This window comes from Taudactylus pleione, unplaced genomic scaffold, assembly GCF_031769625.1.
Source record: "Taudactylus pleione unplaced genomic scaffold, aTauple2 ptg000635l, whole genome shotgun sequence".
Taxonomy (NCBI): domain Eukaryota; kingdom Metazoa; phylum Chordata; class Amphibia; order Anura; family Myobatrachidae; genus Taudactylus; species Taudactylus pleione.
The window spans coordinates 872,542-1,016,720 of record NW_028285037.1 but is presented as its reverse complement, the minus strand read 5'-3'; the positions used below and the strand labels follow the sequence as shown (position 1 = coordinate 1,016,720).

General features: G+C 47.9%; 1 protein-coding gene across 3 annotated transcripts; it reads left to right on the top strand.

Annotated features, from left to right (window-relative positions):
- The first annotated feature begins 30,967 nt into the window (after window positions 1-30,967).
- LOC148479130 (uncharacterized) lies at window positions 30,968-133,300 on the top strand. Of its 3 annotated transcripts, none has more exons than XM_088454917.1 (12): window positions 30,968-31,137; window positions 48,273-48,924; window positions 49,229-49,355; window positions 53,204-53,799; window positions 78,370-78,445; window positions 78,591-79,000; window positions 81,252-81,285; window positions 81,394-81,857; window positions 82,400-82,454; window positions 101,318-101,775; window positions 129,590-129,713; window positions 130,901-133,300. In XM_088454917.1, the coding sequence occupies exons 1-12, from the start codon at window positions 31,112-31,114 to the stop codon at window positions 131,533-131,535; spliced, it is 3,657 nt and encodes a 1,218-aa protein (XP_088311043.1). In that variant the 5' UTR covers window positions 30,968-31,111; the 3' UTR covers window positions 131,536-133,300. The 3 variants fall into 3 exon arrangements, with proteins under 3 accessions (XP_088311043.1, XP_088311042.1, XP_088311044.1); XM_088454916.1 differs by having other exon boundaries at window positions 130,898-133,300; XM_088454918.1 differs by having other exon boundaries at window positions 30,968-31,148; window positions 130,898-133,300.
- Window positions 133,301-144,179: the final 10,879 nt, after the last annotated feature.

Sequence of the window (144,179 nt, the reverse complement as noted above, 5' to 3'; positions counted from 1 at the left end):
CCCAGCGCCCCATCTCTGTATCATGTGTAACTACAGACAGGACAGTGTCACACACTGTATATATGTGCTGCACCGCTGTAGGTGAGTACTGTACTGTACACCCAGCACCCCATCTCTGTATCATGTGAAACTACAGACAGGACAATGTCACACACTGTATATATGTGCTGCACCTCTGTAGGTGTATACTGTACTGTACACCCAGCGCCCCCATCTCTGTATCATGTGTAACTACAGACAGGACAATGTCACACACTATATATGTGCTGCACCGCTGTAGGTGTATACTGTACTGTACACCCAGCGCCCCCATCTCTGTATCATGTGTGACTACAGACAGGACAATGTCACACACTGTATATATGTGCTGCACCTCTGTAGGTGAGTACGGTACACCCAGCGCCCCCATCTCTGTATCATGTGTGACTACAGACAGGACAATGTCACACACTGTATATATGTGCTGCACCTCTGTAGGTGAGTACTGTACACCCAGCGCCCCCATCTCTGTATCATGTGTGACTACAGACAGGACAATGTCACACACTGTATATATGTGCTGCACCTCTGTAGGTGAGTACTGTACTGTACACCCAGCGCCCCCATCTCTGTATCATGTGTAACTACAGACAGGACAATGTCACACGTTGTATATATGTGCTGCACCTTTGTAGGTGAGTACTGTACTGTACACCCAGCGCCCCCATCTCTGTATCATGTGTAACTACAGAAAGGACAATGTCACACACTGTATATATGTGCTGCACCTCTGTAGGTGTATACTGTACTGTACACCCAGCGCCCCCATCTCTGTATCATGTGTAACTACAGACAGGACAATGTCACACGCTGTATATATGTGCTGCACCTCTGTAGGTGAGTACTGTACTGTACACCCAGCGCCCCCATCTCTGTATCATGTGTAACTACAGACAGGACAATGTCACACGCTGTATATATGTGCTGCACCTCTGTAGGTGAGTACTGTACTGTACACCCAGCGCCCCCATCTCTGTATCATGTGTAACTACAGACAGGACAATGTCACACACTGTATATATGTGCTGCACCGCTGTAGGTGAGTACTGTACTGTACACCCAGCGCCCCCATCTCTGTATCACGTATAACTACAGACAGGACAATGTCACACACTGTATATATGTGCTGCACCTCTGTAGGTGAGTACTGTACTGTACACCCAGCGCCCCCATCTCTGTATCATGTGTAACTACAGACAGGACAATGTCACACGCTGTATATATGTGCTGCACCTCTGTAGGTGAGTACTGTACTGTACACCCAGCGGCCCCATCTCTGTATCATGTGTAACTACAGATAGCACAATGTCACACGTTGTATATATGTGCTGCACCTCTGTAGGTGAGTACTGTACTGTACACCCAGCGCCCCCATCTCTGTATCATGTGTAACTACAGACAGGACAGTGTCACACACTGTATATATGTGCTGCACCTCTGTAGGTGTGTACTGTACTGTACACCCAGCGCCCCCATCTCTGTATCATGTGTAACTACAGACAGGACAGTGTCACACACTGTATATATGTGCTGCACCTCTGTAGGTGTGTACTGTACTGTACACCCAGCGCCCCCATCTCTGTATCATGTGTAACTACAGACAGGACAATGTCACACACTGTATATATGTGCTGCACCTCTGTAGGTGTGTACTGTACTGTACAACCAGCGCCCCCTTCTCTGTATCATGTGTAACTACAGACAGGACAATGTCACACACTGTATATATGTGCTGCACCTCTGTAGGTGTATACTGTACTGTACACCCAGCACCCCCATCTCTGTATCATGTGTAACTACAGACAGGACAATGTCACACACTGTATATATGTGCTGCACCTCTGTAGGTGAGTACTGTACTGTACACCCAGCGCCCCCATCTCTGTATCATGTGTAACTACAGACAGGACAATGTCACACACTGTATATATGTGCTGCACCTCTGTAGGTGTATACTGTACTGTACACCCAGCGCCCCCATCTCTGTATCATGTGTAACTACAGACAGGACAATGTCACACACTGTATATATGTGCTGCACCTCTGTAGGTGAGTACTGTACTGTACACCCAGCGCCCCCATCTCTGTATCATGTGTAACTACAGACAGCACAATGTCACACGTTGTATATGTGCTGCACCTCTGTAGGTGAGTACTGTACTGTACACCCAGCGCCCCCATCTCTGTATCATGTGTAACTACAGACAGCACAATGTCACACGTTGTATATGTGCTGCACCTCTGTAGGTGAGTACTGTACTGTACACCCAGCGCCCCCATCTCTGTATCATGTGTAACTACAGACAGGACAATGTCACACACTGTATATATGTGCTGCACCTCTGTAGGTGAGTACTGTACTGTACACCCAGCGCCCCCATCTCTGTATCGTACTGTACTGTACACCCAGCGCCCCCATCTCTGTATCATGTGTAACTACAGACAGGACAATGTCACACACTGTATATATGTGCTGCACCTCTGTAGGTGAGTACTGTACTGTACACCCAGCGCCCCCATCTCTGTATCGTACTGTACTGTACACCCAGCGCCCCCATCTCTGTATCATGTGTAACTACAGACAGGACAATGTCACACACTGTATATATGTGCTGCACCTCTGTAGGTGAGTACTGTACTGTACACCCAGCGCCCCCATCTCTGTATCATGTGTAACTACAGACAGGACAATGTCACACGTTGTATATATGTGCTGCACCTCTGTAGGTGAGTACTGTACACCCGGCGCCCCCATCTCTGTATCATGTGTAACTACAGACAAGACAATGTCACACACTGTATATATGGGCTGCACCTCTGTAGGTGAGTACTGTACTGTACACCCAGCGCCCCCATCTCTGTATCATGTGTAACTACAGACAGGACAATGTCACACGTTGTATATATGTGCTGCATCTCTGTAGGTGTATACTGTACACCCAGCGCCCCCATCTCTGTATCATGTGTAACTACAGACAGGACAATGTCACACACTGTATATATGTGCTGCACCGCTGTAGGTGTATACTGTACTGTACACCCAGCGCCCCCATCTCTGTATCATGTGTGACTACAGACAGGACAATGTCACACACTGTATATATGTGCTGCACCTCTGTAGGTGAGTACGGTACACCCAGCGCCCCCATCTCTGTATCATGTGTGACTACAGACAGGACAATGTCACACACTGTATATATGTGCTGCACCTCTGTAGGTGAGTACGGTACACCCAGCGCCCCCATCTCTGTATCATGTGTGACTACAGACAGGACAATGTCACACACTGTATATATGTGCTGCACCTCTGTAGGTGAGTACTGTACTGTACACCCAGCGCCCCCATCTCTGTATCATGTGTAACTACAGACAGGACAATGTCACACGTTGTATATATGTGCTGCACCTCTGTAGGTGAGTACTGTACTGTACACCCAGCGGCCCCATCTCTGTATCATGTGTAACTACAGACAGGACAATGTCACACACTGTATATATGTGCTGCACCTCTGTAGGTGTATACTGTACTGTACACCCAGCGCCCCCATCTCTGTATCATGTGTAACTACAGACAGGACAATGTCACACACTGTATATATGTGCTGCACCTCTGTAGGTGAGTACTGTACTGTACACCCAGCGCCCCCATCTCTGTATCATGTGTAACTACAGACAGGACAATGTCACACACTGTATATATGTGCTGCACCTCTGTAGGTGAGTACTGTACTGTACACCCAGCGCCCCCATCTCTGTATCATGTGTAACTACAGACAGGACAATGTCACACACTGTATATATGTGCTGCACCGCTGTAGGTGAGTACTGTACTGTACACCCAGCACCCCATCTCTGTATCATGTGTAACTACAGACAGGACAGTGTCACACACTGTATGTATGTGCTGCACCTCTGTAGATGTATACTGTACTGTACACCCAGCGCCCCATCTCTGTATCATGTGTAACTACAGACAGGACAGTGTCACACACTGTATATATGTGCTGCACCGCTGTAGGTGAGTACTGTACTGTACACCCAGCACCCCATCTCTGTATCATGTGAAACTACAGACAGGACAATGTCACACACTGTATATATGTGCTGCACCTCTGTAGGTGTATACTGTACTGTACACCCAGCGCCCCCATCTCTGTATCATGTGTAACTACAGACAGGACAATGTCACACACTGTATATATGTGCTGCACCGCTGTAGGTGTATACTGTACTGTACACCCAGCGCCCCCATCTCTGTATCATGTGTGACTACAGACAGGACAATGTCACACACTGTATATATGTGCTGCACCTCTGTAGGTGAGTACGGTACACCCAGCGCCCCCATCTCTGTATCATGTGTGACTACAGACAGGACAATGTCACACACTGTATATATGTGCTGCACCTCTGTAGGTGAGTACTGTACACCCAGCGCCCCCATCTCTGTATCATGTGTGACTACAGACAGGACAATGTCACACACTGTATATATGTGCTGCACCTCTGTAGGTGAGTACTGTACTGTACACCCAGCGCCCCCATCTCTGTATCATGTGTAACTACAGACAGGACAATGTCACACGTTGTATATATGTGCTGCACCTTTGTAGGTGAGTACTGTACTGTACACCCAGCGCCCCCATCTCTGTATCATGTGTAACTACAGAAAGGACAATGTCACACACTGTATATATGTGCTGCACCTCTGTAGGTGTATACTGTACTGTACACCCAGCGCCCCCATCTCTGTATCATGTGTAACTACAGACAGGACAATGTCACACGCTGTATATATGTGCTGCACCTCTGTAGGTGAGTACTGTACTGTACACCCAGCGCCCCCATCTCTGTATCATGTGTAACTACAGACAGGACAATGTCACACGCTGTATATATGTGCTGCACCTCTGTAGGTGAGTACTGTACTGTACACCCAGCGCCCCCATCTCTGTATCATGTGTAACTACAGACAGGACAATGTCACACACTGTATATATGTGCTGCACCTCTGTAGGTGTATACTGTACTGTACACCCAGCGCCCATGTCTGTATCATGTGTAACTACAGACAGGACAATGTCACACACTGTATATATGTGCTGCACCTCTGTAGGTGAGTACTGTACTGTACACCCAGGGCCCCCATCTCTGTATCATGTGTAACTACAGACAGGACAATGTCACACACTGTATATATGTGCTGCACCTCTGTAGGTGAGTACTGTACTGTACACCCAGCGCCCCCATCTCTGTATCATGTGTAACTACCGACAGGACAATGTCACACACTGTATATATGTGCTGCACCTCTGTAGGTGAGTACTGTACTGTACACCCAGCGCCCCCATCTCTATCATGTGTAACTACAGACAGGACAATGTCACACACTATATATGTGCTGCACCTCTGTAGGTGTATACTGTACTGTACACCCAGCGCCCCCATCTCTGTATCATGTGTAACTACAGACAGGACAATGTCACACACTGTATATATGGGCTGCACCTCTGTAGGTGAGTACTGTACTGTACACCCAGCACCCCCATCTCTGTATCATGTGTAACTACAGACAGGACAATGTCACACACTGTATATATGGGCTGCACCTCTGTAGGTGTATACTGTACACCCAGCGCCCCCATCTCTGTATCATGTGTAACTACAGACAGGACAATGTCATGCACTGTATATATGGGCTGCATCTCTGTAGGTGTATACTTTACTGTACACCCAGCGCCCCCATCTCTGTATCATGTGTAACTACAGACAGGACAATGTCACACACTGTATATATGTGCTGCACCTCTGTAGGTGTATACTGTACTGTACACCCAGCGCCCCCTTCTCTGTATCATGTGTAACTACAGACAGGACAATGTCACACACTGTATATATGTGCTGCACCTCTGTAGGTGTATACTGTACTGTACACCCAGCGTCCCCATCTCTGTATCATGTGTAACTACAGACAGGACAATGTCACACACTGTATATATGTGCTGCACCTCTGTAGGTGTATACTGTACTGTACACCCAGCGCCCCCATCTCTGTATCATGTGTAACTACAGACAGGACAATGTCACACACTGTATATATGTGCTGCACCTCTGTAGGTGTATACTGTACTGTACACCCAGCGCCCCCATCTCTGTATCATATATAACTACAGACAGGACAATGTCATACACTGTATATATGTGCTGCACCTCTGTAGGTGAGTACTGTACAGTACACCCAGCGCCCCCTTCTCTGTATCATGTGTAACTACAGACAGGACAATGTCACACACTGTATATATGTGCTGCACCTCTGTAGGTGAGTACTGTACTGTACACCCAGCGCCCCCATCTCTGTATCATGTGTAACTACAGACAGGACAATGTCACACACTGTATATATGGGCTGCACCTCTGTAGGTGTATACTGTACTGTACACCCAGGACCCCCTTCTCTGTATCATGTGTAACTACAGACAGGACAATGTCACACACTGTATATATGTGCTGCACCTCTGTAGGTGAGTACTGTACTGTACACCCAGAGCCCCCATCTCTGTATCATGTGTAACTACAGCCAGGACAATGTCATACCCTGTATATATAGGCTGCACCTCTGTAGGTGTATACTGTACTGTACTGTACACCCAGCGCCCCCATCTCTGTATCATGTGTAACTACAGCCAGGACAATGTCATACACTGTATATATGGGCTGCACCTCTGTAGGTGTGTACTGTACTGTACTGTACACCCAGCGCCCCCATCTCTGTATCATGTGTAACTACAGACAGGACAATGTCACACACTGTATATATGTGCTGCATCTCTGTAGGTGTATACTGTACACCCGGCGCCCCCATATCTGTATCATGTGTAACTACAGACAGGACAATGTCACACACTGTATATATGTGCTGCACCTCTGTAGGTGAGTACTGTACTGTACACCCAGCGCCCCCATCTCTGTATCATGTGTAACTACAGACAGGACAATGTCACACGTTGTATATATGTGCTGCACCTATGTAGGTGTATACTGTACTGTACTGTACACCCAGCGCCCCCATCTCTGTATCATGTGTAACTACAGACAGGACAATGTCACACACTGTATATATGTGCTGCATCTCTGTAGGTGTATACTGTACACCCGGCGCCCCCATCTCTGTATCATGTGTAACTACAGACAGGACAATGTCACACACTGTATATATGTGCTGCACCTCTGTAGGTGTGTACTGTACACCCAGCGCCCCCATCTCTGTATCATGTGTAACTACAGACAGGACAATGTCACACACTGTATATATGTGCTGCACCTCTGTAGGTGTATACTGTACTGTACACCCAGCGCCCCCATCTCTGTATCATGTGTAACTACAGACAGGACAATGTCACACGCTGTATATATGTGCTGCACCTCTGTAGGTGTGTACTGTACTGTACACCCAGCGCCCCCATCTCTGTATCATGTGTAACTACAGACAGGACAATGTCACACGCTGTATATATGTGCTGCACCTCTGTAGGTGAGTACTGTACTGTACACCCAGCGCCCCCATCTCTGTATCGTGTGTAACTACAGACAGGACAATGTCACACGCTGTATATATGTGCTGCACCTCTGTAGGTGTGTACTGTACTGTACACCCAGCGCCCCCATCTCTGTATCATGTGTAACTACAGACAGGACAATGTCACACGCTGTATATATGTGCTGCACCTCTGTAGGTGAGTACTGTACTGTACACCCAGCACCCCCATCTCTGTATCATGTGTAACTACAGACAGGACAATGTTACACACTGTATTTATGTGCTGCACCTCTGTAGGTGTGTACTGTACACCCAGTGCCCAAATCTCTGTATCATGTGTAACTACAGACAGGACAATGTCACACACTGTATATATGTGCTGCACCTCTGTAGGTGTATACTGTACTGTACACCCAGCGCCTCCATCTCTGTATCATGTGTAACTACAGACAGGACAATGTCACACACTGTATATATGGGCTGCACCTCTGTAGGTGTGTACTGTACTGTACACCCAGCACCCCCATCTCTGTATCATGTGTAACTACATACAGGACAATGTCACACACTGTATATATGTGCTGCACCTCTGTAGGTGTATACTGTACTGTACTGTACACCCAGCACCCCCATCTCTGTATCATGTGTAACTACAGACAGGACAGTGTCACACGCTGTATATATGTGCTGCACCTCTGTAGGTGAGTACTGTACTGTACACCCAGCACCCCATCTCTGTATCATGTGTAACTACAGACAGGACAGTGTCACACACTGTATATATGTGCTGCACCTCTGTAGGTGTGTACTGTACTGTACACCCAGCGCCCCCAGCTCTGTATAATGTGTAACTACAGACAGGACAATGTCACACGCTGTATATATGTGCTGCACCTCTGTAGGTGAGTACTGTACTGTACACCCAGCGCCCCCATCTCTGTATCATGTGTAACTACAGACAGGACAGTGTCACACACTGTATATATGTGCTGCACATCTGTAGGTGTGTACTGTACTGTACACCCAGCGCCCCCATCTCTGTATCATGTGTAACTACAGACAGGACAATGTCACACACTGTATATATGTGCTGCACCTCTGTAGGTGAATACTGTACTGTACTGTACACCCAGCGCCCCCATCTCTGTATAATGTGTAACTACAGACAGGACAATGTCACACACTGTATATATGTGCTGCACCTCTGTAGGTGTATACTGTACTGTACACCCAGCGCCCCCATCTCTGTATCATGTGTAACTACAGACAGGACAATGTCACACGCTGTATATATGTGCTGCACCTCTGTAGGTGAGTACTGTACTGCACACCCAGCGCCCCCATCTCTGTATCATGTGTAACTACAGACAGGACAATGTCACACACTGTATATATGTGCTGCACCTCTGTAGGTGAGTACTGTACTGTACACCCAGCGCCCCCATCTCTGTATCATGTGTAACTACAGACAAGACAATGTCACACACTGTATATATGGGCTGCACCTCTGTAGGTGAGTACTGTACTGTACACCCAGCGCCCCCATCTCTGTATCATGTGTAACTACAGACAGGACAATGTCACACACTGTATATATGTGCTGCACCTCTGTAGGTGAGTACTGTACTGTACACCCAGCTCCCCCATCTCTGTATCATGTGTAACTACAGACAAGACAATGTCACACACTGTATATATGGGCTGCACCTCTGTAGGTGAGTACTGTACTGTACACCCAGCGACCCCATCTCTGTATCATGTGTAACTACAGACAGGACAATGTCACACACTGTATATATGTGCTGCACCTCTGTAGGTGAGTACTGTACTGTACACCCAGCGCCCCCATCTCTGTATCATGTGTAACTACAGACAGGACAATGTCACACGTTGTATATATGTGCTGCACCTCTGTAGGTGAGTACTGTACTGTACACCCAGCGCCCCCATCCCTGTATCATGTGTAACTACAGACAGGACAATGTCACACACTGTATATATGTGCTGCACCTCTGTAGGTGAGTACTGTACTGTACACCCAGCGCCCCCATCTCTGTATCATGTGTAACTACAGACAGGATAATGTCACACACTGTATATATGTGCTGCACCTCTGTCGGTGTATACTGTACTGTACACCCAGCGCCCCCATCTCTGTATCATGTGTGACTACAGACAGGACAATGTCACACGTTGTATATATGTGCTGCACCTCTGTAGGTGTGTACTGTACTGTACACCCAGCGCCCCATCTCTGTATCATGTGTAACTACAGACAGGACAATGTCACACACTGTATATATGTGCTGCACCTCTGTAGGTGTATACTGTACTGTACACCCAGCGCCCCCATCCTTGTATCATGTGTGACTACAGACAGGACAGTGTCACACACTGTATATATGTGCTGCACCTCTGTAGGTGAGTACTGTACTGTACACCCAGCGCCCCCATCTCTGTATCATGTGTGACTACAGACAGGACAATGTCACACACTGTATATATGTGCTGCACCTCTGTAGGTGAGTACTGTACTGTACACCCAGCGCCCCCATCTCTGTATCATGTGTAACTACAGACAGGACAATGTCACACACTGTATATATGTGCTGCACCTCTGTAGGTGTATACTGTACTGTACACCCAGCGCCCCCATCTCTGTATCATGTGTAACTACAGACAGCACAATGTCACACACTGTATATATGTGCTGCACCTCTGTAGGTGAGTACTGTACTGTACACCCAGCGCCCCCATCTCTGTATCATGTGTGACTACAGACAGGACAATGTCACACGCTGTATATATGTGCTGCACCTCTGTAGGTGAGTACTGTACTGTACACCCAGCGCCCCCATCTCTGTATCATGTGTAACTACAGACAGGACAGTGTCACACACTGTATATATGTGCTGCACCTCTGTAGGTGTGTACTGTACTGTACACCCAGCACCCCCATCTCTGTATCATGTGTGACTACAGACAGGACAATGTCACACGCTGTATATATGTGCTGCACCTCTGTAGGTGAGTACTGTACTGTACACCCAGCGCCCCCATCTCTGTATCATGTGTAACTACAGACAGGACAGTGTCACACACTGTATATATGTGCTGCACCTCTGTAGGTGAGTACTGTACTGTACACCCAGCGCCCCCATCTCTGTATCATGTGTAACTACAGACAGGACAATGTCACACACTGTATATATGTGCTGCACCTCTGTAGGTGAGTACTGTACTGTACACCCAGCACCCCCATCTCTGTATCATGTGTGACTACAGACAGGACAGTGTCACACACTGTATATATGTGCTGCACCTCTGTAGGTGAGTACTGTACTGTACACCCAGCGCCCCCATCTCTATCATGTGTAACTACAGACAGGACAATGTCACACACTGTAGATATGTGCTGCACCTCTGTAGGTGTATACTGTACTGTACACCCAGCGCCCCCATCTCTGTATCATGTGTAACTACAGACAGGACAATGTCACACACTGTATATATGTGCTGCACCTCTGTAGGTGAGTACTGTACTGTACACCCAGCGCCCCCATCTCTGTATCATGTGTAACTACAGACAGGACAATGTCACACACTGTATATATGTGCTGCACCTCTGTAGGTGAGTACTGTACTGTACACCCAGCGCCCCCATCTCTATCATGTGTAACTACAGACAGGACAATGTCACACACTATAGATATGTGCTGCACCTCTGTAGGTGTATACTGTACTGTACACCCAGCGCCCCCATCTCTGTATCATGTGTAACTACAGACAGGACAATGTCACACACTGTATATATGTGCTGCACCTCTGTAGGTGTATACTGTACTGTACACCCAGCACCCCAGCTCTGTATCATGTGTAACTACAGACAGGACAATGTCACACACTGTATATATGTGCTGCACCTCTGTAGGTGTATACTGTACTGTACACCCAGCGCCCCCATCTCTGTATCATGTGTAACTACAGACAGGACAATGTCACACACTGTATATATGTGCTGCACCTCTGTAGGTGTATACTGTACTGTACTGTACACCCAGCGCCCCCATCTCTGTATCATGTGTAACTACAGACAGGACAATGTCACACGCTGTATATATGTGCTGCACCTCTGTAGGTGAGTACTGTACTGTACACCCAGCGCCCCCATCTCTGTATTATGTGTAACTACAGACAGGACAGTGTCACACACTGTATATATGGGCTGCACCTCTGTAGGTGAGTACTGTACTGTACACCCAGCGCCCCCATCTCTGTATCATTAGTAACTACAGACAGGACAATGTCATGCACTGTATATATGGGCTGCACCTCTGTAGGTGTATACTGTACTGTACTGTACACCCAGCACCCCCATCTCTGTATCATGTGTAACTACAGACAGGACAATGTCACACACTGTATATATGTGCTGCACCTCTGTAGGTGTATACTGTACTGTACACCCAGCGCCCCCTTCTCTGTATCATGTGTAACTACAGACAGGACAATGTCACACACTGTATATATGTGCTGCACCTCTGTAGGTGAGTACTGTACTGTACACCCAGCGCCCCAATCTCTGTATCATGTGTAACTACAGACAGGACAATGTCACACACTGTATATATGTGCTGCACCTCTGTAGGTGTATACTGTACTGTACACCCAGCGCCCCCATCTCTGTATCATGTGTAACTACAGACAGGACAATGTCACACGCTGTATATATGTGCTGCACCTCTGTAGGTGTGTACTGTACTGTACACCCAGCGCCCCCATCTCTGTATCATGTGTAACTACAGACAGGACAATGTCACACGCTGTATATATGTGCTGCACCTCTGTAGGTGAGTACTGTACTGTACACCCAGCGCCCGCATCTCTGTATCATGTGTAACTACAGACAGGACAATGTCACACGCTGTATATATGTGCTGCACCTCTGTAGGTGTATACTGTACACCCAGCGCCCCCATCTCTGTATCATGTGTAACTCCAGACAGGACAATGTCACACACTGTATATATGTGCTGCACCTCTGTAGGTGTATACTGTACTGTACACCCAGCGCCCCCATCTCTGTATCATGTGTAACTACAGACAGGACAATGTCACACACTGTATATATGTGCTGCACCTCTGTAGGTGAGTACAGTACTGTACACCCAGCGCCCCCATCTCTGTATCATGTGTAACTACAGACAGGACAATGTCACACACTGTATATATGTGCTGCACCTCTGTAGGTGTGTACTGTACTGTACACCCAGCGCCCACATCTCTGTATCATGTGTAACTACAGACAGGACAATGTCACACACTGTATATATGTGCTGCACCTCTGTAGGTGTGTACTGTACTGTACACCCAGCACCCCCATCTCTGTATCATGTGTAACTACAGACAGGATAATGTCACACACTGTATATATGTGCTGCACCTCTGTAGGTGAGTACTGTACTGTACACCCAGCACCCCCATCTCTGTATCATGTGTAACTACAGACAGGACAATGTCACACACTGTATATATGTGCTGCACCTCTGTAGGTGAGTACTGTACTGTACACCCAGCGCCCCCATCTCTGTATCATGTGTAACTACACACAGGACAATGTCACACACTGAATATATGTGCTGCACCTCTGTAGGTGAGTACTGTACTGTACACCCAGCGCCCCCCATCTCTGTATCATGTGTAACTACAGACAGGACAATGTCACACACTGTATATATGTGCTGCACCTCTGTAGGTGAGTACTGTACTGTACACCCAGCGCCCCCATCTCTGTATCATGTGTAACTACAGACAGGACAATGTCACACGCTGTATATATGTGCTGCACCTCTGTAGGTGTGTACTGTACTGTACACCCAGCGCCCCCATCTCTGTATCATGTGTAACTACAGACAGGACAATGTCACACACTGTATATATGTGCTGCACCTCTGTAGGTGAGTACTGTACTGTACACCCAGCGCCCCCATCTCTGTATCATGTGTAACTACAGACAGGACAATGTCACACGCTGTATATATGTGCTGCACCTCTGTAGGTGTGTACTGTACTGTACACCCAGCGCCCCCATCTCTGTATCATGTGTAACTACAGACAGGACAATGTCACACGCTGTATATATGTGCTGCACCTCTGTAGGTGAGTACTGTACTGTACACCCAGCACCCCCATCTCTGTATCATGTGTAACTACAGACAGGACAATGTCACACACTGTATATATGTGCTGCACCTCTGTAGGTGTGTACTGTACACCCAGCGCCCCCATCTCTGTATCATGTGTAACTACAGACAGGACAATGTCACACACTGTATATATGTGCTGCACCTCTGTAGGTGTGTACTGTACTGTACACCCAGCGCCCCATCTCTGTATCATGTGTAACTACAGACAGGACAATGTCACACACTGTATATATGTGCTGCACCTCTGTAGGTGTGTACTGTACACCCAGCGCCCCCTTCTCTGTATCATGTGTAACTACAGACAGGACAATGTCACACACTGTATATATGTGCTGCACCTCTGTAGGTGAGTACTGTACTGTACACCCAGCGCCCCCATCTCTGTATCATGTGTAACTACAGACAGGACAATGTCACACGCTGTATATATGTGCTGCACCTCTGTAGGTGTATACTGTACTGTACACCCAGCGCCCCCATCTCTGTATCATGTGTAACTACAGACAGGACAATGTCACACGCTGTATATATGTGCTGCACCTCTGTAGGTGAGTACTGTACTGTACACCCAGCGCCCCCATCTCTGTATCATGTGTAACTACAGACAGGACAATGTCACATGCTGTATATATGTGCTGCACCTCTGTAGGTGAGTACTGTACTGTACACCCAGCGCCCCCATCTCTGTATCATGTGTAACTACAGACAGGACAATGTCACACACTGTATATATGTGCTGTACCTCTGTAGGTGAGTACTGTACTGTACACCCAGCGCCCCCATCTCTGTATCATGTGTAACTACAGACAAGACAATGTCACACACTGTATATATGGGCTGCACCTCTGTAGGTGAGTACTGTACTGTACACCCAGCGCCCCCATCTCTGTATCATGTGTAACTACAGACAGGACAATGTCACACACTGTATATATGTGCTGCACCTCTGTAGGTGAGTACTGTACTGTACACCCAGCGCCCCCATCTCTGTATCATGTGTAACTACAGACAGGACAATGTCACACACTGTATATATGTGCTGCACCTCTGTAGGTGTATACTGTACTGTACACCCAGCGCCCCCATCTCTGTATCATGTGTGACTACAGACAGGACAGTGTCACACACTGTATATATGTGCTGCACCTCTGTAGGTGAGTACTGTACTGTACACCCAGCGCCCCCATCTCTATCATGTGTAACTACAGACAGGACAATGTCACACACTGTAGATATGTGCTGCACCTCTGTAGGTGTATACTGTACTGTACACCCAGCGCCCCCATCTCTGTATCATGTGTAACTACAGACAGGACAATGTCACACACTGTATATATGGGCTGCACCTCTGTAGGTGTATACTGTACACCCAGCGCCCCCATCTCTGTATCATGTGTAACTACAGACAGGACAATGTCATGCACTGTATATATGGGCTGCACCTCTGTAGGTGTATACTGTACAGTACTGTACACCCAGCACCCCATCTCTGTATCATGTGTAACTACAGACAGGACAATGTCACACACTGTATATATGTGCTGCATCTCTGTAGGTGTATACTGTACTGTACACCCAGCGCCCCCTTCTCTGTATCATGTGTAACTACAGACAGGACAATGTCACACACTGTATATATGTGCTGCACCTCTGTAGGTGTATACTGTACTGTACACCCAGCGCCCCCTTCTCTGTATCATGTGTAACTACAGACAGGACAATGTCACACACTGTATATATGTGCTGCACCTCTGTAGGTGAGTACTGTACTGTACACCCAGCGCCCCCATCTCTGTATCATGTGTAACTACAGACAGGACAATGTCACACACTGTATATATGTGCTGCACCTCTGTAGGTGTATACTGTACTGTACACCCAGCGCCCCCATCTCTGTATCATATATAACTACAGACAGGACAATGTCATACACTGTATATATGTGCTGCACCTCTGTAGGTGAGTACTGTACTGTACACCCAGCGCCCCCATCTCTGTATCATGTGTAACTACAGACAGGACAATGTCACACACTGTATATATGTGCTGCACCTCTGTAGGTGAGTACTGTACTGTACACCCAGCGCCCCCTTCTCTGTATCATGTGTAACTACAGACAGGACAATGTCACACACTGTATATATGTGCTGCACCTCTGTAGGTGAGTACTGTACTGTACACCCAGCGCCCCCATCTCTGTATCATGTGTAACTACAGACAGGACAATGTCACACACTGTATATATGGGCTGCACCTCTGTAGGTGTATACTGTACTGTACACCCAGGACCCCCTTCTCTGTATCATGTGTAACTACAGACAGGACAATGTCACACACTGTATATATGTGCTGCACCTCTGTAGGTGAGTACTGTACTGTACACCCAGAGCCCCCATCTCTGTATCATGTGTAACTACAGCCAGGACAATGTCATACCCTGTATATATGGGCTGCACCTCTGTAGGTGTATACTGTACTGTACTGTACACCCAGCGCCCCCATCTCTGTATCATGTGTAACTACAGCCAGGACAATGTCATACACTGTATATATGGGCTGCACCTCTGTAGGTGTATACTGTACTGTACTGTACACCCAGCGCCCCCATCTCTGTATCATGTGTAACTACAGACAGGACAATGTCACACACTGTATATATGTGCTGCATCTCTGTAGGTGTATACTGTACACCCGGCGCCCCCATCTCTGTATCATGTGTAACTACAGACAGGACAATGTCACACACTGTATATATGTGCTGCACCTCTGTAGGTGAGTACTGTACTGTACACCCAGCGCCCCCATCTCTGTATCATGTGTAACTACAGACAGGACAATGTCACACGTTGTATATATGTGCTGCACCTCTGTAGGTGTATACTGTACTGTACTGTACACCCGGCGCCCCCATCTCTGTATCATGTGTAACTACAGAAAGGACAATGTCACACACTGTATATATGTGCTGCACCTCTGTAGGTGTATACTGTACTGTACACCCAGCGCCCCCATCTCTGTATCATGTGTAACTACAGACAGGACAATGTCACACACTGTATATATGTGCTGCACCTCTGTAGGTGTATACTGTACTGTACACCCAGCGCCCCCATCTCTGTATCATGTGTAACTACAGACAGGACAATGTCACACGCTGTATATATGTGCTGCACCTCTGTAGGTGTGTACTGTACTGTACACCCAGCGCCCCCATCTCTGTATCATGTGTAACTACAGACAGGACAATGTCACACGCTGTATATATGTGCTGCACCTCTGTAGGTGAGTACTGTACTGTACACCCAGTGCCCCCATCTCTGTATCATGTGTAACTACAGACAGGACAATGTCACACGCTGTATATATGTGCTGCACCTCTGTAGGTGAGTACTGTACTGTACACCCAGCGCCCCCATCTCTGTATCATGTGTACCTACAGACAGGACAATGTCACACGCTGTATATATGTGCTGCACCTCTGTAGGTGTGTACTGTACTGTACACCCAGCGCCCCCATCTCTGTATCATGTGTAACTACAGACAGGACAATGTCACACGCTGTATATATGTGCTGCACCTCTGTAGGTGAGTACTGTACTGTACACCCAGCGCCCCCATCTCTGTATCATGTGTAACTACAGACAGGACAATGTCACACGCTGTATATATGTGCTGCACCTCTGTAGGTGAGTACTGTACTGTACACCCAGCGCCCCCATCTCTGTATCATGTGTAACTACAGACAGGACAATGTCACACGCTGTATATTTGTGCTGCACCTCTGTAGGTGAGTACTGTACTGTACACCCAGCGCCCCCATCTCTGTATCATGTGTAACTACAGACAGGACAATGTCACACGCTGTATATATGTGCTGCACCTCTGTAGGTGTGTACTGTACTGTACACCCAGCGCCCCCATCTCTGTATCATGTGTAACTACAGACAGGACAATGTCACACACTGTATATATGTGCTGCACCTCTGTAGGTGTGTACTGTACTGTACACCCAGCGCCCCCATCTCTGTATCATGTGTAACTACAGACAGGACAATGTCACACACTGTATATATGTGCTGCACCTCTGTAGGTGTATACTGTACTGTACACCCAGCGCCCCCATCTCTGTATCATGTGTAACTACAGACAGGACAATGTCACACACTGTATATATGTGCTGCACCTCTGTAGGTGTGTACTGTACTGTACACCCAGCGCCCCCATCTCTTTATCATGTGTAACTACAGACAGGACAATGTCACACACTGTATATATGTGCTGCACCTCTGTAGGTGTGTACTGTACACCCAGCGCCCCCATCTCTGTATCATGTGTAACTACAGACAGGACAATGTCACACGCTGTATATATGTGCTGCACCTCTGTAGGTGTGTACTGTACTGTACACCCAGCACCCCCATCTCTGTATCATGTGTAACTACAGACAGGACAATGTTACACGCTGTATATATGTGCTGCACCTCTGTAGGTGAGTACTGTACTGTACACCCAGCACCCCCATCTCTGTATCATGTGTAACTACAGACAGGACAATGTCACACACTGTATATATGTGCTGCACCTCTGTAGGTGTGTACTGTACTGTACACCCAGCGCCCCCATCTCTTTATCATGTGTAACTACAGACAGGACAATGTCACACACTGTATATATGTGCTGCACCTCTGTAGGTGTGTACTGTACACCCAGCGCCCCCATCTCTGTATCATGTGTAACTACAGACAGGACAATGTCACACGCTGTATATATGTGCTGCACCTCTGTAGGTGTGTACTGTACTGTACACCCAGCACCCCCATCTCTGTATCATGTGTAACTACAGACAGGACAATGTTACACGCTGTATATATGTGCTGCACCTCTGTAGGTGAGTACTGTACTGTACACCCAGCACCCCCATCTCTGTATCATGTGTAACTACAGACAGGACAATGTCACACACTGTATATATGTGCTGCACCTCTGTAGGTGTGTACTGTACTGTACACCCAGCGCCCCCATCTCTTTATCATGTGTAACTACAGACAGGACAATGTCACACACTGTATATATGTGCTGCACCTCTGTAGGTGTGTACTGTACACCCAGCGCCCCCATCTCTGTATCATGTGTAACTACAGACAGGACAATGTCACACGCTGTATATATGTGCTGCACCTCTGTAGGTGTGTACTGTACTGTACACCCAGCACCCCCATCTCTGTATCATGTGTAACTACAGACAGGACAATGTTACACGCTGTATATATGTGCTGCACCTCTGTAGGTGAGTACTGTACTGTACACCCAGCACCCCCATCTCTGTATCATGTGTAACTACAGACAGGACAATGTCACACACTGTATATATGTGCTGCACCTCTGTAGGTGTGTACTGTACTGTACACCCAGCGCCCCCATCTCTTTATCATGTGTAACTACAGACAGGACAATGTCACACACTGTATATATGTGCTGCACCTCTGTAGGTGTGTACTGTACTGTACACCCAGCACCCCCATCTCTGTATCATGTGTAACTACAGACAGGACAATGTTACACGCTGTATATATGTGCTGCACCTCTGTAGGTGAGTACTGTACTGTACACCCAGCACCCCCATCTCTGTATCATGTGTAACTACAGACAGGACAATGTCACACACTGTATATATGTGCTGCACCTCTGTAGGTGTGTACTGTACTGTACACCCAGCGCCCCCATCTCTTTATCATGTGTAACTACAGACAGGACAATGTCACACACTGTATATATGTGCTGCACCTCTGTAGGTGTGTACTGTACACCCAGCGCCCCCATCTCTGTATCATGTGTAACTACAGACAGGACAATGTCACACGCTGTATATATGTGCTGCACCTCTGTAGGTGTGTACTGTACTGTACACCCAGCACCCCCATCTCTGTATCATGTGTAACTACAGACAGGACAATGTTACACGCTGTATATATGTGCTGCACCTCTGTAGGTGAGTACTGTACTGTACACCCAGCACCCCCATCTCTGTATCATGTGTAACTACAGACAGGACAATGTCACACACTGTATATATGTGCTGCACCTCTGTAGGTGAGTACTGTACTGTACACCCAGCACCCCCATCTCTGTATCATGTGTAACTACAGACAGGACAATGTCACACACTGTATATATGTGCTGCACCTCTGTAGGTGAGTACTGTACTGTACACCCAGCGCCCCCATCTCTGTATCATGTGTAACTACAGACAGGACAATGTCACACACTGTATATATGTGCTGCACCTCTGTAGGTGAGTACTGTACTGTACACCCAGCACCCCCATCTCTGTATCATGTGTAACTACAGACAGGACAATGTCACACACTGTATATATGTGCTGCACCTCTGTAGGTGTATACTGTACTGTACACCCAGCGCCCCCATCTCTGTATCATGTGTAACTACAGACAGGACAATGTCACACACTGTATATATGTGCTGCACCTCTGTAGGTGTATACTGTACACCCAGCGCCCCCATCTCTGTATCATGTGTAACTACAGACAGGACAATGTCACACGCTGTATATATGTGCTGCACCTCTGTAGGTGTATACTGTACTGTACACCCAGCGCCCCCATCTCTGTATCATGTGTAACTACAGACAGGACAATGTCACACGCTGTATATATGTGCTGCACCTCTGTAGGTGTATACTGTACTGTACACCCAGCACCCCCATCTCTGTATCATGTGTAACTACAGACAGGACAATGTCACACACTGTATATATGTGCTGCACCTCTGTAGGTGTGTACTGTACTGTACACCCAGCGCACCCATCTCTGTATAATGTGTAACTACAGACACGACAGTGTCACACACTGTATATATGTGCTGCACCTCTGTAGGTGTGTACTGTACTGTACACCCAGCACCCCCATCTCTGTATCATGTGTAACTACAGACAGGACAATGTCACACACTGTATATATGTGCTGCACCTCTGTAGGTGAGTACTGTACTGTACACCCAGCGCCCCCATCTCTGTATCATGTGTGACTACAGACAGGACAATGTCACACACTGTATATATGTGCTGCACCTCTGTAGGTGTGTACTGTACTGTACACCCAGCGCCCCCATCTCTGTATAATGTGTAACTACAGACAGGACAATGTCACACGCTGTATATATGTGCTGCACCTCTGTAGGTGAGTACTGTACTGTACACCCAGCACCCCCATCTCTGTATCATGTGTAACTACAGACAGGACAATGTCACACACTGTATATATGTGCTGCACCTCTGTAGGTGAGTACTGTACTGTACACCCAGCGCCCCCATCTCTGTATAATGTGTAACTACAGACAGGACAATGTCACACGCTGTATATATGTGCTGCACCTCTGTAGGTGAGTACTGTACTGTACACCCAGCACCCCCATCTCTGTATCATGTGTAACTACAGACAGGACAATGTCACACGCTGTATATATGTGCTGCACCTCTGTAGGTGTATACTGTACTGTACACCCAGCGCCCCCATCTCTGTATCATGTGTAACTACAGACAGGACAATGTCACACACTGTATATATGTGCTGCACCTCTGTAGGTGTATACTGTACACCCAGCGCCCCCATCTCTGTATCATGTGTAACTACAGACAGGACAATGTCACACACTGTATATATGTGCTGCACCTCTGTAGGTGAGTACTGTACTGTACACCCAGCGCCCCCATCTCTGTATCATATATAACTACAGACAGGACAATGTCATACACTGTATATATGTGCTGCACCTCTGTAGGTGAGTACTGTACTGTACACCCAGCGCCCCCATCTCTGTATCATGTGTAACTACAGACAGGACAATGTCACACGCTGTATATATGTGCTGCACCTCTGTAGGTGTATACTGTACTGTACACCCAGCACCCCCATCTCTGTATCATGTGTAACTACAGACAGGACAATGTCACACACTGTATATATGTGCTGCACCTCTGTAGATGTATACTGTACTGTACACCCAGCGCCCCCATCTCTGTATCATGTGTAACTACAGACAGGACAATGTCACACGCTGTATATATGTGCTGCACCTCTGTAGGTGTATACTGTACTGTACACCCAGCACCCCCATCTCTGTATCATGTGTAACTACAGACAGGACAATGTCACACACTGTATATATGTGCTGCACCTCTGTAGGTGTGTACTGTACTGTACACCCAGCGCACCCATCTCTGTATCATGTGTAACTACAGACACGACAGTGTCACACACTGTATATATGTGCTGCACCTCTGTAGGTGTGTACTGTACTGTACACCCAGCACCCCCATCTCTGTATCATGTGTAACTACAGACAGGACAATGTCACACACTGTATATATGTGCTGCACCTCTGTAGGTGAGTACTGTACTGTACACCCAGCACCCCCATCTCTGTATCATGTGTAACTACAGACAGGACAATGTCACACACTGTATATATGTGCTGCACCTCTGTAGGTGAGTACTGTACTGTACACCCAGCGCCCCCATCTCTGTATCATGTGTAACTACAGACAGGACAATGTCACACACTGTATATATGTGCTGCACCTCTGTAGGTGAGTACTGTACTGTACACCCAGCACCCCCATCTCTGTATCATGTGTAACTACAGACAGGACAATGTCACACGCTGTATATATGTGCTGCACCTCTGTAGGTGTATACTGTACTGTACACCCAGCGCCCCCATCTCTGTATCATGTGTAACTACAGACAGGACAATGTCACACACTGTATATATGTGCTGCACCTCTGTAGGTGTATACTGTACACCCAGCGCCCCCATCTCTGTATCATGTGTAACTACAGACAGGACAATGTCACACGCTGTATATATGTGCTGCACCTCTGTAGGTGTGTACTGTACTGTACACCCAGTGCCCCCATCTCTGTATCATGTGTAACTACAGACAGGACAATGTCACACGCTGTATATATGTGCTGCACCTCTGTAGGTGTATACTGTACTGTACACCCAGCACCCCCATCTCTGTATCATGTGTAACTACAGACAGGACAATGTCACACACTGTATATATGTGCTGCACCTCTGTAGGTGTGTACTGTACTGTACACCCAGCGCACCCATCTCTGTATAATGTGTAACTACAGACACGACAGTGTCACACACTGTATATATGTGCTGCACCTCTGTAGGTGTGTACTGTACTGTACACCCAGCACCCCCATCTCTGTATCATGTGTAACTACAGACAGGACAATGTCACACACTGTATATATGTGCTGCACCTCTGTAGGTGAGTACTGTACTGTACACCCAGCGCCCCCATCTCTGTATCATGTGTGACTACAGACAGGACAATGTCACACACTGTATATATGTGCTGCACCTCTGTAGGTGAGTACTGTACTGTACACCCAGCGCCCCCATCTCTGTATCATGTGTAACTACAGACAGGACAATGTCACACACTGTATATATGTGCTGCACCTCTGTAGGTGAGTACTGTACTGTACACCCAGCGCCCCCATCTCTGTATAATGTGTAACTACAGACAGGACAATGTCACACGCTGTATATATGTGCTGCACCTCTGTAGGTGAGTACTGTACTGTACACCCAGCACCCCCATCTCTGTATCATGTGTAACTACAGACAGGACAATGTCACACGCTGTATATATGTGCTGCACCTCTGTAGGTGTATACTGTACTGTACACCCAGCGCCCCCATCTCTGTATCATGTGTAACTACAGACAGGACAATGTCACACACTGTATATATGTGCTGCACCTCTGTAGGTGTGTACTGTACTGTACACCCAGCGCCCCCATCTCTGTATCATGTGTAACTACAGACAGGACAATGTCACACACTGTATATATGTGCTGCACCTCTGTAGGTGTGTACTGTACTGTACACCCAGCACCCCCATCTCTGTATCATGTGTAACTACAGACAGGACAATGTCACACGCTGTATATATGTGCTGCACCTCTGTAGGTGAGTACTGTACTGTACACCCAGCGCCCCCATCTCTGTATCATGTGTAACTACAGACAGGACAATGTCACACACTGTATATATGTGCTGCACCTCTGTAGGTGTATACTGTACACCCAGCGCCCCCATCTCTGTATCATATATAACTACAGACAGGACAATGTCATACACTGTATATATGTGCTGCACCTCTGTAGGTGAGTACTGTACTGTACACCCAGCGCCCCCATCTCTGTATCATGTGTAACTACAGACAGGACAATGTCACACGCTGTATATATGTGCTGCACCTCTGTAGGTGTATACTGTACTGTACACCCAGCACCCCATCTCTGTATCATGTGTAACTACAGACAGGACAATGTCACACACTGTATATATGTGCTGCACCTCTGTAGGTGTGTACTGTACTGTACACCCAGCGCCCCCATCTCTGTATCATGTGTAACTACAGACAGGACAATGTCACACACTGTATATATGTGCTGCACCTCTGTAGGTGTGTACTGTACTGTACACCCAGCACCCCCATCTCTGTATCATGTGTAACTACAGACAGGACAATGTCACACGCTGTATATATGTGCTGCACCTCTGTAGGTGTATACTGTACTGTACACCCAGCGCCCCCATCTCTGTATCATGTGTAACTACAGACAGGACAATGTCACACACTGTATATATGTGCTGCACCTCTGTAGGTGTGTACTGTACTGTACACCCAGCGCACCCATCTCTGTATAATGTGTAACTACAGACACGACAGTGTCACACACTGTATATATGTGCTGCACCTCTGTAGGTGTGTACTGTACTGTACACCCAGCACCCCCATCTCTGTATCATGTGTAACTACAGACAGGACAATGTCACACACTGTATATATGTGCTGCACCTCTGTAGGTGAGTACTGTACTGTACACCCAGCGCACCCATCTCTGTATAATGTGTAACTACAGACACGACAGTGTCACACACTGTATATATGTGCTGCACCTCTGTAGGTGTGTACTGTACTGTACACCCAGCACCCCCATCTCTGTATCATGTGTAACTACAGACAGGACAATGTCACACACTGTATATATGTGCTGCACCTCTGTAGGTGAGTACTGTACTGTACACCCAGCACCCCCATCTCTGTATCATGTGTAACTACAGACAGGACAATGTCACACACTGTATATATGTGCTGCACCTCTGTAGGTGAGTACTGTACTGTACACCCAGCGCCCCCATCTCTGTATCATGTGTGACTACAGACAGGACAATGTCATACACTGTATATATGGGCTGCACCTCTGTAGGTGAGTACTGTACTGTACACCCAGTGCCCCCATCTCTGTATCATGTGTAACTACATACAGGACAATGTCACACGCTGTATATATGTGCTGCACCTCTGTAGGTGAGTACTGTACTGTACACCCAGCGCCCCCATCTCTGTATCATGTGTAACTACAGACAGGACAATGTCACACGCTGTATATATGTGCTGCACCTCTGTAGGTGAGTACTGTACTGTACACCCAGCGCCCCCATCTCTGTATCATGTGTAACTACAGACAGGACAATGTCACACACTGTATATATGTGCTGCACCTCTGTAGGTGAGTACTGTACTGTACACCCAGCACCCCCATCTCTGTATCATGTGTAACTACAGACAGGACAATGTCACACGCTGTATATATGTGCTGCACCTCTGTAGGTGTATACTGTACTGTACACCCAGCGCCCCCATCTCTGTATCATGTGTAACTACAGACAGGACAATGTCACACACTGTATATATGTGCTGCACCTCTGTAGGTGTATACTGTACACCCAGCGCCCCCATCTCTGTATCATGTGTAACTACAGACAGGACAATGTCACACGCTGTATATATGTGCTGCACCTCTGTAGGTGTATACTGTACTGTACACCCAGCGCCCCCATCTCTGTATCATGTGTAACTACAGACAGGACAATGTCACACGCTGTATATATGTGCTGCACCTCTGTAGGTGTATACTGTACTGTACACCCAGCACCCCCATCTCTGTATCATGTGTAACTACAGACAGGACAATGTCACACACTGTATATATGTGCTGCACCTCTGTAGGTGTGTACTGTACTGTACACCCAGCGCACCCATCTCTGTATAATGTGTAACTACAGACACGACAGTGTCACACACTGTATATATGTGCTGCACCTCTGTAGGTGTGTACTGTACTGTACACCCAGCACCCCCATCTCTGTATCATGTGTAACTACAGACAGGACAATGTCACACACTGTATATATGTGCTGCACCTCTGTAGGTGAGTACTGTACTGTACACCCAGCGCCCCCATCTCTGTATCATGTGTGACTACAGACAGGACAATGTCACACACTGTATATATGTGCTGCACCTCTGTAGGTGTGTACTGTACTGTACACCCAGCGCCCCCATCTCTGTATCATGTGTAACTACAGACAGGACAATGTCACACGCTGTATATATGTGCTGCACCTCTGTAGGTGAGTACTGTACTGTACACCCAGCACCCCCATCTCTGTATCATGTGTAACTACAGACAGGACAATGTCACACACTGTATATATGTGCTGCACCTCTGTAGGTGAGTACTGTACTGTACACCCAGCGCCCCCATCTCTGTATCATGTGTAACTACAGACAGGACAATGTCACACACTGTATATATGTGCTGCACCTCTGTAGGTGTATACTGTACTGTACACCCAGCGCCCCCATCTCTGTATCATGTGTAACTACAGACAGGACAATGTCACACGCTGTATATATGTGCTGCACCTCTGTAGGTGTATACTGTACTGTACACCCAGCGCCCCCATCTCTGTATCATGTGTAACTACAGACAGGACAATGTCACACACTGTATATATGTGCTGCACCTCTGTAGGTGTGTACTGTACTGTACACCCAGCGCCCCCATCTCTGTATCATGTGTAACTACAGACAGGACAATGTCACACACTGTATATATGTGCTGCACCTCTGTAGGTGTGTACTGTACTGTACACCCAGCACCCCCATCTCTGTATCATGTGTAACTACAGACAGGACAATGTCACACGCTGTATATATGTGCTGCACCTCTGTAGGTGAGTACTGTACTGTACACCCAGCGCCCCCATCTCTGTATCATGTGTAACTACAGACAGGACAATGTCACACACTGTATATATGTGCTGCACCTCTGTAGGTGTATACTGTACACCCAGCGCCCCCATCTCTGTATCATATATAACTACAGACAGGACAATGTCATACACTGTATATATGTGCTGCACCTCTGTAGGTGAGTACTGTACTGTACACCCAGCGCCCCCATCTCTGTATCATGTGTAACTACAGACAGGACAATGTCACACGCTGTATATATGTGCTGCACCTCTGTAGGTGTATACTGTACTGTACACCCAGCGCCCCCATCTCTGTATCATGTGTAACTACAGACAGGACAATGTCACACACTGTATATATGTGCTGCACCTCTGTAGGTGTGTACTGTACTGTACACCCAGCGCCCCCATCTCTGTATCATGTGTAACTACAGACAGGACAATGTCACACACTGTATATATGTGCTGCACCTCTGTAGGTGTGTACTGTACTGTACACCCAGCACCCCCATCTCTGTATCATGTGTAACTACAGACAGGACAATGTCACACGCTGTATATATGTGCTGCACCTCTGTAGGTGTATACTGTACTGTACACCCAGCGCCCCCATCTCTGTATCATGTGTAACTACAGACAGGACAATGTCACACACTGTATATATGTGCTGCACCTCTGTAGGTGTATACTGTACACCCAGCGCCCCCATCTCTGTATCATGTGTAACTACAGACAGGACAATGTCACACGCTGTATATATGTGCTGCACCTCTGTAGGTGTATACTGTACTGTACACCCAGCGCCCCCATCTCTGTATCATGTGTAACTACAGACAGGACAATGTCACACGCTGTATATATGTGCTGCACCTCTGTAGGTGTATACTGTACTGTACACCCAGCACCCCCATCTCTGTATCATGTGTAACTACAGACAGGACAATGTCACACACTGTATATATGTGCTGCACCTCTGTAGGTGTGTACTGTACTGTACACCCAGCGCACCCATCTCTGTATAATGTGTAACTACAGACACGACAGTGTCACACGCTGTATATATGTGCTGCACCTCTGTAGGTGAGTACTGTACTGTACACCCAGCACCCCCATCTCTGTATCATGTGTAACTACAGACAGGACAATGTCACACACTGTATATATGTGCTGCACCTCTGTAGGTGTGTACTGTACTGTACACCCAGCGCCCCCATCTCTGTATCATGTGTAACTACAGACAGGACAATGTCACACGCTGTATATATGTGCTGCACCTCTGTAGGTGTATACTGTACTGTACACCCAGCACCCCCATCTCTGTATCATGTGTAACTACAGACAGGACAATGTCACACGCTGTATATATGTGCTGCACCTCTGTAGGTGTATACTGTACTGTACACCCAGCGCCCCCATCTCTGTATCATGTGTAACTACAGACAGGACAATGTCACACACTGTATATATGTGCTGCACCTCTGTAGGTGTATACTGTACACCCAGCGCCCCCATCTCTGTATCATGTGTAACTACAGACAGGACAATGTCACACACTGTATATATGTGCTGCACCTCTGTAGGTGTGTACTGTACACCCAGCGCCCCCATCTCTGTATCATGTGTGACTACAGACAGGACAATGTCATACACTGTATATATGTGCTGCACCTCTGTAGGTGAGTACTGTACTGTACACCCAGCGCCCCCATCTCTGTATCATGTGTAACTACAGACAGGACAATGTCACACACTGTATATATGTGCTGCACCTCTGTAGGTGTGTACTGTACACCCAGCGCCCCCATCTCTGTATCATGTGTGACTACAGACAGGACAATGTCACACACTGTATATATGTGCTGCACCTCTGTAGGTGTGTACTGTACACCCAGCGCCCCCATCTCTGTATCATGTGTAACTACAGACAGGACAATGTCATACACTGTATATATGTGCTGCACCTCTGTAGGTGTGTACTGTACTGTACACCCAGCGCCCCCATCTCTGTATCATGTGTAACTACAGACAGGACAATGTCACACACTGTATATATGTGCTGCACCTCTGTAGGTGTGTACTGTACTGTACACCCAGCGCCCCCATCTCTGTATCATGTGTAACTACAGACAGGACAATGTCACACACTGTATATATGTGCTGCACCTCTGTAGGTGTGTACTGTACTGTACACCCAGCACCCCCATCTCTGTATCATGTGTAACTACAGACAGGACAATGTCACACGCTGTATATATGTGCTGCACCTCTGTAGGTGTATACTGTACTGTACACCCAGCGCCCCCATCTCTGTATCATGTGTAACTACAGACAGGACAATGTCACACACTGTATATATGTGCTGCACCTCTGTAGGTGTATACTGTACACCCAGCGCCCCCATCTCTGTATCATGTGTAACTACAGACAGGACAATGTCACACGCTGTATATATGTGCTGCACCTCTGTAGGTGTATACTGTACTGTACACCCAGCGCCCCCATCTCTGTATCATGTGTAACTACAGACAGGACAATGTCACACGCTGTATATATGTGCTGCACCTCTGTAGGTGTATACTGTACTGTACACCCAGCACCCCCATCTCTGTATCATGTGTAACTACAGACAGGACAATGTCACACACTGTATATATGTGCTGCACCTCTGTAGGTGTGTACTGTACTGTACACCCAGCGCACCCATCTCTGTATAATGTGTAACTACAGACACGACAGTGTCACACGCTGTATATATGTGCTGCACCTCTGTAGGTGAGTACTGTACTGTACACCCAGCACCCTCATCTCTGTATCATGTGTAACTACAGACAGGACAATGTCACACACTGTATATATGTGCTGCACCTCTGTAGGTGTGTACTGTACTGTACACCCAGCGCCCCCATCTCTGTATCATGTGTAACTACAGACAGGACAATGTCACACGCTGTATATATGTGCTGCACCTCTGTAGGTGTATACTGTACTGTACACCCAGCACCCCCATCTCTGTATCATGTGTAACTACAGACAGGACAATGTCACACGCTGTATATATGTGCTGCACCTCTGTAGGTGTATACTGTACTGTACACCCAGCGCCCCCATCTCTGTATCATGTGTAACTACAGACAGGACAATGTCACACACTGTATATATGTGCTGCACCTCTGTAGGTGTATACTGTACACCCAGCGCCCCCATCTCTGTATCATGTGTAACTACAGACAGGACAATGTCACACACTGTATATATGTGCTGCACCTCTGTAGGTGTGTACTGTACACCCAGCGCCCCCATCTCTGTATCATGTGTGACTACAGACAGGACAATGTCATACACTGTATATATGTGCTGCACCTCTGTAGGTGAGTACTGTACTGTACACCCAGCGCCCCCATCTCTGTATCATGTGTAACTACAGACAGGACAATGTCACACACTGTATATATGTGCTGCACCTCTGTAGGTGTGTACTGTACACCCAGCGCCCCCATCTCTGTATCATGTGTGACTACAGACAGGACAATGTCACACACTGTATATATGTGCTGCACCTCTGTAGGTGTGTACTGTACACCCAGCGCCCCCATCTCTGTATCATGTGTAACTACAGACAGGACAATGTCATACACTGTATATATGTGCTGCACCTCTGTAGGTGAGTAATGTACTGTACACCCAGCGCCCCCATCTCTGTATCATGTGTAACTACAGACAGGACAATGTCACACGCTGTATATATGTGCTGCACCTCTGTAGGTGTATACTGTACTGTACACCCAGCACCCCCATCTCTGTATCATGTGTAACTACAGACAGGACAATGTCACACACTGTATATATGTGCTGCACCTCTGTAGGTGTATACTGTACTGTACACCCAGCACCCCCATTTCCTATTTTATGTGTAAAATAAATTAATTTCCCCTTAGGAATGCAGTTTACGCGGAACCTACTGTCTCAAGACGGGGAAGCAGATGAACGTGCACAGATGTACCGCGCTGTATCCCGGGAGATGTAGTCCGCGCTCTCAGGGATGCCGCAGAATGCCGGAAGTGGGCGGAGCGGGCTGGCAGTGTCAGGCCGCAGCTGGAGGCGGTGATAGCGGCTGTGTCATCGGGAAGATCCCGAGGCTCGGGCACAGCATAGGCCGCATCCACCGGGAGGAGGGATGGGATGTGAGAGACGGCCGGACAGGTGACTCTGAGGCGGGTAACCCTATATATACACACAAATATACAGAGACCATTATAACTGTACAGTACATATACCGGTATAATACTGCAGACTTACAGTACATACACAGATATATAATACTGTACATACAGATATATAATAGTGCAATGGTACAATACACACAGCAATATATTAGTACTGTATATACAGAGCTGTATTATATACATAGATATATAATACTGTACATACAAATATATTAGTGCAATGGTACAGTACATACACAGCTGTATATTAGTACTGTACATACAGAGCTGTAATACATACATAGATATACAATACTGTACATAGATATATTAGTGCAATAGTAATGTACATACAGAGCTGTATATTAGTACTGTACATACAGAGCTGTATATTAGTAATGTACATACAGAGCTGTATATTAGTACTGTACATACAGAGCTGTATATTAGTAATGTACATACAGAGCTGTATATTAGTACTGTACATACAGAGCTGTATATTAGTACTGTACATACAGAGCTGTATATTAGTACTGTACATACAGAGCTGTATATTAGTACTGTACATACAGAGCTGTATATTAGTAATGTACATACAGAGCTGTATATTAGTACTGTACATACAGAGCTGTATATTAGTACTGTACATACAGAGCTGTATATTAGTACTGTACATACAGAGCTGTATATTAGTACTGTACATACAGAGCTGTATATTAGTAATGTACATACAGAGCTGTATATTAGTAATGTACATACAGAGCTGTATATTAGTAATGTACATACAGAGCTGTATATTAGTACTGTACATACAGAGCTGTATATTAGTACTGTACATACAGAGCTGTATATTAGTAATGTACATACAGAGCTGTATATTAGTACTGTACATACAGAGCTGTATATTAGTAATGTACATACAGAGCTGTATATTAGTACTGTACATACAGAGCTGTATATTAGTACTGTACATACAGAGCTGTATATTAGTAATGTACATACAGAGCTGTATATTAGTACTGTACATACAGAGCTGTATATTAGTACTGTACATACAGAGCTGTATATTAGTAATGTACATACAGAGCTGTATATTAGTAATGTACATACAGAGCTGTATATTAGTACTGTACATACAGAGCTGTATATTAGTACTGTACATACAGAGCTGTATATTAGTAATGTACATACAGAGCTGTATATTAGTAATGTACATACAGAGCTGTATATTAGTACTGTACATACAGAGCTGTATATTAGTACTGTACATACAGAGCTGTATATTAGTAATGTACATACAGAGCTGTATATTAGTACTGTACATACAGAGCTGTATATTAGTAATGTACATACAGAGCTGTATATTAGTACTGTACATACAGAGCTGTATATTAGTAATGTACATACAGAGCTGTATATTAGTAATGTACATACAGAGCTGTATATTAGTACTGTACATACAGAGCTGTATATTAGTAATGTACATACAGAGCTGTATATTAGTAATGTACATACAGAGCTGTATATTAGTACTGTACATACAGAGCTGTATATTAGTAATGTACATACAGAGCTGTATATTAGTACTGTACATACAGAGCTGTATATTAGTAATGTACATACAGAGCTGTATATTAGTAATGTACATACAGAGCTGTATATTAGTACTGTACATACAGAGCTGTATATTAGTAATGTACATACAGAGCTTTATATTAGTAATGTACATACAGAGCTGTATATTAGTAATGTACATACAGAGCTGTATATTAGTAATGTACATACAGAGCTGTATATTAGTACTGTACATACAGAGCTGTATATTAGTACTGTACATACAGAGCTGTATATTAGTAATGTACATACAGAGCTGTATATTAGTAATGTACATACAGAGCTGTATATTAGTACTGTACATACAGAGCTGTATATTAGTAATGTACATACAGAGCTGTATATTAGTAATGTACATACAGAGCTGTATATTAGTACTGTACATACAGAGCTGTATATTAGTAATGTACATACAGAGCTGTATATTAGTAATGTACATACAGAGCTGTATATTAGTAATGTACATACAGAGCTGTATATTAGTACTGTACATACAGAGCTGTATATTAGTAATGTACATACAGAGCTGTATATTAGTACTGTACATACAGAGCTGTATATTAGTAATGTACATACAGAGCTGTATATTAGTAATGTACATACAGAGCTGTATATTAGTAATGTACATACAGAGCTGTATATTAGTACTGTACATACAGAGCTGTATATTAGTAATGTACATACAGAGCTGTATATTAGTAATGTACATACAGAGCTGTATATTAGTACTGTACATACAGAGCTGTATATTAGTACTGTACATACAGAGCTGTATATTAGTACTGTACATACAGAGCTGTATATTAGTACTGTACACAGAACTGTAATACATACACAGATATATAATACTGTACATACACATATATAATAGTGCAGATGTACAGTACATACACAAGCTGTATATTAGTACTGTACATACAGAGCTGTAATTATTATTATTATTATTATTATTATTATTATTATTATCCTTTATTTATATGGCACCACAAGGGTTCCGCAGCGCCTTACAAAGTACAAAAACAAGTGAGCACACAAGACAACAGTTATTAACAGTACAGATAATGCAGGACAAGTACATGATTTATACACAATGCTGCATAACACCTAAATAAGCAGCAGGGTGTCAGTAATCAGGTTTAGGTGCCATTGTAAATGAAAGTAAAAGTAAGGCAAGAAGAAGCACGTGAGGAAAGAGGGCCCTGCTCGCGAGAGCTTACATTCTGAGGGGAGTGTCAGACAAACAGGGGTGACACAGATGGGCTATATAGTGAGGAAGGAGCATAGAGTAGTGGGTTAGGATGAGCGCTGGAAAGCATAGATATAATACATAGATATATAATACTGTACATATAGATATATGATAGTACAGTTGTACAGTACATACACAGCTATATATTAGTACTGTACATAGATATATAATACTACAGAGGTACAGTACATACACAGCTTTATATTAGTACTGTACATACAGAGGATATAATATTACAGAGGTACAGTACATACACAGAAATATAATGTACATACAGATATTTAATATAGAGGTATAGTACATACACAGATATAAAATACAGTGGTACAGTGCATAGGTATATAATACTGTACATACTGATATATTACATAGGTACTGAACATACAGAGGTGCAATACATACACATATATATATATATATATATATATATATATATATATATATATATATATATAATAATACTGCACATACAGATATATACTACAGAAGTAAGGTGCATACACAGGTATATAATAATACTGTACATACAGATATATAATATTTCAGAGCTACAGTACATACTCAGCTCTATAATATAGTACATACAGAAATACATTACAGAAGTACAGTGTGTGTTTTTTATGTATATATATATATATATATATATATATATATATACACACACTTTAGTGATAAAAAATACATAGATCTATAATAATACAGAGCATAAATTAGCTATGTAAAGATTGTGTTATAATGATATAATTACAGGTAATCATCCCTGTCCTACTATTATTACATGATATGATCTATAAATACATCATATAAAAATAATAAATAATAATAATGTATAGCTAGAGACATGGATTAGCGGGCCCTGCTCACAAGCTTACACTCTATAGGAAACACTACAGCTCATTCATTTCAATACACTAACCTTATCGTCCATTTATCGGAAAGTAGTGAACAAAAGAAGCTAGTTTGTGATAATATATATATATATATATATATATATATATGTATAATTATTTGGCAAAATAAACGTGTTTTGTACCCGTACGAATTGTTTACAAATAAAATGTAGTTTTTTTGAAGTGTACGATTGGCTGTAATAATAGTATTTTGAGGACTTAAATTCGTCGGTTGGCGGTAATTTGTGAATACGGAAAAACTTTAAAAAAATGATAGAAAGTAATTGTTTTCCAGGAAATGACTGTTCCACATAAATTGGGGGTACGTTAAAATGGGAGAAAGTATATTTTCATGTCGTAAAAGCACAATGTTAAAAACCATTAAAACAGCTCCTGTAATGTTAAAAATACTTGACGCATCCATACCGCCCCCGAAACACCAGACCCAATACGTAAAACCAATTTTCAACCTTTTTTTTTCTCTCTAAAAATTTCACTGGTTGCTTTGTGCCAAACTACGCATCTTTACATTTTTCTGGGGGGGACTATTTCGCCGACTATTGAATCCGATCCTCTGTTGTTGTAGTTTTGACTGAACTTTTTGCAAAGACTGGAAGTTTTGTTTTGGGTTGTTACCTTGCTGTAGTGTGAAACTACAACCAATGAGTCAGGCGCTGGAAGGGATGGCATGGCGCACCAGGATGTTGTGGTAGCATTTGGAGTCCATGATTCCTTCGATTCCAACGAAGTCACCAACTGTAGCACCTCCGAAACATCCCCAGACCAAAATGGGACCTCTTCAATGCTTGACTGTGGGCTGAATGCGAGCTCGCTGGTTTCACGACGAACGAACTTACACCTCTTGGACCCAAACACCTCAAACTTTGATTCGTTTATGAAAAGAACCTTCCTCCACTGACTAGTGGTTCAGCTCCTGCGCTTTTTTGCCCACAATAGCCTCTTCTTTTTATTTATGGGCCTAACCAATGGTTTTTGGGCTGCAACACATCCCTTCATGCCAGCCGCTTCAAGGCGGCGTTTGACGGCCGCGATTTACCTGCTTCTCTTTTTCGTTTCCATCAGAGCAGCGCGGATCTGACAAGCTGTTTGGAATTTGTCCTATTTGGAACACACTCTGATAACTTTGTCCTTCTGATTTGTGGTCACTTCTCCAGGTGGTGGGCGATCACATACACTATTGTTTACGGCGTATCTCTTGAGGGTACACTGCACGCCACAACGAGAAGCCTTCTCCAGGCAAGATATGTCACGCAATCTGTGTCCTGCATTTCGCAAAGTGACTATGGTAGATCGCTTTTTTCGATTGAGATTGAGAACGCCTTCCTGGGACAGGACCACTTTACATGCTTTCACAAGTGTATCACAATACAAGGCGAACACCGTAATTCTTCCACTGTGTATGTGTTAATAAATCGTTTTCAATACAGCATTGTGCATGTATATGATATCGCTACGAGCACCTCATGACCTTGCGGGCATTATTTGCTTATTTTTGGGGACCAAACATTATCCGACTATTAGCATACCTTCCAACTTCTTTACCCCAGTAAAAGCGCCATGCGTCTGAAATTTGGGGCTGTGGCTTCGCAGTTAGGGAGCTTGAAATCGTCGGTTTGTACAGGAGGATGGTATAGTACAGGAAGGGTTTGTACAGGAGGATGGTATAGTACAGGAAGGGTTTGTACGGGAGGATGGTATAGTACAGGAAGGGTTTGTACAGGAGGATGGCATAGTACAGGAAGGATTGTACGGGAGGATGGTATAGTACAGGAAGGGTTTGTACAGGAGGATGGCATAGTACAGGGAGGATTGTACGGGAGGATGGTATAGTACAGGGAGGATGGTATGGTACAGGAAGGATTGTACGGGAGGATGGTATAGTACAGGAAGGATTGTACGGGAGGATGGTATAGTACAGGAAGGATTGTACGGGAGGATGGCATAGTACAGGAAGGATTGTACGGGAGGATGGCATAGTACAGGAAGGATTGTACGGGAGGATGGTATAGTACAGGAAGGATTGTACGGGAGGATGGCATAGTACAGGAAGGATTGTACGGGAGGATGGCATAGTACAGGAAGGATTGTACGGGAGGATGGCATAGTACAGGAAGGATTGTACGGGAGGATGGTATAGTACAGGAAGGATTGTACGGGAGGATGGTATAGTACAGGAAGGATTGTACGGGAGGATGGTATAGTGCAGGAAGGATTGTACGGGAGGATGGCATAGTACAGGAAGGATTGTACGGGAGGATGGTATAGTACAGGAAAGATTGTACGGGAGGATGGCATAGTACAGGAAGGATTGTACGGGAGGATGATATAGTACAGGAAGGATGGTATGGTACAGGGAGGATGGTATGGTACAGGAAGGATTGTACGGGAGGATGGTATAGTACAGGAAGGATTATACGGGAGGATGGCATAGTACAGGAAGGATTGTACGGGAGGATGGTATAGTACAGGAAGGATTGTACGGGAGGATGGTATAGTACAGGAAGGATTGTATGGGAGGATGGTATAGGACAGGAAGGGTTTGTACGGGAGGATGGTATAGTACAGGAAGGATTGTACGGGAGGATGGTATAGGACAGGAAGGATTGTACGGGAGGATGGTATAGGACCTTTAAGGATTGTACAGGAGGATGGTATAGGACAGGAAGGATTTTACAGGAGGATGGTATAGGACAGGAAGGATTGTACAGGAGGATGGTATAGGACAGAAAGGATTGTACGGGAGGATGGCATAGTACAGGAAGGGTTTGTACGGGAGGATGGTATAGTACAGGATATAAGTACGGGAGGATGGTATAGTACAGGAAGGGTTTGTACGGGAGGATGGCATAGTACAGGAAGGGTTTGTATGGGAGGATGGCATAGTACAGGAAGGGTTTGTATGGGAGGATGGCATAGTACTGGAAGGATTGTACGGGAGGATGGTATAGTACAGGAAGGATTGTACGGGAGGATGGCATAGTACAGGAAGGGTTTGTATGGGAGGATGGCATAGTACAGGAAGGGTTTGTATGGGAGGATGGCATAGTACAGGAAGGATTGTACGGGAGGATGGTATAGTACAGGAAGGATTGTATGGGAGGATGGTATTTTACAGGAGGATGGCATAGTACAGGAAGGGTTTGTATGGGAGGATGGCATAGTACAGGATATTAGTACGGGAGGATGGCATAGTACAGGAAGGGTTTGTACGGGAGGATGGCATAGTACAGGAAGGGTTTGTATGGGAGGATGGCATAGTACAGGAAGGGTTTGTATGGGAGGATGGCATAGTACAGGAAGGATTGTACGGGAGGATGGTATAGTACAGGAAGGATTGTACGGGAGGATGGCATAGTACAGGAAGGGTTTGTATGGGAGGATGGCATAGTACAGGAAGGGTTTGTATGGGAGGATGGCATAGTATAGGAAGGATTGTACGGGAGGATGGTATAGTACAGGAAGGATTGTATGGGAGGATGGTATAGTACAGGAAGGATTGTATGGGAGGATGGTATTGTACAGGAGGATGGCATAGTACAGGAAGGGTTTGTATGGGAGGATGGCATAGTACAGGAAGGATTGTATGGGAGGATGGTATAGTACAGGAAGGATTGTACAGGAGGATGGCATAGTACAGGAAGGATTGTACGGGAGGATGGTATAGTACAGGAAGGATTGTACAGGAGGATGGCATAGTACTGGAAGGGTTTGTATGGGAGGATGGCATAGTACAGGAAGGGTTTGTATGGGAGGATGGCATAGTACAGGAAGGATTGTACGGGAGTATGGTATAGTACAGGAAGGATTGTACGGGAGGATGGCATAGTACAGGAAGGGTTTGTATGGGAGGATGGTATAGTACAGGAAGAATTGTACGGGAGGATGGCATAGTACAGGAAGGGTTTGTATGGGAGGATGGTATAGTACAGGAAGGGTTTGTATGGGAGGATGGTATAGTACAGGAAGGGTTTGTACGGGAATGTTGGCACTGATTCCTAGATGCATGGTGTACCTGAGGTTATGTGGCAGCCCTGATTCCTAGAAGCATGGTGTACCTGAGGTTATGTGGCAGCACTGATTCCTAGAAGCATGGTGTACCTGAGGTTATGTGGCAGCACTGATTCCTAGAAGCGTGGTGTACCTGAGGTTATGTGGCAGGACTGATTCCTAGAAGCGTGGTGTACCTGAGTTTATGTGGCAGCACTTATTCCTAGAAGCGTGGTGTACCTGAGGTTATGTGGCAGCACTGATTCCTAGAAGCGTGGTGTACCTGAGGTTATGTGGCAGCACTGAATCCTAAAAGCATGGTGTACCTGAGGTTATGTGGCAGCACTGATTCCTAGAAGCATGGTGTACCTGAGGTTATGTGGCAGCACTGATTCCTAGATGCATGGTGTACCTGAGGTTATGTGGAAGCACTGATTCCTAGAAGCATGGTGTACCTGAGGTTATGTGGCAGCACTGATTCCTAGAAGCATGGTGTACCTGAGGTTATGTGGCAGCACTGATTCCTAGAAGCATGGTGTACCTGAGGTTATGTGGCAGCACTGATTCCTAGAAGCATGGTGTACCTGAGGTTATGTGGAATCACTGATTCCTAGAAGCATGGTGTACCTGAGGTTATGTGGCAGGACTGATTCCTAGAAGCATGGTGTACCTGAGGTTATGTGGCAGCACTGATTCCCAGAAACATGATGTACCTGAGGTTATGTGGTAGCACTGATTCCCAGAAGCATGGTGTACCTGAGGTTATGTGGCAGCACTGATTCCTAGAAGCATGGTGTACCTGAGGTTATGTGGCAGCACTGATTCCTAGAAGCATGGTGTACCTGAGGTTATGTGGCAGCACTGATTCCTAGAAGCATGGTGTACCTGAGGTTATGTGGCAGCACTGATTCCCAGAAGCATGATGTACCTGAGGTTATGTGGTAGCACTGATTCCCAGAAGCATGGTGTACCTGAGGTTATGTGGCAGCACTGATTCCTAGAAGCATGGTGTACCTGAGGTTATGTGGCAGCCCTGATTCCTAGAAGCATGGTGTACCTGAGGTTATGTGGCAGGACTGATTCCTAGAAGCATGGTGTACCTGAGGTTATGTGGCAGGACTGATTCCTAGAAGCAGTATACCTGAGGTTATGTGGCAGGACTGAATCCTAGTAGCATGGTGTACCTGAGGTTATGTGGCAGCACTGATTCCTAGAAGCATGGTGTACCTGAGGTTATGTGGCAGCCCTGATTCCTAGAAGCATGGTGTACCTGAGGTTATGTGGCAGCACTGATTCCTAGAAACATGGTGTACCTGAGGTTATGTGGCAGCACTGATTCCCAGAAGCATGGTGTACCTGAGGTTATGTGGCAGCACTGATTCCTAGAAGCATGGTATACCTGAGGTTATGTGGCAGCACTGATTCCCAGAAGCATGATGTACCTGAGGTTATGTGGCAGGACTGAATCCTAGAAGCATGGTGTACCTGAGGTTATGTGGCAACACTGATTCCTAGAAGCATGGTGTACCTGAGGTTATGTGGCAGCACTGATTCCTAGAAGCATGGTTTACCTGAGGTTATGTGGCAGGACTGATTCCTAGAAGCATGGTGTACCTGAGGTTATGTGGCAGGACTGATTCCTAGAAGCATGGTGTACCTGAGGTTATGTGGCAGGACTGATTCCTAGAAGCATGGTGTACCTGAGGTTATGTGGCAGCACTGATTCCTAGAAGCATGATGTACCTGAGGTTATGTGGCAGAACTGATTCCTAGAAGCATGGTGTACCTGGGTTTATGTGGCAGGACTGATTCCTAGAAGCATGGTGTACCTGAGGTTATGTGGCAGGACTGATTCCTAGAAGCATGGTGTACCTGAGGTTATGTGGCAGGACTGATTCCTAGAAACAGTATACCTGAGGTTATGTGGTAGGACTGATTCCTAGAAGCATGGTGTACCTGAGGTTATGTGGCAGGACTGATTCCTAGAAGCAGTATACCTGAGGTTATGTGGCAGGACTGAATCCTAGAAGCATGGTGTACCTGAGGTTATGTGGCAGCACCGATTCCTAGAAGCATGGTGTACCTGAGGTTATGTGGCAGCACTAATTCCTAGAAGCATGGTGTACCTAAGGTTATGTGGCAGGACTGATTCCTAGAAGCAGTATACCTGAGGTTGTGTGGCAGGACTGAATCCTAGAAGCATGGTGTACCTGAGGTTATGTGGCAGCACTGATTCCTAGAAGCATGGTGTACCTGAGGTTATGTGGCAGGACTGATTTCTAGAAGCATGGTGTACCTGAGGTTATGTGGCAGCACTGATTCCTAGAAGCATGGTGTACTTGAGGTTATGTGGCAGGACTGATTCCTAGAAGCAGTATACCTGAGGTTGTGTGGCAGGACTGAATCCTAGAAGCATGGTGTACCTGAGGTTATGTGGCAGCACTGATTCCTAGAAGCATGGTGTACCTGAGGTTATGTGGCAGCACTGATTTCTAGAAGCATGGTGTACCTGAGGTTATGTGGCAGCACTGATTCCTAGAAGCATGGTGTACCTGAGGTTATGTGGCAGGACTGATTCCTAGAAGCATGGTGTACCTTAGGTTATGTGGCAGCACTGATTCCTAGAAGCATGGTGTACCTGAGGTTATGTGGCAGCACTGATTCCTAGAAGCATGGTGTACCTGAGCTTATGTGGCAGCACTGATTCCTAGAAGCATGGTGTACCTGAGGTTATGTGGCAGCACTGATTCCTAGAAGCATGGTGTACCTTAGGTTATGTGGCAGCACTGATTCCTAGAAGCATGGTGTACCTGAGGTTATGTGGCAGCACTGATTCCTAGAAGCATGGTGTACCTGAGGTTATGTGGGCAGCACTGATTCCTAGAAGCATGGTATACCTGAGGTTATGTGGCAGCACTGAATCCTAGAAGCATGGTGTACCTGAGGTTATGTGGCAGCACTGATTCCTAGAAGCATGGTGTACCTGAGGTTATGTGGCAGCACTGATTCTTAGAAGCATGGTGTACCTGAGGTTATGTGGCAGCACTGATTCCCAGAAGCATGATGTACTTGAGGTTATGTGGCAGCACTGATTCCCAGGAGCATGGTGTACCTGAGGTTATGTGGCAGCACTGATTCCTAGAAGCATGGTGTACCTGAGGTTATGTGGCAGCACTGATTCCCAGAAGCATGGTGTACCTGAGGTTATGTGGCAGGACTGAATCCTAGAAGCATGGTGTACCTGAGGTTATGTGGCAGGACTGAATCCTAGAAGCATGGTGTACCTGAGGTTATGTGGCAGCACTGACTCCTAGAAGCATGGTGTACCTGAGGTTATGTGGCAGCACTGATTCCTAGAAGCATGGTGTACCTGAGGTTATGTGGCAGCACTGATTCCTAGAAGCATGGTGTACCTGAGGTTATGTGGCAGGACTGAATCCTAGAAGCATGGTGTACCTGAGGTTATGTGGCAGCACTGATTCCTAGAAGCATGGTGTACCTGAGGTTATGTGGCAGCACTGATTCCTAGAAGCATGGTGTACCTGTGGTTATGTGGCAGCACCGATTCCTAGAAGCATGGTGTACCTGAGGTTATGTGGCAGTACTGATTCCTAGAAGCATGGTGTACCTGAGGTTATGTGGAAGCACTGATTCCTAGAAGCATGGTGTACCTGAGGTTATGTGGCAGCACTGGTTCCTAGAAGCATGGTGTACCTGAGGTTATGTAGCAGGACTCATTCCTAGAAGCATGGTGTACCTGAGGTTATGTGGCAGGACTGATTCCTCGAAGCTGTATACCTGAGGTTATGTGGAAGCACTGATTCCTAGAAGCATGGTGTACCTGAGGTTATGTGGCAGGACTGATTCCTAGAAGCATGGTGTACCTGAGGTTATGTGGCAGCACTGATTCCTAGAAGCATGGTGTACCTGAGGTTATGTAGCAGCTCTGATTCCTTGAAGTATACTGTGTTGTGGAAGTTTTTGCCCCTTCCTAACGTCTTCTGTTTTTGCATATGGGTCATTCCATGTCGGGTGGAGCCGTGCTCTCCCACCTGACCATCTGTTGCTGTGATAGAATATTACAGAGACGTTGCTTATATACATCAAACTAACTTTGCGAACGTTTTAGTTCACCACATGCAATGCTACTAATGGTCCCCCCAAGTGAGGGCAGAGAATAATGTCACTGGCTCCGCGGCACACTCTCGACAAAGTTGTGTGAGTGGAGACGTTTGTAGAACTTTTGGCGCTGATTTAAAAAAAATCGAAGCCCCAAGACTCCGTTGCTCTTATTTCTTACACAGCATGAAGCCAAAGTAGTCAATAAATCTGACATGTAAAATTTATTATTGAATTTACCTGCTTTTATATCTCCAAAGGAAAACATCATGTTAGTATGACATAATTTTAGTATGATATCATTTTAGTATGACATCATGTTAGTAACAAATCATGTTAGTATGACTTCATGTTAGCAACAAATCATTTTAGTATGACATCATTTTAGCAACAAATCATTTTAGTATGACATCATGTTAGTAACAAATCATGTTTGTAACCTATCATGTTAGTATGACATCAATTTAGCAACAAATCATGTTAGTATGACATCATGTTAGTAACAAATCATGTTAGTATGACATCATGTTAGTAACAAATCATGTTAGTATGACATCATGTTAGTAACAAATCATGTTAGTATGACATCATGTTAGTAACAAATCATGTTAGTATGACGTCATGTTAGTAACAAATCATGTTAGTATGACATCACGTTAGTAACAAATCATGTTAATATGACATCATGTTAGTAACAAATCATGTTAGTATGACATCATGTTAGTATGATGTCATGTTAGTAACAAATCATGTTAGTATGACGTCATGTTAGTAACAAATCATGTTAGTATGACATCATGTTAGTAACAAATCATGTTAGTATGACGTCATGTTAGTAACAGATCATGTTAGTAACAAATCATGTTAGTAACAAATCATGTTAGTATGACGTCATGTTAGTAACAAATCATGTTAGTAACACATCATGTTAGTATGACGTCATGTTAGTAACAAATCATGTTAGTAACAAATCATTTTAATATGACATCATGTTAGCAACCAATCATGTTAGTATGACATCAATTTAGCAACAAATCATTTTAGTATGACATCATTTTAGCAACAAATCATGTTAGTATGACATCATGTTAGTAACATATCATGTTAGTATGACATCATGTTAGTAACCAAACATGTTAGTATGACATCATGTTAGTAACATATTATGTTAGTATGACATGTTAGTAAGAAATCATGTTAGTATGACGTCATGTTAGTAACAAATCATGTTAGTATGACATCATGTTAGTAACAAATCATGTTAGTATGACATCATGTTAGTAACAAATCATGTTAGTATGATGTCATGTTAGTAACAAATCATGTTAGTATGACGTCATGTTAGTAACAAATCACGTTAGTATGACGTCATTTTAGTAACAAATCACGTTAGTATGACGTCATGTTAGTATGACGTCATGTTAGTAACAAATCATGTTAGTATGACGTCATGTTAGTAACAAATCATGTTAGTATGACGTCATGTTAGTAACAAATCACGTTAGTATGACGTCATGTTAGTAACAAATGATGTTAGTAACAAATCATGTTAGTATGACGTCATGTTAGTAACAAATCATGTTAGTATGACGTCATGTTAGTAACAAATCATGTTAGTAACAAATCATGTTAGTATGACGTCATGTTAGTAACAAATCATGTTAGTAACAAAACATGTTAGTATGACGTCATGTTAGTAACAAATCATGTTAGTATGACGTCATGTTAGTAACAAATCACGTTAGTATGACATCATGTTAGTAACAAATCATGTTAGTAACAAATCATGTTAGTATGACGTCATGTTAGTAACAAATCATGTTAGTAACAAATCATGTTAGTATGACATCATGTTAGTAACAAATCATGTTAGTATGACGTCATGTTAGTAACAAATTATGTTAGTAACAAATCATGTTAGTATGATGTCATGTTAGTAACAAATCATGTTAGTATGACGTCATGTTAGTAACAAATCATGTTAGTATGACGTCATGTTAGTAACAAATCACGTTAGTATGATGTCATGTTAGTAACAAATCATGTTAGTATGACGTCATGTTAGTAACAAATCATGTTAGTATGACGTCATGTTAGTAACAAATCATGTTTGTAACAAATCATGTTAGTATGACATCATGTTAGTAACAAATCATGTTAGTATGACGTCATGTTAGTAACAAATCATGTTAGTAACAAATCATGTTAGTATGACGTCATGTTAGTAACAAATCATGTTAGTAACAAAACATGTTAGTATGACGTCATGTTAGTAACAAATCATGTTAGTATGACGTCATGTTAGTTAGAAATCACGTTAGTATGACATCATGTTAGTAACAAATCATGTTAGTAACAAATCATGTTAGTAACAAATCATGTTAGTAACAAATCATGTTAGTATGACATCATGTTAGTAACAAATCATGTTAGTATGACATCATGTTAGTAACAAATCACGTTAGTATGACATCATGTTAGTAACAAATCACGTTAGTATGATGTCATGTTAGTAACAAATCACGTTAGTATGATGTCATGTTAGTAACAAATCATGTTAGTATGACATCATGTTAGTAACAAATCATGTTAGTATGACATCATGTTAGTAACAAATCATTTTAGTATGATGTCATGTTAGTAACAAATCATGTTAGTAACAAATCATGTTAGTAACAAATCATGTTAGTATGACATCATGTTAGTAACAAATCATGTTAGTATGACGTTATGTTAGTAACAAATCATGTTAGTATGACGTCATGTTAGTAACAAATCATGTTAGTAACAAATCATGTTAGTAACAAATCATTTTAGTATGACATCATGTTAGTATGACATCAATTTAGCAACAAATCATGTTAGTATGACATCATGTTAGTAACAAATCATGTTAGAATGACATCATGTTAGTAACAAATCATGTTAGTATGACATCATGTTAGTATGACATCATGTTAGTAACCAAACATGTTAGTATGACATCATGTTAGTATGACATCATGTTAGTATGACATCATGTTAGTAACAAATCATGTTAGTATGACATCATGTTAGTAACAAATCATGTTAGTATGACATCATGTTAGTAACAAATCATGTTAGTATGACGTCATGTTAGTAACAAATCACGTTAGTATGACGTCATGTTAGTAACAAATTATGTTAGTATGACGTCATGTTAGTAACAAATTATGTTAGAATGACGTCATGTTAGTAACAAATCATGTTAGTTACAAATCATGTTAGTATGACGTCATGTTAGTAACAAATCATGTTAGTATGACGTCATGTTAGTAACAAATCATGTTAGTATGACGTCATGTTAGTAACAAATCACGTTAGTATGACGTCATGTTAGTAACAAATTATGTTAGTATGACGTCATGTTAGTAACAAATCATGTTAGTATGACATCATGTTAGTAACAAATCATGTTAGTATGATGTCATGTTAGTAACAAATCATGTTAGTATGACGTCATGTTAGTAACAAATCATGTTAGTAACAAATCATGTTAGTATGACGTCATGTTAGTAACAAATCATGTTAGTATGACGTCATGTTAGTAACAAATCACGTTTGTATGACGTCATGTTAGTAACAAATCATGTTAGTATGACATCATGTTAGTAACAAATCATGTTAGTAACAAATCATGTTAGTATGACGTCATGTTAGTAACAAATCATGTTAGTAAGACATCATGTTAGTATGACGTCATGTTAGTAACAAATCATGTTAGTATGACGTCATGATAGTAACAAATCATGTTAGTATGACGTCATGTTAGTAACAAATCATGTTAGTAACAAATCATGTTAGTAACAAATTATTTTTGTATGACATCATGTTAGTAACAAATCATGTTAGTAACCAATCATGTTAGTATGACATCAATTTAGCAACAAATCATGTTAGTATGACATCATTTTAGCTACAAATCATGTTAGTAACACATCATGTTAGTAACAAATCATGTTAGTATGACATCATGTTAGTAACCAATCATGTTAGTATGACATCATGTTAGTAACCAATCATGTTAGTATGACGTCATGTTAGTAACAAATCACGTTTGTATGACGTCATGTTAGTAACAAATCATGTTAGTATGACGTCATGTTAGTAACAAATCATGTTAGTAACAAATCATGTTAGTATGACGTCATGTTAGTAACAAATCATGTTAGTAACAAATCATGTTAGTATGACATCATGTTAGTAACAAATCATGTTAGTAACAAATCATGTTAGTATGATGTCATGTTCGTAACAAATCACGTTAGTATGACGTCATGTTAGTAACAAATCACGTTAGTATGACGTCATGTTAGTAACAAATCATGTTAGTATGACGTCATGTTAGTAACAAATCATGTTAGTAACAAATCATGTTAGTATGACATCATGTTAGTAACAAATCATGTTAGTAACAAATGTTAGTATGACGTCATGTTAGTAACAAATCATGTTAGTATGACGTCATGTTAGTAACAAATCACGTTAGTATGACGTCATGTTAGTATGACGTCATGTTAGTACCAAATCTTGTTAGTAACAAATCATGTTGGTAACAAATCATGTTAGTATGACGTCATGTTAGTAACAAATCATGTTAGTAACAAATCATGTTAGTATGACGTCATGTTAGTAACAAATCATGTTAGTAACAAATCATGTTAGTATGACGTCATGTTAGTAACAAATCATGTTAGTATGACGTCATGGTGTAGTATGACATCTCTACACCATCACACTGCTAAAATATCAGACCCCTAACTCCTCTGTTTCCCGTGATCACATTACCAGAAGTTGCTCTTACGAATCTCGCATTTAATTTTTGCTTATTTTTGAAGTCCAATAGCAGAAATAGATCGTCGTCATTAAAAAGAACAAATTTCAGAATACAACAAACTTTTTCTTGCCTCTGTAGTGTTCATTCTAGCACCTGCACCTGTTACAACCTGTCCAGTTCCTCTTTCCTTCCTGGGGTGTCGCTCTCTGCTCTGGTGCTTCTAGTACACAAACTACTGAATCTTAGCAGTTTGTTGCATCAGATGAGTGTGCTAGAAGCACCAGAGTAGTTAGCGACACCCCAGACAGGAGAGAGGAACTGTACGGGTTGTGACACGTGCAGGGTGCTAGAACGAAGACTACCTCTGTACTGCAGTTTTTCTTTTGCGTTTCGTCGTCCTTTTGTCATATTTTTGCTCCACTTGTGCTCGATACTAACGTTTCCTCTCTGTTCAGGAGGTCAGGAGCAGCCATGGAAGACAGGAATGTGGGCACTGAGCTGGTGAAGATCGAGGCCCCAGACATTATGCCTGACCAGGCCAGGGTGGACTTACAGCTGCAGGGTCAGTTTAAGTGTGAGCCGCCATTAGATGGAGACGACGTGGTCCTGCAGGATTCCATGGACTGCCTGGTGGATTATAATTTAGGGACCCAGCTCACGGTAGAGCAGGAGATACAGATCGGGGACGCGGCTCCACCATGTCTGAACTACGATCTGAGTTTCCTGCCTAGGAAGACCCCTAAACCACGACAGAGGAAACTGTCCGGAGAACGTAATTTTAACTGTGGACAATGCGGCAAAAGCTTCCTACGTAGCACCGACCTGGCGAAGCATGAGAAAGCCCACACGGATGAAAGAACATACATGTGCAACATCTGTGGGAAGAACTTCCGGAGGCACACGTCACTGCTGATCCACGTACGCATCCACACTGGAGAGCGGCCCTATCAGTGTACGCAGTGTGGAAAGAGCTTCATACAGAGACAGCACCTGACCACCCACCAGCGGACACACACAGGGGAGAAGCCCTTTCAGTGTATCGAGTGTGGAAAGGGTTTCCGATGGAGGTCAGAGCTCCTCAAACATCAGAAGAACCACACGGAAAAGGTAAAAACAATACTACGGAAAAAATGCCGCCATGTCATATGCTTGAAGATGTGAGGTGGAAATAGGTTCAGTGTGAGAGCTGTATGTGAAACAGCGATAGTGTCTTGGAGGGTCTGATGTTTATGGTGGCGGTCAGAGTAGGCTGCGGGTCCTGCAGAAGATCTGTAGATGAGCCCATAGGGACCGGGAGGAGAAGACGGAGCAGCGAGCCAGTTACTGTTCAATAAATGCTCCCATGTTCTATTCCTCACACCCGCTCGTCAGCCTCCATTGTAATATGTGTTTGTGTCTTTTCTGTTCACAGTCCACCATGGGCTTTGAAGACCTGGCTTCCTCTTTCTCTAAAGAAGAGTGGATGGAGCTGGAGGAATGGCAGAAGGAACTGTACAGGAACGTCATGAAGGAGACATCTGAGACGTTGATATCTCTTGGTAAGGCCAGACAGTTAACCTCTATGTACAGCTCTTCTGCAGGAGACTCGTCACGATATCTGTTACTCAGTTCATAAAAAGTTATATAAAGAACATTAAAGGGGTGCAGGCTACATGCACAAATAGGAACGTCAATCTGATTGTAGTTTTTGGGATCAGCTCTCCCATCCAGGTAATTAGTAAAACTACATAGTTCCCCTTCCTAAACTGTCCCCTGTGCTTTGGTGTGAGTAGTCACTGTGCTTTGGTGTGAGTAGTCACTGTGCTTTGGTGTGAGTAGTCACTGTGCTTTGGTGTGAGTAGTCACTGTGCTTTGGTGTGAGTAGTCGCTGTGCTTTGGTGTGAGTAGTCGCTGTGCTTTGGTGTGAGTAGTCGCTGTGCTTTGGTGTGAGTAGTCGCTGTGCTTTGGTGTGAGTAGTCGCTGTGCTTTGGTGTGAGTAGTCGCTGTGCTTTGGTGTGAGTAGTCGCTGTGCTTTGGTGTGAGTAGGCCCTTGTGCTTTGGTGTGAGTAGTCGCTCTGCTTTGTTGTGAGTAGTCGCTGTGCTTTGGTGTGAGTAGTCGCTGTGCTTTGGTGTGAGTAGTCGCTGTGCTTTGGTGTGAGTAGTCGCTGTGCTTTGGTGTGAGTAGTCGCTGTGCTTTGGTGTGAGTAGTCGCTGTGCTTTGGTGTGGTGTGAGTAGTCGCTGTGCTTTGGTGTGGTGTGAGTAGTCGCTGTGCTTTGGTGTGAGTAGTCGCTGTGCTTTGGTGTGAGTAGTCGCTGTGCTTTGGTGTGAGTAGTCGCTGTGCTTTGGTGTGAGTAGTCGCTGTGCTTTGGTGTGAGTAGTCGCTGTGCTCTGGTGTGAGTAGTCGCTGTGCTTTGGTGTGAGTAGTCACTGTGCTCTGGTGTGAGTAGTCACTGTGCTCTGGTGTGAGTAGTCACTGTGCTCTGGTGTGAGTAATCACATTAGCGGGTTACTCGACCCAAAGAACTCTGCTCAGTCTGTTCCTCCGGCTGGGGAATTCTGAACGTGGTTCTAATTGTTGGGAAAACCTGATTGGACGAGGTTCTTAATTTTATGTCTCAGCCAATCAGATGTGTTCTAATATCTGCCTTATACTTTGTTAATTTTCTGAATTCATCAGGGCTGGTGAGGCGTGTACATACATGGTGAGGCGTGTACATACATGGTGAGATGTGTACATACATGGTGAGGCGTGATGAGCTATGTACATACATGGTGAGGGCTGGTGAGATGTGTACATACATGGTGAGGCGTGATGAGCTGTGTACATAGATGGTGAGGTGTGTACATAGTGAGATGTGTACATACATGTTGAGGCTTGATGAGATGTCTACATACATGGTGAGTCATGATGAGATGTGTACATGGTGAGATGTGTACATACATGCTGAGGGGTGGTGAGATGTGTCGCTGTGCTTTGGTGTGAGTAGTCGCTGTGCTTTGGTGTGAGTAGTCGCTGTGCTTTGGTGTGAGTAGTCGCTGTGCTTTGGTGTGAGTAGTCGCTGTGCTTTGGTGTGAGTAGTCGCTGTGCTTTGGTGTGAGTAGGCCCTTGTGCTTTGGTGTGAGTAGTCGCTCTGCTTTGTTGTGAGTAGTCGCTGTGCTTTGGTGTGAGTAGTCGCTGTGCTTTGGTGTGAGTAGTCGCTGTGCTTTGGTGTGAGTAGTCGCTGTGCTTTGGTGTGAGTAGTCGCTGTGCTTTGGTGTGAGTAGGCCCTTGTGCTTTGGTGTGAGTAGTCGCTCTGCTTTGTTGTGAGTAGTCGCTGTGCTTTGGTGTGAGTAGTCGCTGTGCTTTGGTGTGAGTAGTCGCTGTGCTTTGGTGTGAGTAGTCGCTGTGCTTTGGTGTGAGTAGTCGCTGTGCTTTGGTGTGGTGTGAGTAGTCGCTGTGCTTTGGTGTGGTGTGAGTAGTCGCTGTGCTTTGGTGTGAGTAGTCGCTGTGCTTTGGTGTGAGTAGTCGCTGTGCTTTGGTGTGAGTAGTCGCTGTGCTTTGGTGTGAGTAGTCGCTGTGCTTTGGTGTGAGTAGTCGCTGTGCTCTGGTGTGAGTAGTCGCTGTGCTTTGGTGTGAGTAGTCACTGTGCTCTGGTGTGAGTAGTCACTGTGCTCTGGTGTGAGTAGTCACTGTGCTCTGGTGTGAGTAATCACATTAGCGGGTTACTCGACCCAAAGAACTCTGCTCAGTCTGTTCCTCCGGCTGGGGAATTCTGAACGTGGTTCTAATTGTTGGGAAAACCTGATTGGACGAGGTTCTTAATTTTATGTCTCAGCCAATCAGATGTGTTCTAATATCTGCCTTATACTTTGTTAATTTTCTGAATTCATCAGGGCTGGTGAGGCGTGTACATACATGGTGAGGCGTGTACATACATGGTGAGATGTGTACATACATGGTGAGGCGTGATGAGCTATGTACATACATGGTGAGGGCTGGTGAGATGTGTACATACATGGTGAGGCGTGATGAGCTGTGTACATAGATGGTGAGGTGTGTACATAGTGAGATGTGTACATACATGTTGAGGCTTGATGAGATGTCTACATACATGGTGAGTCATGATGAGATGTGTACATGGTGAGATGTGTACATACATGCTGAGGGGTGGTGAGATGTGTACATGGCGAGATGTACATACATGGTGAGGCGTGGAGAGATGTGTACATACATGGTGAGGCATGATGAGATGTGTACTTACATGGTGAGGCATGATGAGATGTGTACATGGTGAGATGTGTACATACATGCTGAGGGTGGTGAGATGTGTACATACATGGTGAGGCGTAGTGAGCTATGCACATACATGGTGAGGCGTGGTGAGATGTGTACATACATGGTGAGGTGTGGTGAGATGTGTACATACATAGTGAGGTGTGGTGAGATGTGTACATACATGGTGAGGCGTAGTGAGCTGTGTACATACATGGTGAGGCGTGGTGAGGTGTACATACATAGTGAGGTGTGGTGAGATGTGTACATACATGGTGAGGCGTGGTGAGATGTGTACATACATGGTGAGGCGTAGTGAGCTATGTACATACATGGTTAGATGTGTACATACATGGTGAGGCGTGGTGAGATGTGTACATGCATGGTGAGGCTTGGTGAGATGTGTACATACATGGTGAGGCGTAGTGAGATGTGTACATACATGGTGAGATATGTACATACATGGTGAGGCGTAGTGAGCTGTGTACATACATGGTGAGATGTGTACATACATGGTGAGGCGTGGAGAAATGTGTACATACATGGTGAGGCATGATGAGATGTGTACATACATGGTGAGGCGTGGTGAGATATGTACATACATGGTGAGGCGTAGTGAGCTATGTACATACATGGTGAGATGTGTACATACATGGTGAGGCGTGGTGAGATGTGTACATGCATGGCGAGGCTTGGTGAGATGTGTACATACATGGTGAGGCGTAGTGAGATGTGTACATACATGCTGAGGCATAGTGAGCTGTGTACATACATGGCGAGATATGTACTTACATGGTGAGGCGTGGTGAGATGTGTACATACATGGTGAGACGTAGTGAGATGTGTACATACATGGTGAAATGTGTACACACATGGTGAGGCACGGTGAGATGTGTACATAAATGATGAGGCGCGATGAGATGTTTACACACATGAGAAGGAGCTGTGGGGCAGTAATGGTAACCACTACCCCAACCATTGTGCGGCTAGGAAATGACATAGGCGATGGGTACACAGACGATTATTGGAGAGACTTGCTATGGTAATCTCTTATGCCTGGGGGAGGATGTATGTATTTGCATGTACATTACGGGACTTTATCTGTTACTGATCCCATGTTACACGCTCCTATGTTCTTGTTGTCTCCTGCCCAGGTGAGGGGTTGGTGGAGAAGGCCATCATTGAGAAGACGACAGATGACCTGGATGCGGCTGCCAGCTTGGCTGTGGAATGTACCGATAACTTACCGCTTTGTGTAGAAGGAGCAGAGGCGTGTAACGACACTCTGAGCGCTGGGGACGGACCACTGGGGCCATCTACGGACATTGCCGAGGGGAAGACGGCAGCTTTTACTGAGGGGGTAGATAAAATCCGCATGAAATTTCTAGACCGGTCAAATGCCAACAGCACGGAGCGGGCGCACGCCTGTGCCGAGTGTGGCAAAGTCTTTTACAATAAGAGGACATTGAAAGCTCACTTGAGGGCTCACCTTGGGGAAAGGTCATACATTTGTAACGTGTGCGGGAAATGCTTTAGACGGCACACATCGCTGCTCATCCACGAGCGCATCCACACCGGGGAACGGCCTTACCACTGCACGCAGTGCGGCAAGAGCTTCGTACAGAGGCAGCACCTCAACACGCACCAGAAGACTCACACCGGGGAGAAGCCCTTCCAGTGCCAGGAGTGCGGCAAAGGCTTCCGCTGGCGATCCGAGCTGGTCAAACACCAAAAGGTCCATGAGGAAGAGGTGGGTGTGATCATTGGTGCTATACGTAGACCCTGAAACAGGAACACTGCATCCTAACGCTTAATGGGGCCAATGCCAGGCTGAACACATGTCGGTTTTGTGTGCGTATATTGCATCTGTTTGCTCTGTGCGACTACATGGAATCGGGAGTTTCAGAGTTTTCCGCAATTCAGTTGCATGATGTCCACTTGCAGCTGAAGGCGCATACCTGGGTGGTGGTGGGGCGGTGTGACATAGGCAAAGTTTGCCTCATTTGGATTATATATTGATAAGAACTAAATAATAATTGACACTAATATATATATCTATAATATATCTATATATATAATCTCTATCCCAAAGGACCGGCACTCCGCTGGATATAGCTAAGTGCTCCAGTGCCCTCTGAATTCTGTACACAACAACTATTGAGGCAACGGAACTTGGAGTCATGCAAAAAAGTTTTAATGTGATCCCTCACATCACACCAGCGTTTCGGGGCTCACATTCCCCTTTGTCAAAGGGGCGTGGGAGCCCTGAAACATTGGTCTGATGTGAGGGATCACATTAAAACTTTTTTGCATGACTCCAAGTTCCGCTGCCTCAATACTTGTTTATATATCTATATCCAAGGGTTGGCTGGCACATGCCTGGGGTGTCACCTCACATGTAGGGCAGCATATGTATAATCCAAATAGATAGAAAAATAGAGAGCACTCACCAGGGTCTTTATATAGAAAGGGAGTTTCTTCACAGAGAATTAATACTCCTTCAGCCGACGTTTCGGTCACAGCACATGACCTTCATCAGGACGGGAACATCATTATCTCTTTGTAACATCTTTCTTCCTTGCGCGTTAAACAGCCCTTCTAGTTCTGCCATGACGTGGCATGGCTCTTTAGCGCCAAGCATCTTTTATTGCAACTTTTCACCATCAAATGCGTCTTATTTGCATGCGATTAGGACGCACAAGCAGCTTCTGCTGAGTAATATGATATACAGCATGCCTATGTTCTGTGTGTGACTGCGGGTGTATCTATGTGTAATGCTACGTTACAGTGTTACAGCCGCTGCTGAGTAATATGATATACAGCATGTCTATGTTCTGTGTGTGACTGCGGGTGTATCTATGTGTAATGCTACGTTACAGTGTTACAGCCGCTGCTGAGTAATATGATATACAGCATGTCTATGTTCTGTGTGTGACTGCGGGTGTATCTATGTGTAATGCTACGTTACAGTGTTACAGCCGCTGCTGAGTAATATGATATACAGCATGTCTATGTTCTGTGTGTGACTGCGGGTGTATCTATGTGTAATGCTACGTTACAGTGTTACAGCCGCTGCTGAGTAATATGATATACAGCATGTCTATGTTCTGTGTGTGACTGCGGGTGTATCTGTATGTGTAATGCTACGTTACAGTGTTACAGCTGCTGCTGAGTAATATGATATACAGCATGTCTATGTTCTGTGTGTGTGACTGCGGGTGTATCTATGTGTAATGCTACGTTACAGTGTTACAGCCGCTGCGGAGTAATATGATATACAGCATGCCTATGTTCTGAGTGTGACTGCGGGTGTATCTATGTGTAATGCTACGTTACAGTGTTACAGCCGCTGCTGAGTAATATGATATACAGCATGTCTATGCTCTGTGTGTGACTGCGGGTGTAATTATGTGTAATGCTACGTTACAGTGTTACAGCCGCTGCTGAGTAATATGATATACAGCATGTCTATGTTCTGTGTGTGACTGCGGGTGTATCTGTATGTGTAATGCTACGTTACAGTGTTACAGCCGCTGCTGAGTAATATGATATACAGCTTGTCTATGTTCTGTGTGTGACTGCGGGTGTATCTATGTGTAATGCTACGTTACAGTGTTACAGCCGCTGCGGAGTAATATGATATACAGCATGTCTATGTTCTGTGTGTGACTGCGGGTGTATCTATGTGTAATGCTACGTTACAGTGTTACAGCCGCTACTGAGTAATATGATATGCAGCATGTCTATGTTCTGTGTGTGACTGCGGGTGTATCTATGTGTAATGCTACGTTACAGTGTTACAGCCGCTGCTGAGTAATATGATATACAGCATGTCTATGTTCTGTGTGTGACTGCGGGTGTATCTATGTGTAATGCTACGTTACAGTGTTACAGCCGCTGCTGAGTAATATGATATACAGCATGTCTATGCTGTGTGTGTGACTGCGGGTGTATCTATGTGTAATGCTACGTTACAGTGTTACAGCCGCTGCTGAGTAATATGATATACAGCATGTCTATGTTCTGTGTGTGACTGCGGGTGTATCTATGTGTAATGCTACGTTACAGTGTTACAGCCGCTGCTGAGTAATATGATATACAGCTTGTCTATGTTCTGTGTGTGACTGTGGGTGTATCTATGTGTAATGCTACGTTACAGTGTTACAGCCGCTGCTGAGTAATATGATATACAGCATGTCTATGTTCTGTGTGTGACTGCGGGTGTATCTGCATGTGTAATGCTACGTTACAGTGTTACAGCCGCTGCTGAGTAATATGATATACAGCATGTCTATGCTGTGTGTGTGACTGCGGGTGTAATTATGTGTAATGCTACGTTACAGTGTTACAGCCGCTGCTGAGTAATATGATATACAGCATGTCTATGCTCTTGTGTGTGACTGCGGGTGTATCTATGTGTAATGCTATGTTACAGTGTTACAGCCGCTGCTGAGTAATATGATATACAGCATGCCTATGTTCTGTGTGTGACTGCGGGTGTATCTATGTGTAATGCTATGTTACAGTGTTACAGCTGCTGCTGAGTAATATGATATACAGCATGCCTATGTTCTGTGTGTGACTGCGGGTGTATCTGCATGTGTAATGCTACGTTACAGTGTTACAGCCGCTGCTGAGTAATATGATATACAGCATGCCTATGTTCTGTGTGTGACTGCGGGTGTATCTATGTGTAATGCTACGTTACAGTGTTACAGCCGCTGCTGAGTAATATGATATACAGCATGTCTATGTTCTGTGTGTGACTGCGGGTGTATCTATGTGTAATGCTACGTTACAGTGTTACAGCCGCTGCTGAGTAATATGATATACAGCATGCCTATGTTCTGTGTGTGACTGCGGGTGTATCTGCATGTGTAATGCTACGTTACAGTGTTACAGCCGCTGCTGAGTAATATGATATACAGCATGTCTATGTTCTGTGTGTGACTGCGGGTGTATCTATGTGTAATGCTACGTTACAGTGTTACAGCTTCTGCTGAGTAATATGATATACAGCATGTCTATGTTCTGTGTGTGACTGCGGGTGTATCTATGTGTAATGCTACGTTACAGTGTTACAGCTGCTGCTGAGTAATATGATATACAGCATGCCTATGTTCTGTGTGTGACTGCGGGTGTATCTGCATGTGTAATGCTACGTTACAGTGTTACAGCCGCTGCTGAGTAATATGATATACAGCATGTCTATGTTCTGTGTGTGACTGCGGGTGTATCTGCATGTGTAATGCTACGTTACAGTGTTACAGCTTCTGCTGAGTAATATGATATACAGCATGCCTATGTTCTGAGTGTGACTGCGGGTGTATCTATGTGTAATGCTACGTTACAGTGTTACAGCCGCTGCTGAGTAATATGATATACAGCATGCCTATGTTCTGTGTGTGACTGCGGGTGTATCTATGTGTAATGCTATGTTACAGTGTTACAGCCGCTGCTGAGTAATATGATATACAGCATGCCTATGTTCTGTGTGTGACTGCGGGTGTATCTGCATGTGTAATGCTACGTTACAGTGTTACAGCTTCTGCTGAGTAATATGATATACAGCATGTGTATGTTCTGTGTGTGACTGCGGGTGGCTACGTTACAGTGTTACAGCCGCTGCTGAGTAATATGATATACAGCATGCCTATGTTCTGTGTGTGACTGCGGGTGTATCTATGTGTAATGCTACGTTACAGTGTTACAGCCGCTGCTGAGTAATATGATATACAGCATGTCTATGTTCTGTGTGTGACTGCGGGTGTATATGCATGTGTAATGCTACGTTACAGTGTTACAGCCGCTGCTGAGTAATATGATATACAGCATGCCTATGTTCTGTGTGTGACTGCGGGTGTATCTATGTGTAATGCTACGTTACAGTGTTACAGCCGCTGCTGAGTAATATGATATACAGCATGTCTATGTTCTGTGTGTGACTGCGGGTGTATCTATGTGTAATGCTACGTTACAGTGTTACAGCCGCTGCTGAGTAATATGATATACAGCATGTCTATGTTCTGTGTGTGACTGCGGGTGTATCTATGTGTAATGCTACGTTACAGTGTTACAGCCGCTGCTGAGTAATATGATATACAGCATGTCTATGTTCTGAGTGTGACTGCGGGTGTATCTATGTGTAATGCTATGTTACAGTGTTACAGCCGCTGCTGAGTAATATGATATACAGCATGCCAATGTTCTGTGTGTGACTGCGGGTGTATCTATGTGTAATGCTACGTTACAGTGTTACAGCCGCTGCTGAGTAATATGATATACAGCATGCCTATGTTCTGTGTGTGACTGCCGGTGTATCTATGTGTAATGCTACGTTACAGTGTTACAGCCGCTGCTGAGTAATATGATATACAGCATGCCTATGTTCTGTGTGTGACTGCGGGTGTATCTATGTGTAATGCTACGTTACAGTGTTACAGCCGCTGCTGAGTAATATGATATACAGCATGTCTATGTTCTGTGTGTGACTGCGGGTGTATCTGCATGTGTAATGCTACGTTACAGTGTTACAGCCGCTGCTGAGTAATATGATATACAGCATGTCTATGTTCTGTGTGTGACTGCGGGTGTATCTGCATGTGTAATGCTACGTTACAGTGTTACAGCCGCTGCTGAGTAATATGATATACAGCATGTCTATGTTCTGTGTGTGACTGCGGGTGTATCTATGTGTAATGCTATGTTACAGTGTTACAGCCGCTGCTGAGTAATATGATATACAGCATGTCTATGTTCTGTGTGTGACTGCGGGTGTATCTGCATGTGTAATGCTACGTTACAGTGTTACAGCCGCTGCTGAGTAATATGATATACAGCATGTCTATGTTCTGTGTGTGACTGCGGGTGTATCTATGTATAATGCTACGTTACAGTGTTACAGCCGCTGCTGAGTAATATGATATACAGCATGCCTATGTTCTGTGTGTGACTGCGGGTGTATCTATGTGTAATGCTACGTTACAGTGTTACAGCCGCTGCTGAGTAATATGATATACAGCATGCCTATGTTCTGTGTGTGACTGCGGGTGTATCTATGTGTAATGCTACGTTACAGTGTTACAGCCGCTGCTGAGTAATATGATATACAGCATGCCTATGTTCTGTGTGTGACTGTGGGTGTATCTGCATGCGAAACGCTACGTTACAGGGACATATCCAGTTGGGGCGAGGTTTAGAGAGTTAAAAAACCTTGCGCCCAATTTTGGATTACAGCTGGTATGCGCGCTCCTGATACCCGCGGTATCCAATTATAAATAAACAATGTTTGCGGGGTTTTCAGAGCTGAAAACCCCACGGTGCGTTAAAAAAATTATACTCCCCTGTCCAGTGGTCTCCGCTGCTCCTGGTGGCCTCCCCACCATCTTGTCACTGGGGAGGGAACTGCTGGAAGGTTTCAGGGGCTGTTGGGGAGGAGCAAGGGCTGCTGAGAGATGTAGTTCTCCCAGCGGTGGCTATACACATGGGGGGGGGGGGGGGTGTCACACACACTCATGTACAGGCACACTCACACAACGCACACACTCGTGTACACACACACACACTCATACAACGCACACACTCGTTTACACACACACTCATACAACACACACACTCGTGTACACACACACTCATACAACGCACACACTCATGTACACACACACACACTCATACAACGCACACAGTCGTGTACACACACACTCATACAACGCACACAGTCGTGTACACACACACTCATACAACGCACACAGTCGTGTACACACACACTCATACAACGCACACAGTCGTGTACACACACTCATACAACGCACACACTCGTGTACACACACACTCATACAACGCACACACTCGTGTACACACACACTCATACAACGCACACACTCATACAATGCACAAACACTCACACACACTGACATACTCACCCTGCTGCAGAAGACACCGCTTTGGAAGGTGAGTAATTAAGAACTAATTAAGCTAATTGGAAACTTCCAATTGCTTAATTAGTCCTCATGGGGGTGCTGCCCCGTCCCAGAGTAAGTCCCACTGACTTTTCCTAAATGTAACAACTTTAGGAAAAATCAGACTTTCTCTGGTGGTGCGAGAAAAAAGACGCAGCGATTCCTATAGAAAATACCGCGTCCCATCACTCACCTAATTGAATAGCTGAACCCTGCGGCTGCTGGAATAACCCTGTGGATGTGCCCCACAGTGTCATCGGCTGTAACCCTGTAACGTAGCGTTTAGCATGCAAATACACCCGCAGTCACACACACAGCATAGGCATGCTACATATCCTATTACTCATCAGCGGCTGTAACCCCGTAACGTAGCGTTTAGCATGCAAATACACCCGCAGTCACACACACAGCATAGGCATGCTACATATCCTATTACTCCTCAGCGGCTGTAACCCTGTAACGTAGCGTTTAGCATGCAGATACACCCGCAGTCACACACACAGCATAGGCATGCTACATATCCTATTACTCCTCAGCGGCTGTAACCCTGTAACGTAGCGTTTAGCATGCAGATACACCCGCAGTCACACACACAACATAGGCATGCTACATATCCTATTACTCCTCAGCGGCTGTAACCCTGTAACGTAGCGTTTAGCATGCAGATACACCCGCAGTCACACACACAACATAGGAATGCTACATATCCTATTACTCCTCAGCGGCTGTAACCCTGTAACGTAGCGTTTAGCATGCAGATACACCCGCAGTCACACACACAGCATAGGCATGCTACATATCCTATTACTCCTCAGCGGCTGTAACCCTGTAACGTAGCGTTTAGCATGCAGATACACTGGCAGTCACACACAGCATAGACATGCTACATATCCTATTACTCCTCAGCGGCTGTAACCCTGTAACCTAGCGTTTAGCATGCAGATACACCCGCAGTCACACACACAGCATAGGCATGCTACATATCCTATTACTCCTCAGCGGCTGTAACCCTGTAACGTAGCGTTTAGCATGCAGATACACCCGCAGTCACACACAGAACATAGGCATGCCCCATATCCTATTACTCCTCAGCGGCTGTAACCCTGTAACGTAGCGTTTAGCATGCAGATACACCCGCAGTCACACACAACATAGGCATGCTACATATCCTATTACTCCTCAGCGGCTGTAACCCTGTAACGTAGCGTTTAGCATGCAGATACACCCGCAGTCACACACAACATAGGCATGCTACATATCCTATTACTCCTCAGCGGCTGTAACCCTGTAACGTAGCGTTTAGCATGCAGATACACCCGCAGTCACACACAGCATAGGCATGCTACATATCCTATTACTCCTCAGCGGCTGTAACCCTGTAACGTAGCGTTTAGCATGCAGATACACCCGCAGTCACACACAACATAGGCATGCTACATATCCTATTACTCCTCAGCGGCTGTAACCCTGTAACGTAGCGTTTAGCATGCAGATACACCCGCAGTCACACACAGCATAGGCATGCCCCATATCCTATTACTCCTCAGCGGCTGTAACCCTGTAATGTAGCGTTTAGCATGCAGATACACCCGCAGTCACACACAACATAGGCATGCTACATATCCTATTACTCCTCAGCGGCTGTAACCCTGTAACGTAGCGTTTAGCATGCAGATACACCCGCAGTCACACACAGCATAGGCATGCTACATATCCTATTACTCCTCAGCGGCTGTAACCCTGTAACGTAGCGTTTAGCATGCAGATACACCCGCAGTCACACACAACATAGGAATGCTACATATCCTATTACTCCTCAGCGGCTGCTTGTGCTATCTAGTAGTATCTAAGGCGCATTTGAAGGTAAATAGATGCAAAGAAAGACGCTCCGCTCTACCAAGTGAGGCCACAGCATGGTGCGACTAGATGGGCTGTTTAACGGAGGCTAGATGTACGAGGACCCATCTGTATACTGATCTGAGAATAGGACTTTGCATAGCATACTGGTTTCCAAATGATGGTTTGTTTATGTACAGGTTTCTGCCTTATTTACTGCTCTCCAAACAGACCTATGCGTTATATACTGGCCACCATACTAACAGAGGACTATGCATAGTATATTGGTCTCCGTATTGGGGCTCTGTGTTTTATATACTGGCCACCATACTAACAGAGGACTTTGCATAGTATATTGGTCTCCGTATTGGGGCTCTGTGTTTTATGTACTGGTCACCAAAGTGTGGCTCCCTACAGTTGTAATTGGTAATATCTCTCAATTATGCACTAAAGGCTAAAATGCTTTATGCACACCTTTTCTGTTACCTAGGAGAATGCAGCCCTTTTCTGTTACCTAGGAGAATGCAGGGCTTTTCTGTTACCTAGGAGAATGCAGCCCTTTTCTGTTACCTAGGAGAATGCAGCCCTTTTCTGTTACCTAGGGAGAATGCACACCTTTTCTGTTACCTAGGAGAATGCAGCCCTTTTCTGTTACCTAGGAGAATGCACACCTTTTCTGTTACCTAGGAGAATGCAGCCCTTTTCTGTTACCTAGGAGAATGCAGCCCTTTTCTGTTACCTAGGAGAATGCAGCCCTTTTCTGTTACCTAGGGAGAATGCAGGGCTTTTCTGTTACCTAGGGAGAATGCAGGGCTTTTCTGTTACCTAGGGAGAATGCAGGGCTTTTCTGATACCTAGGGAGAATGCAGGGCTTTTCTGATACCTAGGGAGAATGCAGGGCTTTTCTGTTACCTAGGGAGAATGCAGGGCTTTTCTGTTACCTAGGGAGAATGCAGGGCTTTTCTGTTACCTAGGGAGAATGCAGGGCTTTTCTGTTACCTAGGGAGAATGCAGGGCTTTTCTGTTACCTAGGAGAATGCAGGGCTTTTCTGTTACCTAGGGAGAATGCAGGGCTTTTCTGTTACCTAGGGAGAATGCAGGGCTTTTCTGTTACCTAGGGAGAATGCAGGGCTTTTCTGTTACCTAGGGAGAATGCAGGGCTTTTCTGTTACCTAGGGAGAATGCAGGGCTTTTCTGTTACCTAGGGAGAATGCAGGGCTTTTCTGTTACCTAGGAGAATGCAGGGCTTTTCTGTTACCTAGGAGAATGCAGGGCTTTTCTGTTACCTAGGAGAATGCAGGGCTTTTCTGTTACCTAGGGAGAATGCAGGGCTTTTCTGTTACCTAGGGAGAATGCAGGGCTTTTCTGTTACCTAGGGAGAATGCAGGGCTTTTCTGTTACCTAGGGAGAATGCAGGGCTTTTCTGTTACCTAGGGAGAATGCAGGGCTTTTCTGTTACCTAGGGAGAATGCACACCTTTCTACTTCAGGGTCCATAGGGGGTCCACAGGGTTGACCTTGGGGTATAGCTGGATCTGGATCCACGGGCACCACACAGTTAAAGCTTTAGCTGCTCCCAGGATGCACTTGGGTCCATCCTCCTGTATACCACGCCCCCGAGCCACAGGCACCTCAGTTTGAGTTGGTGCAAAGCCGGAGTCGGGTCCCCCAAAAGCTTTTTATTTAAAAAAAAAAGAGCCTGTTAGGTTTTTTATTTTTAACATGAGGCTCTTCAATGGTAGCGAAGGACTGTCTGTACAGACGCCCACGCTGCCGCTCTTACTCCCCGCTGGCGCCGCGACGCCAGTATCTCACTGGGGATTGCCGCGGGAGGCCAGAGTCCATACTAGCCGGACTCTGGGGACCTCCCTGGACTGATGCCGGAGTCGCCGGGGAGAAGGTAAGCCGCGTGTCGCCGATTAGCGGCGGCTCGTGGGTCTAACTCTATATGCAGTCCCCGGTTCTAGGGGACAGACCGGGGGCTGCTAGCGGTGGTGGCGGGCTTCCCCTCCATTGGAGGAATTCACAGTCAGTCCACCAGGGTTATTTAGCGGGAAGCCGGCAGCCCTGGGGTTAATAGCTAGCCAGGGGAGGAAGCCTTCCCTGTTTAGCGGCTCCTCCCCTCAGCTCAGCGCGCCTTTCAGCACGTAGTCTGGCGTCGCTGAGCTGCAGTTACTCGGCCACTCCTCCTCTGAGGTCTCTGGGGGCCATTTTCTATGTGGCAGCGCAGATCTCTCTGGGAGCACGCCGACCGGTCCCCCTGTGTACCTCTCCCCCGATCAAGGACAGTGTACACAGCGCTATAGCCCTCCCAGACACTGAGTCTGGGAGGCTGATTGTAGCTGAAGGTGCAGTGAGTATATCTTCTCTGCATGGTATGTGACTTTTGCTAGTGCTGCTGTCTGTGCTAATTTCTACTTACTGTCAGCTTATACCTGTCCCTTTACTTCTCCTACCAGCCCTACAGGTGTGTGGGGGAGGGGCGTTTCTACAGACCTCACCTATATAAATCACGTATTTGTGAGGTCCGTCACATACAGTTGTGTGCTACACAGTACCATATTGTGGGCTGTTGTTCAGCACACTGGTGAGTGCGCTTGATTCGGCTCTGTTGCCAGCTATATTTATTTATATAATATATTTTGTCATGTCGGACGAGGAGATTGAGCACTCCGTGGCTCCGGTGTTGGTCTCCTGCGGACGCTGTTGTGCAGGAGTGGATAGGGAGGATTTGTCACAGGATGGCCTGTGTAGACGGTGCCAGGTGGTTCCTGGCCCATCAAAACCTCCTGTGACGCAGGAACCACCATGGACGATGTTTTCTCAGGTGCTGGTGTCTATTGCGGACCGTCTGTCGGTCCCGACTGCCGTCCCTACTAGGGCGTTGCCCCAGCCGGCCGTCCCCCATTCCCCGGGTGTCCCGCAATTATTGCGGAGCCCCCCCGGGTCTCAGTCTGTTGGTCCTTATGCGGGGTTACCTACAGTCAGGTGCATAAATATTGGGACATTGACAGAAGTTTCATATTTCTACTTCAGGGTCCATAGGGGGTCCACAGGGTTGACCTTGGGGTATAGCTGGATCTGGATCCACGGGCACCACGCAGTTAAAGCTTTGCTGCTCCCAGGATGCACTTGGGTCCGTCCTCCTCTATACCCCGCCCCGGCCACAGGCACCTCAGTTTTAGTTGGTGCCCGGCCGGAGTCGGGTCACCCTGTCGCAGTGGGGCTGCAGGAGCAGCCCCTAAGCTTTATTTTAAAAGAGAAATTTTTTATTTTTTTCTACTTTTTTTACACTGTTAGAGCGGCAGCATCAGACTGTCCTTTAGGACGTCCACGCTGCCGCTCCTTCTCCCCGCTGGCGCCGCGACGCCAGTACAGCTCTGGGGATCGCGGCGGGACCCCAGAGCCTGTACTAGCCGGGCTCTGGGGACTCCCTTGACTGCTGCCAGACGCGACGGGGATCAGGTAAGCCGCGGGTCGCCGCGTGCGGCGGCCCGCGGATACTTCAATGCAGTCAGGAGCCTCCGGTCTCTGGGGACAGACCGGAGGCGCTAGCGGCGGCGGCGGGCTCCCCCTCAATTGAGGAATACCCCGCGTGTACGCTAGACCACCAGGGTATCAGGCTGGTAGCGGGACCGGCAACCCGGGGGTTAATTGCTAGCCAGGGGAGGCAGCCTTCCCTGTCTAGCGGCTCCTCCCCTCAGCTCAGCGCGCCTTTCAACTAGGAGTCTGGCGTCGCTGAGCTGCTCTTATCTCTCGGCCACTCCTCCTCTGAGGTCTCCGGCGGCCATCTTTACTGGCACATCGCAGACTCCCAGGCGGTATCAAGTGGACCGGTCCCCCTGTGTACCTCTCCCCTGCAAAAGGACAGTGTACACAGCGCTATAGCCCTCCCAGACACTGAATCTGGGCGGTTGATTGTAGCGGAAGGTGCAGTGAGTATAACTTTTCTGCATTGTATGTGACTATTGCTAGTGCTGCCTGTCTGTGACTTATTCTCCTTACTGTCAGCTTATAACTATCCCTTTCCTTCTCCTACGGCCCGGCAGGTGTGTGGGGGAAGGGCGTTTTTCTGAGACCCTCACTTATATAAAACACGTATTTGTGGGGTCAGTCACATACTGTTGTGTGCTACACAGTACCATATCTGGGCTGGTGTGTCGCATACTGGTGAGTGCGCGGGTGTTAAAACCGTAATTCCTCTGGTGATACCTGTTTCTTGTGATTTACGGTATCATGTCTGATGAGGAGACTGAGCGCTCTGTGGCTCCTGTGCTATTTTCCTGCAGACGCTGTGCTGCTGGAGTTGATGGGGAGGACTTATCTCAGGATGGTCTGTGCGGGCGGTGCCAGCTGGTACCGGGCCCCTCCAACCCCCCTGTATCACAGGACCCTCCTTGGGCGATGTTTTCACAGGTGCTGGCGTCTATTGCGGACCGGTTATCGGTCCCATCAGCGGTCCCTTCTAGGGCGTTACCGCAGCCCACCATCCCCCATTCCCCGAGGGTTCCACAAATGTTGCGGTCTTCCCCCGGGGCCCAGACTGTGGGTCCTTACTCGGGACTGCCTGTGTATGTGCAGTCTTCCCCAGGGACACGTCAGTCTGTAGTGCCTTTGCAGAGTTTTGCTCCGACGACTCCTCCGCCTTGGGTGGATGTTCTATCCAGCTCCGTACAGAGTCTGGCGGCTTCATCCTCGGCGTTTCAGTCCATGTTGCAAGGTGATGTGCCACCAAGGGTGTCTAAACGTCCGGTTGTGAGTTCACTAGCTGCGCAGTTGTCGGACTCGGAAGTGTCCTCAGATGATGGAGAAATCCATGAGGACTCTGACTCTGATGTCATGGGGCAGGAGGTGGAAGCTAAGTCCTCCATTAATGTTCCAGCCTTAGTTAGGGCGGTGCGGGCTATCCTACATGTTGAGGATGATGCGCCGGCTCCTAGGTCGAAGTTTCCTAATTTTAAAAAGGCCAAGGTGACCTCAACTGTGTTCCCCCTGTCTGATCAATTATCGGATCATATGGCGGCGGCCTGGCAATTACCTAGTAAGAGGTTCCATCCACAGAAGAGGTTGGCGGCGAACTATCCTTTTCCTGAAGCTCATTGCAGGAAATGGGAAACTCCGCCGGCGGTGGATTCCCACGTTACCCGCTTGATCAAAAGCGCGATGCTGCCATTGCCGTCTATCTCCTCTTTGAAGGATCCCACGGACAGGAAGGTGGAGACTTGTTTAAAGTCCATTTATTCTCTTTCCGGGGCGGTGGCTCGCCCGTCCATGGCTATCTCCTGGGTGGCTAAAGCCATTGAGGCATGGGCCAATGCCTTGGAGGATACCTTTCCTGATGAGGCTCCGGATATCCAGAGAGCGTTAGTGGGACAGATGCGGGATGCAGCTTCCTATATTGGGGAAGCGTCTTTGGATGCCAGCCTGCTCACTTCTAGGGTGTCGGCTGCAGCGGTGTCTGCTCGGCGCTCCCTGTGGCTGAGGTCCTGGAGGGCTGATGCAGATTCAAAAAAGGGTCTGGAGGCCTTGCCTTTTAATGGTGATTTACTATTTGGTCCGGATTTGGACAGAATAGTGGATACTTTGGCTAAGTCCAAGTCGGCTTTTCTCCCTTCGGCCTCTGCGCCGGCTAAAGTGAGGAGCTCTGCCTTTCGGTCCTTTCGGGTTCAGGGTAAGGCCAAGGGCCAGTCCTTCCCGAGACATTCGGCGACCAAGGCCGCACCCAAGCCCAAGAAGCAGGCATGGAGTGCTCGGCGCCCTTCTTCCAAGCAGGAGGATAAGCCTGCTGCCTGATGGGACGGGCCTCTCTCTGGGGGACCCCAGAGTGGGAGGCCGACTTCTCCAATTCGCCCAGTGTTGGCACAATACCACCACGGATGCCTGGGTTCGAGAAGTAGTCTCTCAGGGGTACGCCCTGTCTTTTCGGTTCAGGCCGCCCCACCAGTTTTTCTGTACGAGTCCTTCTCTGGACAAGACCAAAGCTGGTCAGATTCAGGTAGCTATAGAATCCTTGCTACAAGCAGGGGTCATTGTTCCCGTTCCGCAGTCTCAGCGCGGGACGGGGTACTATTCTACTCTGTTTCTGGTACAGAAACCCAATGGTTCTCATCGCCCTATCCTGAATTTGAAGTCTCTGAACAGATACCTCAGAGTTCCCAGGTTCAGGATGGAAACGTTACGTTCCATCATTCTGGCGATGGAACCCGGGGATTATATGGTCTCCCTCGATATCCAGGACGCCTATCTCCATGTGCCCATAGCACCGGCACATCAGCGGTATCTGAGGTTTGCTATCCTGAACCATCACTACCAATTTCGGGCGTTGCCTTTTGGCCTTTCCACGGCTCCGAGGGTGTTCACCAAGGTGATGGCGGTTATGGCTGCCCACCTTCGGGGTCAGGGTCTACGTCTGTTGCCGTACCTGGACGATCTTCTGCTGCTGGCGAGCTCCCCGGAGGTGCTTCTTCGACATCTCCACCTGACCATTGCTTGTCTTCAAGCACACGGGTGGTTGATAAACTGGAAGAAGTCCTCCCTGATTCCATCACAGCGGATGGTTCATTTGGGAGCCCTGCTGGATTCTCGTCAGCAGCGGATTTTCCTGACTCCAGAGAAGGTCTCCTCCCTGCAGCTGCGGATACACAGTTGCCTGAGCAGTTGCCGCCTGTCGGTCCATTCAGCTATGAGAGTTCTGGGGTCCATGGTGTCGACATTCGACATGGTGGAATTTGCCCAGTTCCATTCCCGGCCCCTGTAGGGGCTGATTCTATCGGAATGGAACGGGTTACCTCACCGGATCCGCTCTCAGATGCTGGTGTTGTCCGCGGAGGTTCGGCAGTCTTTGGCTTGGTGGCTTCAGACGGTGCATCTGGTCGAGGGGCGCCCCTTTTGGATCCCGGACTGGGTCCTGCTCACGACGGATGCCAGTCTTCGGGGTTGGGGGGCAGTGACCGGCTCATTATCGCTTCAGGGTCGTTGGTCCGCGGAAGAAGCACTTCTCCCCATCAACATCCTGGAACTGCGGGCTGTGTACAGGGCCCTGCAGTCGTCCGGCCCCGCTCTTCACGGAAGGGCGGTTCAGGTGCAGTCCGACAACGCCACCACGGTGGCGTACATCAACCACCAAGGGGGAACTCGCAGTCGGGCAGCAATGTCGGAGGTGTCTCGCATTCTTGCTTGGGCGGAGTGTCACGTTCCAGCGATCTCGGCAGTCTTCATTCCCGGAGTCCTCAATTGGGAGGCGGACTTCCTCAGCCGTCACGATGTGCATCCCGGGGAATGGTCGCTTCACCCAGAGGTGTTTCAGCTACTCGTGGACAGGTGGGGGCTGCCGGAGCTGGACTTGATGGCCTCCCGTCACAATCACAAGTTGCCCGTTTACGGGTCAAGGACAAGAGACGCAGGCGCCTGTCTGGTAGACGCTCTGTCGGTGAAATGGACGTTTCACCTGGCGTATCTGTTTCCTCCGATATCCTTACTTCCTCGGGTTCTGCGGAAATTCAAGCAGGACGGCGGCACGCTCGTGCTGGTGGCTTCGGCGTGGCCCAGACGTCCTTGGTACTCCGATCTGAGGTGCCTCTCCATCGACGCTCCGTACCTTCTTCCTCAGCGTCGGGACCTGTTGTCTCAGGGGCCCTGCCTTTACCCGGATCTGGGTCGGCTGTCTTTGACGGCGTGGCTCTTGAGACAGCCGTCTTGAGGTCTAGGGGTTTCTCCAGTTCAGTGATTGGTACCATGCTTAGGGCACGCAAGCCTGCTTCTGCGCGGATTTACCACAGGGTGTGGCGCACTTATTTTCAGTGGTGTGAATCCAGAAACTATGATCCGCAGGTGTTCCGGGTTTCCAGAATCTTGGAATTTCTTCAATCGGGTTTGGACCTCGGCTTACGCCTGGCCTCTCTGAAGGTTCATGTGTCTGCTTTGTCTGTGTGGTTTCAGCGACGGATTGCTACACTGCCAGATGTTTACACCTTTTTCCAAGGTGTTCTCAGGATCCAGCCTCCCTTCGTGCCTCCGGTGGCTCCGTGGGACTTGACGGTGGTACTGAGGGTCTTGCAGGGTCCTCCTTTTGAGCCGCTTGAGTCGGTGGAGCTCAAGTGGCTGACGTTTAAGACCATTTTTCTCCTGGCAATTGCTTCGGCCAGGAGGGTTTCAGAATTGGGGGCGCTTTACTGTCGCCCTCCTTTTCTGATTTTTCACCAGGACAGGGCAGTGCTCCGCACGCGTCCTGAGTTTTTGCCCAAAGTGGTTTCAAAGTTCCACATTAATCAGGAACTTGTTGTGCCAGCTTTTCAGTCACCTGATCTTTCTGCTGGTGAGGCTTCCTTGGATGTGGTCCGGGCACTTAGAATCTATGTGGACCGGACTGCTTCGGTTAGGAAGTCGGATTCTTTGTTTGTCCTCTTCGGTTTTCACAAGAGGGGGTTTTCACAAGAGGGGTTGGCCTGCCAACAAGCAAACGTTAGCCCGTTGGCTTCGTTCAGTTATTTGTGAGGCTTATGCGCAGGAGGGTTTACCTGTGCCAGCCTCTGTTAAGGCTCATTCCACTCGTTCTGTGGGTCCCTCTTGGGCTGCTAGACGTGGCGCCTCCGCTGTTCAGCTGTGTAAGGCGGCTACTTGGTCTTCAATTCAGACGTTTTTGAGGTTTTATGCGTTTGACACCTTCGCCTCTCAGGATGCATCCTTTGGGCGCCGGGTACTCCTTTCAGCACAGGAGCGTCCCCGCCCTTAGTTGAACTGCTTTGGGACATCCCCAAGGTCAACCCTGTGGACCCCCTATGGACCCTGAAGTGGAAAACAAGAGATATGGTAAGAACTTACCTTTGTTATCTCTGTTTCTACGAAGTCCATAGGGTCCACAGGGCGCCCGCCCTGACGCACCTGGCTTCAAATGGGCTGTGTGGCTGGTCACCGGTTTTCCGTCTCCCATTTCTGTGAGTATGGTTTCTTGTGTGTTCCAGTCTTCCTTCTCTCTGTTTAGTCTCCTCCTCCGGCCTTAGCTGCTTACCAACTGAGGTGCCTGTGGCCGGGGCGGGGTATAGAGGAGGACGGACCCAAGTGCATCCTGGGAGCAGCAAAGCTTTAACTGCGTGGTGCCCGTGGATCCAGATCCAGCTATACCCCAAGGTCAACCCTGTGGACCCTATGGACTTCGTAGAAACAGAGATAACAAAGGTAAGTTCTTACCATATCTCTTGTTTTTGGCCTCTATTCACCACCACAATGGCTTTGAAATGAAACAAACAAGATGTGCTTTACCTGCAGGCTTTCAGATTTAATTTGAGGGTAATTACATCCAAATCAGGTGAACGGTGTAGGAATTACAACGGTTTCTATATGTGCCTCCCACTTTTTAAGGGACCAAAAGTAATGGAACTATCAACTCAAAAGCTATTTCATGGACAGGTGTGGGCTATTCCCTCGTTATTTCATTATCAATTAAGCAGGTAAAAGGTCTGGAGTTGATTCTAGGTGTGACATTTGCATTTGGAATCAGTTGCTGTCGACTCTCAATATGAGATCCAAAGAGCTGTCACTATCAGTGAAGCAAGCCATCATTAGGCTGAAAAATCAAAACAAACCCATCAGAGAGATAGCAAGAACATTAGGTGTGGCCAAATCAACTGTTTGGAACATTCTTAAAAAGAAAGAACGAACCGGAGAGCTCAGTAACACCAAAAGACCCGGAAGACCACAGAAAACAACTGTGGTGGATGACAGAAGAATTATTTCCCTGGTGAAGAAAAAACCCTTCACAACAGTTGGCCAAATCAAGAAAACTCTCCAGGAGGAAGGTGTATATGTGTCAAAGTCAACAAGCAAGAGAAGACTTCACAAGAGTGAATATAGAGGGTTCACCACATGATGTAAACCATTGGTGAGCCACAAAAACAGGAAGACCAGATTGCCAAACAACATCTAAAAAAGCCATTACAGTTCTGGAACAACATCCTATGGACAGATGAGACAAAGATCAACTTGTACCAGAGTGATGGGAAGAGAAGAGTATGGAGAAGGAAAGGAACTGCTCATGATCCAAAACATACCACCTCATCAGTGAAGCATGGTGGTGGTAGTGTCATGGCGTGGGCATGTATGGCTGCCAATGGAACTGGTTCCCTTGTATTTATTGATGATGTGACTGCTGACAAAAGCCGCAGAATGAATTCTGAAGTGTTTCGGGCAATATTATATGCTCATATTCAGTCAAGTGCTTCAGAACTCATTGGACGGCGCTTCACAGTGCAGATGGACAATGACCCGAAGCATACTGTAAAAGCAACCAAAGACTTTTTTAGGGCTAAAAAGTGGAATGTTATGCAATGGCCAAGTCAATCCCCTAACCTGAATCCGATTGAGCATGCATTTCACTTGATGAAGACAAAACTGAAGGGAAAATGCCCCAAGAACAAGCAGGAACTGAAGACATTTGCAGTAGAGGCCTGGCAGAACATCACCAGGGATGAAACCCAGCGTCTGGTGATGTCTATGCGTTCCAGACTTCAGGCTGTAATTGCCTGCAAAGGATTTGCAACAAAGTATTAAAAAGTGAAAGTTAGATTTAGGATTGTTTAGTTTGTCCCATTACTTTTGGCCCCTTAAAAAGTTGGAGGCACATATAGAAACCGTTGTAATTCCTACACCGTTCACCTGATTTGGATGTAATTACCCTCAAATTAAATCTGAAAGTCTGCAGGTAAATCACATCGTGTTTGTTTCATTTCAAAGCCATTGTGGTGGTGAATAGAGGCCAAAATATGAAAATTCATTCAATGTCCCAATATTTATGCACCTGACTGTATGTATATACAGGCTTCCCCTGTGACGCAGCAGTCTGTGGTGCCCTTCCAGGCCCCTGTGGCGGCTCCTCCACCCTGGGTGGATGTGCTTTCCAACTCAGTACAAAATTTGGCGGCCGCGTCTTCGGCTTTTCAGTCAATGTTGCAGAATGACATACCTTCTAGGGCGTCAAAACGCACACTAATGGCGCAGGCGGCGCATGTATCGGACTCCGAGGGGTCCTCAGATGATGGGGAGGTTCATGATGACACTGACTCGGACACATTGGTCCAGGAGGTGTATACCATGTCGTCCATTAATGTGCGAGCACTGGTTAGGGCGGTGCGAGCCATTCTCCAAATAGAGGATGAGGCACCAAATCCTAAGTCGAAGTGTTCTAGTTTAAAAAAAAACTAAGGTGGCTTCTGCGGTGTTTCCCCTGTCTGATCAGTTGACAGATCATATGGCGGTGGCTTGGCAGGCGCCCAGTAAGAGGTTCCTGCTACAGAAGCGGTTAGCTTCTAATTATCATTTTCCTGAGGCACATTGTAAAAAATGGGAAACTCCACCTGCGGTGGATTCCCATGTCACCCGTTTAATACGGAGCGCTACTTTGCCGTTACCGTCTATATCCTCGCTGAAGGATCCCACGGACAGAAAAGTTGAGACTTGCTTAAAGTCCATTTACCCCCTCTCAGGGGCAGTGGCCCGACCGTCCATGGCCATCTCCTGGGCGGCCAAGGCCATTGAGGGATGGGCCAACGCATTAGAGGATACCTTTCCGGACGACGCTCTGGATGACCAGAAGGCGTCGTTAGGACAGATGAGAGATGCTGCTTCCTATATTGGAGAAGCCTCTTTGAATGCTAGTTTGCTGACCTCTCGAGTATCGGCTGCAGCAGTGTCTGCCCGCCGATCCTTATGGCTGAGGTCCTGGAGAGCGGACTCCAATTCAAAGAAAGGCCTGGAGGCCTTACCTTTTAATGGAGAATTGCTATTTGGTCCGGACTTGGACAAAATAGTGGATACCCTGGCTAAATCCAAGTCCGCTTTCCTCCCTTCAGCAGCAACGCCTGCCAAGGTCCGGAGCTCGGCCTTTCGTTCCTTTCGGGTTCAGGGTAAGACAAAAGGTCAGTCCTTCCCGAGGCAGTCGGTGGCTAAGACCGCCTCTAAACCCAAGAAGCAAGCCTGGAGTGCTCAGCGTCCTTCTTCCAAGCAGGAGGATGAACCTGCTGCCTGATGGGACGGGCCTCCCTCTGGGGGACCTCAGAGTGGGAGGCCGACTTCTCCAATTCGCCCAGTGTTGGCACAATACCACCACGGATGCCTGGGTTCGAGAAGTAGTCTCTCAGGGGTACGCCCTGTCTTTTCGGGTCTGACCGCCCCACCAGTTTTTTTGCACGAGTCCTTGTATGGACAAGACCAAAGCTTCCCAGATTCAGGTGGCTATACAATCCTTGCTACAAGCAGGGGTCATTGTTCCCGTTTCGCAGTCTCTACGCGGGACGGGGTACTATTCTACTCTGTTTCTTGTACAGAAGCCCAAATGGTTCTCATCGCCTATCCTGAATTTGAAGTCTCTGAACAAATACCTCAGAGTTCCCAAGTTCAGGATGGAAACGTTACGTTCCATCATTCTGGCGATGGAACCCGGGGATTACATGGTCTCCCTGGATATCCAGGACGCCTATCTCCATGTGCCCATAGCACCGGTACACCAGCGGTATCTGAGGTTTGCTATCCTGCAACATCACTACCAGTTTCGGGCGTTGCCTTTTGGCCTTTCCACGGCTCCGAGGGTGTTCACCAAGGTGATGGCAATTATGGCTGCCCACCTTCGGGGCAAGGGTATACGGCTGCTGCAGTATCTGGACGATCTTCTTCTGCTGGCGAGCTCCCCGGAGGTACTTCTTCGACATCTCCATTGCTTGTCTTCAGGCACAGGTGGTTGATAAATTGGAAGAAGTCATCTCTGATCCCATCACAACGGATGCTTCATTTGGGAGCCCTTCTGGATTCTCGTCAGTAAAGGATTTTCCTGACTCCGGAAAAGGTGTCCTCCCTACAACTGCGGATACACAGTTGCCTGTGCAGTGCCAGGGTGTCTGTACACTCGGCCATGAGAGTCCTAGGGTCCATGGTGTCGGGATTCGACATGGTGGAATTTTCCCAGTTCCATTCCAGGCCCCTGCAGGGGCAGATTCTATCGGAATGGAACGGGTTACCTCACCGGATCCGATCCCAGACGCTGGTCTTGTCTCCTCGGAAGTGCGTCAGTCTCTAGCTTGGTGGCTTCAGCCAGCTCATCTCATCGTGGGTCGCCCCTTTTGGATCCCGGACTGGGTTCTGCTCACAACAGATGCCAGTCTCCGGGGTTGGGGGGCAGTGACCGGCTAGTTGTCTCTTCAGGGCCGTTGGTCTGTAGAGGAAGCAGTTCTTCCCATAAACGTGCTGGAACTGCGGGCCGTGTACAGGGCTCTGCTGTCATCAGGCACCGCTCTTCACGGAAGGGCAGTTCAGGTGCAATCTGACAACGCCACCACGGTGGCGTACGTCAATCACCAGGGAGGAACTCGCAGTCGAGCTGCGATGTCGGAGGTGTCTCAGATCCTGGCTTGGGCGGAGTGCCACCTTCCAGCAATCTCGGCAGTCTTCATCCCGGGAGTCCTCAAGTGGGAGGCAGACTTCCTCAGCCGTCACGACGTGCATCCCAGGAAATGGTTGCTTCACCCAGAGGTGTTTCAACTTCTCGTGGACAAATGGGGACTGCCGGAGTTGGACCTGATGGCTTCCTGTCACAATTACAAGTTACCCGTGTACGGCTCAAGGACAAGGGACGCAGGCTCAAGCCTGGTGGACGTGCTGTCGGTGAAATGGACATTTCACCTAGCGTACCTGTTCCCTCCGATCTCCCTGCTACCTCGGGTACTAAGAAAAATCAAACAGGACGAGGGCACGTTTCTGCTGGTGACTCCAGCGAGGCCCAGACGTCCTTGGTACTCCGATCTCAGGAGCTTGTCCGTCGATGCCCCGTTCCTTCTGCCTCAGCGTCGGGACCTGCTGTCTCAGGGGCCTTGCCTTTACCCAGATCTGGGTCGGCTGTCTTTGACGGCGTGGCTCTTGAGACAGCCGTCTTAGGGTACCGGGGCTTTTCAAGCTCTGTCATCAGTACTATGCTGAGGGCGCGTAAACCTGCCTCTGCAAGGATTTACCACAGAGTGTGGCACACTTATTTTCAGTGGTGTGAGTCCAGAAACTTTGATCCTCAGGTGTTCAGGGTTTCTAGGATTTTGGCATTTCTGCAGTCAGGTCTTGACCTCTGCTTACGTCTTGCTTCCCTGAAGGTTCATGTATCGGCTCTGTCTGTGTGGTTCCAGCGTAGAATCGCTACACTGCCTGACGTTCACACCTTTTTCCAGGGTATTCTTAGAATCCAGCCTCCCTTTGTGCCTCCAGTGGCTCCGTGGGACTTGGCGGTGGTTCTTCGGGTCCTGCAGGGACCTCCTTTTGAACCTCTTGAGTCGGTTGACCTCAAGTGGTTAACACTGAAGACTGTGTTTCTCCTGGCAATTGCTTCGGCCAGGAGGGTATCCGAGTTGGGGGCACTTTCCTGTAGTCCCCCCTTCTTAATTTTTCACCAGGACAGAGCAGTGCTTCGCACTGAGTTCTTGCCTAAAGTTGTGTCTAAGTTCCACATCAATCAGGAACTGGTGGTGCCAGCTTTTCAGTCCCCTGATCTTACAGCTGACGAGGCTTCGTTGGACGTTGTCCGTGCTCTCAGAATTTATGTTGATCGGACTGCTTCTGTTAGAAGGTCCGATTCTTTGTTTGTCCTCTTTGGTTTTCATAAGAGGGGTTGGCCTGCCAACAAACAAACCTTAGCCTGTTGGCTTTGTTCTGTTATTAGGGAGGCTTATGTACAGGAAGGTTTACCTGTTCCAGCCTCTGTTAAGGCTCATTCCACTCGGTCTGTGGGTCCTTCTTGGGCTGCTAGACGTGGTGCCTCCGCTGTTCAGCTGTGCAAGGCAGCCACTTGGTCTTCCATTCAGACGATTTTGAGGTTTTATGCGATTGACACCTTTGCCTCTCAGGATGCATCCTTTGGGCGCAGGATTCTCCTTTCTGCACAGGAGCGTCCCCGCCCTTAGTTGAACTGCTTTGGGACATCCCGAAGGTCAACCTTGTGGACCCCCTATGGGCTGTGCTGCTGGTCACCGGTTTTCCGTCTCCCTTTTCTGTGAGTATGGTTTACTTGTGTGTTCCAGTCTTCCTTCTCTCTGTTTAGTCTCCTCCTCCGGCCTGGGCTGCTTACCAACTGAGGTGCCTGTGGCTCGGGGGCGGGGTATAGAGGAGGACGGACCCAAGAGCATCCTGGGAGCAGCTAAAGCTTTAACTGCGTGGTGCCCGTGGATCCAGATCCACAAAGGTAAGTTCTTACCATATCTCTTGTTTTTCTGTTACCTAGGAGAATGCAGGCTTTTCTGTTACCTAGGAGAATGCAGGGCTTTTCTGTTACCTAGGGAGAATGCAGGGCTTTTCTGTTACCTAGGGAGAATGCAGGGCTTTTCTGTTACCTAGGAGAATGCAGTGCTTTTCTGTTACCTAGGGAGAATGCAGGGCTTTTCTGTTACCTAGGGAGAATGCAGGCTTTTCTGTTACCTAGGGAGAATGCAGGGCTTTTCTGTTACCTAGGAGAATGCATGGCTTTTCTGTTACCTAGGGAGAATGCAGGCTTTTCTGTTACCTAGGAGAATGCAGGGCTTTTCTGTTACCTAGGGAGAATGCAGGACTTTTCTGTTACCTAGGGAGAATGCAGGGCTTTTCTGTTACCTAGGGAGAATGCAGGGCTTTTCTGTTACCTAGGAGAATGCAGGCTTTTCTGTTACCTAGGAGAATGCAGGGCTTTTCTGTTACCTAGGGAGAATGCAGGGCTTTTCTGTTACCTAGGGAGAATGCAGGGCTTTTCTGTTACCTAGGGAGAATGCAGGGCTTTTCTGTTACCTAGGGAGAATGCAGGGCTTTTCTGTTACCTAGGGAGAATGCAGGGCTTTTCTGTTACCTAGGGAGAATGCAGGGCTTTTCTGTTACCTAGGAGAATGCAGGGCTTTTCTGTTACCTAGGAGAATGCAGGGCTTTTCTGTTACCTAGGGAGAATGCAGAGCTTTTCTGTTACCTAGGGAGAATGCAGGGCTTTTCTGTTACCTAGGAGAATGCAGGGCTTTTCTGTTACCTAGGAGAATGCAGGGCTTTTCTGTTACCTAGGAGAATGCAGGGCTTTTCTGTTACCTAGGAGAATGCAGGGCTTTTCTGTTACCTAGGAGAATGCAGGGCTTTTCTGTTACCTAGGAGAATGCAGGGCTTTTCTGTTACCTAGGAGAATGCAGGGCTTTTCTGTTACCTAGGGAGAATGCAGAGCTTTTCTGTTACCTAGGGAGAATGCAGGGCTTTTCTGTTACCTAGGAGAATGCAGGGCTTTTCTGTTACCTAGGAGAATGCAGGGCTTTTCTGTTACCTAGGAGAATGCAGGGCTTTTCTGTTACCTAGGAGAATGCAGGGCTTTTCTGTTACCTAGGAGAATGCAGGGCTTTTCTGTTACCTAGGAGAATGCAGGGCTTTTGCTAGTAAAAAAGACTTGTGCTCCACCCCAGTGTAATGCTACCACAGTTGGGCCCCGATGTTACAATGAGCCCTTATACCACAACCCCTATGCGGCCGGTCTGTATGCTCATCCGTTGAGTTGTATTTTAGGTTGCGGACTCCTCCATTAAGGAAGAACGAGGGGACTCTGACAGCTGTGAGAAGGACGGAGAATCCGCTAATGCAGGTACGGCGTCAGGAGCTCTCCGTCACCCCAGGTATAATGGAGGGTATTAGAGGCAGCCTCGTGTATGTATTAATGGGACATGATGAGTATATTTGTGTCATTGGAGAGAGTAACAGCTGCTGCTGACCTGTTTATTTTATATCAGGTGATCGCACCAAGAGCCGCCCAGCCAGGTGCAGGAGCGCAGGAAAAAAGCGCTCCCGTAATCCCAAAGCGGACAAGGCTCACGCCTGCGCCGAGTGCGGGAAGATCTTCTACAATAAGCGGACTTTAAAGGCGCACCTGAGAGCTCACCTCGGGGAGAGGTCGTACATCTGCAACGTGTGTGGGAAGTGTTTCCGCAGACACACAGCCCTCCTGATCCACGAACGGATTCACACCGGGGAGCGGCCCTACAAGTGTCTGCAGTGCGGCAAGAGCTTCATCCAGCAGCAGCATCTCACCACCCACAAGAGAATCCACACCGGGGAGAAACCCTTCCCCTGCGATGTCTGCGGGAACAGCTACCGATGGAGATCCGAGCTGGCCAAACATCAGAAGGTCCACGAGAAGGAGGTAACCGCAACGCTGCATTGTCTGCGCTCATCACACAGCGCCACAAGGGCTCAGAGAGAACACAGTGTCTTCTGGGGACAGTCCGACTCGGGGGGGGGGGGGGGGGGGGATTCAGTAATGGATGGAACTGCACAGATGCACGCAGGCGAATATGCAAATGCAGCTGGGAGGCGTCAGACGCCACCTGTGACATTTGTGATCCCAGCACCATGGCCGAGGTCACAGGCTGTGGGATAACCATCACAACCACCGGTCGCTATGGTGGAAGACGACGGCCAGCTGAGTAAGCCTGTGCTTGCGAGGCCAGGAAACTGCGTCCATGGACGCAGCCCCTGGCCTTGCCACTCCCGGAAAATGAGCCGACGCGCCCCGGTTTCTGGGAATGCTGGCCATCCCCGCCCCCACACTGCCCCATAGCAGGGGCTACATGCGATCAGACGGGCATGTGAGCAGAACGGGTCCTGTCTAGCCATTACCCAGTAATACAAACTGGCAGCATGCACTGGAGTCGCCACCCAGTAACCATTAAGTGCATTACAGGAATCATCTCTTATTGGTCCACCTTTGTCTTACTCCTTAGCCACACCCATTTTGGGTGTCACGTCCTTTATCCAATGACTTGTGCTCTCGTCTTTATGTACCATATTTATGCCACAGATTAGGCTGATTTGGTCATTGTATAAAGTAGTACGATGTCGTATCGGCCTATTAAAACGTCCTTCATAGTTTTGTAATTTTATAAAAATAATTATCTTTAAATACATCAGCCAGACAAGACGCTCAGTAGCCTCACTGCTGGAATTATACAGGCTTCCTGTCAGCCTAAACCAGTGTTGGCTAACCTTGACACTCCAGCTGTTGTGGAACTATATATCCCAGCATGCCCTGCCACAGTTTTAGCATGCCCTAATAGCAAAACTGTAGCAGTGCATGCTGGGTTATGTAGTTCCATAACAGCTGGAGTGTCAAGGTTAGCCAACACTGGCCCAAACAGTCTATTAAATGAGGTTGCGTGTGTTATAAGTACACTAGCTGTAATGCCCGGCGTTACCTTATTTATAATGACATCATTTTTATCAGCAGTCAATTTTAATATATAGATGGATTGACACACTAGATTTAGAGACTGCTGCAGTCTCTCACACGGTTTTCTTGTGCTGGATGGGTTTAGTTTAAAAGATAGACAGTGATTAGATAGACAACAGATGTTAGACAGTCAATAGGTCGACAGGGACATAAGATCCAGGATTGCATAAAATTGGGTTTAAAAAAAAAAAAAACATAAAAAACGGATTCATTTGATTTAAATCAGATTTTTTTGGATTTAAATAGGATTTTTATAAAAAAAAAAATATACATAAACGTTTTACATTTTTAAACGTTTATTTAAATTTTTTTTTTAATAAAAAGACCTATTGAAATCAAATAAATCCGTTTTTTATTTATTTTTTTAAAATCCAATTTTATGCAGCCCTGAAAGGTCAAAACAGAAAAGGTTGACAGGTAGAAAAGTCGACACAAAAATGGTCGACACGTGATTTATTTTTATTTAACCTTGACTCTAACCTTAACCGACCCCTTGTTGCCTAAGCCTAACCCTCCCCCCTTGGTGCCTAAGCCTAACCCTACCTCCTGGTGCCTAACCGTTCCCTCTAGTGCCTAACGCTACTGGTGCATACACACGGGACGATTGTGAGCGTTAACAATATCGCTGAACGATCTCCCGAGTGTGCTGCATGATCGATATCAATCATCCAGCACACCACCAACGACGGCTAGCGACCCGCGATCAACAATCGCAGGTCTCTATACTGACCTGGTCGATATCGACCAGGTTGGCCTGCATGCATGGTCGACGGACGATATCTTTTAGGAGGCACCAGAAAATGCATGACATTAACGATATGATCGATATCGTTATTGTTCATATCGTGCATTTTGATCGTACCGTGTCTACGTACCTTAACCTTATGGTAAGTGCCTAACTCAAAAAAATAAATACAAATGTGTCAACCAGTTTTGTGCCGACCATTTTTGTGTCAAACATTTTGACCAGGTTGGACTTTTGTACCTGTTGACCATTTATAATTGCTGACCTTTATCCATGTCAAACTTTTCTGTGTCGACCTTTTGTCCCTGTCGTCCTATTGCCCGTCTATCTAATTACCGTCTATCTATTGACTGGAACCCATGTCGGCAATGGCAAGATATGAAGCGTGGCCAATTACTTGTTATCTTTTATCTATTTTAGAGTTCTGCAAACAGCTCAGAGGACACCCAGAAAGGTGAGGAGATTTGTCACTGACCTGTGCCTCAGGCCATCTTACAAGGTTCATAATGTAACAGAGGATTTAAGGAATCTGCGATTGATTGTTACGGTCTGTTCTCCTCAGAGACGTCTGGACGGAAGCGTCGCTACAAACGCGAGGGGCAGGGTCCTCTGGGAGCCCTGGAGAGAGGCAAGGCTCTGGGCAAGCGGGCACGGCTGCTATTAAGACAGCGGGCACAGAAAGGGGAGCGGACTCTTTCCTGCCAGGAGTGTGACAAAAACTTCCTGAACAAGAGGACGTTACGCTCCCACCAGCGCGTGCACACAGACGAGCGCTCCTATATTTGCAACGTGTGTGGGAAGAGCTTCCGCAGACACACGTCCCTCTTGATCCACGAACGCATCCACACGGGGGAGCGGCCGTACCAGTGCGCTCAGTGTGGCAAGTCGTTCGTACAGCGCCAGCACCTCACCACCCACCTGAAGACGCACACCGGCGAGAAACCCTTCCAGTGCGCACAGTGCGGCAAAGGCTATCGCTGGAGGTCGGAGCTGCTGAAACATCAGAAGGTCCACGAGGAGGAGGAGGTAACTCCTGCCCCCCTGTGTGCGTGTGTGTAATTACATGTATGTATGACCTGTTACACTGCCTGCCTATAATAGATGTAATGCACAGGTCAGATACACTGTATGTGCTGGTGAGATCAGTTTATGTCGTCACAACTGAGCTGTCTTACCTGGTTTGTGGACATTCGCGCTGTCCGCCGGCCTCCTGGGTTTCTTGTCCCCCTGTCCTGGATATAGGATAGCTGGAAGAAATCATGGGGCCAGCAACAGCTGAAATGCAGACACTTTCTTTGTGAATGAGATACAGTGGCACTTACAATCCCTGTAGATGAGAGGCACATCAGAGGCACATGAGGACAGACACATACTGGCAGAAGTATTATTGGAGTATCTGTGTCCCGTATCTCCCCGCGGGCTCTCTGCATCTTGTGAGCGCTGTGTTTGCAGCCGGTATTACCCCGGTGTATATCCTCAGAGATCTGAGAGCTGGACATCACAGAGGAACATGATGTGTGACTGATACAGGCAGCAGAATCTCAGTAATAATAATGTCTCCTCTGTAGACTCTCCTGTCCGGACTGGACCCCACCTGCAAGACTGAGAAGGAGACTTTCCTAGGTGAGTTATTCTTTGTGTCTTCAATGATTTCTGTTGTATTATTAGTAATGTGCCCAGATTGATATGTCTCCCAATCACCCTGTGCGACTACATACATGTCCCATTATCCACACAGTGACCACCATACCCCTTACTCTACCTACTCCTAATCCCACAATATATCTGTGTGCTCCTGAGTCTGTATATAGGAGATTGCGCTGAGTAATGTGATATGTGACACCTGTATATCTGTGTGCTCCTGAGTCTGTATATAGGAGACTGTGCTGAGTAATGTGATATGTGACACCTGTATATCTGTGTGCTCCTGAGTCTGTATATAGGAGACTGTGCTGAGTAATGTGATATGTGACACCTGTATATCTGTGTGCTCCTGAGTCTGTATATAGGAGACTGCGCTGAGTAATGTGATATGTGACACCTGTATATCTGTGTGCTCCTGAGTCTGTATATAGGAGACTGCGCTGAGTAATGTGATATGTGACACCTGTATATCTGTGTGCTCCTGAGTCTGTATATAGGAGACTGTGCTGAGTAATGTGATATGTGACACCTGTATATCTGTGTGCTCCTGAGCCTGTATATAGGAGACTGTGCTGAGTAATGTGATATGTGACACCTGTATATCTGTGTGCTCCTGAGTCTGTATATAGGAGACTGCGCTGAGTAATGTGATATGTGACACCTGTATATCTGTGTGCTCCTGAGTCTGTATATAGGAGACTGTGCTGAGTAATGTGATATGTGACACCTGTATATCTGTGTGCTCCTGAGTCTGTATATGGGAGACTGCGCTGAGTAATGTGATATGTGACACCTGTATAGCTGTGTGCTCCTGAGTCTGTATATGGGACACTGCGCTGAGTAATGTGATATGTGACACCTGTATATCTGTGTGCTCCTGAGTCTGTATATGGGAGACTGCGCTGAGTAATGTGATATGTGACACCTGTATATCTGTGTGCTCCTGAGTCTGTATATGGGAGACTGCGCTGAGTAATGTGATATGTGACACCTGTATATCTGTGTGCTCCTGAGTCTGTATATAGGAGACTGCGCTGAGTAATGTGATATGTGACACCTGTATATCTGTGTGCTCCTGAGTCTGTATATGGGAGACTGTGCTGAGTAATGGTATTTCTACTTCAGGGTCCATAGGGGGTCCACAGGGTTGACCTTGGGGTATAGCTGGATCTGGATCCACGGGCACCTCGCAGTTAAAGCTTTGCTGCTCCCAGGATGCACTTGGGTCCGTCCTCCTCTATACCCCGCCCCGGCCACAGGCACCTCAGTTTTAGTTGGTGCCCGGCCGGAGTCGGGTCACCCTGTCGCAGTGGGGCTGCAGGAGCAGCCCCTAAGCTTTATTTTAAAAGAGAAATTTTTTATTTTTTTCTACTTTTTTTACACTGTTAGAGCGGCAGCATCAGACTGTCCTTTAGGACGTCCACGCTGCCGCTCCTTCTCCCCGCTGGCGCCGCGACGCCAGTACAGCTCTGGGGATCGCGGCGGGACCCCAGAGCCTGTACTAGCCGGGCTCTGGGGACTCCCTTGACTGCTGCCGGACGCGACGGGGATCAGGTAAACCGCGGGTCGCCGCGTGCGGCGGGCCGCGGATACTTCAATGCAGTCAGGAGCCTCCGGTCTCTGGGGACAGACCGGAGGCGCTAGCGGCGGCGGCGGGCTCCCCCTCAATTGAGGAATACCCCGCGTGTACGCTAGACCACCAGGGTATCAGGCTAATAGCGGGATCGGCAACCCGGGGGTTAATTGCTAGCCAGGGGAGGTAGCCTTCCCTGTCTAGTGGCTCCTCCCCTCAGCTCAGCGCGCCTTTCAACTAGGAGTCTGGCGTCGCTGAGCTGCTCTTATCTCTCGGCCACTCCTCCTCTGAGGTCTCCGGCGGCCATCTTTACTGGCACATCGCAGACTCCCAGGCGGTATCAAGTGGACCGGTCCCCCTGTGTACCTCTCCCCTGCAAAAGGACAGTGTACACAGCGCTATAGCCCTCCCAGACACTGAATCTGGGCGGTTGATTGTAGCGGAAGGTGCAGTGAGTATAACTTTTCTGCATTGTATGTGACTATTGCTAGTGCTGCCTGTCTGTGACTTATTCTCCTTACTGTCAGCTTATAACTATCCCTTTCCTTCTCCTACGGCCCGGCAGGTGTGTGGGGGAAGGGCGTTTTTCTGAGACCCTCACTTATATAAAACACGTATTTGTGGGGTCAGTCACATACTGTTGTGTGCTACACAGTACCATATCTGGGCTGTTGTGTCGCATACTGGTGAGTGCGCGGGTGTTAAAACCGTAATTCCTCTGGTGATACCTATTTCTTGTGATTTACGGTATCATGTCTGATGAGGAGACTGGGCGCTCGGTGGCTCCTGTGCTATTTTCCTGCAGACGCTGTGCTGCTGGAGTTGATGGGGAGGACTTATCTCAGGATGGTCTGTGCGGGCGGTGCCAGCTGGTACCGGGCCCCTCCAACCCCCCTGTATCACAGGACCCTCCTTGGGCGATGTTTTCACAGGTGCTGGCGTCTATTGCGGACCGGTTATCGGTCCCATCAGCGGTCCCTTCTAGGGCGTTACCGCAGCCCACCATCCCCCATTCCCCGAGGGTTCCACAAATGTTGCGGTCTTCCCCCGGGGCCCAGACTGTGGGTCCTTACTCGGGACTGCCTGTGTATGTGCAGTCTTCCCCAGGGACGCGTCAGTCTGTAGTGCCTTTGCAGAGTTTTGCTCCGACGGCTCCTCCGCCTTGGGTGGATGTTCTATCCAGCTCCGTACAGAGTCTGGCGGCTTCATCCTCGGCGTTTCAGTCCATGTTGCAAGGTGATGTGCCACCAAGGGTGTCTAAACGTCCGGTTGTGAGTTCACTAGCTGCGCAGTTGTCGGACTCGGAAGTGTCCTCAGATGATGGAGAAATCCATGAGGACTCTGACTCTGATGTCATGGGGCAGGAGGTGGAAGCTAAGTCCTCCATTAATGTTCCAGCCTTAGTTAGGGCGGTGCGGGCTATCCTACATGTTGAGGATGATGCGCCGGCTCCTAGGTCGAAGTTTCCTAATTTTAAAAAGGCCAAGGTGACCTCAACTGTGTTCCCCCTGTCTGATCAATTATCGGATCATATGGCGGCGGCCTGGCAATTACCTAGTAAGAGGTTCCATCCACAGAAGAGGTTGGCGGCGAACTATCCTTTTCCTGAAGCTCATTGCAGGAAATGGGAAACTCCGCCGGCGGTGGATTCCTACGTTACCCGCTTGATCAAAAGCGCGACGCTGCCATGGCCGTCTAGCTCCTCTTTGAAGGATCCCACGGACAGGAAGGTGGAGACTTGTTTAAAGTCCATTTATTCTCTTTCCGGGGCGGTGGCTCGCCCGTCCATGGCTATCTCCTGGGTGGCTAAAGCCATTGAGGCATGGGCCAATGCCTTGGAGGATACCTTTCCTGATGAGGCTCCGGATATCCAGAGAGCGTTAGTGGGACAGATGCGGGATGCAGCTTCCTATATTGGGGAAGCGTCTTTGGATGCCAGCCTGCTCACTTCTAGGGTGTCGGCTGCAGCGGTGTCTGCTCGGCGCTCCCTGTGGCTGAGGTCCTGGAGGGCTGATGCAGATTCAAAAAAGGGTCTGGAGGCCTTGCCTTTTAATGGTGATTTACTATTTGGTCCGGATTTGGACAGAATAGTGGATACTTTGGCTAAGTCCAAGTCGGCTTTTCTCCCTTCGGCCTCTGCGCCGGCTAAAGTGAGGAGCTCTGCCTTTCGGTCCTTTTCGGGTTCAGGGTAAGGCCAAGGGCCAGTCCTTCCCGAGACATTCGGCGACCAAGGCCGCACCCAAGCCCAAGAAGCAGGCATGGAGTGCTCGGCGCCCTTCTTCCAAGCAGGAGGATAAGCCTGCTGCCTGATGGGACGGGCCTCTCTCTGGGGGACCCCAGAGTGGGAGGCCGACTTCTCCAATTCGCCCAGTGTTGGCACAATACCACCACGGATGCCTGGGTTCGAGAAGTAGTCTCTCAGGGGTACGCCCTGTCTTTTCGGTTCAGGCCGCCCCACCAGTTTTTCTGTACAAGTCCTTCTCTGGACAAGACCAAAGCTGGTCAGATTCAGGTAGCTATAGAATCCTTGCTACAAGCAGGGGTCATTGTTCCCGTTCCGCAGTCTCAGCGCGGGACGGGGTACTATTCTACTCTGTTTTTGGTACAGAAACCCAATGGTTCTCATCGCCCTATCCTGAATTTGAAGTCTCTGAACAGATACCTCAGAGTTCCCAGGTTCAGGATGGAAACGTTACGTTCCATCATTCTGGCGATGGAACCCGGGGATTATATGGTCTCCCTCGATATCCAGGACGCCTATCTCCATGTGCCCATAGCACCGGCACATCAGCGGTATCTGAGGTTTGCTATCCTGAACCATCACTACCAATTTCGGGCGTTGCCTTTTGGCCTTTCCACGGCTCCGAGGGTGTTCACCAAGGTGATGGCGGTTATGGCTGCCCACCTTCGGGGTCAGGGTCTACGTCTGTTGCCGTACCTGGACGATCTTCTGCTGCTGGCGAGCTCCCCGGAGGTGCTTCTTCGACATCTCCACCTGACCATTGCTTGTCTTCAAGCACACGGGTGGTTGATAAACTGGAAGAAGTCCTCCCTGATTCCATCACAGCGGATGGCTCATTTGGGAGCCCTGCTGGATTCTCGTCAGCAGCGGATTTTCCTGACTCCAGAGAAGGTCTCCTCCCTGCAGCTGCGGATACACAGTTGCCTGAGCAGTTGCCGCCTGTCGGTCCATTCAGCTATGAGAGTTCTGGGGTCCATGGTGTCGACATTCGACATGGTGGAATTTGCCCAGTTCCATTCCCGGCCCCTGCAGGGGCTGATTCTATCGGAATGGAACGGGTTACCTCACCGGATCCGCTCTCAGATGCTGGTGTTGTCCGCGGAGGTTCGGCAGTCTTTGGCTTGGTGGCTTCAGACGGCGCATCTGGTCGAGGGGCGCCCCTTTTGGATCCCGGACTGGGTCCTGCTCACGACGGATGCCAGTCTTCGGGGTTGGGGGGCAGTGACCGGCTCATTATCGCTTCAGGGTCGTTGGTCCGCGGAAGAAGCACTTCTCCCCATCAACATCCTGAAACTGCGGGCTGTGTACAGGGCCCTGCAGTCGTCCGGCCCCGCTCTTCACGGAAGGGCGGTTCAGGTGCAGTCCGACAACGCCACCACGGTGGCGTACATCAACCACCAAGGGGGAACTCGCAGTCGGGCAGCAATGTCGGAGGTGTCTCGCATTCTTGCTTGGGCGGAGTGTCACGTTCCAGCGATCTCGGCAGTCTTCATTCCCGGAGTCCTCAATTGGGAGGCGGACTTCCTCAGCCGTCACGATGTGCATCCCGGGGAATGGTCGCTTCACCCAGAGGTGTTTCAGCTACTCGTGGACAGGTGGGGGCTGCCGGAGCTGGACTTGATGGCCTCCCGTCACAATCACAAGTTGCCCGTTTACGGGTCAAGGACAAGAGACGCAGGCGCCTGTCTGGTAGACGCTCTGTCGGTGAAATGGACGTTTCACCTGGCGTATCTGTTTCCTCCGATATCCTTACTTCCTCGGGTTCTGCGGAAATTCAAGCAGGACGGCGGCACGCTCGTGCTGGTGGCTCCGGCGTGGCCCAGACGTCCTTGGTACTCCGATCTGAGGTGCCTCTCCATCGACGCTCCGTACCTTCTTCCTCAGCGTCGGGACCTGTTGTCTCAGGGGCCCTGCCTTTACCCGGATCTGGGTCGGCTGTCTTTGACGGCGTGGCTCTTGAGACAGCCGTCTTGAGGTCTAGGGGTTTCTCCAGTTCAGTGATTGGTACCATGCTTAGGGCACGCAAGCCTGCTTCCGCGCGGATTTACCACAGGGTGTGGCGCACTTATTTTCAGTGGTGTGAATCCAGAAACTATGATCCGCAGGTGTTTCGGGTTTCCAGAATCTTGGAATTTCTTCAATCGGGTTTGGACCTCGGCTTACGCCTGGCCTCTCTGAAGGTTCATGTGTCTGCTTTGTCCGTGTGGTTTCAGCGACGGATTGCTACACTGCCAGATGTTTACACCTTTTTCCAAGGTGTTCTCAGGATCCAGCCTCCCTTCGTGCCTCCGGTGGCTCCGTGGGACTTGACGGTGGTACTGAGGGTCTTGCAGGGTCCTCCTTTTGAGCCGCTTGAGTCGGTGGAGCTCAAGTGGCTGACGTTTAAGACCATTTTTCTCCTGGCAATTGCTTCGGCCAGGAGGGTTTCAGAATTGGGGGCGCTTTCCTGTCGCCCTCCTTTTCTGATTTTTCACCAGGACAGGGCAGTGCTCCGCACGCGTCCTGAGTTTTTGCCCAAAGTGGTTTCAAAGTTCCACATTAATCAGGAACTTGTTGTGCCAGCTTTTCAGTCACCTGATCTTTCTGCTGGTGAGGCTTCCTTGGATGTGGTCCGGGCACTTAGAATCTATGTGGACCGGACTGCTTCGGTTAGGAAGTCGGATTCTTTGTTTGTCCTCTTCGGTTTTCACAAGAGGGGTTGGCCTGCCAACAAGCAAACGTTAGCCCGTTGGCTTCGTTCAGTTATTTGTGAGGCTTATGCGCAGGAGGGTTTACCTGTGCCAGCCTCTGTTAAGGCTCATTCCACTCGTTCTGTGGGTCCCTCTTGGGCTGCTAGACGTGGCGCCTCCGCTGTTCAGCTGTGTAAGGCGGCTACTTGGTCTTCAATTCAGACGTTTTTGAGGTTTTATGCGTTTGACACCTTCGCCTCTCAGGATGCATCCTTTGGGCGCCGGGTACTCCTTTCAGCACAGGAGCGTCCCCGCCCTTAGTTGAACTGCTTTGGGACATCCCCAAGGTCAACCCTGTGGACCCCCTATGGACCCTGAAGTAGAAAACAAGAGATATGGTAAGAACTTACCTTTGTTATCTCTGTTTCTACGAAGTCCATAGGGTCCACAGGGCGCCCGCCCTGACGCACCTGGCTTCAAATGGGCTGTGTGGCTGGTCACCGGTTTTCCGTCTCCCATTTCTGTGAGTATGGTTTCTTGTGTGTTCCAGTCTTCCTTCTCTCTGTTTAGTCTCCTCCTCCGGCCTTAGCTGCTTACCAACTGAGGTGCCTGTGGCCGGGGCGGGGTATAGAGGAGGACGGACCCAAGTGCATCCTGGGAGCAGCAAAGCTTTAACTGCGTGGTGCCCGTGGATCCAGATCCAGCTATACCCCAAGGTCAACCCTGTGGACCCTATGGACTTCGTAGAAACAGAGATAACAAAGGTAAGTTCTTACCATATCTCTTGTTATGTGACACCTGTATATCTGTGTGCTCCTCAGTCTGTATATGGGAGACTGTGCTGAGTAATGTGATATGTGACACCTGTATATCTGTGTGCTCCTGAGTCTGTATATGGAGACTGCGCTGAGTAATGTGACCCCTGTATATCTGTGTGCTCCTGAGTCTGTATATGGGAGAATGCGCTGAGTAATGTGATATGTGACACCTGTATATCCATGTGCTCCTGAGTCTGTATATGGGAGAATGCGCTGAGTAATGTGATATGTGACACCTGTATATCGTGTGCTCCTGAGTCTGTATATGGGAGACTGCTCTGAGTAATGTGATATGTGACAGCTGTATATCTGTGTGCTCCTGAGTCTGTATATGGGAGACTGCGCTGAGTAATGTGATAAATGACACCTGTATATCTGTGTGCTCCTGAGTCTGTATATGGGAGACTGCGCTGAGTAATGTGATATGTGACACCTGTATATCTGTGTGCTCCTGAGTCTGTATATGGGAGACTGCGCTGAGTAATGTGATAAATGACACCTGTATATCTGTGTTCTCCTGAGTCTGTATATGGGAGACTGCGCTGAGTAATGTGATAAATGACACCTGTATATCTGTGTGCTCCTGAGTCTGTATATGGGAGACTGCGCTGAGTAATGGTATATGTGACACCTGTATATCTGTGTTCTCCTGAGTCTGTATATGGAGACTGTGCTGAGTAATGTGATATGTGACACCTGTATATCTGTGTGCTCCTCAGTCTGTATATGGGAGACTGCGCTGAGTAATGTGATATGTGACACCTGTATATCTGTGTGCTCCTGAGTCTGTAAATGGGAGACTGCGCTGAGTAATGTGATATGTGACACCTGTATATCTGTGTGCTCCTGAGTCTGTATATGGGAGACTGCGCTGAGTAATGTGATATGTGACACCTGTATATCTGTGTGCACCTGTGTCTGTATATGGGAGTCTGCGCTGAGTAATGTGATATGTGACACCTGTATATCCATGTGCTCCTGAGTCTGTATATGGGAGAATGCGCTGAGTAATGTGATATGTGACACCTGTATATCGTGTGCTCCTGAGTCTGTATATGGGAGACTGCTCTGAGTAATGTGATATGTGACAGCTGTATATCTGTGTGCTCCTGAGTCTGTATATGGGAGACTGCGCTGAGTAATGGTATATGTGACACTTGTATATCTGTGTGCTCCTGAGTCTGTATATGGGAGACTGTGCTGAGTAATGTGATATGTGACACCTGTATATCTGTGTGCACCTGTGTCTGTATATGGGAGACTGCGCTGAGTAATGTGATATATGACACCTGTATATCTGTGTGCTCCTGAGTCTGTATATGGAGACTGCGCTGAGTAATGTGACCCCTGTATATCTGTGTGCTCCTGAGTCTGTATATGGAGACTGCGCTGAGTAATGTGATATGTGACACCTGTATATCTGTGTGCTCCTGAGTCTGTATATAGGAGACTGCGCTGAGTAATGTGATATGTGACACCTGTATATCTGTGTGCTCCTCAGTCTGTATATGGGAGACTGTGCTGAGTAATGTGATATGTGACACCTGTATATCTGTGTGCTCCTGAGTCTGTAAATGGGAGACTGCGCTGAGTAATGTGATATGTGACACCTGTATATCTGTGTGCTCCTGAGTCTGTTTATGGGAGACTGCGCTGAGTAATGTGATATGTGACACCTGTATATCTGTGTGCTCCTGAGTCTCTATATGGAGACTGCGCTGAGTAATGTGACCCCTGTATATCTGTGTGCTCCTGAGTCTGTATATGGAGACTGCGCTGAGTAATGTGATATGTGACACCTGTATATCTGTCTGCTCCTGAGTCTGTATATGGGAGAATGCGCTGAGTAATGTGATATGTGACACCTGTATATCGTGTGCTCCTGAGTCTGTATATAGGAGACTGCGCTGAGTAATGTGATAAATGACACCTGTATATCTGTGTTCTCTTGAGTCTGTATATGGAGACTGCGCTGAGTAATGTGATATTTGACACCTGTATATCTGTGTGCTCCTGAGTCTGTATATGGGAGACTGCGCTGAGTAATGGTATATGTGACACCTGTATATCTGTGTGCTCCTCAGTCTGTATATGGGAGACTGTGCTGAGTAATGTGATATGTGACACCTGTATATCTGTGTGCTCCTGAGTCTGTAAATGGGAGACTGCGCTGAGTAATGTGATATGTGACACCTGTATATCTGTGTGCTCCTGAGTCTGTTTATGGGAGACTGCGCTGAGTAATGTGATATGTGACACCTGTATATCTGTGTGCACCTGTGTCTGTATATGGAGACTGCGCTGAGTAATGTGATATGTGACACCTGTATATCTGTGTGCTCCTGAGTCTGTATATGGGAGACTGCTATGTGACACCTGTATATCTGTGTGCACCTGTGTCTGTATATGGGAGTCTGCGCTGAGTAATGTGATATGTGACACCTGTATATCCATGTGCTCCTGAGTCTGTATATGGGAGAATGCGCTGAGTAATGTGATATGTGACACCTGTATATCCATGTGCTCCTGAGTCTGTATATGGGAGAATGCGCTGAGTAATGTGATATGTGACACCTGTATATCTCTGTGCTCCTGTGTCTGTATATGGGAGACTGCTCTGAGTAATGTGATATGTGACAGCTGTATATCCATGTGCTCCTGAGTCTGTATATGGGAGACTGCGCTGAGTAATGTGATATGTGACACCTGTATATCTGTGTGCACCTGTGTCTGTATATGGGAGACTGCGCTGAGTAATGTGATATGTGACACCTGTATATCTGTGTGCTCCTGAGTCTGTATATAGGAGACTGCGCTGAGTAATGTGATAAATGACACCTGTATATCTGTGTGCTCCTGAGTCTCTATATGGAGACTGCGCTGAGTAATGTGACCCCTGTATATCTGTGTGCACCTGTGTCTGTATATGGGAGAATGCGCTGAGTAATGTGATATGTGACACCTGTATATCTGTGTGCACCTGTGTCTGTATATGGGAGACTGCGCTGAGTAATGTGATATGTGACACCTGTATATCTGTGTGCTCCTGAGTCTGTATATAGGAGACTGCGCTGAGTAATGTGATAAATGACACCTGTATATCTGTGTGCTCCTGAGTCTCTATATGGAGACTGCGCTGAGTAATGTGACCCCTGTATATCTGTGTGCTCCTGAGTCTGTATATGGAGACTGCGCTGAGTAATGTGATATGTGACACCTGTATATCTGTGTGCTCCTGAGTCTGTATATAGGAGACTGCGCTGAGTAATGTGATATGTGACACCTGTATATCTGTGTGCTCCTCAGTCTGTATATGGGAGACTGTGCTGAGTAATGTGATATGTGACACCTGTATATCTGTGTGCTCCTGAGTCTGTAAATGGGAGACTGCGCTGAGTAATGTGATATGTGACACCTGTATATCTGTGTGCTCCTGAGTCTGTTTATGGGAGACTGCGCTGAGTAATGTGATATGTGACACCTGTATATCTGTGTGCTCCTGAGTCTCTATATGGAGACTGCGCTGAGTAATGTGACCCCTGTATATCTGTGTGCTCCTGAGTCTGTATATGGAGACTGCGCTGAGTAATGTGATATGTGACACATGTATATCTGTGTTCTCCTGAGTCTGTATATGGAGACTGCGCTGAGTAATGGTATATGTGACACCTGTATATCTGTGTGCTCCTGAGTCTGTATATAGGAGACTGCGCTGAGTAATGTGATATGTGACACCTGTATATCTGTGTGCTCCTGAGTCTGTTTATGGGAGACTGCGCTGAGTAATGTGATATGTGACACCTGTATATCTGTGTGCTCCTGAGTCTGTTTATGGGAGACTGCGCTGAGTAATGTGATATGTGACACCTGTATATCTGTGTGCTCCTGAGTCTCTATATGGAGACTGCGCTGAGTAATGTGATATGTGACACCTGTATATCTGTGTGCTCCTGAGTCTGTATATGGAGACTGCGCTGAGTAATGTGATATGTGACACATGTATATCTGTGTTCTCCTGAGTCTGTATATGGAGACTGCGCTGAGTAATGGTATATGTGACACCTGTATATCTGTGTGCTCCTGAGTCTGTATATAGGAGACTGCGCTGAGTAATGTGATATGTGACACCTGTATATCTGTGTGCTCCTCAGTCTGTATATGGCAGACTGTGCTGAGTAATGTGATATGTGACACCTGTATATCTGTGTGCTCCTGAGTCTGTAAATGGGAGACTGCGCTGAGTAATGTGATATGTGACACCTGTATATCTGTGTGCTCCTGAGTCTGTATATAGGAGACTGCGCTGAGTAATGTGATATGTGACACCTGTATATCTGTGTGCACCTGTGTCTGTATATGGGAGTCTGCGCTGAGTAATGTGATATGTGACACCTGTATATCTGTGTGCTCCTGAGTCTGTATATAGGAGACTGCGCTGAGTAATGTGATATGTGACACCTGTATATCTGTGTGCTCCTGAGTCTGTATATGGGAGAATGCGCTGAGTAATGTGATATGTGACAGCTGTATATCTGTGTGCTCCTGAGTCTGTATATGGGAGACTGCGCTGAGTAATGGTATATGTGACACTTGTATATCTGTGTGCTCCTGAGTCTGTATATGGGAGACTGTGCTGAGTAATGTGATAAATGACACCTGTATATCTGTGTTCTCCTGAGTCTGTATATAGGAGACTGCGCTGAGTAATGTGATATGTGACACCTGTATATCTGTGTGCTCCTGAGTCTGTATATGGGAGACTGCGCTGAGTAATGTGATAGGTGACACCTGTATATCTGTGTGCTCCTGAGTCTGTATATAGGAAACTGCGCTGAGTAATGTGATATGTGACACCTGTATATCTGTGTGCTCCTGAGTCTGTATATGGGAGACTGCGCTGAGTAATGTGATATGTGACACCTGTATATCTGTGTGCTCCTGACTCTGTATATAGGAGACTGCGCTGAGTAATGTGATATGTGACACCTGTATATCTGTGTGCTCCTGAGTCTGTATATGGAGATTGCGCTGAGTAATGTGGTATGTGACACCTGTATATCTGTGTGCTCCTGAGTCTGTATATGGGAGACTGCGCTGAGTAATGTGGTATGTGACACCTGTATATCTGTGTGCTCCTGAGTCTGTATATGGGAGACTGCGCTGAGTAATGTGATATGTGACACCTGTATATCTGTGTGCTCCTGAGTCTGTATATGGGAGACTGCGCTGAGTAATGTGATATGTGACACCTGTATATCTGTGTGCTCCTGAGTCTGTATATGGGAGACTGCGCTGAGTAATGTGATATGTGACACCTGTATATCTGTGTGCTCCTGAGTCTGTATATGGGAGACTGCGCTGAGTAATGTGATACGTGACACCTGTATATCTGTGTGCTCCTGAGTCTGTATATAGGAGACTGCGCTGAGTAATGTGATATGTGACACCTGTATATCTGTGTGCTCCTGAGTCTGTATATGGAGACTGCGCTGAGTAATGTGATATGTGACACCTGTATATCTGTGTGCTCCTGAGTCTGTATATAGGAGACTGCGCTGAGTAATGTGATATATGACCCTTGTATATCTGTGTGCTCCTGAGTCTGTATATAGGAGACTGTGCTGTGTAATGTGATAGGTGACACCTGTATATCTGTGTGCTCCTGAGTCTGTATATAGGAGACTGTGCTGAGTAATGTGATATGTGACACCTGTATATCTGTGTGCTCCTGAGTCTGTATATAGGAGACTGTGCTGAGTAATGTGATATGTGACACCTGTATATCTGTGTGCTCCTGAGTCTGTATATGGAGACTGCGCTGAGTAATGTGATATGTGACACCTGTATATCTGTGTGCTCCTGAGTCTGTATATGGAGACTGCGCTGAGTAATGTGATATGTGACACCTGTATATCTGTGTGCTCCTGAGTCTGTATATGGAGATTGCGCTGAGTAATGTGGTATGTGACACCTGTATAGCTGTGTGCTCCTGAGTCTGTATATGGGAGACTGCGCTGAGTAATGTGATATGTGACACCTGTATATCTGTGTGCACCTGTGTCTGTATATGGGAGACTGCGCTGAGTAATGTGATATATGACACCTGTATATCTGTGTGCTCCTGAGTCTGTATATGGAGACTGCGCTGAGTAATGTGACCCCTGTATATCTGTGTGCACCTGTGTCTGTATATGGGAGTCTGCGCTGAGTAATGTGATATGTGACACCTGTATATCCATGTGCTCCTGAGTCTGTATATGGGAGAATGCGCTGAGTAATGGGATATGTGACACCTGTATATCGTGTGCTCCTGAGTCTGTATATGGGAGACTGCTCTGAGTAATGTGATATGTGACACCTGTATATCCATGTGCTCCTGAGTCTGTATATGGGAGACTGCGCTGAGTAATGGGATATGTGACACCTGTATATCGTGTGCTCCTGAGTCTGTATATGGGAGACTGCTCTGAGTAATGTGATATGTGACAGCTGTATATCTGTGTGCTCCTGAGTCTGTATATGGGAGACTGCGCTGAGTAATGGGATATGTGACACCTGTATATCTGTGTGCTCCTGACTCTGTATATGGGAGACTGCGCTGAGTAATGTGATATGTGACACCTGTATATCTGTGTGCTCCTGAGTCTGTATATAGGAGACTGCGCTGAGTAATGTGATACCTGTATATCTGTGTGCTCCTGAGTCTCTATATGGAGACTGCGCTGAGTAATGTGACCCCTGTATATCTGTGTGCACCTGTGTCTGTATATAGGAGACTGCGCTGAGTAATGTGATAAATGACACCTGTATATCTGTGTTCTCCTGAGTCTGTATATGGAGACTGCGCTGAGTAATGTGATATGTGACACCAGTATATCTGTGTGCACCTGTGTCTGTATATGGGAGACTGCGCTGAGTAATGTGATATGTGACACCTGTATATCTGTGTGCTCCTGAGTCTGTATATGGGAGACTGCGCTGAGTAATGTGGTATGTGACACCTGTATATCTGTGTGCTCCTGAGTCTGTATATGGAGACTGCGCTGAGTAATGTGGTATGTGACACCTGTATATCTGTGTGCTCCTGAGTCTGTATATGGGAGACTGCGCTGAGTAATGCGATATGTGACACCTGTATATCTGTGTGCTCCTGAGTCTGTATATAGGAGACTGCGGTGAGTAATGTGATATGTGACACCTGTATATCTGTGTGCTCCTGAGTCTGTATATAGGAGACTGTGCTGAGTAATGTGATATGTGACACCTGTATATCTGTGTGCTCCTGAGTCTGTATATGGGAGACTGCGCTGAGTAATGTGGTATGTGACACCTGTATATCTGTGTGCTCCTGAGTCTGTATATGGGAGACTGTGCTGAGTAATGTGATATGTGACACCTGTATATCTCTGTGCTCCTGAGTCTGTATATGGGAGACTGTGACAGAGTAATGTGATATGTGACACCTGTATATCTGTGTGCTCCTGAGTCTGTATATAGGAGACTGCTCTGAGTAATGTGATATGTGACACCTGTATATCTGTGTGCCCCTGAGTCTGTATATAGGAGACTGCGCTGAGTAATGTGATATGTGACACCTGTATATCTGTGTGCTCCTGAGTCTGTATATAGGAGACTGCGCTGAGTAATGTGATATGTGACTCCTGTATATCTGTGTGCTCCTGAGTCTGTATATAGGAGACTGCGGTGAGTAATGTGATATGTGACACCTGTATATCTGTGTCCTCCTGATTCTGTATATAGGAGACTGTGCTGAGTAATGTGATATGTGACACCTGTATATCTGTGTGCTCCTGAGTCTGTATATAGGAGACTGCGCTGAGTAATGTGATATGTGACACCTGTATATCTGTGTGCTCCTGAGTCTGTATATAGGAGACTGCGCTGAGTAATGTGATATGTGACACCTGTATATCTTTGTGCTCCTGAGTCTGTATATGGAGACTGCGCTGAGTAATGTGGTATGTGACACCTGTATATCTGTGTGCTCCTGAGTCTGTATATGGGAGACTGCGCTGAGTAATGTGATATGTGACACCTGTATATCTGTGTGCTCCTGAGTCTGTATATGGGAGACTGCGCTGAGTAATGTGATACGTGACACCTGTATATCTGTGTGCTCCTGAGTCTGTATATAGGAGACTGCGCTGAGTAATGTGATATGTGACACCTGTATATCTGTGTGCTCCTGAGTCTGTATATGGAGACTGCGCTGAGTAATGTGATATGTGACACCTGTATATCTGTGTGCACCTGTGTCTGTATATGGGAGACTGCGCTGAGTAATGTGATATATGACACCTGTATATCTGTGTGCTCCTGAGTCTGTATATGGAGACTGCGCTGAGTAATGTGACCCCTGTATATCTGTGTGCACCTGTGTCTGTATATGGGAGTCTGCGCTGAGTAATGTGATATGTGACACCTGTATATCCATGTGCTCCTGAGTCTGTATATGGGAGACTGCTCTGAGTAATGTGATATGTGACACCTGTATATCCATGTGCTCCTGAGTCTGTATATGGGAGACTGCGCTGAGTAATGGGATATGTGACACCTGTATATCGTGTGCTCCTGAGTCTGTATATGGGAGACTGCTCTGAGTAATGTGATATGTGACAGCTGTATATCTGTGTGCTCCTGACTCTGTATATGGGAGACTGCGCTGAGTAATGTGATATGTGACACCTGTATATCTGTGTGCTCCTGAGTCTGTATATAGGAGACTGCGCTGAGTAATGTGACCCCTGTATATCTGTGTGCACCTGTGTCTGTATATAGGAGACTGCGCTGAGTAATGTGATAAATGACACCTGTATATCTGTGTGCTCCTGAGTCTGTATATGGGAGACTGCGCTGAGTAATGTGATATGTGACACCAGTATATCTGTGTGCTCCTGAGTCTGTATATGGAGACTGCACTGAGTAATGTGATATGTGACACCTGTATATCTGTGTGCTCCTGAGTCTGTATATGGAGACTGCGCTGAGTAATGTGGTATGTGACACCTGTATATCTGTGTGCTCCTGAGTCTGTATATGGGAGACTGCGCTGAGTAATGTGGTATGTGACACCTGTATATCTGTGTGCTCCTGAGTCTGTATATGGGAGACTGCGCTGAGTAATGTGGTATGTGACACCTGTATATCTGTGTGCTCCTGAGTCTGTATATGGGAGACTGCGCTGAGTAATGTGATATGTGACACCTGTATATCTGTGTGCTCCTGAGTCTGTATATAGGAGACTGCGGTGAGTAATGTGATATGTGACACCTGTATATCTGTGTGCTCCTGAGTCTGTATATAGGAGACTGCTCTGAGTAATGTGGTATGTGACACCTGTATATCTGTGTGCTCCTGAGTCTGTATATGGAGACTGCGCTGAGTAATGTGATATGTGACACCTGTATATCTGTGTGCTCCTGAGTCTGTATATAGGAGACTGCGCTGAGTAATGTGATATGTGACACCTGTATATCTGTGTGCTCCTGAGTCTGTATATAGGAGACTGTGCTGAGTAATGTGATATGTGACACCTGTATATCTGTGTGCTCCTGAGTCTGTATATCGGAGACTGCGCTGAGTAATGTGATATGTGACACCTGTATATCTGTGTGCTCCTGAGTCTGTATATGGGAGACTGCGCTGAGTAATGTGGTATGTGACACCTGTATATCTGTGTGCTCCTGAGTCTGTATATAGGAGACTGCTCTGAGTAATGTGATATGTGACACCTGTATATCTGTGTGCTCCTGAGTCTGTATATAGGAGACTGCGGTGAGTAATGTGATATGTGACACCTGTATATCTGTGTCCTCCTGATTCTGTATATAGGAGACTGTGCTGAGTAATGTGATATGTGACACCTGTATATCTGTGTGCTCCTGAGTCTGTATATAGGAGACTGCGCTGAGTAATGTGATATGTGACACCTGTATATCTGTGTGCTCCTGAGTCTGTATATAGGAGACTGCGCTGAGTAATGTGATATGTGACACCTGTATATCTGTGTGCTCCTGAGTCTGTATATGGAGACTGCGCTGAGTAATGTGGTATGTGACACCTGTATATCTGTGTGCTCCTGAGTCTGTATATAGGAGACTGCGCTGAGTAATGTGATATGTGACACCTGTATATCTGTGTGCTCCTGAGTCTGTATATGGGAGACTGCGCTGAGTAATGGGATATGTGACACCTGTATATCTGTGTGCTCCTGAGTCTGTATATAGGAGACTGCGCTGAGTAATGGGAGATGTGACAGTAGGGCTGCCCACAAACGGCAGACGTTCCTTGCCACCCGCTGTTGTTTTGTTTGTGTGATTTGCTAATTTCTGTGCGGGTAATGTCGCAGCTCAGCGTCGCTGGTGCACTGTGAGCGGCGCTGCAAATAAGACACAAAATTAAATCAAAATACAAGGCGCTACGCCACCGGCAGAGTCTCCGTTGCACTAGGTGTGTATGGTGTGTGTGTGTGTATGGTGTGAGTGTGTGTGTATGATGTGTGTGTGTGTATGATGTGTGTGTGTGTGTGTGTGTATGGTGTGTGTGTGTGTGTGTATGGTGAGTGTATGGTGTGTGTGTGTGTGTGTGTGTGTATATGGTGTGTAGTGTGTGTGTGTGTATATGGTGTGTAGTGTGTGTGTGTGTATTATGGTGTGTTTGTGTATGGTGTGTGTGTATGGTGAGTGTATGGTGTGTGTGTATGGTGAGTGTATGGTGTGTGTGTAGTGTGTGTATGGTGTGTGTGTATTATGTGTGTGTATGGTGAGTGTATGGTGTGTGTATATGGTGTGTATGGTGTGTGTATTATGTGTGTGTATGGTGAGTGTATGGTGTGTGTGTATTATGTGTGTGTATGGTGAGTGTATGGTGTGTGTGTATTATGTGTGTGTGTAGTGTGTGTATGGTGTGTGTATGGTGTGTGTGTATTATGTGTGTGTATGGTGAGTGTATGGTGTGTGTGTATTATGTGTGTGTATGGTGTACAGACACCTAGTAAGTAGACACATCTGTATATAGAAAATTGATTCTGGATTCATTTTAGCAGAACCTGGCCAGGACAGTGAGTGTGAGCTCTGCAGTCAGCAGTTCTCTTACTCTTCGTTTCCATACTTGTTAGTTTTGGCTCCCTTGTCTCCCCCTGTGTATTGTATGTCCCTATTTTTCCCAGCTTTCTGGTGGGACAGAGCACTGTGGCAGCGGTAATAATAATTGAGGCTGTAATAAGTAACGTAGTCTGGGATCTGTGGTGGCTGAAGCTTCCCCTGTTGGTACAGAGGAGATTAGTACACGGCAGTTCCAACACTCTAAATTATAGGGACATTTTCAGCACAGGCCCGCAGCAGGTACATGTTTTCTGGAGTGTCCCATGTCACAACCTAATGAGTGCATACCATAGATTGGTCTGTGTGACTGAGCCACCTAGGATCCCGTGTGAGGACGGGCAATGGGGCATTGCTGGGAGGTGTGATTTATGCCCTTAGTACCCACCTATGACTGAGCTGTATTTGTTGTCCCACCAGAGAACGATTGGAAAGCAATCAATGGTGTCCAAACACAGCAGGGCGTGTGCCGAGAGCCTAACCGTGATGGGACTGCCGCTAACAAGGACCTCAGTGCTGGGTCGGGACGCCCCGCGCAGGAGCGCCTCTTTCCTTGTACCCAATGTGAGAAGAGTTTCCTGAGAAGCTCCGACCTGGTGAGACACCAGAGGAGTCACCTGGGAGAGCGGCCGTACGTGTGCAACCAGTGCGGCAAGTGCTTCAGGCGTAACACGTCGCTGCTCATCCATGAGCGAATCCACACCGGAGAGCGCCCGTACCAGTGCGCACAGTGTGGCAAGTCCTTCGTACAGCGACAGCACCTCACCACCCACCTGAAGACGCACACTGGGGAGAAGCCGTTTCCGTGCACGCTCTGCGGAAAGAGTTACCGCTGGAGGTCCGAGCTGGTCAAACACCAGAGGGTCCACAATGGGGAGGTATGTCTGGCCCGTCTCTCACGCCCCTCACGCGCCATGTACTTAGAGCAGCGACTGTATTCGGAGGAGACCCGCTGAGATGTCAGAGAGGCTTCATCAGGAAGAGTGTCCTGTATCTCTCCTATAAACCTCTCTGGTACAGATGGGTCCTCATACATGTAGCCTCCTAGCGCGTTAAACAGCCCTTCTAGTCGCGCCATGTCTTATTCGCACAGCGATGTGAATAGATAGCACCAGCAGCAGCTGAATAATATGATATACAGCATGTCTATGTTCTGTGTGTGACTGCCGGTGTTGCTATTGCTATATATTTCTTCTCCAGGGTCCATAGGCTCCACCGGGAGACCTTGGGGTATAGGTTGGATCTGGATCCCGGGCACCACGCAGTTAAAGCTTTTGCTCCCAGGATGCACTGGTCCATGCTCCCTTTCTCCCGCCCCCCAGTCAGTTTACGTTGGTGCCGGCCGGAGTCGGGTCACTGTTTGCGCAGGGGGATTGCTTAGGGGCCCCAAAGCTTATTACTTTATGATTTGGTAGTTTTATTCTCCAGCAGCAGACCGTCCATAGGACGTCTCACCCCGCCAGCGCCGCGACGCCAGTACCTATCTGGGGATATCGGCGGGAACCAGGGGTCTTTGCTAGCCAGGCCCTGCGGACTTCCCAGACTGCAGCCGTACGTACGGGGACAAGGTAAGGCGGATCATCGCTTGCGGTGACCCGCGTATTCGCATTCATTGCCTGCGGTCTCAGGGGACAGACTAGAGGCTCTGAGGTGGACACAGGCCCCCCCCATACCCTGCGCTTCCACTAGACCACCAGGGACTGGATCAGCGCGGGAAACCAGCGTCCCAGGGGTTAATATTCAGCCAGGGGAGTCGGCCTTCCTTGTTGTAGCAGCTCCTCCCCTTAGCTCAGCGCGCCTTTCCACTGCGGCCTGGCTTAGCTGAGCGGTATCCTCCTGTGACCACGCCCCCTCTGAGGTCTCCGGCGGCCATTTTCTCTGTTGGTTAATGGCAGATCTCTCAGGCCAGCGTGTGGTCCAGTCCCCCTATATACCTCTCCTTGGGTTGGGATATGCAGCACTATAGCCCCCCCCCCCCAGGGTATGCAGTCAGGAAGCCGGCGGACCTAATCCCGACAGCCGGCATACCGGCTGCTTTTATCTCGGTGAGGGTTAAATGACTGGCATCTAAATCTAGACACCTGTCATTTTACCGACGCCGGGAGACCGGCGCCCGGCATCCCGACCGAAGGGACGCCGGACGCCAAGTGTGGATAGCTGCGGGGCGAATGTTAGGTCTAGGGTACCCGGGAGGGACTTAGGGTTAGGTACCCCCCGGGAGGTTAGGTTTAGGCTAGGGGAAGGAGGGGTTAGGGTTAGGCACCCCCCGGGAGGGACTTAGGTTTAGTAACCCTCCTGTGAGGGTTATGGTTAGGCTAGGGGACGGGAGGGTTAGGTTTAGGTGGCGGGGAAGGGGGGGTTAGGTTTAGGCACTTAGAGGGGGGATTAGGGTTAGGCACTGGGGGGAAGGTTAGGGTTAGGCACCCCTAAGGGAGTGTTAGGGTTAGGGGAGGGAATTAGGTTAGTCTATACTTACCTTAGGGACAATCAGGATTTTCACCCATGTCGGGCAGCCTTTCGGCGGTAAATAATACTGATTCCCTGCCCAGACACTGAATCTGGGCAGGTGACTGTAGTGCCACGTTGCAGTATACTTTCTGCATTGTATGTGACTTATGCTACCGCTGCCTGTCTGTGTCTTTGTTTCCTAACGGTCAGCATATATCTATACCTCTAATTCTGCCTAATACAGGTAGTGTTCCCGCTAGGCTGTTTTGGGCGCAGCGCCCTGCCCTCCTTTTGGAGGGCAAAAAGCACCCTGCCCTCACAGCCTGCAGGTGCCATCTTAACCAGCGGGTCGCAGTGTCTCGCGGGTGGGGAAATGTGCATAAGCCCGGCATCTATTCTCCCTGTCGGCAGCGCTTGGGGGCTGCCCGGCGTGTCCGTAAGTGCCGGGCACGCCCTCAAGAGTGACGAAATGGCCACGCCCCTTTTCGGGCGCGTATGGAAGTGCCCTCTCTAGCTCCGGCACCCTGCCTGCCTCCGGAGCTAGAGTGAACACTATACAGGTGTAGTTAAGGTGGGTCTTTTTACCTCACATATGCAAAAGATAATATTTGTGAGGTCTGACACATACTGTTGTGTGCTGCACTGTGCCATATTTAGGCAAAGGGCTCCTGCAGCTTACCATAGTGTCACAGGACCAGTGTTTCGCATACTTAGACGGTGGCCTCCTGCAGCTTATCCAAGCATCAGTCAGGACCAGTGATCTTTCTCAGACTATTACCTTAGCATACAGGTGTATTCGGGGGTTTTCCTGTACCTCACATTTCTAGAACTAAGTATTTGTGAGGTTTTGTCACATTCATTCGTTGCACTGTGCCATATTTGGACTGCGTGCTCCTGCAGCTTAGCCAGGCATAAGACAGGACCAGTATATTGCCTCCTACTAGTATCCTACATACACGGTTGCCATATTGTGTGCCATTTACTCTGCAGCTATGTCTAGCAAAGGCAGGATCATTAACACGCATACTGCTATCAGGCAAATTATGGGCTGCAGGCTTAAGTGAGGAGGATTTGGGGTTGTCACATCAGGTTCAGACGATACAGGTACCTCCTGTACCCCCACCATGGGTAGACGTACTCTCTAACTAATCCCTTTTAAACCATGTTGCAAGGTGGGAAACCTCTACCCAGTAAATCCTTTTACTTTTTCCGGTGTTATCGTCACAGTCCACGCACAGATGCTGATCTCTCTAACCCTGACTCCCCTCTGGAGTCGGTCATAAATTAATATTCCTGCCTTGGTGCAAGCTGTCAGATCCATCTTTTCTACTTCAGGGTCCATAGGGGGTCCACAGGGTTGACCTTGGGGATATAGCTGGATCAGGATCCATGGGCACCACACAGTTAAGCTTTTAGCTCGCAGGATGCACTTGGGTCCTCCTCTATACCCCGCCCCCGAGCCACAGGCACCTCAGTGTAAGTTGGTGCCCGGCCGGAATCAGTCACCGTGCAGGGGGGGCTGCAGGAGCAGCCCCCAGAAGCTTTTTTAGTTTAACATAGATTTTGTTTATTTAATCTTTCTTTTTACTACAGACGGCAGCGAAGGGCTGTCTATTCAGACGCCCACGCTGCCGCTCTGATCCCCGACTGGCGCCGCGACGCCAGTACTGATCTGGGGATCGCGGCGGGAGGACAGAGTCCGTGCTAGCCGGACTCTGTCTACCTCCCAGGACTTCTGTCGGAGTCGCTGGGGATTCAGGTAAGCCACGCGTCGCTGGCTAGCGGCGGCGCGCGGATTGTCTTAAAATGCAGTCCTTTAGCCTCCGGTCCTGGGGACAGACCGGAGGCTGCTGGCAGTGGCGGCGGGCCCCCCATAACCCGTGGGACCACTAGACCACCAGGGTTAACAGGCAAGCGGGAAGCCAGCATCCCTGGGGTCATGGCCAGCCAGGGGAGGAAGCCTTCCCTGTTCAGCGGCTCCTCCCCTCAGCTCAGCGCGCCTTTCAGCACGCAGTCTGGCGTCGCTGAGCTGCAGACTCTTCGGCCACTCCTCCTCTGAGGTCTCTGGGGGCCATTTTCTATGTGGCAGCGCAGATCTCAGGGAGCACGCGGACCGGTCCCCCTGTGTACCTCTCCCCCGATTTAAGGACAGCGTACACAGCACTATAGCCCTCCCAGACACTGAATCTGGGAGGTTGATTGTAGTGTAAAGGTGCAGTGAGTATATCTTCCTGCATGGTATGTGACTTTTGCTAGTGCTGCCTGTCTGTGCTTATTTTCCGCTTACTGTCAGCTTATACCTATCCCTTTACTTCTCCTACAAGCCCTACAGGTGTGTGGGGGAGGGGTGTTTCTACTGACCTCACTTATATAGATCACGTATTTGTGAGGTCCATCACATACAGTTGTGTGCTACACAGTGCCATATTGTGGGCTGTTGTTCAGCACACCGGTGAGTGCGTTTTCTTCTGCCCTGTTGCCAGATATATTCTGTCATGTCAGACGGGGAGGTTGAGCGCTCAGTGGCTCCGGTGTTGGCCTCCTGCGGACGCTGTTGTGCAGGAGTGGATAGGGAGGATTTGTCACAGGATGGCCTGTGTAGTCGATGCCAGGTGGCTCCTGGCCCATCCAGACCTTCTTTGACGCAGGAACCACCGTGGGCGATGTTTTCTCAAGTGCTGGTGTCTATTGCGGACCGTCTGTCGGTCCCGACTGCTCTCCCTACTAGGGCGTTACCCCAGCCGACCATCCCTCATTCCCCGGGTGTCCCGCAGTTATTGCGGAGTCCTCCTGGGTCTCAGTCAGTGGGTCCCTATGCGGGGTTGCCTATGTATATACAGGCTTCCCCTGTGCCGCAGCAGCCTGTGGTACCTTTTCAGGCCCCTATGGCGACTCCTCCACCCTGGGTGGATGTGCTCTCCAACTCCGTGCAAAATTTGGCGGCCGCTTCCTCGGCTTTTCAGTCAATGTTGCAGACTGACATGCCTTCTAGGATTTCAAAACGCCCACTCATGACACGGGCTGCTCAGGTGTCGGACTCAGAGGGTTCCTCAGATGATGGGGAGGTCCCTGATGACACTGACTCGGACGCCTCGGTCCAGGAAATGGATACCAAGTCGTCCATTAATGTGCGAGCACTAGTTAGGGCGGTTCGAGCTATTCTTCTTATAGAGGATGAGGCACCGGTTCCTAAGTCGAAGTTTCCTAGTTTCAAAAAAACTAAGGTGGCTTCTGCGGTGTTTCCCTTGTCGGATCAGTTGACGGATCATATGGCGGTAGCTTGGCAGGCGCCCAGTAAGAGATTCCTTCCTCAGAAGCGGTTGGCTTCTAATTATCCCTTCCCTGAGGCACATTGTAAAAAATGGGAAACTCCACCGGCGGTGGATTCCCATGTCACCCGTTTAACTCGGGGCGCTACCTTACCATTACCGTCGATATCCTCGCTGAAGGATCCCACGAACAGGGAGTTGAGGTCAATAGACTTGCTTAAAGTCTATTTACTCCCTCTCCGGGGCGGTGGCCCGAGTGGCCAAGGCCATTGAGGGGTGGGCCAATGCATTGGAAGATACCTTCCCGTACGACACTCCGGATGTCCAGCGGGCGTTGTTGGGACAAATGAGGGACGCTGCTTCTTACATTGGAGAAGCTTCTTTAGATGCTAGTCTGCTGACCTCGCGGGTATCGGCTGCAGCGGTGTCTGCCCGCCGATCCTTATGGTTGCAGTCCTGGAGAGCGGACTCTGATTCAAAGAAAGGTCTGGAGGCCTTACCTTTCAATGGGGAATTACTATTTGGTCCGGACTTGGACAAAATAGTGGATACCCTGGCTAAATCCAAGTCGGCCTTCCTCCCTTCGGCGGCACTGCCTGCTAAGGTTCGGAGTTCGGCTTTTCGTTCCTTTCGGGTTCAGGGTAAGGCGAAAGGTCAGTCCTTCCCGAGACAGTCTGCGAGTAAGACTGCCTCTAAACCCAAGAAGCAAGCCTGGAGTGCTCGGCGCCCTTCTTCCAAGCAGGAAGATAAACCTGCGGCCTGATGGGACGGGCCTCCCTCTGGAAATCTTTGGCTTGGTGGCTTCAGACAGCTCATCTCGTCGAGGGGTGCCCCTTTTGGATCCCGGACTGGGTCCTGCTCACGACCGATGCCAGTCTCCGGGGTTGGGGGGCAGTGACCGGCTCATTGTCTCTCCAGGGTCGTTGGTCTGCGGAAGAAGCACTTCTTCCCATCAACATCCTGGAACTGCGGGCAGTATACAGGGCCCTGCAGTCGTCCGGCCCCGCTCTTCAAGGAAGGGCGGTACAGGTGCAGTCCGACAACGCCACCACGGTGGCGTATATCAACCACCAAGGCGGAACTCGCAGTCGGGCAGCGATGTCGGAGGTGTCTCGCATCCTGACGTGGGCGGAGGGTCACATTCCAGCGATCTCGGCGGTCTTCATCCCCGGAGTCCTCAATTGGGAAGCGGACTTCCTCAGCCGTCACGACGTGCATCCCGGGGAATGGTCGCTTCACCCAGAGGTGTTTCAGCTACTCGTGGACAGATGGGGACTGCCGGAGCTGGATTTGATGGCCTCCCGTCACAATCACAAGTTGCCCGTTTACGGGTCAAGGACAAGAGACGCAGGCGCAAGTCTGGTGGACGCGCTGTCGGTGAAATGGTCTTTTCACCTGGCGTATCTGTTTCCTCCGATATCCCTACTTCCTCGGGTTCTGCGGAAATTCAAGCAGGACGGCTGCACGCTTGTGCTGGTGGTTCCGGCGTGGCCCAGACGGCCTTGGTACTCCGATCTCAGGAGCCTCTCCATCGACTCGCCGTACCTTCTTCCTCAGCGTCGGGACCTGTTGTCTCAGGGGCCCTGCCTTTACCCGGATCTGGGTCGGCTGTCTTTGACGGCGTGGCTCTTGAGACAGCCGTCTTGAGGTCTCGGGGCTTCTCCAGTTCGGTTATTGGTACCATGCTCAGGGCACGCAAGCCTGCTTCAGCACGGATTTATCACGGAGTGTGGCACACTTACTTTCAGTGGTGTGAGTCTAGACATTATGATCCTCAGGTGTTCCGAGTTTCTAGGATCTTGGAATTTCTTCAGTCAGGATTGGACCTCGGCTTGCGCCTTGCATCTCTGAAGGTTCATGTGTCCGCCTTGTCCGTGTGGTTTCAACGGCGGATTGCAATACTGCCAGACGTTCACACCTTTTCCCAAGGTGTTCTCAGGATCCAGCCTCCCTTTGTGCCTCCTGTGGCTCCTTGGGACTTGGCAGTGGTGCTACGGGTCCTGCAGGGTCCTCCGTTTGAGCCTCTTGAGTCGGTGGAGCTCTAGTGGCTGACATTTAAGACGGTTTTTCTCCTGGCAATTGCTTCAGCTAGGAGGGTGTCTGAATTGGGGGCGCTTTCCTGTCGCCCTCCTTTCCTGATTTTTCACCGGGACAGAGCGGTGCTCCGCACTCGTCCTGAGTTTTTGCCCAAAGTGGTCTCGAAGTTCCACATTAATCAGGAACTTGTTGTGCCAGCTTTTCAGTCCCCTGATCTTTCAGCTGGTGAGACTTCCTTAGATGTGGTCCGGGCGCTTAGAATTTATGTAGACCGGACGGCTTCGGTTAGGAAGTCTGATTCCTTGTTTATCCTCTTTGGTTTTCACAAGAGGGGTTGGCCTGCCAACAAACAAACGTTAGCCCGTTGGCTTCGTTCCGTTATTTGTGAGTCTTATGCACAGGAGGGTTTACCTGTGCCAGCCTCTGTTAAGGCTCATTCCACTCGTTCTGTGGGTCCCTCTTGGGCTGCTAGATGTGGCGCTTCTACTGTTCAGCTGTGTAAGGCGGCCACTTGGTCTTCAATTCAAACGTTTTTGAGGTTCTATGCGTTTGACACCTTCGCCTCTCAGGATGCATCCTTTGGGCGCCGGGTGCTCCTTTCAGCACAGGAGCGTCCCCGCCCTTAGTTGAACTGCTTTGGGACATCCCCAAGGTCAACCCTGTGGACCCCCTATGGACCCTGAAGTAGAAAACAAGAGATATGGTAAGAACTTACCTTTGTTATCTCTGTTTCTATGAAGTCCATAGGGTCCACAGGGCGCCCGCCCTGACGCACCTGGCTTCAAATGGGCTGTGTGGCTGGTCACCGGTTTTCCGTCTCCCATTTCTGTGAGTATGGTTTCTTGTGTGTTCCAGTCTTCCTTCTCTCTGTTCCATATTCTCCTCCGGCCTAGGCTGCTTACCAACTGAGGTGCCTGTGGCTCGGGGGCGGGGTATAGAGGAGGACCCAAGTGCATCCTGGGAGCTAAAAGCTTAACTGTGTGGTGCCCATGGATCCTGATCCAGCTATATCCCCAAGGTCAACCCTGTGGACCCTATGGACTTCGTAGAAACAGAGATAACAAAGGTAAGTTCTTACCATATCTCTTGTTATTAATAGAAGATGATAAGCCAACCCCTAATTCCAAGCACCCTCTGTTTAAATGACAGAAAGTAGCTTCAGCAGAATTCCCTCTATCGGATCATCAGGCTGAACTCATGGCTGTAGCCTGGCAATCGCCTGGTAAGAGGTTTCATACTGACCTCATGTTACTCTTTTCCTGTGGCTCATTATGCAAAATGGGAAACGCCCCCCTGCGGTGAATTTGCATGTTACCTCCCGACACAATCACAAACTGCCAGTGTACGGGTCCAGAACATGAGATGCCGAGGCAACCTTGGTAGACGCAATATCAGTGAAGTGGACCTTCCAGTTTGTGTACCTGTTCCCTTAAGTCCCCCTTCTTCCTAGAGTTCTTTGGAAGTTCAAACAAGACGGAGGCACTGTCCTGCTGGTGGCTCCAGCTTGGCCCAGACGTCATTGGTACTCAGATCTTCTGAGTCTCTCCATCGACACTCCGTTCCTGCTGTCTCAACGTCCGGACCTGTTGTCTCAGGGCCTTTGCCTTTACCCGGACCTGGGTTGTCTGTCTTTAACGGCATGGCTCTTGAGACATCCCTCCTGAGGTCAAAACGATTCTCCAGCTCTGTAGTCCACACTATGGTCAGATTGCGTAAGCCAGTCTCTGCTCTGATCTACCACAGAGTGTGGCATACATATTTCCAATGGCGGCGTACCAAAAGCTACGATCCTCAAGTGTTTAGGATTTCAAGAGTCCTGGCCTTCCTTCAAGCTGGATTGGACTTTGGATTTCGCCTTGCTTCTCCGAAAATGCATGTCTCTGCTCTATCCATTTGGTTCCAGCGTAGACTTGCTCCACTACCAGATGTCCACACCTTCCTCCAGGGTGTCCTTCAGATTCAACCTCCCTTTGTCCCTCCAGTTGCTCCGTGGGATTTGTCAGTAGTTCTTCGTGCCTTCCAGGGTCCTCCATGTGAACCTCTGGATTCTGTACAACTCAAATGGTTCACAGCGAAGACTCTTTTTCTTCTGGCTATTGCATCTGCCAGGACGGTGTCAGAATTGGGGGTGCTCACCTGTCATCCCCCTTTTCTGATATTTCACCAGGACAGGGCTGTGCTTCGCACTCGCTATGAGTTTCTACCTAAGGTGGTTTCTGATTTCCATATAAACAGGAAATTATAGTATCGACCTTTCGGTCACCAGACTTCTCGGCTAGTGAGGCCTCATTGGATGTGGTCCATGCTCTCAGGATTTCTGTGCACCGTACTAGTTCTCTTCAGAGATCAGACTCCTTGTTGGTGATCTATGTATTTCACAAAAAGGGATGGCCAGCCAATAAACAAACCTTGGCCAGATGGCTTCATATGGCTATCTCAGAGGCTTACACACAGGCAGACCTGCCTGTTCCGGCTTATGGTACTGCTCATTCTACTCGGTCTGTGGGCCCCTCGTGGACGGCTCGCTGTGGCGCCTCGGCTGTTCAGCTGTGTAAGGCGGCCACGTGGTCTTCCATTTGGACCTTTCTGAGGTTCTATGCATTTGATACCTTATCCTCTCAGGATGCTTCCTTTGAGCGCCGGTTTCTCCTCTCTACGCAGGAGTGTCCCTACCCTTAAAATGACTGCTTTGGGACATCCCCAAGGTCTCCCTGTGGAGCCTATGGACCCTGAAGAAGAAAATCAGAGTTATGGTAAGAACTTACCATTGTTAGCTCTTTCTTTGAACTTCGTAGGGTCCACATCTGTCTTCATATGGGCTATCTATCTGGTAACCGGTTTCCCATCTCCTTCTTTGTGACTGTATGATTCTTGTGTGTATCAGTCTTTCTTCTCTCTTATCCTCTCAGGCCTTTGGCTACTTACCAACTGAGGTGCCTCTGGCTCGGGGGCGGAGTATGGAAAGGATGGACCAGTGCATCCTGGGAGCAAAAGCTTTAACTACGTGGTGCCTGGGATCCAGATCCAACCTACACCCCAAGGTCTCCCTGTGGACCCTATGGACTTCGAAGAAAGAGAGTTAACAAAGAAAGTTCTTACCATAACTCTCAATTTTTTCTTCTTTAAACAGATTAAACGGCTGTGTGCAAACCTGACCAATCGGTACAGCAGATGCAGGATCCCCTAGTTATGGAGGCTGCGTATATGACGCCTCACTTCAGTTTCCCTGAGGCCTATTTGCTATAATATGGATAATGTTTAATTCGCACTTGGGAGTTGCACTCTCCAAAGTCTTAAAAAAAAAAAAAAAAAAACGTTAAAAGCATCTGGGGGTTTAGCTAGCACGGTCATTCTGACACAATATGTAATGGTGGATTATCGAGGTGTCCACGTGCTCCTATCCTCAAATGGCGCCATGGACTCTGAGACTTAGCTACGCCAAAACAGCAATTCTAAGTACATTATAATCGAAAAATACTATCCAAAAGTAAAGGCGAAAATGAGACCTATTGGGGGCACAGTTCCACGGAAACGGTAACAAAATGGAACTATACAATTCATATAACTAAAGTGAATATTTAGGGCCTGATTCAGAGGTGCTCGCTATTTGCGAGCACACGCTCTGAATCAGGGCAGATTTTTTTTAAAAACTCTGCCTCCAGGCCGCTCGCATAGCTGTGGGTGACCGCCCACAGCTTTTGCGAGTGGCCTGGCGATGGTCGCGATTATCGCGACCATCGGGCTTGTGACGAGACCCTTGTGGTAGGGTCTCTGTTCCCGCAAGCCCGAGTGAACTTCCTGCTCTAATAGAGCAGGAAGCTCACTACTGACATCACTCGTGAACGCCTCCGTTTGTCCAGCCACCCCCCCTCCCCGCCTACAAAATGGGGCGAGCTGTCGATAAAGCCGCCCCGTTTTGTAGTGAACCCCGGAACATGTGATTTCTCACTCGCTATGGGGCTTGCGCGCGCCGCACATGCGCACTGGTTGACCATCAACCCACTTGCGAGAGCTAGGCGCTCGCGAGCGGGTCTGAATCAGGCCCTTAGCCTTTATTAGGTATTCCTTGAAAAACCTCATCTAAAAGGCGATCATTCAACAATAAGTTAAAACATTTTTACTCCAGTTTTGCCGAGGGTTATGTCCCAGTATTTGTCATATATTTAGGTGACAAATATGTGTCAAATAGAAATTTAAACCAATCTGGCAATGTATACCAATAGATAATGCTAATATCAAACCCTCATTATACGAATAATTGTCATAGATAGTTGATACACTTGTAACTGAGAAGATAAGTTTGATAGCTGCAGTCGTGAGTATAATACTGTACATATGTCCCACAACTGAGAGAATCTAACAGCAATACGCGAAAATATAACTGATAAGCTGATTAACTACCGTACACGACTGTGTATGTAATAGTGATTACGCAAGCAGTTTAACTGCGATACTATGCTAATTAATTATGATCACTGTGCCGCCACAGCACCACATAAGGACGCCCACCTTACCTTACTCACATCCGTAATGTTTAGCAAGACTGCGGAACCATCAGTAACATGGAGTACCATCACATCCTCACACACACTTACACAGGCTCTGACCTTACTCGGGAATTACTAACCTCATCACACACAGTGATTACACAAGACTGAGATACCATCAGTAACATGGAGTACCATCACATCCTCACACACACTTACACAGTCTCTGACCTTACTCAGGAATTACTAACCTCATCACACACCGTGATTACACAAGACTGAGACACCATCAGTAACATGGAGTACCATCACAGCCTCACACACACTTACACAGGCTCTGACCTTACTCAGGAATTACTAACCTCATCACACACAGTGATTACACAAGACTGAGATACCATCAGTAACATGGAGTACCATCACAGCCTCACACACACTAACACAGGCTCTGTCCTTACTCAGGAATTACTAACCTCATAACACACAGTGATTACACAAGACTGAGAAACCATCAGTAACATGGAGTACCATCACAGCCTCACACACACTTACACAGGCTCTGACCTTACTCAGGAATTACTAACCTCATCACACACAGTGATTACACAAGACTGAGAATCCATCAGTAACATGGAGTACCATCACATCCTCACACACTTACACAGGCTCTGACCTTACTCAGGAATTACTAACCTCATCACACACAGTGATTACACAAGACTGAGATACCATCAGTAACATGGAGTACTATCACATCCTCACACACACTTACACAGGCTCTGACCTTACTCAGGAATTACTAACCTCATCACACACAGTGATTGCACAAGACTGAGAGACCATCAGTAACATGGAGTACCATCACATCCTCACACACACTTACACAGGCTCTGACCTTACTCTGGAATCACTAACCTCATCACACACAGTGATTGCACAAGACTGAGAGACCATCAGTAACATGGAGTACCATCACATCCTCACACACACTTACACAGGCTCTGACCTTACTCAGGAATTACTAACCTCATCACACACAGTGATTACACAAGACTGAGAGACCATCAGTAACATGGAGTACCATCACAGCCTCACACACTTACACAAGCTCTGACCTTACTCAGGAATTACTAACCTCATCATACACAGTGATTACACAAGACTGAGAGACCATCAGTAACAAGGAGTACCATCACAGCCTCACACACACTTACACAGGCTCTGACCTTACTCAGAAATTACTAAACTCATCACACACAGTGATTACACAAGACTGAGAGACCATCAGTAACATGGAGTACCATCACAGCCTCACACACTTACACAGGCTCTGACCTTACTCAGGAATTACTAACCTCATCGCACACAGTGATTACACAAGACTGAGAGACCATCAGTAACATGGAGTACCATCACAGCCTCACACACTTACACAGGCTCTGACCTTACTCAGGAATTACTAACCTCATCACACACAGTGATTACACAAGACTGAGAATCCATCAGTAACATGGATTACCATCACATCCTCACACACACTTACACAGGCTCTGACCTTACTCAGGAATTACTAACCTCATCATACACAGTGATTACACAAGACTGAGATACCATCAGTAACATGGAGTACCATCACATCCTCGCACACACTTACACAGGCTCTGACCTTACTCAGGAATTACTAACCTCATCACACACAGTGATTACACAAGACTGAGATACCATCAGTAACATGGAGTACCATCACAGCCTCACACACACATATACAGGCTCTGATCTTACTCAGGAATTACTAACCTCATCACACACAGTGATTGCACAAGACTGAGAGACCATCAGTAACATGGAGTACCATCACAGCCTCACACACACTTACACAGGCTCTGACCTCAGGAATTACTAACCTCATCACACGCAGTGACTACACAAGACTGAGACACCATCAGTAACATGGAGTACCATCACATCCTCACACACACTTACACAGGCTCTGACCTTACTCAGGAATTACTAACCTCATCACACACAGTGATTACACAAGACTGAGAAACCATCAGTAACATGGAGTACCATCACAGCCTCACACACACTTACACAGGCTCTGACCTTACTCAGGAATTACTAACCTCATCACACGCAGTGACTACACAAGACTGAGAGACCATCAGTAACATGGAGTACCATCACAGCCTCACACACTTACACAGGCTCTGACCTTACTCAGGAATTACTAACCTCATCATACACAGTTATTACACAAGACTGAGCGACCATCAGTAACATGGAGTACCATCACATCCTCACACACACTTACACAGGCTCTGACCTTACTCAGGAATTACTAACCTCATCACACACAGTGATTACACAAGACTGAGACACCATCAGTAACATTGAGTACCATCACATCCTCACACACACTTACACAGGCTCTGACCTTACTCAGGAATTACTAACCTCATCACACGCAGTGACTACACAAGACTGAGAGACCATCAGTAACATGGAGTACCATCACATCCTCACACAGCTCTGACCTTACTCAGGAATTACTAACCTCATCACACACAGTGATTACACAAGACTGAGATACCATCAGTAACATGGAGTACCATCACATCCTCACACACACTTACACAGGCTCTGACCTTACTCAGGAATTACTAACCTCATCACACGCAGTGACTACACAAGACTGAGATACCATCAGTAACATGGAGTACCATCACAGCCTCACACACACTTACACAGGCTCTGACCTTACTCAGGAATTACTAACCTCATCATACACAGTGATTACACAAGACTGAGCGACCATCAGTAACATGGAGTACCATCACATCCTCACACACACTTACACAGGCTCTGACCTTACTCAGGAATTACTAACCTCATCACACACAGTGATTACACAAGACTGAGAGACCATCAGTAACATGGAGTACCATCACAGCCTCACACACTTACACAGGCTCTGACCTTACTCAGGAATTACTAACCTCATCATACACAGTGATTACACAAGACTGAGAGACCATCAGTAACATGGAGTACCATCACATCCTCACACACACTTACACAGGCTCTGACCTTACTCAGGAATTACTAACCTCATCACACACAGTGATTACACAAGACTGAGATACCATCAGTAACATGGAGTACCATCACAGCCTCACACACACTTACACAGGCTCTGACCTTACTCAGGAATTACTAACCTCATCACACACAGTGACTACACAAGACTGAGATACCATCAGTAACATGGAGTACCATCACAGCCTCACACACACACAGGCTCTGACCTTACTCAGGAATTACTAACCTCATCACACACAGTGACTACACAAGACTGAGACACCATCAGTAACATGGAGTACCATCACATCCTCACACACACTTACACAGGCTCTGACCTTACTCAGGAATTACTAACCTCATCATACGCAGTGATTACACAAGACTGAGAAACCATCAGTAACATGGAGTTACCATCACAGCCTCACACACACTTACACAGGCTCTGACCTTACTCAGGAATTACTAACCCCATCACACACAGTGATTACACAAGACTGAGATACCATCAGTAACATGGAGTACCATCACATCCTCACACACACTTACACAGGCTCTGACCTTACTCGGGAATTACTAACCTCATCACACACAGTGATTACACAAGACTGAGACACCATCAGTAACATGGAGTACCATCACAGCCTCACACACACTTACACAGGCTCTGACCTTACTCAGGAATTACTAACCTCATCACACACAGTGATTACACAAGACTGAGATACCATCAGTAACATGGAGTACCATCACAGCCTCACACACACTTACACAGGCTCTGACCTTACTCAGGAATTACTAACCTCATCACACACAGTGACTACACAAGACTGAGATACCATCAGTAACATGGAGTACCATCACATCCTCACACACACTTACACAGGCTCTGACCTTACTCAGGAATCACTAACCTCATCACACACACAGTGATTACACAAGACTGAGACACCATCAGTAACATGGAGTACCATCACATCCTCACACACACTTACACAGGCTCTGACCTTACTCAGGAATTACTAACCTCATCACACGCAGTGATTACACAAGACTGAGATACCATCAGTAACATGGAGTACAATCACAGCCTCACACACACACAGGCTCTGACCTTACTCAGGAATTACTAACCTCATCACACACAGTGACTACACAAGACTGAGACACCATCAGTAACATGGAGTACCATCACATCCTCACACACACTTACACAGGCTCTGACCTTACTCAGGAATTACTAACCTCATCATACGCAGTGATTACACAAGACTGAGAAACCATCAGTAACATGGAGTTACCATCACAGCCTCACACACACTTACACAGGCTCTGACCTTACTCAGGAATTACTAACCCCATCACACACAGTGATTACACAAGACTGAGATACCATCAGTAACATGGAGTACCATCACAGCCTCACACAACACTTATACAGGCTCTGACCTTACTCAGGAATTACTAACCTCATCACACACAGTGATTGCACAAGACTGAGACACCATCAGTAACATGGAGTACCATCACATCCTCACACACACTTACACAGGCTCTGACCTTACTCGGGAATTACTAACCTCATCACACACAGTGATTGCACAAGACTGAGACACCATCAGTAACATGGAGTACCATCACATCCTCACACACACTTACACAGGCTCTGACCTTACTCAGGAATCACTAACCTCATCGCACGCAGTGACTACACAAGACTGAGAGACCATCAGTAACATGGAGTACCATCACAGCCTCACACACACTTACACAGGCTCTGACCTTACTCAGGAATTACTAACCTCATCACACACAGTGATTACACAAGACTAAGATACCATCAGTAACATGGAGTACCATCACAGCCTCACACAACACTTATACAGGCTCTGACCTTACTCAGGAATTACTAACCTCATCACCCGCAGTGATTACACAAGACTGAGAGACCATCAGTAACATGGAGTACCATCACAGCCTCACACACACTTACACAGGCTCTGACCTTACTCAGGAATCACTAACCTCATCGCACGCAGTGACTACACAAGACTGAGAGACCATCAGTAACATGGAGTACCATCACAGCCTCACACACACTTACACAGGCTCTGACCTTACTCAGGAATTACTAACCTCATCACACACAGTGATTACACAAGACTAAGATACCATCAGTAACATGGAGTACCATCACAGCCTCACACAACACTTATACAGGCTCTGACCTTACTCAGGAATTACTAACCTCATCACCCGCAGTGATTACACAAGACTGAGAGACCATCAGTAACATGGAGTACCATCACATCCTCACACACACTTACAATGGCTCTGACCTTACTCAGGAATTACTAACCTCATCACACTCAGTGATTACACAAGACTGAGATACCATCAGTAACATGGAGTACCATCACAGCCTCACACACACTTACACAGGCTCTGACCTTACTCAGGAATTACTAACCTCATCACACTCAGTGATTACACAAGACTGAGATACCATCAGTAACATGGAGTACCATCACATCCTCACACACACTTACACAGGCTCTGACCTTACTCAGGAATTACCTCATCACACACAGTGATTACACAAGACTGAGAGACCATCAGTAACATGGAGTACCATCACATCCTCACACACACTTACACAGGCTCTGACCTTACTCAGGAATTACTAACCTCATCACACGCAGTGATTACACAAGACTGAGACACCATCAGTAACATGGAGTACCATCACATCCTCACACACACTTACACAGGCTCTGACCTTACTCAGGAATTACTAACCTCATCACACGCAGTGACTACACAAGACTGAGATACCATCAGTAACATGGAGTACCATCACAGCCTCACACACACTTACACAGGCTCTGACCTTACTCAGGAATTACTAACCTCATCATACACAGTGATTACACAAGACTGAGCGACCATCAGTAACATGGAGTACCATCACATCCTCACACACACTTACACAGGCTCTGACCTTACTCAGGAATTACTAACCTCATCACACACAGTGATTACACAAGACTGAGAGACCATCAGTAACATGGAGTACCATCACAGCCTCACACACTTACACAGGCTCTGACCTTACTCAGGAATTACTAACCTCATCATACACAGTGATTACACAAGACTGAGAGACCATCAGTAACATGGAGTACCATCACATCCTCACACACACTTACACAGGCTCTGACCTTACTCAGGAATTACTAACCTCATCACACACAGTGATTACACAAGACTGAGATACCATCAGTAACATGGAGTACCATCACAGCCTCACACACACTTACACAGGCTCTGACCTTACTCAGGAATTACTAACCTCATCACACACAGTGACTACACAAGACTGAGATACCATCAGTAACATGGAGTACCATCACAGCCTCACACACACACAGGCTCTGACCTTACTCAGGAATTACTAACCTCATCACACACAGTGACTACACAAGACTGAGACACCATCAGTAACATGGAGTACCATCACATCCTCACACACACTTACACAGGCTCTGACCTTACTCAGGAATTACTAACCTCATCATACGCAGTGATTACACAAGACTGAGAAACCATCAGTAACATGGAGTTACCATCACAGCCTCACACACACTTACACAGGCTCTGACCTTACTCAGGAATTACTAACCCCATCACACACAGTGATTACACAAGACTGAGATACCATCAGTAACATGGAGTACCATCACATCCTCACACACACTTACACAGGCTCTGACCTTACTCGGGAATTACTAACCTCATCACACACAGTGATTACACAAGACTGAGACACCATCAGTAACATGGAGTACCATCACAGCCTCACACACACTTACACAGGCTCTGACCTTACTCAGGAATTACTAACCTCATCACACACAGTGATTACACAAGACTGAGATACCATCAGTAACATGGAGTACCATCACAGCCTCACACACACTTACACAGGCTCTGACCTTACTCAGGAATTACTAACCTCATCACACACAGTGACTACACAAGACTGAGATACCATCAGTAACATGGAGTACCATCACATCCTCACACACACTTACACAGGCTCTGACCTTACTCAGGAATCACTAACCTCATCACACACACAGTGATTACACAAGACTGAGACACCATCAGTAACATGGAGTACCATCACATCCTCACACACACTTACACAGGCTCTGACCTTACTCAGGAATTACTAACCTCATCACACGCAGTGATTACACAAGACTGAGATACCATCAGTAACATGGAGTACAATCACAGCCTCACACACACACAGGCTCTGACCTTACTCAGGAATTACTAACCTCATCACACACAGTGACTACACAAGACTGAGACACCATCAGTAACATGGAGTACCATCACATCCTCACACACACTTACACAGGCTCTGACCTTACTCAGGAATTACTAACCTCATCATACGCAGTGATTACACAAGACTGAGAAACCATCAGTAACATGGAGTACCATCAAATCCTCACACACACTTACACAGGCTCTGACCTTACTCAGGAATTACTAACCTCATCACACACAGTGATTACACAAGACTGAGATACCATCAGTAACATGGAGTACCATCACAGCCTCACACAACACTTATACAGGCTCTGACCTTACTCAGGAATTACTAACCTCATCACACACAGTGATTGCACAAGACTGAGACACCATCAGTAACATGGAGTACCATCACAGCCTCACACACACTTACACAGGCTCTGACCTTACTCAGGAATTACTAACCTCATCACACACAGTGATTACACAAGACTAAGATACCATCAGTAACATGGAGTACCATCACAGCCTCACACAACACTTATACAGGCTCTGACCTTACTCAGGAATTACTAACCTCATCACCCGCAGTGATTACACAAGACTGAGAGACCATCAGTAACATGGAGTACCATCACATCCTCACACACACTTACAATGGCTCTGACCTTACTCAGGAATTACTAACCTCATCACACTCAGTGATTACACAAGACTGAGATACCATCAGTAACATGGAGTACCATCACAGCCTCACACACACTTACACAGGCTCTGACCTTACTCAGGAATTACTAACCTCATCACACTCAGTGATTACACAAGACTGAGATACCATCAGTAACATGGAGTACCATCACATCCTCACACACACTTACACAGGCTCTGACCTTACTCAGGAATTACCTCATCACACACAGTGATTACACAAGACTGAGAGACCATCAGTAACATGGAGTACCATCACATCCTCACACACACTTACACAGGCTCTGACCTTACTCAGGAATTACTAACCTCATCACACACAGTGACTACACAAGACTGAGAAACCATCAGTAACATGGAGTACCATCAAATCCTCACACACACTTACACAGGCTCTGACCTTACTCAGGAATTACTAACCTCATCACACACAGTGATTACACAAGACTGAGATACCATCAGTAACAAGGAGTATCATCACAGCCTCACACACACTTACACAGGCTCTGACCTTACTCAGGAATTACTAACCTCATCACACACAGTGATTACACAAGACTGATATACCATCAGTAACATGGAGTACCATCAGAGCCTCACACACACTTACACAGGCTCTGACCTTACTCAGGAATTACTAACATCATCACACGCAGTGATTACACAAGACTGAGATACCATCAGTAACATGGAGTACCATCACAGCCTCACACACACTTACACAGGCTCTGACCTTACTCAGGAATTACTAACCTCATCACACACAGTGATTACACAAGACTGAGATACCATCAGTAACATGGAGTACCATCACAGCCTCACACACACTTACACAGGCTCTGACCTTACTCAGGAATTACTAACCTCATCACACACAGTGACTACACAAGACTGAGATACCATCAGTAACATGGAGTACCATCACATCCTCACACACACTTACACAGGCTCTGACCTTACTCAGGAATCACTAACCTCATCACACACACAGTGATTACACAAGACTGAGACACCATCAGTAACATGGAGTACCATCACATCCTCACACACACTTACACAGGCTCTGACCTTACTCAGGAATTACTAACCTCATCACACGCAGTGATTACACAAGACTGAGATACCATCAGTAACATGGAGTACAATCACAGCCTCACACACACACAGGCTCTGACCTTACTCAGGAATTACTAACCTCATCACACACAGTGACTACACAAGACTGAGACACCATCAGTAACATGGAGTACCATCACATCCTCACACACACTTACACAGGCTCTGACCTTACTCAGGAATTACTAACCTCATCATACGCAGTGATTACACAAGACTGAGAAACCATCAGTAACATGGAGTACCATCAAATCCTCACACACACTTACACAGGCTCTGACCTTACTCAGGAATTACTAACCTCATCACACACAGTGATTACACAAGACTGAGATACCATCAGTAACATGGAGTACCATCACAGCCTCACACAACACTTATACAGGCTCTGACCTTACTCAGGAATTACTAACCTCATCACACACAGTGATTGCACAAGACTGAGACACCATCAGTAACATGGAGTACCATCACAGCCTCACACACACTTACACAGGCTCTGACCTTACTCAGGAATTACTAACCTCATCACACACAGTGATTACACAAGACTAAGATACCATCAGTAACATGGAGTACCATCACAGCCTCACACAACACTTATACAGGCTCTGACCTTACTCAGGAATTACTAACCTCATCACCCGCAGTGATTACACAAGACTGAGAGACCATCAGTAACATGGAGTACCATCACATCCTCACACACACTTACAATGGCTCTGACCTTACTCAGGAATTACTAACCTCATCACACTCAGTGATTACACAAGACTGAGATACCATCAGTAACATGGAGTACCATCACAGCCTCACACACACTTACACAGGCTCTGACCTTACTCAGGAATTACTAACCTCATCACACTCAGTGATTACACAAGACTGAGATACCATCAGTAACATGGAGTACCATCACATCCTCACACACACTTACACAGGCTCTGACCTTACTCAGGAATTACCTCATCACACACAGTGATTACACAAGACTGAGAGACCATCAGTAACATGGAGTACCATCACATCCTCACACACACTTACACAGGCTCTGACCTTACTCAGGAATTACTAACCTCATCACACACAGTGACTACACAAGACTGAGAAACCATCAGTAACATGGAGTACCATCAAATCCTCACACACACTTACACAGGCTCTGACCTTACTCAGGAATTACTAACCTCATCACACACAGTGATTACACAAGACTGAGATACCATCAGTAACAAGGAGTATCATCACAGCCTCACACACACTTACACAGGCTCTGACCTTACTCAGGAATTACTAACCTCATCACACACAGTGATTACACAAGACTGATATACCATCAGTAACATGGAGTACCATCAGAGCCTCACACACACTTACACAGGCTCTGACCTTACTCAGGAATTACTAACATCATCACACGCAGTGATTACACAAGACTGAGATACCATCAGTAACATGGAGTACCATCACAGCCTCACACACACTTACACAGGCTCTGACCTTACTCAGGAATTACTAACCTCATCACACTCAGTGATTACACAAGACTGAGATACCATCAGTAACATGGAGTACCATCAAATCCTCACACACACTTACACAGGCTCTGACCTTACTCAGGAATTACTAACCTCATCACACACAGTGATTACACAAGACTGAGATACCATCAGTAACATGGAGTACCATCACATCCTCACACACTTACACAGGCTCTGACCTTACTCAGGAATTACTAACCTCATCACACACAGTGATTACACAAGACTGATATAGCATCAGTAACATGGAGTACCATCACAGCCTCACACACACTTACACAGGCTCTGACCTTACTCAGGAATTACTAACCTCATCACACACAGTGATTACACAAGACTGATATAGCATCAGTAACATGGAGTACCATCACAGCCTCACACACACTTACACAGGCTCTGACCTTACTCAGGAATTACTAACCTCATCACACTCAGTGATTACACAAGACTGAGATACCATCAGTAACATGGAGTACCATCAAATCCTCACACACACTTACACAGGCTCTGACCTTACTCAGGAATTACTAACCTCATCACACACAGTGATTACACAAGACTGAGATACCATCAGTAACATGGAGTACCATCACATCCTCACACACTTACACAGGCTCTGACCTTACTCAGGAATTACTAACCTCATCACACACAGTGATTACACAAGACTGATATAGCATCAGTAACATGGAGTACCATCACAGCCTCACACACACTTACACAGGCTCTGACCTTACTCAGGAATTACTAACCTCATCACACACAGTGATTACACAAGACTGAGATACCATCAGTAACATGGAGTACCATCACAGCCTCACACACACTTACACAGGCTCTGACCTTACTCAGGAATGACTAACATCATCACACGCAGTGATTACACAAGACTGAGAGACCATCAGTAACATGGAGTACCATCACAGCCTCACACACTTACACAGGCTCTGACCTTACTCAGGAATTACTAATCTCATCACACGCAGTGATTACACAAGATTACCATCAGTAACATGGAGTACCATCACAGCCTCACACAGACTTACACAGGCACTGACCTTACTCAGGAATTACTAACCTCATCACACGCAGTGACTACACAATACTGAGAAACCATCAGTAACATGGAGTACAATCACAGCCTCACACACACTTACACAGGCTCTGACCTTACTCAGGAATTACTAACCTCATCACACGCAGTGACTACACAATACTGAGATACCAACAGTAACATGGAGTACCATCACAGCCTCACACACACTTACACAGGCTCTGACCTTACTCAGTAATTACTAACCTCATCACACGCAGTGACTACACAATACTGAGATACCATCAGTAACATGGAGTACCATCACATCCTCTCACACACGTACACAGGCTCTGACCTTACTCAGGAATTACTAACCTCATCACACACAGTGATTACACAAGACTGAGATACCATCAGTAACATGGAGTACCATCACTGCCTCACACACACTTACACAGGCTCTGACCTTACTCAGGAATTACTAACCTCATCACACACAGTGATTACACAAGACTGAGATACCATCAGTAACATGGAGTACCATCACAGCCTCACACACACTTACACAGGCTCTGACCTTACTCAGGAATGACTAACATCATCACACGCAGTGATTACACAAGACTGAGAGACCATCAGTAACATGGAGTACCATCACAGCCTCACACACTTACACAGGCTCTGACCTTACTCAGGAATTACTAATCTCATCACACGCAGTGATTACACAAGATTACCATCAGTAACATGGAGTACCATCACAGCCTCACACAGACTTACACAGGCACTGACCTTACTCAGGAATTACTAACCTCATCACACGCAGTGACTACACAATACTGAGAAACCATCAGTAACATGGAGTACAATCACAGCCTCACACACACTTACACAGGCTCTGACCTTACTCAGGAATTACTAACCTCATCACACGCAGTGACTACACAATACTGAGATACCAACAGTAACATGGAGTACCATCACAGCCTCACACACACTTACACAGGCTCTGACCTTACTCAGTAATTACTAACCTCATCACACGCAGTGACTACACAATACTGAGATACCATCAGTAACATGGAGTACCATCACATCCTCTCACACACGTACACAGGCTCTGACCTTACTCAGGAATTACTAACCTCATCACACACAGTGATTACACAAGACTGAGATACCATCAGTAACATGGAGTACCATCACTGCCTCACACACACTTACACAGGCTAATTTTTGCACACCCCTGCAATTGCGTTGAAAAGCACTGGCACTTCCTGTCAATCACTCTGCAATGGGTCTGTTTAGTCACTGCGATCTCAGTCCCGATCGCAATAGCTAGTTCGCTCAGTGCAATGCATGTGCAGAATGCAACAATCGGCCTATGGCGTGCGTAATCGCAGTTGCGTACGGTAGTTAGTCAGGCCCATTATACTATTTGTAGCAAGATGCTGTAACAATGATGTAGCCGTATATCAATCATAGGGCCTGATTCAGAGCCGCTCGCTCGCACTGTGCGTTCGCAAGCGGCCCGAACTACACACTGCGATCGTATCCCTCTCGCTCGCCCAGCAAAGGCAGCCCAGGGTAATGAGTGACAGGAGAGGCCGTTTGTGGGTAGTAAAAGGGGCAGGATACTAACAACGGGGGGTTGGAGATGTGAACGCAGGCGTGCCTGGGTATTTCAACTCCGTTTTAGAGGCGTGCATAATTAACAGGCAGCGTCATAGTACACGTCACTTGCCTTTTTTTTTACACTGATTTCGTCGCATTGCTTGCGGTAGGGTAAAGCTACCACAAGCGCTGCGTTATCATCCGATGGTGCTCGATGTACCAATGGTTTAATACACTTCCTGGAGATGACGTGGTGCTGGTGGGCGGCTCTACCTGTGCGATTGGGCGTACGCTGGCCGCTCGCTAAAACATGGTGGGCGTGCTTATGCCTTGGCGAGTGTTCGCTTCCCATTTCGTCACTTTGACAAATTTACATACGCATCCAGCGAGCGTACGCAGATAGCGAGCGGGTCTGACTCAGGCCCATAATCAGTCGGTGGGCGTATACTGTATATCCTACATCTGGCGGAACCTTTCCCGATACAAAGTCATTTTCTGAGATTCTTTTCAGCTATAGGCCATGAATAAGAGCTGTATCGCAGGCTACATCAACTGGTTATATATATATATATATATATATATATATATATATACACACACTGTAATGACACATGAACATGAGGATCAAAATATAGCCTGGCCCCAAAGCAGGAATGGGTAATCGTACAATGGTTATAAATACATCTGTACATTCCTGAGTCTGTCAGCATGTCACAATACAGAGGCATCAGCCCTCTACATAAGGATAGAAACATTAGATAATCCAGGGACTCCGTTCCCATAAATGTAGTTGAGTGTTGCACACAGGCTGTGTGTTACTGAGTTGTATAGTGGAATATAAAAGAAATCACTGTGTATAAGTTCCCCCTCTTCTGCTGCTCCCTGTATTGCTGCAGGGTATCGGGAGGGAAATAAGAGACAATCCTGTAATTCCTGACTCTGATTAGCCCGATCCCAGCGCTTCATGGAGATCGCTTGGTTTATTTCTCTGTTTGTATCAGTTAAGGGGTTACAGTATCACTATAACGGACACAGTATCACTATAACGGACACAGTATCACTATAACGGACACGGTATCACTATAACGGACACAGTATCACTATAACGGACACGGTATCACTATAACGGACACGGTATCACTATAACGGACACAGTATCACTATAACGGACACAGTATCACTATAACGGATACGGTATCACTATAACGGACACGGTATCACTATAACGGACACGGTATCACTATAACGGACACGGTATCACTATAACGGACACGGTATCACTATAACGGACACGGTATCACTATAACGGACACGGTATCACTATAACGGACACGGTATCACTATAACGGACACGGTATCACTATAACGGACACGGTATCACTATAACGGACACGGTATCACTATAACGGACACAGTATCACTATAACGGACACAGTATCACTATAACGGACACAGTATCACTATAACGGACACAGTATCACTATAACAGACACGGTATCACTATAACGGACACAGTATCACTATAACGGACACAGTATCACTATAACAGACACGGTATCACTATAACGGACACAGTATCACTATAACGGACACGGTATCACTATAACGGACACGGTATCACTATAACGGACACAGTATCACTATAACAGACACGGTATCACTATAACGGACACGGTATCACTATAACGGACACGGTATCACTATAACGGACACAGTATCACTATAACGGACACGGTATCACTATAACGGACACGGTATCACTATAACGGACACGGTATCACTATAACGGACACGGTATCACTATAACGGACACGGTATCACTATAACGGACACGGTATCACTATAACGGACACGGTATCACTATAACGGACACAGTATCACTATAACGGACACGGTATCACTATAACGGACACGGTATCACTATAACGGACACGGTATCACTATAACGGACACGGTATCACTATAACGGACACGGTATCACTATAACGGACACGGTATCACTATAACGGACACGGTATCACTATAACGGACACGGTATCACTATAACGGACACGGTATCACTATAACGGACACGGTATCACTATAACGGACACGGTATCACTATAACGGACACGGTATCACTATAACGGACACGGTATCACTATAACGGACACGGTATCACTATAACGGACACGGTATCACTATAACGGACACGGTATCACTATAACGGACACGGTATCACTATAACGGACACGGTATCACTATAACGGACACGGTATCACTATAACGGACACGGTATCACTATAACGGACACGGTATCACTATAACGGACACGGTATCACTATAACGGACACGGTATCACTATAACGGACACGGTATCACTATAACGGACACGGTATCACTATAACGGACACGGTATCACTATAACGGACACGGTATCACTATAACGGACACGGTATCACTATAACGGACACGGTATCACTATAACGGACACGGTATCACTATAACGGACACGGTATCACTATAACGGACACGGTATCACTATAACGGACACGGTATCACTATAACGGACACGGTATCACTATAACGGACACGGTATCACTATAACGGACTCGGTATCACTATAACGGACTCGGTATCACTATAACTGACTTATCATTTCAATACATTCGCTCACCCCCCGCCGCCCTCTGTTCCTGTGCGGTCATTCCTAATTGCACTCTATAAGAGAAAGAAGACCCATAAATAAGGAGAAAGTACACAATCTAAGGGCAAAAGACCGGTCCGATACCAGTGACCCACGCCACGCATCGTTACGCTGCTTTATCTACCACCACATACTGATTCCTTGCCAACAAAAAAACATCCCTAAGTACCTAGTACGGTTCTATGCAGACGAGGAAAGAGCGCGCAGCGCGGGAATCGGCCCAGGAGTCTCGCGCCTTATGGTACAAAAGGGATCAGTGTATGAGGACACATGTTCAGTACAGTGATGTCATACAGTCCTATGCGCGTCAGACTTGGTGTAATATGTTACACGTGTGTTTCAGGCCTCCGTGTCCTTTGATGACGTTGCTGTGTGTTTCTCGGATGAGTGGAAGGATTTGGAGGATTGGCAGAAGGAGCTGTACCGGAACATGATGAAGGAAAGTGCCGACTCCCTCATATCACTGGGTACGTGTCCTCCTCAGCCCTTCCGCACAGTCACCGGTGTTTCCCCCCTTAGTTATAGAGTCAGTGTCTTCATGGTGACGCCTCACTGGCTCTGCACCGGCTGATGTCAGCTCATCCTGGATCGCTGGTCACAGTATGATGGAGGGATTTTCTGGAGGTTTGAGATGTAGATTTTTTGGGGTTCTCTTGGGGTCTCTGATGGAGGTATTTTTGGGGGTCTCGGATGGAGGTATTTTGGGGGTCTCTGATGGAGGTATTTTCGGGGGTCTCGCATGGAGGTATTTTCGGGGGTTTCTGATGGAGGTATTTTGGGGGGTCTCTGATGGAGGTATTTTGGGGGTCTCTGATGGAGGTATTTTTGGGGGTCTCGGATGGAGGTATTTTGGGGGTCTCTGATGGAGGTATTTTCGGGGGTCTCGCATGGAGGTATTTTCGGGGGTTTCTGATGGAGGTATTTTGGGGGTCTCTGATGGAGGTATTTTGGGGGTCTCTGATGGAGGTATTTTTGGGGGTCTCGGATGGAGGTATTTTGGGGGTCTCGGATGGAGGTATTTTGGGGGTCTCGGATGGAGGTATTTTCGGGGGTCTCGCATGGAGGTATTTTCGGGGTTCTCGGATATAGGTATTCTTTGGAGATCTCGGATGGAGGTATTTCTGGGTGTCTCAATTGAAGGTATTTTCGGAAGGGTCTTGAATGTAGGTTTTTGGAGGTCTCGGATAATGTTATTCTTTGGGGATTTTAGACTGAGATATTTCCGGGGGTCTCATAGGTATTTTCGGGGGTCTCAAATATAGTTTTTTTGGGGGTTTTAGATAATGGTATTCTCTGGGGATCTCAGATGGAGGTATTTCCGAGGTCTTGGATTGGGGGTATTTCCGAGGTCTTGGATTGGGGGCATTTCTGGGGTCTCAGCAGGTTTAATGTACAGAGAGGCAGAAGGGGTGAACTGCACGGGTACACATGTATGGAGGCATGTGAGGGAATTACGTGTACAGTGATGTATTTAGTACAAAACAGAAATGTTCATATATTATACTGAGTGAGGACACATCCTTCTGATTTTGCGCATTAAGCTGCGTGGTTGCTGCTCGTACACCGTATTGTGCTGGGGGGGACGGAGCGTTGTACATTAGGAGACAAGTTATGTGTTATACCCCTATTTACTGTCTGTGGTTCTCCTCAGCAGGAGAAGTCTGGATCAATAAGAACGGCAAGGAGATGCCCCCAGAGAGGAACCCCGAGGGTCTGCAAATCCCCTGCGACTCCAAAGAGCACATTCCTCTTGGTGCAGATCTGGATTCCGAGGTGAATAAAGTTGGAGTCCCCCAGGAATTGCGAGACTTCTCCAGTCACTCCCTCCAGGGCGATGAACCGCACACGTCTGCCGATGCTCTCCGGGGCTTCCGCCAAAGTCTGCACTTCCTGGACCAGCGCCGCGTGCCGCGGGAAAAACTCTTCTCCTGCAACGAGTGTGACAAACGTTTTGCACGGAACTCTGATTTGCTGAAGCATCAAAGGAGTCACCAGGCGGGAGAGAAACCGAACTTGTGCAACGAATGCGGGAAGATATTCCGCCGTCGCACGGCCTTACTCATCCACAAGCGCATCCACACGGGTGAGCGGCCCTATAAATGCAAGCAGTGCGGCAAATGCTTCGTGCAGAGGCAGCATCTCACCACTCACGTCAAGACGCACACCGGAGAGAGACCGTACCCCTGTAACGAGTGCGGCAAGAGTTACCGCTGGAGGTCTGAGCTAAACAAACACCAGAAGGTACACGCCAATGTATTGGGGGCCCCAGTTGAGTACATCCAAGGCTGAGGACGGATTGGGAACGAGTAACAGGCTGAGACCATGCACAATAATTGTAGGAATGGAGAATGAAAAGCTCTAACAACTCGCTGACATGAAGTGCCGAGCCCTCAGCGGACGTGTTGGGTATAATAGTATTACTCATTCCTAGACAGGATGATCCGGTTTTTGGAAAGATGTTATCAGAGAATTTCATAATGTTAGTGCCCCGATGGCTGGATGGGATCGTTCACCGAGACTTTGCGTTCTGTCGGGCACTGGGCTGCTCTGGATGGACACAGACCCTGAGAATATCCTGCATTGGTGCTGTTATTACTGTGATGTACTAACACTAATCCCTTCTCCCTATAGGTCATGCACAGTCATATAATGTGAGCTAACCAACCTCCCTGCTTGTGAAGAGTGGGGCACTCCATTCGTTTTGTTAGGTGCAATACACGGTTACTATAAGGTGGCCAAAACGTCTTGCCGAACCTCACAAGAGCCTTTAGTTTTTATGTTCTCCCCAGCACTGCTGTCTGCAAGTGGAAGCCTTCAGTCTGCACCCACCAGTATTTTCCACTTGTGTACAATGGGTGAGCCATGCACGGGACTGTCTTAGGGGGGGTGGGAGCAGTGGGTTGCTGTGAGTGATTGTCAATGGGTGACGCTGCGTGAGGGGACTCTTTTTGGGGGTCAGTGGGTGACCATGAAGGACTCTTTCGGGGATGCCTTGAGGGTGGGGAGCTATGAGACCCTGCTTTGTCGCTGTAATGTAATGATTGGTGATAAATCTAGGAAGTCTGGAGACTGCGTTGGTCTATGCGGCACTTTCTCACATCCAGTCCTCACCACACAGATAACGGGGGTCACTCCAACCAGCCAACTAGAGCGTAAATCTGGTAATGTATGGGGGCAACCGGCCGTATTCTCCCAAACACAAGAAAATGGATGAAAATGATCCTTCGTACAAATTGGTTAAATCCAGGATTTACCAACTTGTCCTAACAACAGTTCTCCGCCATTTGGGAGCAGGCGGATCATTGTCATGTGCTCACATACAATACCACAGTTTTGTTCCTACTAGTTGGCTGGTTGGAATGATAATCTTTAGATTTATGGCCATGTTTTCCATACCCCCTTGTTGCAGCACATGTATTCATTACTGACTGCCACATTGTAATAGATCCATAGGTGGTCAAGTTTTTCACTTGTGATTCTGTGAGGAGACCTAGAAAACATGCCCTGTTAGTGTGTCCTGAGGACTGGATTTGAGACACGCTGGTTTATGGTGCTGTGTGTTGTGCGCAGTCAGCCTGCTCGCAGACTAGGGTATACTCTGTATACAGGCAGATTGGGGTATACTCTGTCACTGTATACAGGCAGATTGGGGTATACTCTGTATACAGGCAGACTAGGGTATACTCTGTATACAGGCAGACAAGGGTATACTCTGTATACAGCCAGATTGGGGTATACTATTGTCACTGTATACAGGCAGACTAGGGTATACTCTGTATACAGGCAGATTGGGGTATACTCTGTATACAGGCAGATTGGGGTATACTATGTCACTGTATACAGGCAGACTAGGGTATACTCTGTATACAGACAGACTAGGGTATACTCTGTATACAGGCACATTGGGGTATACTCTGTTCCTGTATACAGGCAGATTGGGGTATACTCTGTATACAGGCAGATTGGGGTGTACTATGTCACTGAATACAGGCAGATTGGGGTATACTATGTCACTGTATACAGGCAGACTAGGGTATACTCTGTATACAGGCAGATAAGGTATACTCTGTATACAGGCACATTGGGGTATACTCTGTTCCTGTATACAGGCAGATTGGGGTATACTCTGTATACAGGCAGATTGGGGTATACTACGTCATTGTATACAGGCAGACTAGGGTATACTCTGTATACAGGCACATTGGGGTATACTCTGTTCCTGTATGCAGGCAGATTGGGGTATACTCTGTTCCTGTATGCAGGCAGATTGGGGTATACTCTGTTCCTGTATACAGGCAGATTGGGGTATACTCTCTTCCTGTATACAGGCAGATTGGGGTACACGCTGGTCCTGTATACAGGCACATTGGGGTACACGCTCTTCCTGTATACAGGCACATTGGGGTACACGCTGTTCCTGTATACAGGCACATTGGGGTATATGCTGTTCCTGTATACAGGCACATTGGGGTATATGCTGTTCCTGTATACAGGCACATAGGGGTATACTCTGTTCCTGTGTTCAGGCAGATTGGGGTATACTCTGTTCCTGTATACAGGCAGATTGGGGTATACTCTGTTCCTGTGTTCAGGCAGATTGGGGTATACTCTGTTCCTGTATACAAGCAGATTGGGGTATACTCTGTTCCTGTGTTCAGGCAGATTGGGGTATACTCTGTTCCTGTATACAAGCAGATTGGGGTATACTCTGTTCCTGTATGCAGGCAGATTGGGGTATACTCTGTTCCTGTATGCAGGCAGATTGGGGTATACTCTGTTCCTGTATGCAGGCAGATTGAGGTATATGCTGTTCCTGTATACAGGCACATTGGGGTATACTCTGTTCCTGTGTTCAGGCAGATTGGGGTATACTCTTTTCCTGTATACAGGCAGATTGGGGTATACTCTGTTCCTGTGTTCAGGCAGATTGGGGTATACTCTGTTCCTGTATACAGGCAGATTGGGGTATACTCTGTTCCTGTATGCAGGCAGATTGGGGTATACTCTGTTCCTGTGTTCAGGCAGATTGGGGTATACTCTGTTCCTGTATGCAGGCAGATTGGGGTATACTCTGTTCCTGTATGCAGGCAGATTGGGGTATACTCTCTTCCTGTATAAAGGCAGATTGGGGTATACTCTCTTCCTGTATACAGGCACATTGGGGTATACTCTGTTCCTGTATACAGGCAGATTGGGGTATACTCTCTTCCTGTATACAGGCAGACTGCTGCTTTGTTACAAGAGAGAGTGCGTATCATAGACAGGTTTAACCTTGTGCATTGCCCCCCTAGGACAAATACCTGCGCCCCTCTCCCACCCTCCCTCATACTGACACTGGGCTTATTTTTTTTTAAAAAGTCCTCATTTTAACAAATTTTAAAGCTGTAATGTATTTGAGATCTCCCGTATTCTGTTTGTGATTTGTCTGTAAATGAATTTGTGCTGAAATGCTGTTTCTGGCTTCTGTTAAAAAGAGCGCTATGTGCTGGGGCGCGAGGACTGGCTGGACACGCGTGTAAGATGAATGTATGGCGTTTATAACCTATGTGCCGCTTTTGTCATTATTTGTTCTGATGCTGAAGATGGCGCCGTTACTTTATGCCCAATACAGCTATTACGCAGTACCCCCATGTGAGATTGGCATAACCAGACGCATGATGCCCAGAATGACTCTGAGATCTGACACGGGTGTCTCCTACGCTGCACAGAAACGTTACCGGCTGCGGTAGAGATAGGAAGTGCTCCGCGATCTGAGCGTACACTGAGATCAGAATAATGTCTCGTAGATTCATCTCCCCAGGTGGAGCTTCTGGCCTGAGGCTGGAGTAGGAACATTCCAGGATCCTATGATGGGTAATGTGGGCAAGAATTAGCTCAGTGTCATCACATAAAGACCCAATAATAATAAATAGGAATGGAACTGTAATGTAGAGAATACAGAGGGGTGAAGACCTTACTCACCCAAGTTTACACTCTATAGGGAATATGGGTGGACTGAATGGGAGAAAAGGGCAGGAGGCTGCAGAGATTGGAGGAGGAAGGGATGTAAGATAGGGCGAAAGTTATAGGGAACGACGACAGATGGGTGAGAGTCTAACAGGGCGAGGGTGTGTGTTCCAGAGGATAAGAGCGACATCCTGAATATGAGAGCGGAGGGGGTATGTCAGGAAATGGGGCTGGAGATGTAGGAGGTGTGGGGTGGGGGAGAGAAGAGTGGTATAGGGAGCCAGTGCAGTGACTGGCAGCGGATGGTGGGAGGGAGGTACATGAGGAAATGAGGCTGGAGATGTAGGAGGTGCGGGGCGGGGGAGAGAGGAGTGGTATAGGGAGCCGGTGCAGTGACTGGCAGAGGAGGGTGGGAGGGGGGTATGTCAGGAAATGGGGCTGGAGATGTAGGAGGTGCGGGGTGGGGGAGAGGAGTGGTATAGGGAGCCGGTGCAGTGACTGGCAGAGGAGGGTGGGAGGGGGGTATGTGAGGAAATGAGGCTGGAGATGTAGGAAGTGCGGGGTGGGGGAGAGAGGGTGGTATAGGAAGCCGCTGCAGTGACTGGCAGAGGAGGGGGGTATGTGAGGAATTGAGGCTGGAGGTGCAGGGTGGGGGAGAGAGGGTGGTATAAGGAGCCGGTGCAGTGACTGGCAGAGGAGGGTGGGAGTGGGCTATGTGAGGAAATGAGGCTGGAGATGTAGGAGGTGTTGGGTTGGGGAGAGAGGAGTGGTATAGGGAGCCGATGCAGTGACTGTCAGGAGGGTGGGAGGGGGATATGTGAGGAAATGAGGCTGGAGATGTAGGAGGTGTGGGGTGGGGGAGAGGAGTGGTTTAAGGAGCCGGTGCAGTGACTGGCAGAGGAGGGTGGGAGGGGGATATGTGAGGAAATGAGGCTGGAGATGTAGGAGGTGTGGGGTAGGAGAGAGGAGTGGTATAGGGAGCCGGTGCAGTGACTGGCAGAGGAGGGGGTATGTGAGGAATTGAGGCTGGAGATGTAGGAGGTGTGGGGTGGGGGAGAGAGGGTGGTATAAGGAGCCGGTGCAGTGATTGCAGAGGAGGGTGATAGGGGGGTATGTGAGGAAATGAGGCTGGAGATGTAGGAGGTGCGGGAGAGGAGTGGTATAGGGAGCCGGTGCAGTGACTGGCAGAGGAGGGTGGGAGGGGGATATGTGAGGAAATGAGGCTGGAGATGTAGGAGGGGTGGGGGAGAGGAGTGGTATAAGGAGCCGGTGCAGTGACTGGCAGAGGAGGGTGAGAGGGGGGGTATGTGAGGAAATGAGGCTGGAGATGTAGGAGCTGCGGGGTGGGGGAGAGGAGTGGTATATGGAGCCGGTGCAGTGACTGGCAGAGGAGGGTGAGAGGGGGGGTATGTGAGGAATTGAGGCTGGAGATGTAGGAGGTGTGGGGTGGGGGAGAGAGGGTGGTATAAGGAGCCGGTGCAGTGATTGCAGAGGAGGGTGAGAGGGGGGTATGTGAGGAAATGAGGCTGGAGATGTAGGAGGTGCGGGAGAGGAGTGGTATAGGGAGCCGGTGCAGTGACTGTCAGAGGAGGGTGGGAGGGGGATATGTGAGGAAATGAGGCTGGAGATGTATGAGGTGTGGGGTGGGAGAGAGGAGTGTTATAGGGAGCCGGTGCAGTGATTGCAGAGGAGGGTGAGAGGGGGGTATGTGAGGAAATGAGGCTGGAGATGTAGGAGGTGTTGGGTGGGGGAGAGAGAAGTGGTATAGGGAGCCGGTGCAGTGACTGGTAGTGGGGGGGTATGTGAGGAAATGAGGCTGGAGATGTAGGAGGTGCGGGGTGGGGGAGAGAGGAGTGGTATATGGAGCCGGTGCAGTGACTGGTAGAGGAGGGAGGTATGTGAGGAAATGAGGCTGGAGGTGTGGGGTGGGGGAGAGAGGTGGTATAGGGAGCCGATGCAGTGACTGGGAGGGAGGTATGTGAGGATATGAGGCTGGAGATGTAGGAGGTGTTGGGTGGGGGAGAGAGGGTGGTATAGGGAGCCGGTGCAGTGACTGGCAGAGGAGGATGGGAGGGGGTATGTGGAAATTAGGCTGGAGATGTAGGAGGGGTGGGGGAGAGAGGAGTGGTACAGGGAGCCGGTGCATTGACTGGCAGAGGAGGGTGGGAGTGGGCTATGTGAGGAAATGAGGCTGGAGATGTAGGAGGTGTTGGGTGGGGGAGAGAGGAGTGGTATAGGGAGCCGGTGCAGTGACTGGTAATGGGGGCTATGTGAGGAAATGAGGCTGGAGATGTAGGAGGTGCAGGGTGGGGGAGAGAGGACTGGTATATGGAGCCGGTGCAGTGACTGGCAGAGGAGGGTGGGAGGGGGTTATGTGAGAAAATGAGGCTGGAGATGTAGGAGGTGTGGGGTGGGGGAGAGATGAGTGGTATAGGGAGCCGGTGCAGTGACTGGCAGAGGAGTGTGAGAGGGGGGTATGTGAGGAAATGAGGCTGGAGATGTAGGAGGTGTTGGGTGGGGGAGAGAGGAGTGGTATAGGGAGCCGGTGCAGTGACTGGCAGAGGAGGGTGGGAGGGGGGTATGTGAGGAAATGAGGCTGGAGATATAGGAGGTGGAGAGAGGAGTGGTATAGGGAGCCGGTGCAGTGACTGGCAGAGGAGGGGGTATGTGAGGAAATGAGGCTGGAGATGTAGGTGGTGCGGAGTGGGGGAGAGAGAGGAGTAGTATAGGGAGCCGGTGAAGTGACTGCCAGCGGAGGGTGGGAGGGAGGTACGTGAGGAAATGAGGCTGGAGATGTAAGAGGTGCGGGGTGAGGGAGAGAGGGTGGTATAAGGAGCCGGTGCAGTGATTGCAGAGGAGGGTGAGAGGGGGGTATGTGAGGAAATGAGGCTGGAGATGTAGGAGGTGCGGGGTGGGGGAGAGGAGTGGTATAGGGAGCCGGTGCAGTGACTGGCAGAGGAGGGTGGGAGGGGGATATGTGAGGAAATGAGGCTGGAGATGTAGGAGGTGTTGGGTGGGGGAGAGAGGAGTGGTATAGGGAGCCGGTGCAGTGACTGGCAGAGGAGGGTGGGAGGGGGGTATGTGAGGAAATGAGGCTGGAGATGTAGGAGGTGGGGGAGAGATGAGTGGTATAAGGAGCCGGTGCAGTGACTGTCAGAGGAGGGTGGGAGGGGGGTATGTGAGGAAATGAGACTGGAGATGTAGGAGGTGTTGGGTGGGGGAGAGAGGAGTGGTATAGGGAGCCGGTGCAGTGACTGGTAATGGGGGCTATGTGAGGAAATGAGGCTGGAGATGTAGGAGGTGCAGGGTGGGGGAGAGAGGACTGGTATATGGAGCCGGTGCAGTGACTGGCAGAGGAGGGTGGGAGGGGGTTATGTGAGGAAATGAGGCTGGAGATGTAGGAGGTGTGGGGTGGGGGAGAGATGAGTGGTATAGGGAGCCGGTGCAGTGACTGGCAGAGGAGCGTGAGAGGGGGGTATGTGAGGAAATGAGGCTGGAGATGTAGGAGGTGTTGGGTGGGGGAGAGAGGAGTGGTATAGGGAGCCGGTGCAGTGACTGGCAGAGGAGGGTGGGAGGGGGGTATGTGAGGAAATGAGGCTGGAGATGTAGGAGGTGGGGGAGAGAGGAGTGGTATAGGGAGCCGGTGCAGTGACTGGCAGAGGAGGGTGGGAGGGCGGTATGTGAGGAAATAAGGCTGGAGATGTAGGTGGTGCGGAGTGGGGGAGAGAGAGAAGTGGTATAGGGAGCCGGTGCAGTGACTGGAAGCGGAGGGTGGGAGGGAGGTACCTGAGGAAATGAGGCTGGAGATGTAAGAGGTGCGGGGTGAGGGAGAGAGGGTGGTATATGGAGCCGGTGCAGTGATTGCAGAGGAGGGTGAGAGGGGGGTATGTGAGGAAATGAGGCTGGAGATGTAGGAGGTGGGGGAGAGAGGAGTGGTATAGGGAGCCGGTGCAGTGACTGGCAGAGGAGGGGGTATGTGAGGAAATGAGGCTGGAGATGTAGGTGGTGCGGAGTGGGTGAGAGAGAGGAGTAGTATAGGGAGCCGGTGAAGTGGCTGCCAGCGGAGGGTGGGAGGTATGTGAGGAAATGAGGCTGGAGATGTAGGAGGTGCGGGGTGGGGGAGAGGAGTGGTATAGGGAGCCGGTGCAGTGACTGGCAGAGGAGGGTGGGAGGGGGATATGTGAGGAAATGAGGCTGGAGATGTAGGAGGTGTTGGCTGGGGGAGAGGAGTGGTATAGGGAGCCGGTGCAGTGACTGGCAGAGGAGGGTGGGAGGGGGGTATGTGAGGAAATGAGGCTGGAGATGTAGGAGGTGTTGGCTGGGGGAGAGGAGTGGTATAGGGAGCCGGTGCAGTGACTGGCAGAGGAGGGTGGGAGGGGGGTATGTGAGGAAATGAGGCTGGAGATGTAGGAGGTGGGGGAGAGATGAGTGGTATAAGGAGCCGGTGCAGTGACTGTCAGAGGAGGGTGGGAGGGGGGTATGTGAGGAAATGAGGCTGGAGATGTAGGAGGTGTTGGGTGGGGAGAGATGAGTGGTATAGGGAGCCGGTGCAGTGACTGGCAGAGGAGGGTGGGAGAGGGGTATGTGAGGAAATGAGGCTGGAGATGTAGGTGGTGCAGAGTGGGGGAGAGAGGAGTGGTATAGGGAGCCGGTGCAGTGACTGGCAGCGGAGGGTGGGAGGGAGGTACGTGAGGAAATGACGCTGGAGATGTAAGACGTGCGGGGTGAGGGAGAGAGGGTGGTATAAGGAGCCGGTGCAGTGATTGCAGAGGAGGGTGAGAGGGGGGTATGTGAGGAAATGAGGCTGGAGATGTAGGAGGTGTTGGGTGGGGGAGAGAGGAGTGGTATAGGGAGCCGGTGCAGTGACTGGTATTGGGGGGGGTATGTGAGGAAATGAGGCTGGAGATGTAGGAGGTGTGTGGTGGGGGAGAGAGGAGTGGAATAGGGAGCCGGTGCAGTGACTGGCAGAGGAGGGTGGGAGGGGGGTTTGTGAGGAAATGAGGCTGGAGATGTGCGGGGTGGGGGAGAAAGGAGTGGTATATGGATCCGGTGCAGTGACTGGTAGTGAGGGTGGGAGGGAGGTATGTGAGGAAATGAGGCTGGAGATGTAGGTGCGGGGTGGGGGAGAGGAGTGGTATAGGGAGCCGGTGCAGTGACTGGCAGAGGAGGGTGGGAGGGGGGTTTGTAATGAAATGAGGCTGGAGATGTAGGAGCTGCGGGGTGGTGGAGAGAGGAGTGGTATATGGAGCCGGTGCAGTGACTGGTAGAGGAGGGAGGTATGTGTGGAAATGAGGCTGGAGCTGTAGGAGGTGTGGGGTGGGGGAGAGTGGAGTGGTATAGGGAGCCAGTGCAGTGACTGGGAGGGAGGTATGTGAGGAAATGAGGCTGGAGATGTAGGAGGTGCGGGGTGGGGGAGAGAGGAGTGTTATAGGGAGCCGGTGCAGTGATTGCAGAGGGGGGTATGTGGGGAAATGAGGCTGGAGCTGTAGGAGGTGCGGGGTGGGGGAGAGAGGAGTGGTATAGGGAGCCGGTGCAGTGACTGGCAGAGGAAGGTGGGAGGGGGGTATGTGATGAAATGAGGCTGGAGATGTAGGAGGTGTGGGGTACGGGAGAGAGGGTGGTATAGGGAGCCGGTGCAGTGACTGGCAAAGGAGGGTGGGTAGGGGTATGAGGAAATTAGGCTGGAGATGTAGGAGGGGTGGGGGAGTGAGGAGTGGTACAGGGAGCCGGTGCAGTGACTGGCAGAGGAGGGTGGGAGTGGGCTATGTGAGGAAATGAGGCTGGAGATGTAGGAGGTGTTGGGTTGGGGAGAGAGGAGTGGTATAGGGAGCCGGTGCAGTGACTGGTAGTGGGGGGTATGTGAGGAATTGAGGCTGGAGATGTAGTAGGTGCGGGGTGGGGGAGAGAGGAGTGGTATATGGAGCCGGTGCAGTGACTGGCAGAGGAGGGTGGCAGGTTGGTATATGAGGAAATGAGGCTGGAGATGTAGGAGGTGTGGGGGAGAGAGGAGTGGTATAGGGAGCCGGTGCAGTGACTGGCAGAGGAGGGGGGTATGTGAGGAAATGAGGCTGGAGATGTAGAAGGTGTGGGATGGGGGAGAGAGGAGTGGTGTAGGGAGCTGGTGCAGTGACGGGCAGAGGAGGGTGGGAGGGGGTATGTGAGGAAATGAGGCCGGAGATGTACGAGGTGCAGGGGTGGGGGAGAGAGGAGTGTTATAGGGAACCGGTGCAGTGATTGCAGAGGAGGGTGAGAGGGGGGTATGTGAGGAAATGAGGCTGGAGATGTAGGAGGTGTGGGGTGGGGGAGAGAGGAGTGGTATATGGAGCCGGTGCAGTGACTGGTAGAGGAGGGAGGTATGTGAGGAAATGAGGCTGGAGATGTAGGAGGGGTGGGGGAGAGGAGTGGTATAGGGAGCCGGTGCAGTGACTGGGAGGGGGCTATGTGAGGAAATGAGGCTGGAGATGTAGGAAGTGTGTGGTGGGGGAGAGAGGAGTGGTATAGGGAGCTGGTGTAGTGACTAGTAGTGGGGGGGTATGTGAGGAATTGAGGCTGGAGATGTAGGAGATGTGGGGTGGGGGAGAGAGGGTGGTATAAGGAGCCGGTGCAGTGACTGCAGAGGAGGGTGAGGGGGGTATGTGAGGAAATGAGGCTGGAGATGTATGAGGTGCGGGAGAGGAGTGGTATAGGGAGCCGGTGCAGTGACTGGCAGAGGAGGGTGGGAGGGGGATATGTGAGGAAATGAGGCTGGAGATGTAGGAAGTGCGGGGTGGGGGAGAGAGGGTGGTATAGGGAGCCGGTGCAGTGACTGGCAGAGGAAGGGGTATGTGAGGAATTGAGGCTGGAGATGTAGGAGGTGTGGGGTGGGGGAGAGAGGGTGGTATAAGGAGCCGGTGCAGTGATTGCAGAGGGGGGTATGTGAGGAAATGAGGCTGGAGATGTAGGAGGTGCGGGAGAGGAGTGGTATAGGGAGCCGGTGCAGTGACTGGCAGAGGAGGGTGGGAGGGGGATATGTGAGGAAATGAGGCTGGAGGTGTGGGGTGGGGGAGAAGAGTGGTATAAGGAGCCGGTGCAGTGACTGGCAGAGGAGGGTGGGAGGGGGATATGTGAGGAAATGAGGCTGAAGATGTAGGAGGTGTGTGGTAGTTGAGAGGAGTGGTATAGGGAGCTGGTGTAGTGACTGGTAGTAGGGGGGTATGTGAGGAAATGAGGCTGGAGATGTAGGAGGTGTTGGGTGGGGGAGAGAGGAGTGGTATAGGGAGCCGGTGCAGTGACTGGTATTGGGGGGGTATGTGATGAAATGAGGCTGTAGATGTAGGAGGTGCGGGGTGGGGGAGAGGGGTGTTATAGGGAGCCGGTGCAGTGATTGCAGAGGAGGGTGGGAGGGGGGTATGTGAGGACATGAGGCTGGAGATGTAGGAGGTATTGGGTGGGGGAGAGAGAGTGGTATAGGGAGCCGGTGCAGTGACTGGCAGAGGAGGGTGGGAGGGGGATATGTGAGGAAATGAGGCTGAAGATGTAGGAGGTGTGTGGTAGGGGAGAGGAGTGGTATAGGGAGCTGGTGTAGTGACTGGTAGTAGGGGGGTATGTGAGGAAATGAGGCTGGAGATGTAGGAGGTGCGGGGTGGGGGAGAGGAGTGGTATAGGGAGCCGGTGCAGTGACTGGCAGAGGAGGGTGGGAGGGGGGTTTGTAATGAAATGAGGCTGGAGATGTAGGAGCGGCGCGGTGGTGGAGAGAGGAGTGGTATATGGAGCCGGTGCAGTGACTGGTAGAGGAGGGAGGTATGTGAGGAAATGAGGCTGGAGATGTAGGAGGTGTGGGGTGGGGGAGAGGAGTGGTATAGGGAGCCGGTGCAGTGACTGGGAGGGGGCTATGTGAGGAAATGAGGCTGGAGATGTAGGAAGTGTGTGGTGGGGGAGAGAGGAGTGGTATAGGGAGCTGGTGTAGTGACTAGTAGTGGGGGGGTATGTGAGGAATTGAGGCTGGAGATGGAGATGTGGGGTGGGGGAGAGAGGGTGGTATAAGGAGCCGGTGCAGTGACTGCAGAGGAGGGTGAGGGGGGTATGTGAGGAAATGAGGCTGGAGATGTATGAGGTGCGGGAGAGGAGTGGTATAGGGAGCCGGTGCAGTGACTGGCAGAGGAGGGTGGGAGGGGGATATGTGAGGAAATGAGGCTGGAGATGTAGGAAGTGCAGGGTGGGGGAGAGAGGGTGGTATAGGGAGCCGGTGCAGTGACTGGCAGAGGAAGGGGTATGTGAGGAATTGAGGCTGGAGATGTAGGAGGTGTGGGGTGGGGGAGAGAGGGTGGTATAAGGAGCCTGTGCAGTGATTGCAGAGGGGGGTATGTGAGGAAATGAGGCTGGAGGTGTGGGGTGGGGGAGAAGAGTGGTATAAGGAGCCGGTGCAGTGACTGGCAGAGGAGGGTGAGAGGGGGGTATGTGAGGAACTGAGGCTGGAGATGTAGGAGGTGCGGGGTGAGGGAGAGAGGGTGGTATATGGAGCCGGTGCAGTGATTGCAGAGGAGGGTGAGAGGGGGGTATGTGAGGAAATGAGGCTGGAGATGTAGGAGGTGGGGGAGAGAGGAGTGGTATAGGGAGCCGGTGCAGTGACTGGCAGAGGAGGGGGTATGTGAGGAAATGAGACTGGAGATGTAGGTGGTGCGGAGTGGGTGAGAGAGAGGAGTAGTATAGGGAGCCGGTGAAGTGGCTGCCAGCGGAGGGTGGGAGGGAGGTATGTGAGGAAATGAGGCTGGAGATGTAGGAGGTGCGGGGTGGGGGAGAGGAGTGGTATAGGGAGCCGGTGCAGTGACTGGCAGAGGAGGGTGGGAGGGGGATATGTGAGGAAATGAGGCTGGAGATGTAGGAGGTGTTGGGTGGGGGAGAGGAGTGGTATAGGGAGCCGGTGCAGTGACTGGCAGAGGAGGGTGGGAGGGGGGTATGTGAGGAAATGAGGCTGGAGATGTAGGAGGTGCGGGGTGGGGGAGAGGAGT

Bases quoted from the DNA above. Each gene is read 5' to 3' on its own strand.
- LOC148479130 (XM_088454916.1), top strand. From the start codon at position 31,112: ATGGGATGTGAGAGACGGCCGGACAG. The intron at 31,138-48,272 runs GTGACTCTGAGG...CTCTCTGTTCAG, and splicing joins TGTGAGAGACGGCCGGACAG to GAGGTCAGGAGCAGCCATGG. The intron at 49,356-53,203 runs GTAAGGCCAGAC...TCTCCTGCCCAG, and splicing joins TGAGACGTTGATATCTCTTG to GTGAGGGGTTGGTGGAGAAG.